Source organism: Carassius carassius, chromosome 5 (assembly GCF_963082965.1).
Source record: "Carassius carassius chromosome 5, fCarCar2.1, whole genome shotgun sequence".
NCBI classification, from domain to species: domain Eukaryota; kingdom Metazoa; phylum Chordata; class Actinopteri; order Cypriniformes; family Cyprinidae; genus Carassius; species Carassius carassius.
The window spans coordinates 40683747-40827925 of NC_081759.1; the positions used below are offsets into that span (position 1 = coordinate 40683747).

Here is a 144179-nt window from a genome sequence, read left to right on the forward strand (position 1 = left end):
TCCAAAAATTATTTCTTTTTTTTTCTTTTTTGTCATTTTCACCATTCACCAAGTTTAAAAGCAGAATTGCTAGAGTGATTTGAGAGCTACACTTAAAAAAAAAATAAAGCTATGTAATGCTGCTTGTTTGCATGAAAGAGACTAAAAAGTTTAGAGATTTCAAATTCTCAGAATGTAAATGTTTGGGTGAACTGTCCCATTATACAGAACTTGAACCTTCAGAAGTGGCACTCGTGAGAGTGAAGAAGAAACTTCAAAACCTACTTCTTCCTTCTACAACTTCACACAGGTCAGCCTTTCACAGATAAAGCAGAAGGAAATACAAATGCGCAGAGTGACCTGAAGCACATATCAAACCCTTATGATATTCCCCTTAACAAACCAGAGGAACCCAGGGCCAAACTTCAATCAGCCAGACGTCCCATGAGCAGCAAGATTCAGAGTGGAACAGGTAATGGCTGGGCACCTGCTTCACAGCACTGTGTGAAACATGATTGAAACGGAGAAGCTGAAGCTGAGCTGGTGTCCAGAGATCCAGCGCACTGAGAGCTGCAGTATTACCATTTACAAACACACTAATAAGGCACATTAACTGTTCAGCGCTGAAAAGCTTTAATGAAATCCTTTCCCCAAGACCAAATAATAACAGGTTAAAGACTGAGAATACATCACTTGGTCATTACTATGTATTTGTATCTAATGCACCCTTGCTGACCCGTACTAGTATCGATTCCAGTAATTAGGGATCATTGATTTGACTGGTGATTTATTTAATTCTGATCGACCCTGGAGGAACTGTGTATTTAAATGCAATGACTAAATTGAGTTTTTGTGGATTGCGTTTTTACAGAGGTCATGCAATAATTAGTGACCGGCCTTTAAAAAAGGAGTTTAGATATTGTTTTTGAAAATTTGATAATGCAGATGGCTTTACCAAAACCTATAATGTTCATTAATAATATCTCACAGGAGATCTGTTCAAAAGCTTTTGAGTAAATGGGAATTTAGTACATATGGCATGAATTAGAAGGAGAACTACATCACTGCTGATTTGCATGTTACAAAGAAAAGAAAGTCTTTCCGAATTCATAATAATAATTAAAAAAAAGGTTTGTGTTTTGGGGAGGAATTGAGTTTTGAACTGGAGAATAAAAGAATGGCCTGTCATTTGAAATGGCGAGAAAACAAACAACAACAACAAAAACATCCAAAATAAGGTAACAGAGAAGACTCAAAATCACAAGGACAACAGTCTAGTTTTCATTTATCTTTTTTTTTTAATGCATTTCCTCAAAACATTCAAATCTAAGTGTAGCTGTGTGTTTGTAAGAAACAAATCCATCATTAAGATGCTCTTAGACCATAATCCATAACAACGCTTCCTCCAGTGAAGTCTATCTCCTGTTGTCTTCTCATAAAAATCCCCCAACTTATTTGCTTGGAACGGTTTTGGACAGTTTCCACTGGATGTGTGCATATTCCTCTCCTGATTGAGACAGGATGATGTTTTCTGAGGTAATTATATAACGCAAAATTTATCCAAATCTGTTCTGATGAAGAAATAACCTCATCTACATCTTGGGTGAGTAAATTTCCAGAACTCTTTGGTGAATAGGGAGAATAGCTTTGTCATCATTTAACTCACATAAGTGAATGGAAATATCATTCCTATATGATGTCATTCATTTTCATGGAAAAATTTGAAGCAATTTGAAGCAACAGCTGAGCATTGAGACAATTTAAACTATGCAAATGAGAAATGACCTCCAATGAATTAAAGGCATAGTTAAAATGTTACTCATGCTCAGGCCATCCGTGTTTTAAAGGAGTTTGTTTCTTCACCAATAGATCTCCTGCAGTAAATTTGTTTGTAAGAAACAAACCTATCATAAAGGTGTTTTAACTTTAAACGATCACTTCCAGCTAAAATAGGAGTCCATAATCCATAACAACAATTCCTGCAGTGAAAAAGTACATTAAAATAAACCAACATATCTGTTCAGAAAGTTTTCTGTCCATATTTTTGTGCTGATTCAGACCAGAATACTTTTTCAATGCAGACAGACTCATGTGAAGTTAAAAGTGTCTTAATTTGGGAATTTTCATTTTTTGGTAAACTAGTGCTTTAATCGGTGTCAGAATATAAACAGAACATGCATACCAAAAATAATACAAATCGTGGGATCTAAGGTTAGTTTACCTAGGCTCTACAAAAAATCTAAGTAAATAAAAAAATAATAATTTAAAAAAAAGCATCTGCCAAGAAAAAAAATAAAATGTAAATGAATGCTTCGGATTATACATGCAAGTAGAAGGGCATTAAAAACAAGGTCAATTTACAGCACAAAAACTATTCGGAAGAAACAAATGTTGTTTTGTACTGTTTGAACCAAATTTATTTAATACTCAACTGAATACAAAATTAAAACTAGCAAAGTAATTTCAAATCCTGTAAACTTACAAATGCATGGAGAGAACAGATTATGGCATTACATATCAAAGAAAAAAAAATACAACTAAATAAGATTTGTAAATGCCTCACTGTAATAGAATACAATCTCAAGGTGTTTTAAGCTCTTTGAGATCAAACAGTAAAGATTTGAGCCTTACCTCAGACACTGAGACTGCATTACACATACAATGCAAAGTTCATAGATAACAAAAAGGCAAAAATAAACATAAACGTGAAACATTTCATGATATTCGTTGGGAAATCTATTCCATATGTGTGAGAGTGATAGAAAAATAATTTGAGAGACAGGAGGTAATTTCATGCATGTAGTAACTGACTTGGTAAAAGAGGAAGAGCTTAAAAATGTTTGTTTAAAAAAAAAACACACACACACACGCACGCACGCACGCACCCACACACACACACACAGGACGTCTACGCTGCTGATCGGCGTCGGATGATGAAGGCCCCTCGTTGCAGCTGTCCTAAATAGATCCTCATCTTCGTACTGTCGCTTGTCTTTCTCACCCAGATCTGCAAGAGAGTTGAAATCCAAGTCAAAGCACTTCAGTATTCATCCTGCACTACCTTCTTCCAGCATCCAAACGAATCCCAAACAGTGATTTGTGCTCCAAAGCCACTGGCTCAGCGAGTAAACGTCCAGATCTATGCAGTGTGCTACTGATGCTGGCATTAAAAGGATGCAAATGAGACAAAAGCTATCGGAAAGACATCCTCGTACAGTTTTATATGGATGCAGAAGATAATAAATAAGAGCGACTAAAAGAGAGTTTCCTCTTCTGGCCCTCTAGAGCTGATGCACTTGTGCTGATCTCAATAACCTGCTGTTTATTCCCCCTCTGAGCAGGTCATTAGTTTTGAAGAGCACAGTCATTTGTTTAGCACCAATCAGAGGAGAGAATCAGACACAAACCTCATTGGTCCCCACAGAGCTGATGACACAGCTGATCTTGGTGTTCTCCTTGGACTCCAGATAGATTGGTTGACTTTTATGGTACCTGAAACAATAAGAGCATTGGTCATTTGAGATCCTGAAAAAAATGTAAGACCTTAAGAGAAAAATCCCTTTAGGGGTACTGTATGTGAGCTTTTCTTATATGCAATTATGCATGCCTAAAATGCAATTATTCCCTTTTATTATTGCATTATATTTAAGCACACATATTGCATTACAGTTAGTACAGAATACAGGTAAAACATGAACAGCATAGATTGAGCAGCAATAAATTTGTGAATCACAAATACCGTTCACACTGTATGTTTGTTTCTGGCATGCAACCCGCTAAAGAGGATAACTTAAATCTTTTTTTTTTTTACATCACACTGAATACAGACTGCAAACTCACTTTTACAAGTCAAGTAAACTATGATTTATTTCGCTGAGGGCCCAAAAGCAATGCAATGCAAATGCCACTAATTAGAGAGAGAGAGTTTGTCATCTATTAAAACACAGAGCAAAAGTCGCCTGTGGCTTTAAACTTCTCACAAAAACGTCGTCTGGAAGAGTTCAGATAGCAGCATAACTATAAATACTATAATAGCAGAATAAAACTGCATTTAATGTACATGGAACATTATACATTTAGTGCCCGTGGTATCACCCTAAACCACACGTCCTCCTCCGCTCACTTTCTCCTCATCTGCACACAAATATTGCATTTCTGAAAGCTACGGCAGCCCACTGTCTAAAGGGCAAGACTGGATGAACGCATGCTGACACACTCATAAAAATCCAGAGGCATTCCTGACGTTTAATGTCACAAATGCACAAGACAGAGACAGCTTCAGACTTCATCCTAAACAACAAGCTTCCTGTGCACTACCATCACACAAACAATGAAATATAGATCATTTATTTAGTCTGTACCGAGTACTGTGTGTCAAAATATGTGGATGATATCATGACACAGACGGCGGTAAACACCATGTCTGCAATGCATGACCTGAATCCTGTCACAGGAAACTTCACCACATACACAACCTCATGTACACGCAGCGACAGGAATAACAGCTTACAGTGATAACTGAGATATTACAGAGAACAGCTTACAGCACAAACACAATATAAATCTGAACACTTCAAGCTTAAGACATTTAAACTTAAATTATCTCTTCTGCATTCCATGCTACTTCAATGCCAGAATTGAAGAAAAAAATAAAAATAAATTATATATAATAAAAATAAGCCTTTATAATGATGTATGGATGGATGGATAGATGATAGAACGATGGATAGATGGATAGATAGATAGACAGACAGACAGACAGACAGACAGACAGACAGACAGATAGATAGATAGATAGATAGATGGGAAATATTAAATCAGAAATTTTAAATGTCGATTAATAGATTGTATGTGGTTTCTGTGGTGCTACGCGGTTGCTAGGGTACCCGGGGTGGATGCTAGGGTGTTTTTTTATTTATATCCCTCTCTTTTTTTATTGAAATGAGAAATATCAGAAGACATAATACCAAAGAAATACACTAAAACCAAAGACAAACGTATGGACAAATGGGGAATGCAACTCCCCAAGATAGATGGATGGATGGATGGATGGATGGATGGATGGATGGATGGAATGCTAGAAGATGGATGGATGGATGGATGGATAGAACGGTAGATGGATAGATGATAGAACGGTAGATAGATAGATGGATAGAACGGTAGATGGATAGATAGATAGATAGATAGATAGATAGATAGATAGATAGATAGATAGATAGATAGATAGATAGATAGATAGATAGATAGATAGATAGATGGATGGATGGATGGATAGACGGATAGATAGATGGATGGATGGATGGATAGAACAGTAGATGGATAGATGGATGGATAGATGGAATGCTAGAAGATGGATGGATGGATAGATGGATGGATGGATGGATAGATGGAATGCTAGAAGATGGATGGATGGATAGAACAGTAGATGGATAGATGGCTAGAACGGTAGATAGATAGATGATAGATGGATGGAATGCTAGAAGATGAATGAATGGATGGATGGATGGATAGACGGATAGATAGATGGATGGATGGATGGATAGAACAGTAGATGGATAGATAGATAGATAGATAGATAGATAGATAGATAGATAGATAGATAGATAGATAGATAGATAGATGGATAGATGATAGATGGATAGATGGATAGATGGATGGATGGATGGATGGATGGAATGCTAGAAGATGGATGGATAGATGGATGGATGGATGGATGGATGGATGGATGGATAGATAGATAGATGGAATGCTAGAAGATGGATGGATGGATGGATAGAACGGTAGATGGATAGATGGATAGAACGGTAGATAGATAGATGATAGATGGATGGAATGCTAGAAGATGAATGAATGGATGGATGGATGGATGGATGGATGGATAGACGGATAGATAGATGGATGGATGGATGGATAGAACAGTAGATGGATAGATAGATAGATAGATAGATAGATAGATAGATAGATAGATAGATAGATAGATAGATAGATAGATAGATAGATAGATAGATAGATAGATAGATAGATAGATGATGGATGGATGGATGGATGGATGGATGGATGGATGGAATGCTAGAAGATGGATGGATAGATGGATGGATGGATGGATGGATGGATGGATAGATAGATAGATGGAATGCTAGAAGATGGATGGATGGATGGATAGAACGGTAGATGGATAGATGATAGAACGGTAGATAGATAGATGGATAGAACGGTAGATGGATAGATAGATGGATGGATGGATAGACAGATAGATAGATGGATGGATGGATGGATAGAACAGTAGATGGATAGATGGATGGATAGATGGAATGCTAGAAGATGGATGGATGGATAGATGGATGGATGGATGGATAGATGGAATGCTAGAAGATGGATGGATGGATGGATGGATAGAACAGTAGATGGATAGATGGATAGAAAGGTAGATAGATAGATGGATAAATGGATGGAATGCTAGAAGATGAATGAATGGATGGATGGATGGATGGATAGACGGATAGATAGATGGATGGATGGATGGATAGAACAGTAGATGGATAGATGGATGGATAGATGGAATGCTAGAAGATGGATGGATGGATGGATAGATGGAATGCTAGAAGATGGATGGATGGATGGATGGATAGATGGAATGCTAGAAGATGGATGGATGGATGGATGGATGGATAGATGGAATGCTAGAAGATGGATGGATGGATGGATAGAACAGTAGATGGATAGATGGATAGAACAGTAGATAGATAGATGGAAAGATTGATGGAATGCTAGAAGATGAATGGATGGATGGATGGATGAATGGATGGATGGACGGACGGACAGACAGACAGATAGATAGAACGATAGATAGAATGATAGATAGATAGATAGTCTCATCTCAGCTCTGTGATGTGTCTGTCCTTTATGTAACTATAATGTAACAGAATTGACCATCAGAAGGACGGTTGCTCCATCTTGTGGTCAGTATAAAACTCTAGAGAGTGTCTCCAAGAGTTGTTTAGGTTTCAGTTTTTCAGGAATCAGAGGGTCAAGGTCACTGTGCTTTACCCTGGGACATCATCTCTTTAAACCAACATTAATAATCACTGAGCTCATGAATACACAAACCATCATGTCCTGTCAGAGATGAGAAATATCAGTGTGACGTCTAGAGATCTGAACAGTGTAATGAAGTCACAATAACGAGAGAACCTTACCATCTCTTATCATAGTAAAGTTTGCCCTCCTCGATCCGTGCCTCGTAGCGCTGGGATGGAGTGTCCACCGGAGTCGACGGGAAGGGCTCCGGAGAGGACGGGGACACTGGAAACATCACACACACATCGTTTTCAACTCATTTCACAACCTTTGTGGCTAAACTGATGGGAATTTCTGGGGAATCACCTCTAAACGACAAAACGTCCGTACCTGGTCTTTTGGGAGATTTAAGCTATAAAAGAAATAAAGCACATAAGGAAGATTGTTTTGGTTTTCTTCAGCAATCTCGGTTTCAAAACAAACAAAAAAACAACAGATATAGACAATCAAGATGATAGATCTCGGTCAAATCAGCAGTAAATCCAATAGTACATCAGTCGAAAAATAATGACTGTTTTTGCAGCTTTAAAAACTTATGAAAATAAAAATGTTATGAATTTTCTCTTATATCACTTTGAGTAATAAAACACAATTAATAGGTAGAATCTCCTGAAAATCTCATTACCTAATAGAGACCTTATGAAAATAAATAAATCGATAAGTTAATTAATATCCTAAGAAGCCAAGATGTGAGTCATGAAGACTTTCATCACATTTTCATGAAATAGAAATTGATTAAAACCTTTCCCATCACACTTTTTCCTAATCTCATAGCCTGCAAACGGATATGCAAGTGTATTTCAATTTGACTGACGATAGTATTGCTGTAGAATGAGACATATTGAAAATCAGGCCAAGAAGCACTGTATGTGTGATGCAGTGAAATTTGTACTTAGCCAGGCTTCATAAAAATGCAGCCAATTACAGTCATGCTGTGGCGTAACCCTACCTTGTTCAAGGTTCTCAGATCCTCCGTGATCTGTTCATCAGTGAGTAAATAGTTTAACTGAGGTGAGGAGAGTTAAGAAAATCTGCTTATTAAAAAAAAAAAGAGAGCTCATTTACATCATAAACTCTTAAAGGTACAGCATCAATATCAGCCTGTTTAATACTAAAGGTCATTGTTTTGGAGTTTGACTACACTAGAAATGGAATTAAATCTACAGATGCATAAAAGATGAGCTCTTGTTTCCGTTGAGGATATCAGGTGCAGGCTTTCTCCGCTTGTCTGGAATCGGCACAGGGTCATTGGGTCGTCTCCGCAGCTTCCGGGTCATTATAGGTTTCATCTCCATAGAATCTAAAATGAATAAATAGACAGCCAACAAGATTTAAAGGAATATGTGTAAAAAAGTCAAAAACGAGGAATTGTCAAGGCTGTAACAGGCAATTGTTTTTCATACGACTTCAATGAATGGCTTCCGGCCTTCAAAAGAATGATGAAAGAACAGCATAGAAATATAATTAAAGCATCTTCTGAAGTCATATGATAATCGCCCTCTCTCCAGTGAGTTAACCACTGTGACTGGATCATTGTGTCTGTGTATTAAATTGTGGACCAGTGAACGAATCATTCAGTTTGCTTTTATAAATCAGAACAACGATTCTTTGACTCAAAAGAATGATACATTTATGAATAGGACATTGCTACTTCTCTTGTGAATTCACCAGAGAGGGATACTTTTATGGTGCTTTTTTTGTTTGATCTTTTTGAAGCTTGAAAGTCCCTTTTTGTCTTCCGTTTTTTTTTCTTTTAATACAAAAGAGAATAGCTGAACATTCTGCAATAGGAATGGGATTTGCAATATTAAGAAAGGCTTGCAAAAAACCTCCTGTCAGCTCCATGGTCAATTTCTCATTCTCGATCATCTTCTTCTTCTCCTCCAGCTCTGCAATAAGATTTTCCTTCAGTTCCACTTTCTTATCGTCAAACTCCTTCACCGCTGCTTTCTTCTCTTTGATGTAGTTCCTCTCCACCTGCTCTGTCTTCAAGACATTTATCATTAATTAACCCTTCACAGCTGTTTACAAATCCACAGGTATAATTTGGAGCTTACCTCAAGTTGTAGAAAGAGGTCTGAAGAGATAAAGAGATTGGAGGGGAAGAACAGAAAAGGAGATACGCATTAATAATGCAAGGTTGGCTCCAGAAATATTGAAAAGATGTAAAAGCTTTATTATATCTGATCTTCACCGGCGCCGCGAAGTCTCTCTTTATACTGCTGATCAAGCTTCTTCATTCTCTTCTGGTACTCCTGCAGTGTGCCTGTGGAAATACATATTCATTTAGTTATTAGAAACTGCAAACGAGAAATCAGTTTGTTTAGAAGACGGCCGTATGGAAATCATATATAATTTCTATGAACGTGTGTGTGTTCTATAGTGCTCGAATAAACGCAAAGGATTCAAATAATATTAGTCCATTTATTCTAAGCAAGCGCAAGCAGTTATTTAAAATATTAACGCAAAAAAAATAGGTTTAATATTTATTGTATTATTGTTTACAGGGTGTTTAATATTTCAATAAGAAAAATAATAATGTTTTATAGAGAGATACACGTGCAATACTCCAATAGTTATATTAAAGTTAACAGTAATTAAAAATGTTTTCTTTTTCTTTTTTTTAGAGAAAAAGCATCGTTATTTTTTACTTATTAGGAAACTGTTGATGTAGAGTAACATTTGTACATTAAAGAAAATATAAATTCTGTGTACTTTTGTATTCAAAGTGCTGGACTCCAAAATGAATTGTGTATTTCTAAAAATACTAATACTAATAATAATTTTTGAAATAGTGAATTTATGTATTTCCAGTCACCTTCTTGCAGTTGTTGTAGCTGTCTTTTCAGGGATGCCAATTTGTCCTGATACATCCTGAAATCAACATAAACAGGACATCTCAAAGAAATGATGCGTGCATTTGTCATTAAGAAATGATAATAAATTAGTAAGAATACTTACTGTTCTTTGATTTCAACATAATCATTCTCATCATGTTTGGCCAGATCTGTTTCACTGGCATCTTCTGTGTCTACAATAACAAAAATACATCAATAAATTAATTGTACAGTATAGAATAAGACATGACTCTCTTGCACAAAACCCAAACTTGACTCCACTGAACTCCTTTTGGGATGCCATCCAGTTTATTAAAGTGATAATAACTGCACATATACAGCATCATCTAGTGGACACACATGGCAGTTTCATCTCATTCTTAAAGGAGTCATATGATGTTTTAAAAAGAACATTATTTTGTGTATTTGGTGTAATGCAATTTGCTTATGCGGTTTAAGGTAAAAAAAAAAACACATTATTTATAGCCCAGATATATAGCCCAGAATATGAACGCAACACGCTGAGTTGCATATTAAGCTTTTTATGGGGTAGAACGTGAAATAAATCAATAAAGATATATGTTTATGTATAATATATATACAAACTGCACAAAACACACATTCCCGCAGTAGTAAAAAGACAAATGCCCACACTAATAGACAAATACTACATCATCAGCTGCTTCTAAAGACACTTGCATTCAAGCAGTTGCATACTTTAATTCAGCAAGGAGGCAAAATTGATTAAACTTATTACCCGTTAGGGATGGGACGATAACCGGTTTTATTGATAACCGTGATAAAATGTGCTGAAGGTTAGTAATATCGTTTAAAAATGAATTATCATTAAAACCGTGTTTGATTATCGCGGTTTTAATAACTCACTATTAAATCATGTCCAGCCAGCAACAGTCTGACGCAAGCGCAGCACACAATGTTTTTTTTGTTTTTTTTCGAGAAGGAATGGCGAAAGTCAGTGACTTTTCTATGCTTTTCTATGCTTCTACACTTTTCATTGTAAGGAAGGAAATGCCACAGAATTTAATCTTTCTTTAAATTAAGTGCATAGAGTTGCTTGTTTTATTAGTTGTTTGTTGTAGAGCTGAAACAACGAATCGATTTAATCGATAAAAATCGATTATTAAAATAGTTGCCAACTAATTTAGTCATCGATTCGATGCTAAATAACTTTTATTTGCCGTAAGCGGCAAATAAAAATTGCATATTTCAAATCTGCGGTGACCAAAGTGTGGCAGTAATGAGCCACCGGAGGTTTTACTCAGCCAGTACAGCAGGAGAAGTAGCGAATAGCCAATAGCTGGCCTTGTTTTATGTCACGTGCTTCCCGAACAGCGTCTCTGCAGCATTTAGCGGGATATGGGAGACTGGGAGTACTTTACTTTGAGCCTTCAAAAAAGAAGAGTAACCTGTAAACTCTGCACTACTGAACTGTTTAAGGGGACGTTCACATATCGCGTCTTTTGCGCGCTCAAGTTCGTTATTTCCAACACCGCACCGCATCGAGTTAAAAACATCTCAACTTTTCAGAATGCTGCAAGCGCACCGCGGGTCATGTGACAAGAACTAACCAATCAGCTTCATCCTTTCCCGTAACAACGTTAAAAGCTCAGTCAAGATGAAAGGAACAGCTGATCATAGTTGTATATGGATTTCCATTTTGAAATAAATTTAGTAGCAGAGCTACTGCAAGCGATTTTTTGAGCTGCAAATCCATTTATCCTTTGCTGAAATTTCCGCGTCTTCAAGGAGAGAGCACGTCATGGTTGCTTAGCAAAGGCAGACGCCTCAGGGGATCTTCTGTCCGAGCGCTTTGGAAAGGAGGAGAAAGCGGTGCGCCTAGCGTTTTCCACGCGTTTTTAGGCGCGATTTGTGAACGGCCCCTAAGACTTTCATTTGTGCAGATTCTCCAGTACAATGTTGTTTGCAAATGTTTAGTCGTAAAAGCTGATAACATTGCTTTTTAACAGTTAACATTTAAAGCTTTACAAACATGTTCTGTGATCAGTTTGTCGTTTAACAGTTCAAAATTCAGTCGTGCAGCCTAATTATGACTGAATGAGAGAGGTAAATGTTTAAAGATATTTGAAATGCACTTTTTTTCTAAGTATTCACTGCTCTTTTTCACACAGCAGGTTTTTTGTGTGTGACTGTCCAATTTTTTTTTCTGGACAACCTTCTGATGGATTTTACTTTAAATTGTGAGTTCCATTCAGGTTTCATGCCACTGGCACTTTATTCGAAGGATTGTTTACAATTTCACAGCAAAAGCTATAAAGCTGTTTCCCAGTAAATAATAAAATACAATGCACTGCAATTTTATTCTGTTTTATCCTTATTCTTCGTGAAAATATGTTCTGAAAGATTCCTTAATAAGCTTCGTTCGGGATGTTAAACTACTTTAGGAGCTCTAAGGACTGCCACGGTGAAAACATTATTTTAAATCTCCTTGTGAAATTTGAGTATGGGTCAGTGTTCTGATTGCAGAAGAGTTCGACAAAGGATTACTAACACAATAAAACAACTCCAGGTATATTTTTGATTAGGATATGACAGTGCAAAATGGTTAAAATCTCTTAAAAATCTATGCTGAAGGATAAAGACCATTTATTAATAATTTACTTGGGGAAAAAATGGGAAAAACTAAAATATAAGTACATAAACCGATTAATCGATTAATCGTAAAAATAATCGACAGATTAATCGATTATCAAAATAATCGTTAGTTGCAGCCCTAGTTTGTTGATTATTAAATATAAAACTTGCTGAAATGTTTTCAGTGTGAGCATCAACTATTTTTGAACACTTTCATCTCGTTTCAACAAAACCGTGATAATATTGATAATCGTGATAATTTTAGTCACTATAATCATGATATTAAATTTTCATACCGTCCCATCCCTATTACCCGTAATAAATGCTGTACTTGTGAACTCTTTATCAATTAATTTTTGATTGCACTTCTTCATTTGATTGTTCATTTGACCAATGAAGTTTGAAAAACACAAATATTCAATTTAAAGAAGGATTTGTAGTTTTTAAATTAAATTTACAAAATGATAACGCATGCACGAGCAGAATACATATAATAGAATTTAACATTTTAAAGTCACAAAAAAAGAAAAAGAAATGTCTTTGGGGACAATTTTCAATGAACTTCTATATTGTTTCTATGAAGACAATCGCTGGCCTATTGTAGAATACCATATGCTCTGTAGTTTAATTTCAACAAAATAATTTTATTTTATGAGATCATAATTCAGTATTGGTGAGGTGACATATTTCAGAATGCTATACATCTATTTCTCTCAGAACTGCATGATGAGCTTGATACATATTGGAAAAAGTTAATAAAGGTAAAAAAATAAGTTTTTTTTTCTTTTTTTAAGAGTTGATGGAGTAAATAAATGATGTCATGCACACTTGATCTGCTCTCTGAAGTCTCATCTCCTGTGTTTATGACACCAGCAGAGGCTAACATGTTTATGTTTGCCAACATAAATCATCTGTTTCCTAAAACATGTTACATTTAAACAATAAATCCTCTGGTGCACATGACTTCGAGGCTTCATGTGTGAAAACGACAACCACAACAACAACAAAACATCTACTTAAAGTATTTGTTTCCTGTCGCGTGCTAATTGCTAACTGTTTATCAATAGGCTGAATATCACATAAAACATGAAGCTATAAGAAAATACATAACCGTCATTCGGTTTAATGCTTACATAACCATCATTCAGCTCTAAAAATATCAATATACGCATTTAATGACACATAAACAATCTAGTTAGCTCTAAAATATCGTTAAACAGAAAACACCTCAAAACACGTACAACAGAGCCCGAATTTCAATACCAATCTACAGCCAGTTCACTCATTAACAAATTAAACATGTCTCTCAGTCCATAAATCATATGTGAAAGAGATTCAAAGGTAAATAAACGTAAATTATCGTGCGTACTCACCTTCTTCCGAGTCTCTGCCTCTGAAACTGCGATCTTCATCTTCATCCACACTGTCTAGCTCTTCCTCGTCGTTATAATAATCCACCATGGGTGACAGCAGAGTCGAGGCCATTTATTATATAAAAAAATATATATGTGTAAACAATAACACTGCACCTACAACGTTTTCAGTCTCGACTCGAGCCTCTTTTTTTCAATGGGTAGGCCAAGGAATCTGATTGGTGGAGGTTTTCGAGCAGTGCATGATGGGAAATGTAGTTTGAACAGCTAGCGCGCAAGTATGACGTGAGAGCGAGAGAGAGAGAGAGAGAGAGCGAGTGAGAAGGGTAATCGTATATATGTAATTATGAAAACACATTCATGAAAATCAGAAATTATTTATAATTTAGTTCCATTATGTGTCTGTAATAGGAACTGCTTTGAATGAACCCTGAGTTTATTTTCCATCCCACAAACTGGTTTGAATAGGGCTGTTTCATTCATTCTGCAAAGCTCATATTATAGGCTATTCGTGTAATTGTTTATCATAATTTTTGACATTTTTGTTTTCCTGATGAGCAAGCATGATTTATTAGCCTAAGTGAAATAGTTTATTTCTAATACACGCTTTCTAGGTTTTATAGATAAGTCAGTAACACTTATAGCAATAGGCCTATATCATGTTTTTAAAAAGCATCTCTCCATTGTATTGCAAAAAAAGGCATACTATTACTACTTCTCCTGCTACTATAAATAATAATACATGAATAATAATAAAAATAGACTATTAGAGGACAAATAATAGTAAAGAACTGGATTAGAAACTTGATATAAATTACACATGTAGGCTACAACAACATAAAAAACAATAATTATTATTATAACATCATCATTAAATGTATTTTTAGGTGATCAGTTAGCAGTTAGATTCACAGATTAACAGGTGTTTAAAACACACGGTAAGTTTGAGCAAGAACTCATGCTTGGTCAGACATATGCTATGCATAAATATTGTAAAATATGATATTATGGCCAGGATGAGTAACCTACATTAACTCCTCGAACTAATCATCATTACACTAGATTATAATCCTATCATAGTATTTTTCTTTTAAGTGATCTGCGAATTCTGTCATCATCTCTATTGTGTGTTAATGGGTTGTTCCTCTCACAAGCGGCAGGTGGCGCTGTTGGGTTCCAGAGCTCTTTGATATAATAGTATCCAGCTCGTTTATCAGCGCTGTTACTTTGTAGCAGGTGCGAAGGGCTCGTGAAAGACGCTCGTGCTCGGGGTTTATTATAGGTACAGTGTCTGAGCTGGAGATCATAACGTGATCTGGATGGACGCTTTATCATCCCACCGACGGAGAGAGAGAGAGAGAGAGAGAGAGAGAGAGAGAGAGAGAGAGAGAGAGAGAGAGAGAGAGGGAGAGAGAGAGATAGTCATGACGTCTGTCGAAAATAAAACAGGTTGATGCATTTTCATGTAGGAGCTCCAAGACGCCACTTGCAATGAGTTTGGAAGTTTATTTCCCTCGACATTCCTTATTAAAGGGGCTACAGGAGATATAAAGTGGAGTTGTACTCTATTCGTCTGAAAACATTCGCTTATAACCGGTCTTCTATGGAGTTGAACCTGGATTGACTCGGTAAGTCCGTGTTTCTTGGCATTCATATTTATTATGCATATTCATCGTCTTGCAGAGGTATTTTTGTTTGATATTAGTGAAACGCTGCGTCATAATTAAAAGCGTCTTTATCGTATCTATAGTGTCATATTCGTCTCTGCATAGATTCCCTCTGCGCTCGATTGATGTCCCCTAAACCTTCATAAAGTATTTATTACTACAACTGGTCAAGTGATACACAGTGTTTGTTTACACTCGTAGACTAAAAATCATCAGTATGTCTAGGATTCTTGTGACGAGTTTTGACACAATCCTTTTATGATTGAATGCATTTTTAATTTCAAGTTCAAGGGGTCTTGAACTGAGAAACCAAAATTCCATTGATTTTACTATTAAGGGATCATTATTTTATAATCTAAAGACACAGATAGCATGCTTTAATAATTTGGCTTTAAAAATTCATGCAATGTTTCATATGAACTCCCCAAGTGGATTTTTTTTTTTTTAAATATGTGATGTAATGACACCTTACACTTTAATAAAGTTAGACAAGATTCTGTTTTTCTAACACACACACACACACACACACACACACACACACACACACACACACACACACACACAAAGGTTTGTTAGTGATATCTAAAGCTACTGATTTCATGATGTAAAACTCTTAAAATCACTGACATTTCTGATCCTCTGCTACAATGTCAGACATTGCTTTTTTTGCATTTTGTCTGAATTGACAGTATTTTTAAAAAGTTAAAGTATTATTTCCTGTATTTGTAAGAGACTCATGCATTTATTATAGAATAATTTTTTTAAAGGAACAAGCCCAGAATTGTGAAATTCTTGCAAATGTATCATTACAACACACTTATGAGGTTTTTTTTTTTTTAAAGAAGCTATTCTGTACTGAAATAACTATGCGTTTTTATTTTCTTTATCATACTTAATAAAGATCCATCCATATATAGTTATGTATCGGTTTATTTTGGACTGAGGGTAAAAGTGCTGCTTTGCATACCCTACTTTGTGGAAATGTGCATTTATTTCCGTGCGCGCACGCATGTGTGTTCGTGAACTTCAGTATACGCGCACGCGGCTGTTCATCCAGGAAGTCCGATTGACAGACAGACAGGAGAACATGGGCCAACAAAACGTTTAAAATACTAAATTGTCGGCTGGAATAAATGTTTTTAGGACGGTGAATTTTTCCCTTGAGGTCTCTCAGTCACCCCACAGAAAACAGGTCAGTATCATTCATTACATTACCATGAGTTTCGTGGTTAAAACTGTCAAAGGGACATATATCCGTGCACATTCATTTCAAAGTCAGGCAAATATAATTAAATACAACCCAAAGTTGTTTGACGCAGAGAACCGGGTGTTAGGACTCAGTTTATTTTTTTTGATTTAGCTAACTAACTAACACCTGCTGGATCTTAGTCGGTTTGCTAATCTAACTGTTCAGCCCTATACACCCTAACTTTCACTTCCTCTGCAGCGCAAATCCTCAATATGTTCATATTCGTATTTCTTGAACGCATACTGACTCGTCTAAAAAAAGGAGCGCGCCAGAAGCATTATTCGCTTATAGTGCGCGTCGCCGCGTAAAGACGCATTCAATCGTTAAAATGAAAGCATGCGTCCAGTTTGATATACATTTAGAGAAGTGAGGTCTGATGTCATGTTGGGCTGTTTAGTGCGCGTCCTCGGCTCTGTTTAAGCCTCGCTCATTGTGTAGCTATTTTAAGCAGCGCATCTCTTTCACACACATGCAGCGTGGATGGATTCTGTCATCATGAAGTTTATGGTCATTAGGAGCGCAGGATAGAAACATTTCACCACTATTTTTTTTCTACCGTTATTTGGCGCTGTCAGCGTTGTGCATGAACTAGTACAGTCGTTTTGGGCTTTATTTGTTTGTATCCTAAAAATGATGATGGTAGTATACTGTGCTTCCAGTTTGTATTTTCCTATTGACTAATTATTTACGATTTATATGCATTTCCTTCACGATTTGCCTTGTGGTCATGATGAATTATTAATGTCCGAATGAATCATTCTTGTGAGTCGAATCAGTTGGATAGAATCGCTCCGAGCGGTTCTCGAGTGAGTGAACTCATTGAACCGAGAACCATCTTTGTCCAACAAGCGCGGTTTCTAATGATCTTTTTAACCAACAAGAATCATCTTCGACTCGTAAACCTGTATTCACGACTGCAATAAACTGACCCATGAAATTACAATACTTACCATAAAGCCATTACTAATACAACTAAATAGAAAAAACATAGATAAACGCTGAATCATTTAAATGAACTGTTTGAAAGAATCGATTCATGTTTGGTGACTGGGACATTCCTAAATTAATTGCATTGAGAATCTTGTTTTCATTCCAGCAAATGCACTTTGATATACACTGACATTCTTTACAGTGTTATCGGTATCAACATGAGTCTGTTTTTAATGTTGCTGTCGCAGTATTTGCCTCTAGTTTTTGTTCATTTCAGGTCCTGGTTTGAGGTTGGCTGATATTTTTGCTCTATCTACAAATATATATATATTTTTTCTAAATATGGGTTGATGTTTAATTGACTTTAATACTTATTTAATCGAATATAACTTAATTGAATACAATTTAATATTTCATTTATAGGATTTTTTATATAATTTGTATTATAAACGGTATCATGAATTATTTTAATACAGAACTTCCAAGTTGGCAGTACGTTAATTTAAAAAATCATTTGATTCACAAAAATCTGAATCGAATGTTGTTCTTGTGTACAATTTTTGTTGTAGCTAGAGATAGAAATGCACTCGTTTTAGTCCTAATCACCATGCACTATTTATGTACACTCTAAAGGTGTTAAAGGATGTTACTGATGTTAAAGGTTCTTTATGGAACCATTTATACCAAAAGGTTCTTCTATGGCATCGTGAAGCACCTTTATTTTCAAGAGTGTATTTAAAATATTTTCTCTTGTCTAGAGCTTGTAAATGTGTCTTTTGTAGATCTAAAGGTGTTTGATCACACTCCCAAGTCTTTCCATGCATGCGTGCATGAATTTATAAAGGTTAAAATCATCTTCCACTTCATTATAAATCAGATGTTTCAGAGGAGTGACCAAACCTAAATATAGATTCCAGCCTGCCAAATCACCATCTCGACTAATCTTAGTTCCTCTAAAGTTAATGATGTAGGTTCAAATGAGTTGACCATAGTCCACGGATGCTGTTTTTGAACTGACTTGCCTTCCATCGCTCCTTTGATGGCAGTGCAGGGATTCAAAGAGTGGCCTGAAAACACCCAGCTCGTTATAATTAGCGCTACTGATTTAGCCTCATGGACCGCTCTGCCTGTGTTTATAATTAGTGGACGACTGATATTGGTTTTTTTTGACAGCCGATGCTGAAATCTTGGAGTTTAGGGGGTTGATAGCTGGTATAAAGCTGATATAATTTTAATTTTTTATCAATATTTAAGAAATGTTAAATAATTTGACACCTGGATTAAAAAATAAACGTCTAAAATAATCATACTTCTACTTTAGATGACAAAGTACTTTTCACAAATAAATATTTAACAAAAAATGTAATTAAAAAGGAAGTAAACGCTGTAACCAACGGGGCCCCTCAGTATTCTGGGAAGTTTGTGTTCATTGGAAATCATATTTTTCAAATAAAGCCAGGCTAATCCTGGCACATTTAACATACAGCACACAGAGAAAATTACATGAATATGACAGTGGGCAAATACATAAAGTGCAGCATAATTTGAAATCACGATTTTAATGTTTAAAGCATTTAATTCACATGGACAAATCGTCACACAGAGAACACACCATCATGCTGGAAAAAAATGCACACTTCACAAGATCTCACAGCTGGATTCAAGCAGAAAAACTTATCGGCTGATGCCAATGTTTGAAAAATGGCAAATATCGGCCGATATATCGGCCTTGGTGTGCACAGACAGTTCTTTCACTGCGCTTCATTTCAGACTTTAGGTTTAAACTCCCTTTTTTTGTTCTGTGCTCAGTGAGGTTGTGTTTCTGTTCACCACATATAATGATCTTTGCCCTCAGGTAACCTTTGACCTTAATTATTTTACTTCAGTCTAGCTGCCCCATAGCTTTTATGCCGGAAACATACACACCCTAGTGACAAAATGCTTAGAATGCAACGTTAAACCTCTAATGCAAAAATTAAACCTCTGGCATCAGTCGTAATGTTCAGATGTGATCAGCTTCAGCGAGCCTCGCAGAATAACACCGTTTAAGATAACACTCACATGTGCAGATGTTAATGATGGTCTCAAAAGCTGTGTGAATTCCTAAAAGGCACTTGCCGCAGATGCTTTAGGTAATTGCATTGCTCTCGTGGATTCAGTTACCGATTCTTAGTGCTTTACATGTTCACAATAGCATGCCTGTCACAGTAAGGTGGCTCTCTAGGTCACGGTATGGGGAAATAAATGCTCTGCTGTCACGCAGAAATGTCAAGTAGATAAAAAAAAAAATGGAGAAATAGATGGCTGTTATTAGGCTAAACTAGAGAAACATTGAATCAATTGTCTGCCGCTTTAAAAACAAAAGACAAGGAAATTAATTTAGTCATTTACTAAACTGGAAAGTAATGTAGCTTTTTTAATATAAAATGTGCCAACAGCCTGAATACACCGAACTAAGTCATCAAACAAACCTGTAGAATAGAATAGAAAGTTCAAAAGAACGGCGTTTGTTTGAAGTAGACACTTTAAAACGTTTTAACGAATACATGTTAAATAAAAGAATTCATTTATTTGAAAAGCTTTTGAACAGTACTACTATATGCTTCATGACCAGTTGAGATGCAGTTAAAAAATAAAATAAATGATATATTGTATCTTCTGTGCAAAGCTGAAAAATAAATTGCTTAGTTAATTTGGTTTTTATTAATGTCTAATTTCTGTGTGGACTTTGGACTTTGATTTTATTTATTTTTGTCAGGTTGCATTGTCATAATGCACCGTTTAATATTTAACAGCAAGTGGCACAATTTTTTTTTCTTTTGTGGTGTGATATATTTCTCATATGCATGTGTGCGCACATACGGTGGAGAAACATGTCTGTGTTCACATGCATCTGTAGTTCATGGATAGCTTTTGTGTCACACCTCATGTGGCCCTCCGTCTCGGATCACTAGAGGACAGTGCTGGAGTTAATGGGGTGCAACATATTTGCCAATCCAATCATTGAAAGCACATTCAGAGGCAGACAAAATGCGTTAAGACAAGATGCTTCCTCTGTTGACATGTGGAATCTAAAAATAAATATGTAAATATTTTGCATGCATGTAAGTGATTTGGAACAGGCCCCGTGTTTCTCTCAGTCTGACGTACAGCTCTGTCGATGTAAAGAGAGCGTGAGGTAATGAGTTGTGTTCTATAAATAGACACCACGCCCCCGTCCTAAAGCCCTCTGTTTCACCCATCTGATGTGCCGCCACACAGAAAACAGCACTCACATGCAGTTTATAGCTTAACTGAGGATTTTAAGGGGATCAGGATGAATTTTGCCAGTGTGGCCTAATGCTTCTATGAAACCACATCAAAATGACAATGGATATGAATGACTGAAAAATATATATTAGAGGGTTCTCAAAGTCTACATTCAAAGGTTCAAATGTGAATTTGCAATGTTAAAGGTTGATACAAAACTTGTTTTTAATAAACATGCATGCATGCATTTTTTTGGGCCTTCTGCATTCAAAATACATTAATAACAAGTGCGAAAATTTCAAAAGTGTCAGCAAGAGGTAGGCCAAAAGTAACAATACAGGGGTGTTTAAAATGTCTGTGTTTTGTTTCATTGTTGCATTTGACATTTCCACTCTTCTTGTTACAAATCAAACAGATCAGCTTCATGCTGGATTGGAGCTCAATGAACACATACCTCTGGCAAAGCATCTTTGAAAAATCTTTGTCAACTTTTCTTTTCCTTAATTGAAACTGACACCCTCACCCATCAAAAAACGCTCACTGCTGGGAAGTGTCACCCGAAATTTATATATCTCACCTTCGCTTTCAGATTTTGAGAAGTGCTGATATATATTTTGTAATAATTATAATATCAGTGAACATTAGTGTACCTAACATCTGGCTGCCAATTCAAATAATGTGACAGCTGTGCATACTGGTTATATTACAATGACTAAACTGGATCAACTAAGACGGTTTTAGAAGAATATCTGTTCATTTCAGTCAATCAAGAATTTGTATTTGTAATATTATACAATGATTGTAAACAACAATCATGCAACAATCTTTGCCAACTGATGATGATGATGATTAGTTATTATTGTGGTTGGTTTGCATATTGCCATTTGTTGCGTATCATAAAAAAAACCTGTATTGATTGATTGAAATTAAGTTTGATGAGAAGCAGATAGAGTCTGTAACTTTCTTACACTTTAGTATTTAGTATGAAATAATTTCCCTTGTCAGGCATGCGAGATATTGAGTTTATTAATCTAACTGAAGTCTGGTCATCTGTAGTTACTCTTTGTGAGTTGCTCTATTGCACAACTGTAGGTCTGCTGAAGTTCAGCTCTGTTAAAAACAGACACATGTTCTCATGATACGTGATGTAGTCCAGGACAGATCTTCTACTGGAGCTTTCTCTCTGACAGACTGATCGTATCCCATAATGCCTCATCTTTGTGTGTGTTCGAGTGCCATGCTCTGCTCTGTTCACATCAGTGCGATCCAATGCTTTTGCATGACTGAGACTCATAAATAGGAGGTCTTTCTTGGTTTGTCACATTTACATTTTCCAGTTTGTGCACTGTGCGGGGAATTTTCTCTCAACATCTGACATTCCTCCCCTGATGTCATTCATCTCTCTCTTGCATAAAAGACATCACTACATCAAACCCCACACATAAAAGGAGCTTTAACCCTAGCTCAGATTTCCTTCCTCTTTTTGCCAGCCCAGACATTTGATAATCTCTTCTCTTCTTTACATTTGACACATAACCTCACCCTTGTTTTAGTAACATTTGACACCGAACCAATGTAATCCAGTAACCAATCCAGCATTTAAAAACGATGATGGCTCTGCAATACATTTTCAGTAGATTCTTCAGATCATGTGGTGTGTGTTTCTTTTTTATTCCTTTTTGTTTTGTTTTCTGGCTGTTGGATTATAATCTACATTTTAACATGTAATACTAAAGGACCCAGGGACATTATACAACGGCATATAGAGTAAATATTTGCATGTGTTTGACATAATCTAGCTATAATCTCTTTGAAAATCACTAAGGATCATGTGAATGTAGTCTCGCTTAAGGCTATTTACAGCTTATATGCATTGAAAATATTTATTACAAAGCCTGTGGTTTTACTATAATATAGCCTGCATATTTCAGCATCAAGTGTGGCACTGTGTTCTTACACTTTTTTTTAAATCACATTTCAAATTAGATTTGATTAAAAACAAAAAAACAAAACAAAACAACAATTCCCCAGAATCATGCAGCCCTACATTGATCTTCCATCTATTTTTGATGCTGTTTCAAAACAGAGCTCAGTTGCAAATCCAGTGATAGCTTCTTTAAAAGCACTCTTACTGATCTATAACCTTATAAACACAATCTTGTTTCCAGGCAGAAACCATTCACTCCCTGACTCTGTCCAGTTGCATCAGATTCGCCAACCAGATTACAGTACGTTCTGTCAGATCAAGAAAGTGTTAGCCATTTAAATGTGCAGTTTGCATCAGACAGAAGTGAATGGACTGTGGGCGGAGGCGAGGCGAGCCTGCCGATCAGGAAGTGGATATTTTCAAGATGAAACGATAATGTTACCTGTGCTGGCAAAATGAGTCACGGTGAGTAGATTGTCAAAAATAAGTTCAGTCAGAACTGCTTAAAGTCCAATTTGGCACAATCTATCGGAAAAAAAACATGCTAGAGTTTTTTTGTGGTGTTTTGACCAATCACAGAAGACTTTATTTTTTACTAGAGATGTGAATCTTCACTTGACCCACGATTTGATTATGATTCAGAGGGAACAATTTGATTCTAAAGTGATGCATCTTTTCCTCCAATTCTTTTCTTAACAATGAGTATGAATCATAATATATTGAGTTGTTTTATCTTTGTTTTTAAAAATAAGAACAAAAATGCAAATAATCAGTAGAACAAATATAGAAGGAAACAAATGCAATGTATAGTACTTTCTTAAATTTTAATCTAAACAAACAGTCAAGTAAGAAAGACAAACGAGTGATTCCCTCTTTTATTTAAATCTTTGATTCAGATTGAGACTATATATATTAATACCTACTGTAATGCCCAGATGTAATATAATATTACACATCAGATGTTAAACAATCGTTAACTTATTGCATGACCTTTTCAGAAATGTCAGACGCAAGTGCTTTGCTTCCAGCTGACAAATTCAACTTTTTAAAACAAAGAAGGTAGACTTCTTAGAAAACGTATAAATAAAGATAGTTTTAGAGGTTTTGGAGCATTGGGATTGCTAGATGAGGGGATTTTTCACTTGTTTTTCCTGTAGCTTGTAATTAGGCTTTGTGCATTATGACTCATTATGCCAGCATGCGTCACAGATGATGGTTTGAAAATGTGTTTTTATCCATACAGTGAAAGTCAATGGGTGCCAATGTTGTTTGGACTTCATCAAATATCATCTTTTGTGTTCCTCTGAAAAAAGTAAAGCATATAGGCTTTGGCATGAGAATGAGCAAATTATGTGTTTTTGGGGTGGACTTGGGTTTTCAGGGTTTTTAGGTTTGCCTGGCGCTCTCCGTCTGGAAGGGAAACACTAATAGTAACTCACAGTTAGTGTCTTACATGGAGTAATTATTTCCTGTGGTGACAGATGCTCATATCCTGTGTCACAGGAAGTGATCTCATGGCACCTAACCGTCAAGTTTTGTTTATGATAGACGTGCGGTGCATTTTGGGGTGGCTCGTGGCTGCGCTGTCATTTCAACTATAGTGCAACATGACAAAGTGACAAAAGATAAAAGAGCCTAAACTGACCCCAACATGCTTTCAGTGTGTACAGACAGATTGCTCGGGCATCGTCTGATTAGAGAACAGCATGAGGCATGAACTGACTGATTTGTATATACAGTTATCAGTCACCAGATATCATATTTGATGTCTGTTTTTACTGGTGGGTGCATACTGTCAGTTTGTGTTTTGTGACGTCAAACCCGAAGCACGAGTGATGATTCAGTGGCCTAGTTGTGCGTCGCCTTTACTTGCTGAGGTTTTCCTTCACAACATTTTATCTCTCAATTTCAGTTTCCTCTTTCCTGCTTGTCTTTGCACATTATTCATCTTAAGGTTGTATAATTGTTCACCTTCTGTTTGCTAGAACACCGCTGGATTGACTTCGTCATCGACAGGTGCTCTCTGCAGTGATATTAAGAGAAGCATATCATGCAACATTTGCCACATGCTTTGGCCTCTTTATATCGTAATTATGAGACCGTGCAACAAGTTATTAAAAAGTCCTGTATGCGTAGTAAGGGTCTTGGGTGTGTGTGAGTGAAAATAGTTGCGCTATTTTAGGTGAGCTACTTTTAAAGCCACAAATTTATGCAAATGAGTCCTGAATGCCCAGAGACTTTCAGGGCCTGATGACATCATCATCATCATCATCATCATCATCATCATCATCATTATCTCCAGCTGATGAGATGCCAGATAGCCAGCTCTGCTCCTCCTTAAACACACACACACACACACAAGATACAACAGATAACTCAATTGTAAGTTTTATAGTGTGTGTGTGTGTGTGTGTGAAAATAAAATGATCGCTAATGTTTTTCGAGATTATGACTGCGCTCGCGCTGTGCAGCTTTAATTCAGACTCTTTAGGGTCTAAATATTTAACGGTGTAAAAAACTGGTGGTTTGTGTTTTGTGCCAGGGAAGTGGTAGCACGTGTGTGTGTGTGTGTGTGTGTGTGTGTGACTTCCGCATTAATCTCTCTGATTGGAAAATCCTGTTGGGTTTAGAACAGCTCTTCTTTGAAACTAGAGCATGGCTGTGTGTGTGTGTGTGTGTGTGTGTGTGCACATATCTGCATACGTTTCCAGACAAAATGAGTGTGTATTTTTTACTTTATTTTTGTATTTTATGTCATTTAAAGTGTAGAGTTGTAATGTCAGTATTTTGAGGTGTGTGGTTAAAGGGGGAGGAGGGAAGTGAGCATTATTCTTGCTGATTTCCTGTGTGAGCTTGAAAGACAGAAACCGTTGTGCTTGTATGTAGGTGCAGGAGCGTGTGGGGTAAATTCCTGTGTGTGTGTGTGTGTGTGTGTGTGTGTGTGTGTGTGTGTGTGTGTGTGTGTGTGAGAACAGATGCATTGAGTTGATTCACCTCATGTGGTGATCAAATCAGCCAAATCCACACACAGACATGCAGAAATGCAGTATGTGTCCTGTGCTTGTCTCAAATCATATTTTAGTTTTGGCTAAAACAGATGCATGAATAAAGCCTTAGTATCAGGTCAGTTTGAGACCCAACGTAAGGTCAAGCTCATTTTCTTCTTTTGACATGACTTCATGTCTTCTGTAGAGCTAGTTACTTAGTTAGGCCTAGTTAGTTAGTTCCCTATTTGAGAAATTGTAGAGCCCATGTCTAAAATGTTATGTTGTTTTTTTTGTTTGATTGGCTAGTTTGGACCCTTTATGATGCTACGAATAGTCCCTATAGTCTTAGTTGTTTAATTGTGTCCTTGTGGGAAATTGTTTTATAATTAGTACTAGTTGTAATCTAGTTCTTGTCAGTTATATTAACTTGTATGTTAGGCGTTATAGCAAAAAATCTTTTTTTTTTCACGTTGACTAATTCCCTATTTCTTTTCTCTCTCTTTTTCACATTTAACTAGTGATCTAGTTCTATTCCAAGTGCAGAGCACATTAAGTTGAGTAGTCATCATGTTAAACAGATGACTTGTTAAATATCTTTGCAGAAATATGCTGAAATATGACGGCACCTATTGTACAAAATTATCTTAAACCTATCTTATTATCAATAATAATAAAAGAAAAATGCTTAAAGGTCAAGGCAATTCAAATTGATGAATGACTAAAAGTATAACACCAGTAGACTAACTATACCAGTAGATTAACTATAAATAGGCTAAACAAAGAAAGTAACAGCAGCTCTCAGCCTGTCACCATTATGCACACATCATACTTATGGTAATAGTTCAATCACAGGTTTTGCATTCCACTGCACTGCTTTTCTATTGTTTTTTTTCTTCTACACATTCACATTTTTAGATGCATTTGGCCGTTGCGTTCATGTCTCTTGCAGCATCCCATTAATGAAATGGCATTCTAAAAACATGTCGCTCAAGCTAAAAGTAAAAATCTCTGTCTCCTTGAGTTTTTTTCTAAATCTGCTGCCCATCTTACATCTTTGTCAATGGAAAAGTGCATTCTGTGTGAACAGCACATAGTTGTATGGTATAGAGTGTCTTTTTTCTTAAATGTTATAATAAGCATATTGTCTATTTCTGACAGTTGGCAATAGTTTTATTCAAAATCACTAACAAACTTTGTTAGTTGTCCTATTGTAAGTCAAGTCCTGTTCTTAGTTGTTTTTCCCCATGCTAAAATGTTAATTTGTTGGGAAGTTCTGCTGCTACCTTAGTGCAAAAAATGCGAGATAGCTGGTAAGTTAATTGGCCCATTGTGGGGACATTTCTATATAATCATCTACGTCTGAAATGTGAATTGGTTAGTTGTCTGCTCGTTGGGAATTGTGGTGCTACTTGCATGCTTTGTGTAGGTAGTTAGGAGATTAATCGTGATGCCACTGTAGTCTCCATGTTAGGGGATGTGTCTGAAGCCTGAATGCATTTGCAGAAAGGCACGGAAAACAACACGTTCTATGAAGCCACTAAAGGGACATGGTTAGCCGCTTGCTAGCGGTAGACTGTTACATTATAGTACATGAAAGTTAACTTATCCACATACGCAGAGTAAGGAGAAATAGGATAATGGCGAAAAATTTGCAGATACTGAGCACCACGACAAATATCTAATCTTGTAAAATGTGTGGTAGCGGATAGTCTTGTCATGGTACCAAAATTTCAGTATTCGGTACCGATTCCAGTGAAAATCCATGGTTCTCGGTACCAAATTCGGTACCAAAGCAAAACACAAAAATATGCTAATTAAAAAAAACACTTTTTATCACTAAAAATAAAACCAATGACATTGTTTATACTTATTTAAAATTGTGTTTAAAGTTTTTCTACAAGTAATATAATTATGAAAAACAGTAAACAAGTTTCACCCACATTTATTTAGTCTTTTAATTAATGAAATTTAAACACATTTTATTTTTTGGTAAATAAAGGGGATTTGCTATTAAAACAAAAAAATTGAAGAAATATTGTGTGGTTTATTTCTTTAAAAAATACAGTTTAATTAGTTTTTTCAACAGTAGTAGCAGTATCACATACATTCTACTAAATAATAGTAATATTTCTAGCACAATGCTTTTATGTAAAAATGAACTTATTTTGACGGGTTGCCATGAATACCTTTAAATTGACACTATTTTTACTCAAACGAAACGGTAAAATGCTTGTGAAGTGACTCAGAACAGTTCTGGTGATGTTGTTGATAGAGGTCAACGATATATCGGGCCGATATTTGTCATTTTTTAATATATCGGCATCGGCCAATATCCGTGTTTAGTAGCGCCGATTTAAAGTCAGGCACGTCAGCGGGCAGCCCCGTGTTATTGGTGCGGTGGAAAGTGCTGCTGCAGCAGCATGTGAAGCACCCCAAGCCAAAAGTTTTAGAAGATTCAACAACAGTCCTGGGAGATAAAGGTAGTCAGAGAATTTCACTCTGTAAATGGGGTGGAGAAGTTGACAGCTCTAACAAACACTGCAGCGTGACGTTACCAAAGTAAACTGTCTCTGACGTTACTCTGCCCGCAAAGTACTGGGTCTTTTGACAACACTAGTAGCTGCAGTAGCCTACCTACCAGCAATGGTGGGCCATCAGGGTCAGCAGGGTCTTCTCTGCTTGCCCTATAAAAAATTTAATTGTGTAAGAAATGTTTTTATTATTTTTGCACCATTTCAAAGATTGCAACTATGCGTGGCTAACAGAACATAAAAATAAACATTGCCAAATAACTAGCTCGGTGCTAGCACAAGAAGTTTTTGGCCATGTTTATTTTTTTAATACGAGTAGAGGGACATGGAATGACAGACGCACTGATTTTATTTATTTACAAGTGAGTGCTTTATTATTTGACGAATATTGTATCATGCACATTGTTTTGTAGGTGTACATGATGCGTTGATAATACTGGCGTGGTGTGTGGATGTCCAGAATTTGAAAAGTTTTACTGCTGTGGGCGTTTCGTCATTTTAGAGTGAAATTAATATTCATAGTGAATCATGTATTGGTGGATTACTTTTACTGATCCATGTAAGGAAATTTACTCTTAATTTAACCTACCCTCATCTAGCCTACTGTTGAAATTGTTGATCAGCTGTCATTGTCGTTGAGAGCCTGTGTGTGGCATAATATGGGAACTACACTATATGCATGTGGCTGTGTTAGCTGTTACAGAGATGTGTAAGATAGATGTGTAAGGGTATGTAGTTTACAGTTGCTTACTGAAGGCCTTGACTGAAACCCAACAGTACGCTACTACCAACCAGTACTAACGCTCCATAGTATAGAGTCCATGTTATCGTGAATCTCGAAAGTGAAAGTAAAATGAGTGTGAATTCAAAAGCGGTTTCAATGCCCTTCATATTAGTAGCGGCTCCCTGATGCTCGCAATTTATATACAGTATAATTACCTAGTGACATAATTGCTAAAGAAAGTATTGCATTTTTTTTAGCATCCCATCTCGTAGGCTATTTAGTTCCTTTAGGGGTTCTGTAGTACACTTATTTTCTTTTCCGAACACTGAATTGCGGGATGTGGCGGATTGCGGGGGGTATGGGGGGGGTCATGATGCTGGCTCAACATTGTGATGTCTGTTGGCCGTTGGCGATGGACGATAACATCGTCTATCGGCCCAACCCTAAGTAGTGGTCGACCGATATGTGTTTTTTAGGGCCGATACCGATTATTACAGATCAAGTAGATCGATAACTGATATTTTGAACTGATATATGTCAAATAGCGCATTTTAAAAATTAAGTTATTTTATCAACAAATCTGTTTTTGAAAAAGATGATACCGATAATCATAAAAATGCTTAATATCGGCACCGATAATCGGTCGACCCCTACATAAGTGCCTACAGTATGTCTGAGATGCTAGTTAATTAATTCGTGTTTTTGTCCCTTGTCGGAGTTTGTTGTGCCCCTTGCAGTGTCTGTGTGCAGTTGTACATGTTTTTACATGTACCAGAACAACAAAGTGAAATGAAAAAGTGAAAGTGAAGTGACATTCAGCCAAGTATGGTGACCCATACTCAGAATTCGTGCTCTGCATTTAACCCATCCGAAGTGCACACACACAGAGCAGTGAACACACACACACACACTGTGAACACACACCCGGAGCAGTGGGCAGCCATTTATGCTGCGGCGCCTGGGGAGCAGTTGGGGGTTCGATGCCTTGCTCAAGGGCACCTAAGTCGTGGTATTGAAGGTGGAGAGAGTACTGTACATGCACTCCCCCCACCCACAATTCCTGCCGGCCAGGGACTCGAACTCACAACCTTTTGATTGGGAGTCTGACTCTCTAACCATTAGGCCACGACTTCCCCCTAATAGAGCCTGTTTGTGATTTATGTGATGTCAAGAGACTCGTCTCATGCTCTGTCCTGCAGTTCTCGCAGGCTGCTGTGAGTGTCACATTGTAGTTTGTACTCAACACCAGTGCATGATTAGTGTGTGTTTGGGTAGGCATGAGCTGTGTGTGAGTCAGTGTGTATGACTGGGATCAGTGTGCTGTGAAATGAATAACTCTGTTGCTGTAGGGAGATCGAACCGTCATAGAAAATAAAGATCAGTCCTGCAATGAACTGTGATTACACCAAACATCAATGTTGTTATGAAAAGATTCTGTTCTGTCCCCAAACCATGACTTCATGTTTATTGGAGCAGCATGTCAACATATTAAATGCTTTTCCTGAAAACACCATTAGATGAACGATCAATAATGACAGTGTATTAACACATTAACTATTTTTTTGTCTTTTTCTATCATGCCAAAACAAACAACTCTTCCACCTTTACAGGCCATGTGAGATTAGTTCCCTTTCAGTCGGTCACTCTCGACGCCACGTCGGTGACCGACGAATATGGGATATCGCTTCGATAGACCAATCTACTTCGAGTGTAAACTAAACGAGCCAATGCACATTGGCATGCAATTATTGCATCCAGCTGCCGCTGATCACTGCGTGAGTATAAGAGGGCAGCAGGTGCAATGCATACCAGCTTTTCGCTTCGGAGCCGAGCATTAGTATCGCTCTGCTCAACTGTGTCTGCTGTGAACTACGAGTTCAGCACGCTCTCGGAGGCTTCGTGTGTTGGCGAGACGGCGCTTCAGCGGCGGTCGTTCCTGTGTCGAGTGGATTGCACACTTCAGGCTGCATTACCCCTGTCGTGTTGCAAACGATCGCCCGGCTCCCCCCCAAGCTCTGCGGTGTCCGCTCCACTACAGTGAAAGCGTCCGATGCCCCTGCCCCTGTCCTGCGGGAAGGGATCGCAGTCCTACTGACGAAGGACGCGATAGAGCCGGACCCTCCAGCCGATATGAGGATGGGGTTTTACAGCCCGTTCTTCATTGTACCCAAGAAAGGCGGTGGGTTACGACCGATCTTGGATCTGCGAGTTTTGAATCGGGCCCTCGATCGGCTACCATTCAAAATGTTGACACAGAAACGCATTTTCGGGTGCGTCCGTCCCCAAGATTGGTTTGCAGCGATCGACCTGAAGGACGTGTACTTTCATTTGTCCGTCCTTCCGCGCCACAGACCTTTTCTGCGGTTTGCGTTCGAAGGACTGGCATATCAGTACAAGGTCCTGCCCTGCAGGCTGTCCCGGTTTCCCCGTGTCTTTACGAAAGTCACGGAGGCAGTTCTCGTTCCTCTCAGAGAGCAGGGTGTTTGCATTCTCGACTACTTAGACGATTGGCTGATACTAGCACAGTATCGAGATCAGTTGTGCGAGCACAGGGATGTGGTGCTCCGGCACCTGAGCCTGTTGGGCCTTCAGGTCAGCTCGGAAAAGAGCAAACTCCCGTGGAGGATCTCTTTTCTCGATATGGAGTTGGATTCGGTCGAACAGACAGCACGCCTCACAGAGGAACGTGCGCGGTCGGTGCTAGCCTGCTTGAATACGTTCAAGAGCAGGACAGCGGTCCCACTGAAACTCTTTCAGAGGCTCCTGGGGCATATGGCGGCCGTGGCGGCACTTACACCGCTCAGCCTATTACATATGAGACCGCTCCAGCACTGGCTTTATGGCCGAGTCCTGAGGTGGGCGTGGAAGCGCGGCACTCACTGGGTCCAAGTTACACCGGCCTGTCGCCAAACCCTCACTCCGTGGTCAAATCTTGCATTTCTCCGGGCAGGGGTGCCCCTAGAGCAGATCTCCAGGCATGTTGTGGTTTACACGGATGCCTCCACCACCGACTGGGGGGCCACGTACAACGGGCATGCAGTCTCAGGGGTTTGGACGGGCCCGCAGCTGCAGTGGCACATCAATTGCCTAGAGTTGCTAGCAGTACACCTTGCCTTGAACCGTCTCAAAGGTCTCTTGTGAGGCAAGCATGTGCTGGTCCGAACGGACAACACTGCGACCGTTGCGTACATCAACCGACAAGGTGGTCTGCGCTTCCGTCGCATGTCGCAACACGCTCGCCACTTCCTCCTTTGGAGTCAGAAGGTTCTGAGGTCACTTCGTGCCGTTCACATTCCAGGCCTGCTCAGTCGTACAGCCGACGAGCTGTCTCGAGCAATGCTCCCGGGAGAATGGCGACTCCATCCCCTGACTGTCCAGCTGATTTGGAGATGGTTCGGAGCCGCTCAGGTAGACCTGTTTGCTTCTCCAGAGACCTCTCACTGCCAGTTGTTCTACTCCCTGACCGAGGGAACTCCCGGCACGGACGCTCTGGCACACAGCTGGCCTCGGGACCTACGCAAGTAGGCGTTTCCCCCAGTGAGCCTTCTCGCACAGACACTGTGCAGAGTCCGGGAGGACAAGAAGCAAGTCTTGCTAGTAGCGCCATATTGGCCCATGTGGACCTGGTTCCCCGAACTAGTGCTCCTTGCGACAGCCCCTCCTTGGCCAATTCCTCTGACGAAGGATCTACTGACTCAGAGACGGGGCACCATCTGGCACCCGCGTCCAGACCTCTGGAAACTCCATGTCTGGTCCCTGGACGGGACGCGGAGGTTCTAGGTGACCTACCCCAAGAGGTAGTGAACACCATCACTTCGGCGAGAGCACCGTCTACGAGACACGCTTACGCCTTGAAGTGGAACCTGTTCGTTGAGTGGTGTTCTTCTCGTCGAGAAGACCCCCGAAGATGCCCGATTGCGGTCGTGCTATCCTTTCTGCAGCAAGGGTTGGAGCGAAGGCTGTCTCCCTCCACCCTCAAAGTCCAGGTTGCCGCTATTGCTGCGTACCATGACCCCGTGAATGGGAAGTCTCTGGGTAAGCATGACCTCATCGTCAGGTTCCTTAGAGGGGCCAGGAGGTTAAATCCTTCCCGCCCCCCCGTATACCCTCTTGGGACCTGTCTCTAGTGCTTAAATCACTACAGCAGGGCCCTTTTGAGCCTTTGCATTCAGTTGAGCTAAAGTTTCTTTCATTGAAAACTCTGCTCCTGCTTGCACTGGCCTCCATCAAGAGGGTAGGGGACCTGCATGCATTTTCGGTCGACGATTCGTGCCTACAGTTTGGGCCGGCTGACTCCCAGGTAATCCTGAGGCCCCGGCCTGGCTACGTGCCCAAGGTTCCCACTACACCCTTCAAAGACCAAGTGGTGAACCTGCAAGCGCTGCCCCTGGAGGAGGCAGACCCAGCCCTGGCTTTGCTTTGTCCCGTCCGAGCATTAAGGTGCTACGTAGACCGGACACAAAGCTTCAGGACCTCAGACCAGCTCTTTGTCTGTTACGGAGGCCAGCAGAAGGGGAGTGCCGTCTCTAAGCAGAGGATGGCCCACTGGATTGTGGATGCCATAACCCTGGCTTATCAGGCTCAGGATGTGCCCTGCCCGTTCAGGTTGCGAGCTCACTCAACTAGAAGTGTTGCATCCTCCTGGGCGCTGGCTCGTGGCGCCTCGCTGACAGATATTTGTAGAGCTGCGGGCTGGGCGACCCCTAACACGTTCGCTAGGTTCTATAGCCTTCGTGTAGAGCCGGTATCCTCCTGTGTTCTCACCTCAAACGGGTAGTGGCACTGAGAGGCCCCGGTTAGTGTCGGCTTGCTTAAACCGCTCCAGAGTGTCCGTATTGTAGACCCTGTTGAGATCCTCCATCACCCTAAGCAGCTGGACGCAGCGGAACGTCCGGCGCCAGACCTTCATGATGAATCTGTGAGAACCATGGAAGGGTGGGTTCCATATTGAGACCTAAGCGGTACTCATATGTGTATAGTCCACGGTATAGCCTTAGAGCCCGAGTTTCCCCGGCAGACCTCTGCCTTCCCAAGAGGGTTCTAATCACCTCAAATTTCTCCGTATACTCCTAAACGGATGCTAAATGTGTATTTGCCTCCGAGACCTCCTTCAGGAAGGATGGGGCTTCCGCAGCGTCCCGGCTCCAAGCGGACCGGGTACGTTTTCCCAGTGTTATCCAATCTCACCCAGTGAGGTAGTGCTTTGACAATGGTGAGTGGAGCTTCTTGTTCTGAGCCCCGGCCTACACCTAATAGGGGCGCAGGCGGCTCGCACAGGGCACTGGAAGGGGCAGCACCCATGGCGCTTTGATAGGGATCCCATATTCGTCGGTCACCGACGTGGCGTCGAGAGTGACCGACTGAAAGGGAACGTCTCGGTTACGTATGGTAACCCTCGTTCCCTGAAGGAGGGAACGGAGACGCCACGTCCCGTCGCCATGGTTGCTGTACCGCCGCTGAGCTGCCGGGTCCCCGGCTCGGCTCCTCAGCGAAAAACTGGTATGCATTGCACCTGCTGCCCTCTTATACTCACGCAGTGATCAGCGGCAGCTGGATGCAATAATTGCATGCCAATGTGCATTGGCTCGTTTAGTTTACACTCTAAGTAGATTGGTCTATCGAAGCGATATCCCATATTCGTCGGTCACCGACGTGGCGTCTCCGTTCCCTCCTTCAGGGAACGAGGGTTACCATACGTAACCGAGACGATTTTGTGAGATAGTCTGATTCCCAAAGTCTTGGCTGTAACTTGAAGTTTACTGGGTTCAATCCCACATATGTGTGACCTTGAGAGTTACAGAGATCTTCTTTCGTGTCACTTGATCCCATGATGCTGCACTGTTGCTATCTCTCCCATTGAAAGTATTGCATACTCTCGGTGAAAGGCTAAATGACATGTAGCCAAGTAACAAACTGTGACCTAATGCACGTTAACAGGTTTAATGTGTCAGACAAGTGGACTTTGGTGATTCACAATTTTATTGCCTTGTATTGCATTTTATCATGTGCTATTTTAACAATCAGTTAACAACGCAGGAACTCTTTGTGCTTTACAAATCACTTATAAAGTTTGCTGTTGTGGCTTTAACATCCTCGCACCTTGTCGTTTTTCTCAAATCATAAGTCAAATTTGTCATTTTTATCCATTTTAAGAAATAATGCACTATCCAGTAAATATTAATGTTATCAAATATTTTTTGTTTGATTTATAATTTGTGTGTGTTTGTGTGTGTGTGTGTCTTCCATTTTTAAAAAGGTATTCAAAAGGAGAAATTTTGGTTAAGTACCTATTCTTACTATTATTGACTAGTTGCTTATTAGCATTTATATTACATATTGGCATTTTTTTAAAGCACATATTCTGCATGACCATATTTTTGTCCTCTTAATCCTACCCCGTACCTAAACTAAAAACTATCTTACTAACAATTAATAAGAAGCAAATTTGGAATTTATTGAGGGAAAACTCTTAGTTAACAGTGAAAATGGGTTCCTTTATCTAAAGTGTTACCGAATACCGACATTTCTGAAACTTTGTTGATTTGAAAACCGGTTCCAGTTTTGCATCTGGAGTGCAGTTTTAACGTCCAATCATTGCTGTTGATGCTGAAAATGAACTGCAGACTTTCAAACAGACACTTTGGCTAGTCTTCCTCTGTGTACTCAGTCAATCGGGCAAATGAACCACCAGAATATCAGATTGGATATCAGTTGACACCTGAAGGGAGGCCAGAGGCAGAGTCAGTGTCTGTGTTTTGGGACCAGAGATGCTCTGATTTACATTGCAGCATCGTCAATATCACGACAATGTCATGAAAAAAAAAAAGTGAAAGTTAAAATGAAAGTTGATCAAAACAAGGACTGAAAATGTCTGGTTCTTTGTCATCTTTGATCATTCGTTTGATCCCTCATTTGTCTCGATGTGCTTAGAAGCACATCTACCACTACTATTCTTTTTCTTTGCCAAATCAACAAACGCAATTTACGTCATTAAGCATAATCGGCCCTGTAGTCTTTTTGTATCTGGAAGTGCTATAAACTAAACATATGTGATGGACCACAAAACCATTCATAAGGGTCAGTGTTTTAAAATTGAGATTGCTTCATCTGAAAGCTAAATAAATAAGATTCCCATTGATGTATGGTTTGTTAGGAGGACAATATTTGGCCGAGAGACAACTATTTGAAAATCTGGAATCTGAGGGTGCAAAAAAATCTAAATATTGAGAAAATCACCTTTCAAAAATCGAAGTTGTCCAAGTTCTTAAAATCCAGTTTTGATATGGTAGGAAATTTACAAAATATCTTCATGGAACATGATCTGTAATTAATATCCTAATGATTTTTGGCGTAAAAGAAAAATGAAAACAGAAACATGGAATAAAAAAAAAAAAAAAAAAAATTTGGGGAAAAAATAAAACTGGTGAATCCCTTAGATCACGTCTTTTGATAATTCAACTGCGTGATTATAAATTGCGCGAACGATCACCGATTTGCATTCAGTTTCGGGCATTTGTCGCGATTTCGCAAAACCGTACTGAATACCAACAGTCTTCTGCGGCCCTGTGCCTGTGACCTATATTACATGAAGAGGATTAATTCACCTTCACTCCTCTCATCTGTTTGGGTTTGTGCAGTTGAGTTATGCAGATGCTGCTCAGCCTTTTTTCAGAATGACTCTAAATGAAAACGGGATTTTGACTGCGTTAAGTGCTGTTTAATGATGGCTTTCTCGTGAAGCGAGATGAAAGTGGGACAGGAAGGAAGGGCATATGCACTTGTGTGTTTGTACTGTTATGCAGCGTAGTAGACTGGCATGAAAATTGTACAATTTGTTGTCGAATTCCCTTCGCTGGGAATTCCGAACTGGTTCATTCTGAAGCCGGCGGAGGGTAATGGAAACTGAAGCGCTATCAGTGATCTGCTCTGTCAAATACAGGCCTGGCTCAGTGCTCCATCACACATTCCCACTGCATACTTAATTTAGCTTTTAGTTCCCATGGTTGGGGAAAACCTGGACATTTTAAATTGAATACTAATATATATATTAGTATTCAATATGTATATATATTATATTGTGCTACATTGTAAATGTCTTTACCATCACATTTGCTCAATTAAAAGGTCCCGACCCCAAACTTTGACAAGATAAATGTCAATTAATTGTTTTTGCTTGTTTGTTTTTAAAGAGAAACTGTAATTCTTGTCTATTATAATGTACTATTAATGAAAAGAAATGCATGTGTTCTTCTCTGGTTACTCAAGCATTAAACCCTTTATTTTCTCTTGCATGTTGTTCAAATTGTTATCTTATCTCTCGGGACATGAAGCAGCGCCCCGGGGGCCCATACTACAGCTTTACTTTACTGACTCACACATCTGTTTAAACTAGAGTGTACTTCTGCGGAGATAACCGTAGCACACAGGCCAATCTCTATGCAGATACACTGGCTGTTTGCATGCACATAATCACTCGTTAAAATGGCTTTTGGGTCAAAATAAAATGTAAATTGAACTGCAGATCATTAACAGTACAAGTTAATAATAATAATAAAAAAATTAAACTAGTGTTAAGCGATGTAAATAATATTTTTATTGTAACAATGTAAATAAAACAATACAAGCCTATAATGTATATGTGTGTGTGTTCGCATGTATAGTTTTGGGTTAAGAAGATTATTATTATTATTATTATTGTTAAGAAATTGATGATGCTTATTCAGCAAAGTTGCTTTAATTTGATCAAGTGACTATAAAGACATTTATAATGCTACAAAATATTTTTCTTATATAATTCTTTTTTCAGTAGATGCTGTTGTTTTTAAATTGCTATTCATCAAAGAAAAAAAACTAACAAACATTGTTTTTTAACATTTAATAAATAATTTTTCTTGAGCACCAAAATCGTATTTTCTAAAGTGACACTAAACTGAAATTATATATATATATATATAATCGTAACATATTTTTTCTTAAATGTATACATGCATTTGTTTTTTTGTTTTTTTTAGTTCTTATTCTAGTTTTTATGTGTACTTCAATGTACTATACATCTTTTTGCACATTTGTGTCATTCGCAACAACTGTTGATCCTCAAGCCTCTTTGGACCAAAATCTTGCTCTAAATGTCAAGTAAACCTCCGCCTGATGTTTAGACCCACTTTAACATTTTAGTTGTACTCTGTTACTGTCTCTGACCTTCAGTACTTCCCCAGGTACAATCTGTGCAGCCGCCTACCTACAGACTTCCTTTTATGATTATTTTTAAAGCTTTTAATAGTTAAGCATGAATCATTCAGCAAACTTTCAAACAAAACTCAATTTTTCTTTATTCATGTATTTATGCCGCCCAGTATTATTATTTTTTGTCGTGATCCAGAAGTCTTAAGCAAGCAGTAGAGGACCAGACCATCTACATCAGTCACTTAGTTTAAAGGTGTTTCTCTCTCTCTCGCTCTATCGCTCTATCGCTCTCTGTCTCTCTCTCTTTCTCTCTCTCTCTCACTTCCTCTTGCTGCATGAAGGAGAAATGTTACAGCGTTTGAGGGATGTTACTCTAAATAGAGTCGTCTATGTGGAGAAGCAGCAGATCTTACTGAATTAAAGCAGTCAGACAGGAGAAGCCAGCTCTTTTTTAGTCTTGGCCTGCTCCAGATCTCTCTCTCTGTCTCTCTCTCTCTCTCTCTCTCTCTCTCTCTGTCTCTCTCTGTCTCTCTCTCTCTCTCTCTCTCTCTCTCTGTCTCTCTCTCTCTCTCTCTCTCTCTCTCTCTCTCTCTGTCTCTCTCTGTCTCTCTCTCTCTCTCTCTCTCTCTCTCTCTCTCTCTCTGTCTCTCTCTCTCTCTCTCTCTCTCTCTCTCTCTCTCTCTCTCTCTCTCGCTCTTCCTCTCGTTCTATACCCCCAACAGGGTCAGTTGTGAGCAACACTGCTGATTCACACAAACAGCAGAGAGAGAGAGTGGGCGAGCGAGTGATGATGTGAACATGAAGGGAAATGTAAAGGAGGTTGTTTTTTTGACCTCTTTTATTATGCATTCTTCTGTTTCGAAATTATGAGCTGCCTGAGGTGCCACCCTGAGCTGTTGGGAATCAATTGAACTTTTCATTTGTTTAAAGAAACATAATTATTTTCTAGCGTTTTATTTTACCCCCCAGAAATCTTCTTGCAATGCAAAAAAAATCTGTAATATAGTTTATTTTACACCCTTTGACCGATTCTTACAATTAAAGGGATAGTTTATGAAAATATGAAAATTGAGTAAACATTATTGTTGTTGTTATTATTAATCCGGTTTCTGTTGAGTCCAGCAACTGCATAGTTCAAAAGTAATGTCTTTTTTTATTTTTTAGCAATGCTTCAAATTGGCTTCATCTACAGATGCTTTTAGATTACAGACAGTATGACCGTACTCGATCTAGAATAAGACCAATTATAGTTGATTTAGTCATTCAGACAAACTAAGTCGATTTCGAAACTATGCAGTTTTGCGCATCCAATTTTTACATTTAATGTATTCCGTTTTTAAGATTTAATTAATGATTAGCTTCTTATCAACTTGACCAGCTCCAGTTTGGGAAACCGTGTAGATCAACTCATTCATTGATTTCAAAAGAGCAATGAAAACGCTGTTTGTTTTCAGTAATATTCACCATTTAAATATTTAAATAGATGGAGGATTCACTGATGTAGTAGACCGCTGTTGTGTTTTGAATTTTGCACATGCGTAGGTTATTCTTTTATTTGTGTCTGTAGCGTTAGGAAATGCTCATTTCTGGCACTAATGATGTGACTGTTATTTATTCGTCTGTGGTGATGAATGGATGACTGCACAGCTCATGTTAGTGCAGATTAAAGAGTTTGACTTAATGACTTAAGAACTGATCTGTGTGCTGCTTACAAGTCATATAAAAAAGATCTTCGTCTCCTCACACAGTCATCAGAGAAATGAATAAAACATTGGCCTCTCTCATATGCCATACACATGCATACACACACAGCATCACAACTTTTGACTTTTCATTTGACTCTAAAATCGTTATATTGCTTAAATTCTTAATTACCATTTGACCTTTTCATTTGATTATACATATATATAATATATGTATGTAAAAATAGGCATTACCACATATAAACCATTTCCCCTCAATTTTCCAATTTCCTGCACAAATTAATAGTGTCATATGTAGGGTTGCAAAGGGGTGGAAAATTTCTAATAAATCCATGGAATATTCAAGAGAAAAAAAACCCCTGGATAATTTCCAAAATTTACTGGAAAATTTCCACCTTTTTGCAACCCTAGTCATACATAGTTTCATGCTGTGATGTAAAACTGGACTCTTGTGCCTGGGTGTTCTGGTGTGATTTCACATGTTTTCCAAGGTTTCTCCGTATGTGGGAGGCCTGTGGTTCAGAAGCACGGGACGAATGTGGACAACAACATGCCAAACGTATGTTTTATTCAGAGGTTTGATGCACTGCATACGCACACATGCATTCACAGATACACTAGTGATGCCGATAGCTTTCCACTGGGACCTGATGGCACAAGGAGCATTAAAGAGAGGAAAAGTCAGAGTCTAATGAAGTCTCTCTCCTCGTTTCTACCCTCCATTAATCTGAATCAACCTGCTGGCTAACCTCTCAACCTTAACACAAAGCAGCCATAGATTCACAGTTATTCCTCCCGACTTCCCAAATAGATGTGGTTGTTGTTATTAGACTCACTCTCACGTCTTGCAACCTGTTGGTTCTGCGTTGCATCATCAAGCAGGACTCTGGCTCTGGTTGCTGGAATCTTATTGGATGCAGATTTCTGGATCTCAGCCTATGAGGGACAAGGAAAATGGCGTCGTATTCGGAGTCGCCGTTTGAAGCGAAGGTAGAAGGCAGCAACTCTGTGCGTGAGTTGAAAAGTGACAGAAACAGAAAAAGGGAGAGAGTCAGACGAATAGATAAACACATGATGCAACCAGAAGACATTGTTCTGCCTGTTGCTGGTGGAACAGGTCAACCAATCGCTTTTGGCCTTTGCTAAATGATAGAAGATATTTTGGAAAATTTGGGTTTGTGCAGCTTGTGATGCTTTATCATACTTTATTTGCTCGCGATCAACAGCAGATGTCTGATCTGATGCATTGTGGGAAATTGCATTGAATGCATTTCTTTTGCCTAATTAAAATTTATCCAAGCACATTTTGAAAATTTAAATGACATGTTTGAAATGCATGTCACTAATGCTTATATATTAAACCCAGCACAGGGATAATTAACCTTAAATTAAAAACTGACATAATTTACTCACCTTCACATTATTTCAAACCTGTATGGCTTTGTGTATTCAAACAATATTTTGAAGAACGTTGGGAATCAAGCAACACTGGATAAAAAACAGTGAGACGTTTCTCAAAATATCTTATGTTCTGTAATGACACAAGGGTGAATAAATACAGAAATGACAGAATTTTCATTTTCAAACTATCTCTTTAAATGTTGCCTTATATGTCCTGTTATGCAAGGGTTGAATGAAGCCACATTGTTGCTTTAAAATCCCAAACTGTACAGTAACATCTTCACTAACTCTAAATGAAATGATCTTAAATGATCTGGAGCGAATGGGTTTTATGACTGCATTGTGCAGAAATTGGTATATATTTGTTATATGACTGTGAACTCTTATTAACCTTTATTCCGATCACAATCAGAAGAGGCTTTACCTGTGCGTCCGGTTGAGACTTCTGTTACCCGCAGTCTAATTATTTTCATTCAGTAGTTGAATAGTGAAGATTTCATTTATTTGGTCAGTGGACTAAAAGGACTTACGCTTACGCTTATGAAACTGAATTGTGTTTTTCATGGTTTAGGATCCAGTGTCCAGTGCTTTTGCTCGTGGCACTGGTGGTGTGGTGGTTTTAGATCAGAGCTAACTGCAAGGTTGTAGGTTTGAAGTTTAGTTTACTGCATGCTGGAGCAAGATGTTGTTTACAGCTGTTTTCACACTAGGTTTGATCTGCATGGTGTGAACATGAGTTTCATTTACAGTATGCTACCCTCCATTGAATAAGGCTTGCAATTAAAAAATAAAATAAAAAGCACTGCAATTTGAAGTTGGCATGAAATCAAAATGACCTTATTTATATAAATGCTTCTTGGCTTATTGTGCACAATTTATCTTTGCAACTTATTAAAGAAAAAACAGTTTCATAATATTTCATCAGTCATTGTTTTATTTTGCTTTGCCTCTTAAACCATACTACTCCAACCATTTGGCTGCATTTTACTGTACAACTAACATTTTTTTAAATTCTGTTTTTATTTTCTTTTTTTATTTAAATTTTTAGATCATACTTTTAGTGTGTGTGTGTGTGTGTGTGTGTGTGTATATATACAGATGGATGTATGTTCAGTCTCTCTCTGTATTGGATACACTCTCAGCAGCTGTTGTTCCTGGGTCAGTGGCTGCTTGTGTGTCAGATGTCTGCTGACTCAGTAAGCAGTGTTACATGCAGGTGGCTGCTGTATGTGTGTGCACATGCTAGCATGATGAGCAATGCTGCCAGACGCTGAGCTGTCGTCCAATGATGCCTAACCAAACTACCCCCAGTGCTAACACATTTGTGTCACACCAGTTTACCATTGCAAACACGTGTGCATGCTCAAGCATGCCAAGAACAACGCCGTATAGACTTTGTGGATGGGAGAGGCCTGTACTCAAGATAAAAGTATATAATCATTTTACACTCACTAGTATCTGTGGGTATGTGAGTGTCATGTATGTGCATGAGAAAATATATTATTCCTGGTGCAACAGCATTGTGGAGATATTTATTTATTTATTTTAGTTTTTTATATATATATTTGTTATTATTTATTTCTTTTACTTGTTTTTGTATTTGCTTATTTACATATATATATATTTTTTATTTACTACTATTATTTCCAACTATTTATGCATTAATTTATTTTATTTATTATAATTATAAATTTTTTATTATATATATATATATATATATATATATATATATATATGTGTGTGTGTGTGTGTGTATATATGTATATGTATATATGTATAAATATATTTATTAATTAATGAATTAATTTATTTTGCATTTGAGCAGGATGCTTGCTTTATTAAAACATTTTATTTAAAGCACAATATATAGTTTTAATGGAAGATTTCTCACGAATATGCTGGTCCCTCAATATTGTGCCAATAGATGAGGGCAAAGACAGTAAAGCTCCAAAATGAATAAAACAAACAAAAAACATACTGTACCATAAATCTAGTCCACTTGACTTGTATGCTTATATTTTATATTAAAATGTGATTTATCACTCAATTTTTTTTTATAGAATTTCAGAAGACTTGGGAAGTGTTCCATTAAGTCATTACTTAAATTCTAGAACAACGGTTTAAAATTTTTGATTTTTTTTCTTCCAAATAAGAACAAGTCAAACTGGTTTGAATGAGGTGAGGGGGAGTGAAGGATGTCAGAACTTTCACTTTTGGGTTTACTAATCTTTGAAGTCTCTCTTGTCTGCTGAAGACCCTCACTTGGTCCGTCTTTAATGCGCTCCGTTCTGTCCGCAGGCTGAGCAGGTCAATGCCGGGCCTGCTGAATGAAGTCGAGCAGAAGCACGTGGACATCAGAGGTTCTGTCTAACTCATGATGCCATCGTCCACGCAGAAGGGAGGACTGAAAGACCCAGAGTCGGCCAGTCTCTTCTTCAAAGATGACCCGGAAGAAGTCTTCTGCGACTTGCACGAGATCGGCCACGGGAGCTTCGGAGCAGTGTACTTTGTGAGTACTGAAAAGTTGCAATACGTCATGCACTGGGGCATGAATAATTAACAAAGTTACATTTTCACAGTTTTTGAGTTGCATTTACAGTGTTTTATGGTTGCTTTTGTTGTTATGTTTAGTGTTCAGGAGTTCATTTTTTACTCAATGACCCATTCATCCTCAAACAATATCCACTGATTGTTATCATCATTGTGTATTGCTTACTTATAATCGAGTTTTTTTGTTCATTTGGGTAGTGTAACTACATTGAGTAGACCTATTATCTTAAAACGAGGATTAGAAGCTGTTTGCATGCGTGCTTACAAGTTTGTAAGCGAAACGAATGCTTTAAAAACATATAGAATATAATTAAAAAAATATTAAAATCAAGTAGAATATACTCCAAAAAACAAACAAACAAAATACTAACTGACCATGTTAAATTAATTTATTTCCTTTGCTAATTTGAAGTATGAACAGGAGTATCATCAGCATCAGTGAAAACAACTTTAACACTCATGTTAATGGAGTCTCTTCTGCTCATCAAGACTGTTTTTATTTGATCAAGAATACAGAAAAAACACTAATATTGTGAAATATTATTACAATTTCTAATATTGGTTTACTATTTTAATATACATTAAAATATAATTTATATCTGTGACACGGCACTGAATTTTCAGCATCATAACTCCAGTCTTCAGTGTCACATGATCATTGACGATTTATTATCAGTGTTGAAACTGTTGTGCTGCTTAATATTTTTTTTGGAACCTGTGACTCTTTTTTCTTTGATTCTTTGATGAATAAAAATGAAAAAAAAAAGCATTTATTCAGAATAAAAGAGCATACGTCTTTACTATCCCTTTTTAACCATTTAACACATTCTTGCTAAATAAAAGTATCAATTTCTTTAAAAATGTATAAATAAATATACTGACCCCAAACTGTTGAGTCGTAGGGGATAATGTAGCACAACATTTCAATTGTGAATAAAAACTGTCCTTTTACCATTTTTTTTAACAAAGAATCATGTAAAAAAGTACCACAGATCACCAAAAATATGAAGCAGCTCGACGTTTGAACATTGATAACAAATAAATGTTTCTTGAGCAGCGAATCTTTATATCAGAATGATTTCTGAAGGATCATGTGACACTGAAGACTGCAGTAATGATGCTGAAAATACAGCTTCGATCGCAGAAATATATTATATTTTAAAGTATATTAAAATAGAAACTTTTATTTTAAATTGCAATAATATTTCACAAATTATTTTTGTTTTCATGTATTTTCGATCAAATATATACACCCTTGATGAGCGGAAGAAACTTTCTAAAAACATTAACAATCTTCCTAAAGCTGGAGTAATATTTTTCTCTTTCAAAGTTCTGTAGAAGACGAAAGGCACATCGAGACGTCAGAGACCAGAAAAGCTTTTAATACCTAAACTTTTTCTCTTATTCTCCCCGTCAGTCAGTTCTTATCTGTAGTTAAACTTGGAGAACATCGTTTAGTTTTGGAAGCAGCTCCACAGTGCAGCGGTTCTGTCAAATACAAGAACTGCATCCTCATGACAAGTTCTTGTGCATTTCCTAATCTGGGCGCTAATAGCATAAAGCCTTTGATTCCAAATCTGTTGCAAGACTGGAATCCACCGTGCAAATCCCACCCCTCTCTCTCTCTATCGGTCTTTTTTTCTCAAACGTTTACTCGCTCGTATGCAGACTCTCCATCCAGGTGTAGTGCTGGTCTTAAAGGGAAAGAATAGCTAGGAGACGCTGCTTTAAATACAGATGTTCATTCGGTGTAAATGTGAGGGCCAGCTGGCCTAATGACATTACTGATGTCTGCCACAAACACTTCTGCCAACAAATATACAATCATGTCTCATCCTACACTGCTGTTCACATGTTTAGATTGAAATTGATATGTTAAACTGATGCTGTTATTCAGCAATGGCACATTAGGAAACAAACAAAAAAAAGTTATTTTAAACTCTTATCAAAGAGTCTTGAAAAATGTATCATTGTTTGCAAAATAATATTAAGCGTCATAGTTGTTTGTAACTGATAAAAGTCATATATATATATATATTTTTTTTTTTTTTTTTTACCAGCAAATCATCATATTTTCATGATTCCTGAAGATCATGTGATACTGACGACTGGAGTAATGATGCTGAAAATACAGCTGCGCATCACAGAAATTACTTTTTTTGTATTTATTATAGTTAACAATTTTTAATTTTAACTGTATTTTTTTTTTTTTTAAGACAGAAGATGCTAACCCTGGAAACAACATCGAATCACAAAGTTTAATGTGTAATTTGTATCTAACTGCATGATTCTGTACATTTCTGCCATAGTCACCACTAATAACCTACTCCTAAATATAAATAGAAACTTTGCACACTTTGCTGCTTTGCAATGGTTTGTATCGTGAAAAGCGCTATAGAAATGAACTTGAATTTAAAAAAAGACTATGTACGTGAGCATATCAGTATTACCAATATTGTCTTTTTTACATTTTCAATATTGGTTAAATTAGGATGATAATGGAGACTGATAATATTGAGACTTATTTGTTTATGCAAGTTGCATGAAGTACTAAAAAGCTTTTTGTTGTACCTTTTGGATGAAAGTGGCAAAAGCCAAAAATAGTATTAATGAATTGTTTTGCTTCGCTGCAGGCCCGGAACTCCTTTTCCAACGAGGTGGTGGCCATTAAGAAGATGTCCTACAACGGCAAGCAGACCACCGAGGTGAGAGACAAACTCGAGTCTGGACTTGGATGTGTTGCTGTTTTAGCCTCAATATAAAGCAGTTCTGTATTCCTTGAACTCATGTAAATGATCGAATCAAAGGATTTTTTAGCTGCAGTAACCATTTGTTTAACAATATCGTTTAAATAAATAACTAAAAAGGCATTTCAGTTCTGTAGAATATGATGGAAGCCAAAGGTACAGATGTTTAAAAGTGTGTGTTTGTGTGTTTGTTTGTGTGTGTGTGTGTGTGTGTGTGTGTGTGTGTGTGTTTCTTTTGGGTTCAGAAATGGCAGGACATCATTAAAGAGGTGAAGTTTTTGGAACAGCTACGACACCCAAACACCATTGAATATAAAGGCTGCTACTTGAAGGACAACACAGCATGGGTTAGTACTGCCATTGAGAGGAACGCTAACAAAATTTATAAATGACAAAATGTTTCTTTCCCTCTCCTTTTTCTTTACATATATTTAGCTTTTTATTCTTGTCATTAAAAACAGTGTGTACATACTGGTAGGGCTGGGCGAAATGGAGCAAAAAATATATCTCGATATATTTTGATATATCTCGATATACGATATATATCTCGATATCATTACAGGAAAAATAACCCCCCAAAAACTACTGCAAAAACAAATATGCCAAATATTACGTTTAGGGCCCTATGAAACGTTTTATTTTTTTCTTCACCATATGTTTTATTGTTACCTAATTATGTGTTTTAAATGCATAAAAACAACTTAATTAGTAAAAATAAAAAAATAAAAAAATACCCTTATGTGAAATGTTTTTTTTCCCTTCAGAAATTCTTTGTATTTAAATTTTTCTGGTTATCAATGAAGGCATAAAACATTCATTTAATTTATCTTTTAATTATTTAAAATTAAGCAAACTTTATTTTTTGGTAAACAAAGGCGATTTACTATTAAAACAGTGTGTACATACTGGTAGGGCTGGGCGAAATGGAGCAAAAAATATATCTCGATATATTTTGATATATCTCGATATACGATATATATCTCGATATCTCGATCATTAAAAACAGTGTGTACATACTGGTAGGGCTGGGCGAAATGGAGCAAAAAATATATCTCGATATATTTTGATATATCTCGATATACGATATATATCTCGATATCTCGATCATTAAAAACAGTGTGTACATACTGGTAGGGCTGGGCGAAATGGAGCAAAAAATATATCTCGATATATTTTGATATATCTCGATATACGATATATATCTCGATATCATTACAGGAAAAATAACCCCCCAAAAACTACTGCAAAAACAAATATGCCAAATATTACGTTTAGGGCCCTATGAAACGCTTTATTTTTTTCTTCACCATATGTTTTATTGTTACCTAATTATGTGTTTTAAATGCATAAAAACAACTTAATTAGTAAAAATAAAAAAATAAAAAAATACCCTTATGTGAAATTTTTTTTTTCCCTTCAGAAATTCTTTGTATTTAAATTTTTCTGGTTATCAATGAAGGCATAAAACATTCATTTAATTTATCTTTTAATTATTTAAAATTAAGCAAACTTTATTTTTTGGTAAACAAAGGGGATTTACTATTAAAACATAGTAACATGGAAGAAATGTGTGTGATTATTCCTTAAAAAATTATGTTCGTTTCATTTTAATAGTAGTAGTAGTGGGCTATGTACTGTACATTCTGCTGAACAATAGTAATAGATTTCTGGCAAATACTTTTATTTTGATGGGTTTACCTTTACAGTTCTCTGTATGTGATACTACAGTCTATGATGTGATATGATGCTAGTTTTACACAAATCAAATGGTCAGATGCTCATGAAGTGACCCTCAGAGCAGTTCTGGAGATTTTCTTCGTGTTTACGTCCTAATTTAGTGAGACGACATAAGATGAAATCTTTTTTTTTAAACTTTTTTTAGTAATATAAATATAAACAATATATCGATATATATTGATCCATATACGATCTATATCGTGTTTAATAAAAATATCTCGATATATTTTAAATATCGAGATATCGCCCACCCCTACATACTGGATCTGTATATATTATACATTACGACTGTAAATTATTATTACGATTATTATTATTACTTGTTTATATAAACGTTTTCTGCTAACATGCATTGGAAGACTGGGGAGTATCTGGGGAGGACTGGGGAGTTGCATTCCCCATTTGTCCATACGTTTGTCTTTGGTTTTAGTGTATTTCTTTGGTATTATGTCTTCTGATATTTCTCATTTCAATAAAAAAAGAGAGGGATATAAATAAAAAAACACCCTAGCATCCACCCCGGGTACCCTAGCAACCGCGTAGCACCACAGAAACCACATACAATCTATTAATCGACATTTAAAATTTCTGATTTAATATTTCCCATCTATCTATCTGTCTATCTATCTATCTATCTATCTATCTATCTATCTATCTATCTATCTATCTATCTATCTATCTATCTGTTTGAACTTCAAACTAGTTGAAACTGGAAACCTTCAAACTTAAAGCTTTTAAAACTGCTTCACATTTTTAGCGAGGCTTTTTCAAGCCAACTTAAAAGTTTGTCTCCACATTTTATTTTCATCTAGTTATTATTATTACTTTTTTCATATGGAAGCATATGCGTAGCAATATTCAATTTGCAATGTAATATGCAAAATGACAATACAATATGTCAAAATGGCAATGCATTTCTGTACTTACAATTACATTTTCCAATACATTTTGCGACATTTGGTGCAAAATGAAAATTAAATTACATAATTTTCATTTGCCATTGCATACACTACTTTTGAATGAATACTACTTTTAATGCTTTATAAGTTGCAAAATGTAAATTTAAATGCATTACAGAAATGATTAGACATGTGTAACATGTTCAATCAAAAACTGTGGCAAAATTAACATTCAAATGTTCTTTTTCTTAATTGCATTTACACTCACAGTCAAGACACTTACGACTGCATTTTCATTCAATGTCCCGCAATGAATGTAGCAAAATTCAATGTGCACATTGAAAATGCATTCCGAGCCGATCACGTGTACGTCCCCTCCCGCCATTTAAAGCGTTAAAAGTAGAATTAATTTTACATATTAAAACTAGTGTATGAAATGGCAAATGAAAATTGTCATTTAATTTTCATTTTCATTTTGCACCAAATGTCGCACATTTGTATTGGAAAATGTAAATGTAAATACAGAAATGCATTGCCATTTTACATATTGCATTGTCATTTTGCATATTACATTCCAAATTGAATATTGCTACCCATATGCTTCCATAGTTTCAAAGTTTCTCTTGTCGCATGTATTGGAAGGCTGGGAAGTTGTCCGCATATTTGTCTTTGTTTTTTGGTGTATTTCTTTTGTCTTCTGTTATTTCTCATTTAAAAAAAAAAAATAAGAATAAATAAAGAGAGGGATATATATATATATATATATATATATTTTAGGGAAAGTCGTGGCCTAATGGTTAGAGAGTCGGACTCCCAATCAAAAGGTTGTGAGTTCGAGTCCCGGGCCGGCAGGAATTGTGGGTGGGGGGAGTGCATGTACAGTTCTCTCTCCACCTTCAATACCATGACTTAGGTGCCCTTGAGCAAGGCATCGAACCCCCAACTGCTCCCCGGGCGCCGCAGCATAAATGGCTGCCCACTGCTCCGGGTGTGTGCTCACAGTGTGTGTGTGTGTTCACTGCTCTGTGTGTGTGCATTTCGGATGGGTTAAATGCAGAGCACAAATTCTGAGTATGGGTCACCATACTTGGCTGAATGTCACTTCACTTTCACTTTCTCACTTTCACTATATATATATATATATATATACTATATATATATATATATATGTATATATAGTATATATATATATATATATATAGTTATGCATTTGTGAACCGAGGGAACGACTGTAACAACTCCTTAGTGTACGTTTAATTAATTACCAGAATTCTCTGGGGCAGCCATGCCTCCTTTTCACATTGTTCTCATCTGCTTTTTTATTTAATTATTTTTTTCAGCTTGTGATGGAGTATTGTCTCGGCTCTGCTTCAGACTTGTTAGAGGGTGAGTTCACACTTGAAATGCACACTACACACTCTCAAGTATGCAATTAGAGTGCAGACACACACACACACACACACACACACCGTAAGCACTGCATGCATCACACAGAAGATCATTTTTTGTTAGAGCTGTCATGTGTTTGAAGGCCTTTATTAGCCACATCTCAGATGCATGATAAAGTCCATTGTGTTTTATTCCATTTATGCCATCGCGTTCATGTTTTTGTTTCCTTCGGATGTTGGCAACATGAACAGCTTTAATGATAGACTGTTGGTTTCAATTATCGCTCTATATGTATGTGTGTGTGTGTGTGTGAAAGAAGAAATTAGAATGTCTAGTTTAACTGCCATAATGTCATGTATGAGTAATTCAGTCCGCATCTGTTTAATTCAAGGCCATGTTCTAATCGTTCTCAGTCCTGGTCTACATGAGGATCAGGTGTAGTGTCAGTTCACTAAGCATCGCATGACTCTTTTTGAAACTTTAGTTTTTGTTTTGTTCTTTTTTTAGCACCGTCATAACAAAAGCACCAAATGTTCCTGTGCTGTTTTGCACATGTTAAGATGTCATTAAGCATGCTGCTTTTATTTTCCAGTTCACAAGAAACCCCTCCAAGAGGTTGAAATTGCTGCCATTACCCATGGTGCCTTGCTAGGACTGGCTTACCTACATTCCCATAACATGATCCACAGGTGAGCCACCGTCTGAATAATATCTGTTTACACAGTGTTAGGTTCCTCTCTCTCTCTGTGTGTGTGTGTGTGTGTGTGTGTAAATGACAGATAAGTCTTTATCTGACAGTCTGTTTATAAAGCAAACTTGGGTCATATGTGCTTTTATGCTTACCATAAAGCAGTGCTATTTTTGTTTCCCTTAACTTTGTTTACAGTGACTGTATATACTTTGCAATTTAGTTTTATTTTGTTTTTCCCTGCAAGCATCGACTGACTAGAATGATTAGAAATGGATTGCATTAATGTTATTTTAATTTATAGTGTGTACTCTTCAGATTTTAAAGCAACAAATCTTGATGATTAAAGTAAAGTACTAATCTATGACTAATCTGCATACCCTTTATTCAGCATGCTTTAACCCTCTCAGGCTCAAATTAAGTTTTAGTAACTTTAGTAACCTTTAGTAAAGTTTTTAGTACTCCAGATAAATAAAATATGTATCTGGAGTAATAAGGTTTTTAGTTTTTAACTGTTGCAAATCAGCAACGCCTGCCTTGAGAGGGTTTACTGCTTTACAACATGATTGTTGAGTAATTTTGTGTTTTATTAGCTTCCATTATTTAAATAGAATTTACCATTTATAATTTTGTTTTAAATTCCTCCATCAGATCTCAAACCTGTACTAAACTTGTATAAAATGGCAAATTAAATGGGACAACTTTTTTTTTATGTTTATTAATCAGAAGTTTTATCAGATATTGAAATGTAAAATCTTATAAAGTTCTTGTAATATTGAAGTGACTTTGTTGTTTGTTTTGTCTACTGTGTTACTACTATCTGTTTTGTTTTAAATACATTGATATTGACATAAAAATAGCCATAGATGCTGGTATGGCAATAATATAAACAAACAAATAAATAAATGCTTCTTTTTCCTTTCAACAATGGTCTGACCAGAACATTTATATTAAATATCAAAGCCTACTTTGAATATCAAAAGAGCGGTTTATATTAATTTTTGTCAGATTTATAGTGTGTACTCTTTTGTATCAGGGTTTTAAGTACTAAACCATTATAGTTGAAGTACCAATCCATGACTCATGTATTTCAGCATGATTGCATACGGTTTGAGTATGCTTTATTCAACTGCTTTAGTTTTTATGTGTTTTATTAGCTTCCAGAAACAAAGTACTATTTTAACTTTCATTTTCTCTCTTTTTATTTTATTTTATTTATGTATATTTTTTTTTAACCCAAGACACCCTTTCATTGAATAACATGGTGATATGATACTACAGTGTGTCTATATACTGTCTTTGTGAATTTCTTTTTTTTTTTTTTTTTTAGAGACGTGAAGGCTGGTAATATCCTGCTGACAGAACCCGGTCAGGTCAAACTGGCTGATTTTGGCTCTGCTTCCATTGCCTCTCCTGCCAACTCCTTTGTGGGAACCCCATACTGGTCAGTATCACCGACACTGATGTTCAAGAAGATGATGCATCCTGATGCTACAGGGTTAATTAGACAGTTGTCTGTGTTTCTACCACAGGATGGCTCCAGAAGTGATTTTAGCTATGGATGAGGGTCAATATGAGGGGAAAGTGGACATCTGGTCTCTGGGGATCACTTGCATAGAGCTGGGTGAGTGTCTTTAATTTTTTGAATTCGATATTTCATCCGTGTTTCTTTTTAATAATGTTCTGAGCCAATGCGTCCACTACGATAAGCAGAAGTTTAGAAGCCATTGTTACACTAAAACCACTAAAGCCGATGACCTTTGAGGTGTGGTCACATGTACTGTTGCACTTTCATGGGCGATTTCCATTAATTTCAATAAGAATGTGTTCAATTGGGAGTTTTATGCAAGGGGAAAAAAGTTCCAAATGTACTAATGTTAAAGTTGGTCCTGTGTGTTTGCCAAGCTGAACAACAGAAAGCTGCTTGGTTTGAAAGCAAGCAGTTTTATTTAGCGCAACACTCTTGTCTGTGAAACCTATTTTTCCGTAATAAACACCCTTTGTTGCAGTGCAAATGATCCATGGATGTTAAAGTTTCTTTATGGAACCATCAGTTCCAATAAAGAACCTTTATTTTTAAAGTGTGCTTCTCCTAATATTGCATGCTATACAAGGCGAACTGGGATTTAGTCTAAATAGACAAGTTTGAAATAACTCTGCTGCTGATTAGCATATGCATGTATATTTATTCTCAATCTATGCAATATGTCACAAATTTCCTGTTTGAGAATTTCAGCACATTGGATGATTTCTTACACCTTGGCTGTTTTCCAGCTGAACGCAAGCCTCCTCTCTTCAACATGAATGCAATGAGTGCCTTATACCACATCGCCCAAAACGACTCTCCCACCTTACAGTCCAATGAGTGGTGAGTGTCCTTCCACAGTCACAAAACACAAGTTGACTCACTCATATAGAGATATGTATATAATACTCCTACACATCAATCATGTACAGTCGTGGCCAAAAGTTTTGAGAATTACATAAATATTGGAAATTGGAAAAGTGGCTGCTTAAGTTTTTATAATAGCAATTTGCATATACTCCACAATGTTATGAAGAGTGATCAGATGAATTGCATAGTCCTTCTTTGCCATGACTATCATAGATACCATAGATCTGTTCAGATTATTTTCCAACTCGCCCCAAACTTGGGGATCAATGGGGTTGAGGTCTGGACTTTGAGGGCCAGTCCTTCATTTTAATGTTCCAGCAGATTCCTTTTGTCGCAGGTAGTTCCAGCAATAGCTTGTTTCATGGGTATTTAATGGGCAATTCAACAAAAACACATGAAACCTCTTAAATGTACCAAGTGTTCTAACAATTTTGGCCACCATTGTATTTGTACATGACGTATCCTATGAAAGTGCATAATACTGTAACTGTTGTTTGTATTTTGTGAAGGTCGGATGCATTCCGGAGTTTCGTTGACTACTGCCTACTAAAACTTCCTCAGGACAGACCCTCCTCAGCAGAACTCATGCGGGTGAGTAATCGCATGGACACAAATGTTCACAAATGCAGGGGAGACTATCATGCCACATAAAAAGTCACTCAGAAGCATTGCTCATTGGAGTTCAAGCACGACTTCTGAGTGCCCACACACTACTGTTAATTCAATCGGACTCTGAGTCACGTTCTCAAACACACTTTGTAAGCACACTGAAATACTCATGTGATACTCACACATGGATTGTTCCATTTAGGCTTAGTAATGTACATTTATGCAGCTTAATCTAACGTTGTGAGACTTTAATAGCATATGATCCGGTTTACATTACAGCTAATAATGGCAAAGGACTGCAGAATTACGCAGAAGTCTGTCTGAGATATGAAGTGGCCAACCAGAGTTTGTTTTTATGTCTCTTATTAGCAGGTTTATCAGAAATGGAGACAGTCACAATAATAGACTTACTTAGTAGTTTTCAAAAGCTTAATTTCTTGAGTTGCATTTTAGAAATGTCATATTCATAAATTGTGCAATTCATAACAAGCAAGAACAGTACAGATGGTTTTTGGTTTTTAACAATGATGCATTAAAAAGAAACATTGTGTAAATTACAAATAATTAAATAAATAAAAATAACTCTTCTTTCAAACTTTCTGTTCAGCAAAATATTCTGCAAAAAAATGGTTTCCACAAAAATATTAATCAGTGCAACTGTTTTTAATATTGAAACTAATAATAAATGTTTCTTGAGTGTTAAATCCGCAGATTATAATTATTTCAGAAGGATCACAGAGGACTCGAGTAAAGATGCTTCAGCTCGGCAATCACAGTAATTTCATTTTAAAATTATTAAAAAACAAAGCAGTTATTTTAAATTTACTTTTTACTGTATTTTATGTGGTGCTGTCAAACGATTAATCGTGATTAATCGTATCCAAAATAAAAGTTTTTGTTTGCATAGCCTTATAAATATATATATATATTAGGGGTGTAACGGTTCACAAAATTCACGGTTCGGTTCGATACGATACACTGGTGTCACGGTTCGGTTCGGTACGGTTCGGTACGTTTTAAATACAGCAAAAAGAAAAAATTGGCAGATAAATTTCCTTGATTTTTAAAAAATGTTTTATTTATTAAAACTAACAAAGTATGTTTTTTTGTTTACATTGAACAATGATGGAGCTATTCTTTACCCATCTTCAATGGTGTTTTCTTAGCAGCATACTGTATAAAACAAAAACAGCTCCTTATAAAAAAAAAATGAAAATGTTATATTAGTTATGAACAAATACAAAGATGTAACTTTTTATATGGAACTCTATAACTCTTTATATTGAGTGTGTTTTTACTCAATTGGTTCTCTAAAGGGCTTATGTTTTTTGGAACAAAGCAGGAATTACGGTCTGTCTGAAATGGGCTCGTGAAGGAATATTGTAACGGGGCTCAATTACATTAAGCATGTTCTTAAAACCTACGTTTTCCACTACAGAGTAAGGCGCTCGCTCACTCAGTACGCGCTGAAGGCTCGTTGCAAAATGGCCAAAGCGTTTAACAGACCAGAAATAGAAGATCCTCCAATAACCAACAGGTCTGGTGTTTGGGTGCACTTTGGATCCCCTGTAAGCTATAATGGTGATGATAGAATCAATGGTAAATAGTAAGGTCTCATATCCGCGGCTATAACGTAAATGTAGCCTAATCGCCGTGGTGATGTCTTTTGCCCTGTTTGAATCCGTTGGAAATGTCTGTCTAAATGCTGCGGGGATAGTTTGTTGTGTGTATGTTTCTCCTTTTTTCCGTCTTTTCCCAGATACTGACACACTAAGGTGATGTCGGCGTAAATGAGTTGACGTTTCAAGTATTCCCGCTGGTGTTTTTTTTTTGTATTCCCGCTGGTGTACCCTAGACGCGACATATCGTTGTTGTTTTTTATCCACCACTCTCTTGCCATCACCAATATAGCTTACAGGGAATCCAACGTGCACCCAAACACCAGACCTGTTGGTTATTGGAGGATCTTCTATTTCTGGTCTGTTAAACGCTTTGGCCATTTTGCAACGAGCCTTCAGCGCGTACTGAGTGAGCTAGCGCCTGACTGAGTAGCCTAAAATAAACATATAAGTTGGTGTTTTTTTCATCTTCGGGGGTGTCAGGGGCGTTGCCTGTTACGTCGTTTGGGTTATTGGGCTACCTTGTTGAACGCATTTTTTTTATTTTTCAAATATAATTAATTAGTCCAATGAACCGTTCGGTCCATAATGCGTACCGCGTACCGAACCGAAAGCCTCGTACCGAACGGTTCAATACGAATACGCGTATCGTTACACCCCTAATATATATATATATATATATATATATATATATATATATATATATATATATATATATATATGTGTGTGTGTGTGTGTTCTGTATATATTCATTATGTGTACGTATAAATACACACACATGCACATGTCATAATAAACATACACAGTACACATACGTATATTTTTGTAAACAAAAACTTTTATTTTGGATGTTCTTTTAGCTTTTTTATGTTATTTTTTCCCCCATTCCACTCCAACTCATGTTTTTAAATAAAAAATGTATTCTGTGTGTGGTTTTTTTATATTTAAACTATGCATGCATACATACATGATGCTGTTTTATTAATAGTTATTTAAGCAACTTAATTAATTATAATTGGTTTATAAATATTATTTTAAACATTATGCACTTGTTTCACAGATAGTCACGTTACCTTATACTTTAAATAAATGTGCATTAGTAATTTTGCTCGATCTGCCCTCTTGTGTCATCAGGAGAAAAGCCAAATGCTTTTCTTTACCCTAACTCAAATTATGCACATTAAATTTGAATATAATTTAAGCACAAAATACGCCCCTGTGCAGTTGGTGAGTGCACTTCCTCTTTGCCATATCTGTCAGTACTTCCTGCTCTCATGACAGCGGGTTTCTTACTCATCCATCCCTGCTGACTCACACACAGACACGGTTTCATATGCACAGCCAAGTGTTCAACCCACGGAGCATGCCATTTTGCTGTTTTTTTTGTTTTGTTTGTTTTTTCATTTGCTGAGCCAACTACATCCTTGGAGGGTTAATAAAAGGAGGGTGAATTTTCGATTGTGCATGTCTAACGTAACTAAAATAACCATGACTTTCTCTCAACTGAATCACTGGGGCTGTAGGTGGACATATTGCTGCGCGGTGACTAATGGTTGTGATGTCGTGCTGCGGTGGGAGGCTTATGGGTTTAAATCGTTGCCAAAATAAATGAGTGATAGAGTATAGCAGTACAGTTGGGATATGGGTAATTGTTGGCTGCAGGGAAGCTCTGGATACGTGATCATTAAGGGACAGTGTGTCCAGTGTGATTGGTTTGTTTGCACATTGTGTGGGTCTGTTTGTGTGGGTGCATGTTACAGGTTATGGTTGATCTCTTTGGTAGACGCAGGTAATCTTATTTAGCTCTGAGAGCTTCGAGTTGGTGCTAGGCACTCACTTCAGATGGGACATGGGGGTCTTTTCCATGGGTGCCTAGAGGATTTCATCAGATTTTTTGCAAAAACATTACATTAAACTTTATATAAATTCATAAAATATTGGTCAAAAGTTTGGGATCAGTAAGACTTGTGATGTTTTTTAAAGAGGTCATAAAGGCTGCATTTATTTGATAAAAAATACAGAAAAAAAAGGTAATCTTGCAAGATTATTATGATATTAAAATAGAAACCATTATTTTATATCCTTTAAAATTTAATTTATTTCTGTGATGCAAATCTGTATTTTCAGCATCATTAGTGCAGTATAAAGTGTCTTCAGAAATCATTCTAATATGATGATTTATTATTAGATTTATCAATGTTGGAAACGGTTGTGCTGCCAAATATTTTTTTGGAAACTGTGATACTTTTTTTCAGGAATCTTTGATGGATAAAAAGTTAAAAAGAACAGCATTTATTAAAAATAGCATTATTTTCTATAAAAAATATTCTGATAATAAATCATCATATTATTATGATTTCTGAAGATCATGTGACACTAAAGACTAATAATAATATTTCACAATATAATTTCTTTTTTTCCCTCTATTTTCAAACAAATAAATGCAGCCTTGATGAGCAGAAGACACTCCTGTAAAAACAAAAAATAGTTCTGATCCCAATCTTTTGATGGTAGTTTGTGTGTATGCGTGTGTGTATGTGTATATAGTATACACACATACATGTAGAAATATAGCATTGCTTCATTTGCTCAGCAAATCAAAATAATCCAAAAGTAATCCGACCCAATCCAGTCCATTAAATAACATCATGTGACGTGAAAATTCAAGTACAAATACAAGTCCAGAATCCATAATATCATTGTTTAAGAAACAAACTCATGTATATTTTGGATGGCCTGCGATTGGGTAAATTTTCAGCAAATTTGAAGGTCCCATCTAAACCTTTGTTTTACTGACTGAAAAACCACTTCAGATGATTCAATGTGAATTGATTCAAACTGTTTTGATAACTGGTTTCTCTAAAAAGAAAGAATGGATTCAAAATAATGATTCATTTACTAATAATTAAAAATTTGGGTCATGCATGATCAGTCCATAAAACCTCAAGACCGCCCTTCCAATCTTCTTAAGGCTGAAAAGAGGTCATTAATCTGAGTCTAGCATTCATTTATTCTATTCCCACTATTTGCTGCTTCCCAACTGCGGTCTTAATCTCACATGAGGTCTCTGCTCTTGACCCACAGAGGTCTGTTTCGTTTGAGAACGAGCAGTGAATATCACTCACGAGCTGATCATATTATGTAATTTCTTCCATTTAAATGGGATAATCCTGTAGATTAGTTTCCTCCCGGGCTGGTCAGTCACAGATGTGCGTTTAGAGTTATCTGTGTTATCACCGAGCTGTTAGCTGTAACTGACTTTGCCGGGTTTAACGGTTGAGCTGTTTGCTTTAACCCGCTCGCAACACAGACGTGACCCTATTAAACAAAATGTGTTCTCAACTCTATTTGTGATTCCTTTCCAAATCACTCTGAGAGTGGGAACAGTATCAGCTGTTATTGAAAACCAAGAAAAGGTGAACCAGTCCGCTTTGATTAGTCCTCCAAGATCAGTTTAGGCTTTAGAGCAGTTTACTTTTTGTCAAATAACTGAAAACAGGGTTTTGCTGAACATTTAGAATTAACTAGTCCACCTTAAACAAGTTTGGAGTTTGTTAAATATCTCATATGCTCACTCAGGCTGCATTTGCTTGGTCAAAAATACAGTCCAAAAACAGTTATAATGTGAAATGTTATTATAGTTTGAACTAAAGATCTACGAATGGCAGTGTGCAAGAAAGTCTCAGAAGGAGGGTTTACGGTAAAGGAAAAACTGCATAGCATACGACCAATTAGTTTTCAAAGACTCATGGTTTGTGGTTTTGCAAGCCCAGTTAAGATGCACGCATGCAGCAGCTTGAACTCTCCAGTTGATTCGCTTTTTATTTCCATTGAGGAGGTGAAATCAAGTCCACATTTAGCCAGTCATGTCAGAAACCGTCCTCCACGTGGCATGTGTCCACTCGAGGCCACATTACACACAAGCACAGACGAAATACGTAATTCGGAGCACAAGCAGAGTAATCCGGCATGCTGAGAGGATTGAGACATGGGTTTATTTAATGGCAGTAAAACTGCATCATGCTTAACCCCTAAATGCTTCTCCTGTAATATTTGCTTTTATAAAATGCACGCAATTTTTGTGATTTCCAGGTGAACACAGAACCAAATAAAAACACACTGTTCTCTCATAAATTGAATAAAACCTAGAATTCAAGGGGTTATGGACAGAAGCTGTGTTTATGCATTTGATCACCACGCGTGGGTAAAATTGCACAAACACTATTAATTTCACAAATGCCCTCTTTGTCCGTCCCAGCATGAGTTTGTGAGGAGAGAGCGTCCTCTGCGGGTCCTCATCGATCTGATCCAGAGGACGAAGGATGCGGTCAGAGAGCTGGACAACCTGCAGTACCGTAAAATGAAGAAAATCCTGTACCAAGAGAAACACAACGGCCCAATGGGGGAGTCTCAGGAAGACGAGGAGGTGGGTTCAGAAGAGAGTGACACACACAGACACACACACATTGACTTCATACGTGTCTGTGTGAGTTTTAAAAAAAAGTGTATATATATTAATTCTATTCATTTAAGAATCATGGAACGAAATGAATGCTGGAACTGCTTAAATTGTAACAGTATTTGAGAAAATCACTGTTTTTAATATATATATTAACAAATAAATGGAACTTTAGGGAGCATAACAGAGGCTTCTTTCAAGAACAATGCATCATAAAAAAAATAAAAAATCTTACCAACCCTGAACTTTTGATATTATATAATTATATTGAAATAAACATAAGCTATAAATATATACTATACTAAACTCTCTCTTAGTTGCGCAGGATAAAAGCTTCTGCTAAACACAAAAATCCAATAACGTAGTGGAGAAATACATGTAAGTATAAAAAATATAGGCAAATAAGTGTAAATATATACAATTTGATACTGTTATATTCAGAAATGCATATTACTGTCTTTAACTGAACTACTGAAGTATATACTGCAGACTGTAATGAATCACAACGAAAGTACATGGAATAATATATATTTTCTCGGTGGGACTATAAACTATTTTGAACAACACTGAACTATTAAGTGACTCTCAGTGATGGTGTGAATGTGTCTCTGTTCATCTGCTATTACAGGCCTAGCAGTGAGATAAACAGGGGTTTTCAGTACGGATGGTGATCAGTTTCTCTGTTTTGTACAGGATGGAGATCAGGCAGGCTGTAAGATGAACAGTTTGGGCAGTAATCACTCCATCCCCAGCACCTCGGTGAGCACAGGGAGTCAGAGCAGCAGCGTCAACAGTCTGCAGGAGGTGCAAGACGACTCCTGCTCCGAGCTGCACCACGACTACGACAGCACCCTCGAGTCTCCCACTTCCAAAAAGGTCTCAAACACATGCACAGTGCTTAAAATGCATTGCACTCCTTTTCATTTAAATGCTTACCATACTTGCATTGATGCAATGTATGTGTCCCTGGAGCACAAAACCAGTCATACAGGTCACTTTTGTGGAATTGAGATTTAAATAAATAAGCTTTCCATTGATGCATGGATTTGTGAGGATAGGAGGACAACATTTGGCCGAGATGCAACTATTTGACAACCTGGAATCTGAGGGTGCAAAAAAATCTAAATATTGAGAAAATCACCAAATTATGTTCTTGGCAATGCATGTCACAGAATAATATTACATATTATCAAAAATTAAATATATGATAGGTAATATCCTATTGATTTTTGGCATTAAAGAAAAATGTATAATTTTGACCCATGCAATGTATCGTTTGCTATTGCTACTAATATACCCCAGAGACTTTAGACTTGTTTTGTGCTGCAGGGTCACATATGCTTTCCAGTCCATTCCTGGAAGTCAGTTCCTATGATTTTCTCTCTCAGAAGACTGGCTTGTTACAGTTTTAATGGTACACTCAGTCTTTCAGGCCACAAAGAAGGTATACTCAAAGTTATTATTAGATTGAAGATGAAAACGTTCAATGGCGCTCCTCTCCACCAAAAATGCAAACTTGTGCTTGAGACTACAGCTAGTACATACTACAGGGACTAAACATGTTGTTCTTTGTGCTTGTTTGACAACACTCAGGTAAATAAATTTCGCAGTTGTTAGTAATAGTAATAGACATTTGACAACAAATCACAAAGGCTGTGATTTTAATATAATAAATATATGAACATTCATAAACGGTAAGTGTACTGTAAAATATTTTTATTGTATTTTTTCTTAAATATCTCATTAGTAATATCTATTTTGCAATATTTTTCTTTGATAATGATATTAATAATAATTTTATTGTTGTTATAATTGTCAGGCTGACATAAAATCACAAGTTGTGAGTCCCTACAAACAAACAGCCAACCAGCTTTTTAACAAAATTTTTTTTGTATTTCTTCCTCTAGTGCTTTTTACAATCTCTAAAAAGTGTGTAATTTTGGTGCATTTTTTTCCCTCTCTTTTCTCATGAAAACACTATCGTGGAGTTTTTCTTTTGCTGTTTGAGCCAAAGGGAATGCAAAAAATATATATCTGTGGTCCTCTCCAATTCACTGCCCTTCAAGTTAACCCTTCCACTGCTGAGAAACACAGAAATGTGAAAAAGATCCATTAGTGTTTAAAGAAAAACACTTCAGATAATGCTCAGGTCAAAGTGTCTAAATCATTTTTGGTCCCAATTGTTTCTTATGTTCACTGTATGAAGAATTTTTGGGTATAAAATGTCACCGTTCACTTTATTTTCCTATCCTCACTTACATTAATGAACTATAGTGTCTTGCACCCGCTATTTAAACTCTGGCAGGGCAAATGCATATCTTGAAGAGGCTGATTTGATGTGCTTTTTGTTCTCAGGATCCTCAGTTTATCCGTGATGACCTTCTTCATCGGGACCAGCGCTCGGACCCGAGACCGTCCTCGTCAGAAAGAGCTCCGGCTCAAAACTTTAAAAACCATGAGCGCTTCACCACCATCAAGTCGGCTTCACTGGTGAGGAGAAAGAATGACATCATCTTTACTGTCATCCTCTCATTCCCCTCCTCTCCTGCTCTACTCGTTCTTTTTCTAGTCATCCCTTTGCTTTTATACACTGCGGTCATTTCTCTCTGTGTTCTTTGCCTCCTTCAGAAAACATAGGGTCAATATCTGACTCACAAAAATAATTTATTATGCAGTTAAGCATGCAAAATAATCCGTTGTGACACAACCACATCCAACCTGATTGATGAATGAATGGAGATCAAGGGCAGGCGTTGTAGTCGATCAGTGTGTTTGGGTTAGATGATGACGTCACCTGTTTTGGCCCTGTTTCTATGGAGCGCGAGCGCCCTCTAGGGGCAGACAAGTGCAGTGGACTTTGTCTGATACTACAGACACATCTATCATCACAGATGAGCACAAAGGAGTTTGGCTACAGTAGGGTTTATGGGTATGGCGTACCATTTTTTTATTTTTTTTATTTCATCGACTTGTTGGTGGAATCAAGTGCACACTGTTTAGTTATTGATATGGGTTTTATGCTTGCATGGAAGGATCTGGGGTTATGCAGGGAAAGAGAAGAGCCGTAGAGGAGGGGTGAGGTGTAGAAACAAAGTGAGACATGAAAAAGGAAGGAAAGCATATGTGAAAACTGAAAGCTGAATAAATAAGCTTTCCGTTGATGTATGGTTTGTTGTGATAGGAGGACAATATTTGTCTGAGATACAACTATTTGAAAATCTGCAATCTGAGGGCGAAAAAAAAATTCTAAATATTGAGGAAAATCTCCTTTAAAGTGGTTCATAAGAAGTTCTTAGCAATGCATATTACTAATTAAAAATTAAGTTTTGATATATTTACGGTAGGAGATTTACAAAATATCTTCATGGAACATGATCTTTACTTAATATCCTAATGATCTTTGTCATAAAAGAGAAATTTATAATTTTGACCCATACAGTGTATTGTTGTCTATTGCTACAAATATACCTGTGATACTGATGACTGCTTCTGTGCTGCAGGGACACAGATTGAATTAATGAAATTGATATGTAGATGTGTTGGCAAAACTATGGTTATGGAAAAGGGAATGTGAGAATATCTTAGGTCTGTTACAGATTGTAAAATTAAATGTAGAATCTGATAAATCTCACGTTTCTTTTTCGTTTTCCAGCCTTTTTTCACAGTGTGGGTTTATATTGGCTCCTGCATGCATGCATGCTAAAAACAAAAGCGCAATGCCTGTTGAACACTTTGGTGTCAGCTTCACACATGTTTACATTTGATCTCAAAAGGTCAGAAATTTAATTTGAATGGTTATCTGTTACACCTTTATCCTGGAGGTGTTTCTTACACTCCTTCTCATTCTTGCTTTGCCGTAGGGATGGGACGGTATGAAAATTTAATATCACGATAATAGTGACTAAAATTATCACGGTTATCAATATTATCACGGTTTTGTTGAAACGAGATGAAAGTGTTCAAAAATAGTTGATGCTCACACTGAAAACATTGCAGCAAGTTTTATATTTAATAATCAACAAACAACTAATAAAACAAGCAACTCTATGCACTTAATTTAAAGAAAGATTAAATTCTGTGGCATTTCCTTCCTTACAATGAAAAGTGTAGAAGCATAGAAAAGCATAGAAAAGTCACTGACTTTCGCCATTCCTTCTCGAAAAAAAACAAAAAAAACATTGTGCGCTGCGCTTGCGTCAGACTGTTGCTGGCTGGACATGATTTAATAGTGAGTTATTAAAACCGCGATAATCAAACACGGTTTTAATGATAATTCATTTTTAAACGATATTACTAACCTTCAGCACATTTTATCACGGTTATCAATAAAACCGGTTATCGTCCCATCCCTACTTTGCCGCCAGGGTACAGTGCTATCAGTGTGGCTGATTGGGGCATTTGGGCAGAAAGCGGTTGGATTGGTGACTGTTGTTACAGTGGGGCTTCTGATTCAGGGTGATAAGGAAAGTTCCCCCTTCGACAGGCATCTCATGTGACTGGCTTACTAAACGCTTCTTAGGCCTCTCTGAGAACCTCTTTCATTCACGGCGCACCTGCGAGGAGAGAGAAGCAGTGTTCACCCTCTCTCTCTCTCTTTATCCCCTCTCTCTTTCTCTCCCGGTGGGATTTGAGCGAGTGCTTTCGGGGGATGTAGTGCAGGCGCCTCTCGATGTTCTCACGGGTGGTTTATTTCGCCAATATGTTTGGCTTGAGGAGTTCAGGTGGGAGTTACGAGAAACTCAACGAACAGTTTAATCTGGACACGCCCTTCTTCCAGGTTTGTCAAGTCAAGGGAACGTTTTTTCAGTGTTATATTTAGAGGCATCTGTGACCTTCTAGATCTAGAAAATGCACAAAGGCAATGTTGAGATGTGTAATATTCACCCTCGCAACTTTTCCATTTTTTTTTCACAATTAGATATTGTAGTATGATTAATAATTATGGGCTGGAATGTTTTTTTTTGTCAGTATAGTAATATAATGTTTTTTTTTTCATGCACTTTTGAGATCACAATAACTTTTAGTCTTATCAGTTGCTGTGCGGTAGATTTCATGGCTTTTTCTGGTTATTATGCAACTTGACACTGACCGTCATAATGCGATCCGGTTAATCATTGGACAATATCTGATGAATTATTCCATTTGCTATTGCTCGTTTCTCTTTCTAGATCCTCACATTTCCCGAGATTATTTTTTGGTGATGCTTTAGAAACATTCCAAAGTGACAGTCCAAAATGTGCCAGTACGATTTAAAAATGGACAAAATGGGGAGAAATTGGAAGTTTTCAACTAGGGAGATGCATGTAACCTGATATGTAATTTTGAATAATCTGACAATGTCTTAAAAGTTCCATCAAATTTTAGGAATAATGCAACCTTTGATCACCTTTTGCACTTTAGAACACTGAAAAAATCTCATCATTATCATCTCAAAAGTTGACCAAGTTCTTTTCCATCTAGGTCACGCGTCAGATCCATGAACACGAGCAGGAAAATGAGCTCCGAGAGCAGATGTCGGGGTACAAACGCATGCGACGGCAGCACCAGAAGCAGCTGATTGCTCTGGAGAACAAGCTGAAGGCAGAGATCGACGAGCACCGACTGAAGCTCCAAAAAGAACTGGAAACACACGCCAACAATGCCTTCATTGAGCTGGAGAAACTTGCCAAGAAGCACACCATCCAGACGGACAAAGAAGTGGGGGATCTTTCTTTATTCTTCCGTTGAGACCCGAAGAGTTTATAGTTACTAGCTTATCAAATATTGGTCGACTGCTGGTGACGTAATGTTGACTAAAATCGTGATTTGACCAATAATACCATCCGGAATGGTTATTCTGGGACATTCACATCTTAATAATAAATTCTACAGTAAAAAATATCAATGCACAAAGGTTCAAAAGTTCATGTAGATCATGTGAACGCTGCCACAATTTAAATTATTATTTTACATATTGCATGTAAAGCATGTAAATAGCCAAGGGATGAATGCTAATAATTAATGTAGCATATGTTGATTAATATGTTAATGAAGCCCGAGAAGAAAATGGGACTGGGTTTTTTTTTTTTATTAGTTTGCAAAAATAAATCTGCATTGCTATTGATGATAAATCTGCTTTGTGTTGCTCAGATGAAAACACTGGCAGCTGATGAGAAGAAGTTCCAGCAGCAAATCATGGTCCAGCAGAAGAAAGAGCTCACCAACTTCCTGGATAACCAGAAGAAACAGTATAAGCTGTGCAAGGAGAAGATCAAAGAGGTTCTTGTCTGGTTCCTACAAGCTGAAATTATAATTGACCATATTTAATGAAAAAATTATTTAAAAAAATGTATTCCTTTTCCCACTAACTACATAATTTTGAAGATACTTACTACTTGTCACTGAAAAATCTGGCATAGAAAATCACTAGATTACAAGAGTAAAATGGGTTGCAAATGCCATTTCATGTTGTCTTAAAAACGGGGTATTCACTGTAATCACCCTTCTTTTAATTCTTTTGTCTCTTCTCATGATTCTTCATTCAGGAAATGAGTGAAGACCACAGCACGCCTAAGAAAGAGAAGCAGGAGAGGATTTCCAAGCATAAGGAGAACATACAGCATTCCCAGGCAGAAGAGGAGGCTCAGCTTCTGGGTCAACAGAGGACTTTCTATGACAAGAACTGCAGGGCCTTCAAACGCAAGATCATGGTCAAGAAGCACGAGTTTGAGCAGGAACAGCTACGAGAGGTGAGGATGACATGCTTAAGACTGCTTAGCACTCTGAAATACACCACCGCTCAAAAGTTTGGGATGTGTTTTAAAGAAGTCGTCAAGGCTGCATTTATTTCACAATATGAGTACTTTTATTGTTTTTAATAAAAAAAAATGCAGCCTTGGTGAGCATAAGTCACTTTCAAAAAGGAATAAAAAAAGCCTATACTTTTGAACATTATTTATATGTATATATACAGGATAATCATATGACGGCTTTGCCCGGGGATAATGCTAAATTTGAGCCATTTCTCAGGGTTGATGACTGTCTTCAATTAATCTGATTTGAGAGTAAGTAATGCAGCAATGTGCAAATCTCTTAATCTAGTGCTTTAATCTGCAGCAAACATTCAGAAGTCTAAACCCGTGTATGGTCTATAAAGCAACAAACATAATGATGCATAATCCAGTGGTTTGCAATCCTAGTCCAAATTTTGCATGTCTCCCCTATTCGGATCTAGACTACACTTTCATATCAACACGTTTATTTGGTGAGATATTAGGATTAGTATTATTGTTGTGCATACTAATGATAAGGGGTTTGTTTTAAACCACTAACTTTTTGTAACACTGCTGGTTTTCTTAAGGATATGTACAAATATTAGTAGAATTAAAAGAGACCTTATTATTTGAATAATTTAATATCGTAATGTTAATTTCGCTCTGTCAGGAGTTGAATAAGAAGAAGACCCAGAAGGAAATGGAGCACGCTATGTTGATCAGACAAGACGAGTCGACTCAAGAACTTGAGCAGAGGCAGCTGAAAACCCTACAGAAACTTCGCATGGATGTGATCCGACTGCAGCACCAAACAGAGTTGGAGAACCAGATCGAATACAACAGCCGGAGAGAGAGAGAACTGCACAGGAAACATGTGCTCGAACTACGGCAGCAGCCCAAGAACCTCAAGGTACCACCAATTGTGAAGAGTCCTTTTTATTACTTGGCTATGTTTAGTGCGAGTTTAACCTACAAAATCTATGTAGGTCTCATTGTTTCTATGGCTGTGATTGGAGCATTCTTTGTATTTTCGAAACTGGGTTGATCTTATGAACGTTAGCAGGTCAGTCGATGACCTAAAGATGCTTTATCTGAGAAACGTTTAACATTTAAACAACAAACGGAAACAAAAAAATGGAAAATACTCGTAAAGCATTTAGCAGTTTTAGTTCATGTTAGTTTCAACATTTACAAATTCATTATTAAAATCGAAAGTAGTATCTGCTAATATTATTTAATGGACCTGAGCTAAAAAATGAACAGTTCTTAGTTGTTGTTTTTTTTCTGTTTTGCATTAATAAATAATATAACAAATCTATTGCTAATGTTAGTTAATACATAATGGATTCTTATAAGTGTTACCAAAAGAGCCACAGTTTGCTCTGTTTCACAATCCTTTGAGGCAAAACTCATATAAGATGGACATTTTTGTCCTGGAAAGGCTGTCAATTTGTGTGTATTCAACTTTGAGCTTTGTCTTCGGCAGGCGATGGAGCTCCAGATAAAGAAACAGTTCCAGGACACATGTAAAGTCCAGACGAAACAGTACAAGGCCCTGCGGCACCATCAGCTTGAGGTGACCCCCAAAAGCGAGCACAGGACTGTGCTAAAAGCCCTGAAGGACGAGCAAACACGCAAACTGGCCATCCTTGCTGAGCGGTACGAGCAGAGCATCAACGAGATGATGGCATCGCAGGCAGTGAGTGAAGAAACAACACCGTTAACCATTATAGAGGCCAGTTCGTTCACGTTCTCGTTGCTCTGTGAGATCATTGTAAGGAATAGACACTTGGAATGTCTTTGACAAAGCGTTTAACTCTTTCCCTGCCAAATACGGAATTTTGTGGGTCCTGGTATTTACACTGGTATATGCTCAGGGACACTATTACGCATCTCCTGAATGAATCTATAAAGCGCTGTAGTATAAGTCTAGAAATGTGCTGTAAAATGAGACTAGAAATGCGCTAGAATGAATCTAGAGGGTGCTTTTAGAATTTCTAGAATGAGTCTAGGGTGCTTTTAGAATTTCTAGAATGAGTCTAGGGTGCTTTTAGAATTTCTAGAATGAGTCTAGGGTGCTTTTAGAATTTCTAGAATGAGAGGGTGCTGTAGAATAGTCTAGAAAGTGCAGTTGAATGAGGCTAGAATTGTGCTGGAGAATAAAGCTAGAATGAGTCCAGAAAATGGTAAAGGCCTGTGCAAGCTTTGGGAGTGCTGAAGGAAGCCATCTACTGCATCTTTGCTTTAATAATATTACTGAATATGATCCAGATGTAGTATTTTAGTTTTTTTTTTATGAAACGTACCTAAATTCAAGTATTGATTTAAAAAAAAAAAAGCAATGCTTGAAGCTAGAATAAAACTGATCTTTTGTTTGAAAGTAGAGGGTCTGCTCTTTGTTTTGATGTATTGCATGTTCATATATTCATACAACAAAATAATCTGGGGGCCATGACATTTTTGTGATAATCAGCAAAACCGCTGGCGGGGAAAGAGTTAATGTCCATAATGTGGCATTTTTGAGAGAAAAAGAATAAATAGTTGATAATAGTGTACTGTAGTGATATTTGTAATGATGTTTGCTGAAGTCCAGAAGGTTCTGCAAGTAAAAACTCTAAACATAAAACATACATTTTTCCATAAGGAAATTTTATAATTCTTTTGCAGTTGAATTTGTGGTTGAAAACTACATTACCCATAATGCTATCCACCAATCAGTGTCATAGCAAGTTGCACCAAAAGAGCTCTTTAAGGAAATCATAGTCAACATAAAGAAAAAACTGAGGCCTCCTGTTTGAAATTCCAGTCTCGGCTCGTTGCCTGTACAAGAAGGCCATTGATGGTAAACCGCAACTGTGCTGTAGTGTGAGGCTCACGTGCGCTGGTGTGTGTTTTTGTGCAGCTCCGTCTGGATGAAGCTCAGGAGGCCGAGTGCCAGGCTCTGAGGCAGCAGCTGCAGCAGGAGATGGAGTTACTCAATGCGTACCAGAGCAAGATCAAGATTCAGACCGAGGCTCAGCACGAGCGCGAGCAGCAGAAACTGGAGCAGAAAGTCTCACTGCGCCGAGCACACCTTGAACAGAAGGTCTTGTCCTGTTATTATGCACTGTAATGTATGTATGTGTATATGCATATGTATATGTTTATATGTGTGTGCGTGTGTGTGTGTGTGTGTGTGTGTGTGTGTGTGTGTGTGTGTGTATATATATATATATATATATATGTGTGTGTGTGTGTGTGTGTGTGTGTATATGTATTTATATGTATATTAATAAAACATTTATTAAAACTAAAATCTTAAAGTAACTTAAAATAAAATGTTGAACCCATTCTTTAGTTAACTTGATGTGCTAAAATAACTCAATCTAAAACTGAAATAAAATAAATCAAACCTACGTACACATTTAAAAAACGAAAAATGACAAAAACTCAAAACTGAATTACTAAAGCGTTAACTAAAGTTAGCATGGATGCAGAAAATCTCTATTAAAAATATGAACTATAATACTAAACACATTTTCTTTATTTGTGCATATACAAAAAGTATATATTATTGTATATTTCAAAAGTAAATGCACAGATTCAATACTTTTTTTTAGATAAATTAATATTTGTGTTCGGTAAGGATACATTAAATATGTTCATAGACATTTATAATGTGATAAAGCAACAAGTTAATAAAGTAACTTATATTTTAGACCGTGTCGCTGGTTTTCTGTGTAGTCTGTTTGTCCAGTCGAATTAGATTATTGAAATCAGCCAATCCTTAAATATTAACATTTCCAGACCAAGGGACAACACAAGACCAACATACGCTCGAGCCAAAAATCCCACTAGATACTTAGCTCCATTACTTGAATTATTTTAAGTGGACAAGCTAACATTGAATTTGAGGCTACCAACTCTATTTTTTTTTTTTAAGTATAGGACAATATTTGTCTGAGATGCAATGATTTGAAAATCTGGAATCTGAGGGTGCACATAAATCTAAATATTGAGAAAATCACCAAATGAAGTTCTTGGCAATGCATATTACTAATAAAAAATTATGTTTATAGTAGGAAATTTACTAAATCTCTTCACAGAACATAATCTTTACTTAATATCCTAAGGATTTTTGGCATAAAAAATATTTGATCATTTTGACCAATACAGTGTATCGTTGTCTATTGCTACAAATATACCTGTGCTACTGATGACTGCTTCTGTGCTGCAGGACACAGGTGTGTTTAACAAAATCGAAGGAAGAAAAAGCAAGGCATTTTTCAGGGATACTGGTTTGAGCTTCAGTCTTGTGTTTTCAGATCGAGGAGGAGCAGGCTTCTCTTCAGAAAGAGCGCATCGACCGAATCAAGCACCTGATGGACCGTCACGAGAGAGAAATCGACGCCTTCGATATGGAGAGCCTTCGTTTGGGTTTCAGTAATTTGGGTGCTTTGGACTACCCTAAAGATGACTACAGATGAGAGCAGAACACTCCAGCGTCCCGCCTCTGTCCTGCTCGCCCACTTCTCTCTGTTTCGTTGATTTTTTTGGGGAACAAATCTGCTGTTTTTGCTACAGACGGTCCTGTCGATCCTCTGGGCTGGCGTCTGCACATGTCTCTAGACACGTCAAGGGAGAACATGTTTTATATATGAATATTATATATGAGAGGATTAAATCGGTCAGTGTTGATGTCGACTTTTTCTCGTGCAATGATAACACTTTCAGTGTGATTAAAATGAGAGATTTCAAGACCAAAGCAATATGAACGGGGGGTTTGTATTGCTCAGATGAATCCAGATGTACTTGTGCACAAGGTTTTTTTTGTTAAATTTTTTGACAGGCTGTGAGATTTTTTTTTATTGCAGCCGTCTTGCTGCTTGAATCTCTATTTGGTAATGCCTTTTATTAAGTATTGAAGACATTTGATAACGTTTGCATATTAAAACAAATTTGATAGTTGCATCTGTGACTGAGATTCTTATGGTCATTGAATATGATTTTTTTGTCATATGCACGGTACAGTAATTCACCTCATCTGAGGTGCACAATGTGAATAATACATGCATCAATCCTAACATGTGGTGCCTGCACAAAGGGCTGAAGGGAAAGGGACATGTATTTTGTGTATAGAAGGCTTTATGAGAACTTTTACTTATTTTCCTATTAGATTTTAACTAAATTTTAATTTCTTTATACATATATACATCTATATATACTAAATGTTTCAGCACCCTTTCCCTCCTGCAGTCTCTGGTGAATTGCCTCTGATTTGATGATTGGGGTTTCCGTTTGATTCTGGTCATCTGTGTATTTTCTACAAAGTCTCGGTGAACATAAAAACGCTTTACTGTCGCATGCACTTTACATTTATTTTCAGGTTAAGAGGCATGATTCTGTCAGAGCTTTTCATTATATTTGTAAATAAAGTGCTCGTCACACAAGCGGCGTCTTACTGTAGTCTGGAACATTTTATTCCATTGGGTTTATTTCCAGTTTACTGCACTGAGAATCTTGATGCAGCTACAAATACAACAGAAATTTCCTTTGCATTTCATTTACTCGAGGCAGAATGAAGTGTGACCCTGAAGCACAAAAACAGTCATAAAAGTTAATTTTTTTAAAATTGCGATTTATTATACATGGCTTTCCATTGATGTATGGTTTGTTAGGAGGACAATATTTGGCTGAGATGCAACTATTGTTAAATCTGGAATCTGAGGGTGTAAAAACAAATTCTAAATATTGAGAAAACCATCTTTAAAGTTGTCCAAATGAATTCTTAGCAATGCATTCAACTAACCAAAAAATAAGTTTTAATATATTTACAGTATGTAATGTACTAAATTTCTTAATGGAACACGATCTTTACTTAATATCCTAATGATTTTTGGCATAAAAGAGAAATCTATAATTTTGACCCATACTCTGTTTTTTTGGCTATTGCTACAAATACACCCCAGAGACTTAAAACAGCTTTTGTGCTCCGGGTCACAAATGCTTCCAAATGAAGTGATGTAAATGAAGGCATAGGTTAAAGTATCTTTGATAAAGTATCTTTGATTAAAGTATCAGTTGTCTTTACTAAATATGGCCTGAAGCTCAACAGTTCTACACAGCTTTCAAAACAAAGAACAGTTTAGTTTATCAGTGAAAATGTGTACTTCTGCAAGGAGAGAAATTGTAATTATTTCCCAGCAAGCTTATGTGTGTGTGCGTGTGTGTGTGTGTGCGCGCGCGCGCGCGTGTGTGTGTGTGTGTACACATATAGAGAGAGAGAGAGAGCTTAATAATAATAACCTTTCAGATTTAATGCACTTAAAATAGTCTGTCATTATGACGTTTTTAATTTGGTCTTTCAATTAAAATGGGGTAAAACTGCATGCATAATTATACAAGAATTACTATGATTGTGTTTAAAACATTTATAATGCAATTGATATATATATATTATGTACTATATCCCTGCTTAGGTTATGAGCAAAACTCTTCTTGCAAACAATTTCTGTGATTAAGATGTCATTTGGTGTTTTTAGATGCTTGACGGGTTTTTTTTTGCTTACAGCTGCTGTGGACTTTGTCGAACCTTCGCTCAAAGGTACATTTATCTTCATCATCGACCCAAGTATCTTCAGATGTCTTTTTGCTGGTGATTTGTTTATTTGAAATGCAACTAATCTGAGCATGTTGCCCTCTGGCACAATGTGTGTGAACGTGGGATGTATTCCGAAGCTCTTATGCATCAGGCTGCACTGCTCTCAAAGATGCTGGGAAGTACGGCTGACAAATCCCAGAAACCCTGTCACATGACTGGTGTGTTTCATGAAGCTATATCAGAGATGACTATGACTTTGCTTATAGCCAGAGCTGCTGCATTGTACCAGTCATAAGTGTAGCTTTATCCTGATCAGAGCGTGTTATAATATTCATATAATATTGAGTGGACGGATAGGATTTGTTTCATATACTAGTCTTTGCACTAGAGGGCACTCCAGGTCTGATAAAGATGCTAGGTTTTGTTTTTAGTTTTTTTTTAGTTTTTTTTTTACAGGTTTTTAATTTTCTTCTAACGGACTTAAATGCAATTTTCCATACACTTAAAATAAAAACTGTATATACTCTCCTTTATTTTTATTATAACAGTATATTATACTATTCATCTTTATATATGTGCATTTACTGTCTATATATATATATATATATATATATATATATATAATTTTTTTTTTTTTTGGTTAGAATTTCAAATCTCAATGTTTGATTAGTAATATGCATTGCTGAGAACTTCATTTGGACAATTTTAAAGGTGATTTTCTTGATATTTAGATTTTTTTGCTCCCTCAGATTCCAGATTTTCAAATAGCTTTTATTTATGTATTTTTTTAGAGCTAAACCTCTGCTTAAACCCGTGCAATATTTTCAGTTCCTTTCCCTTGACCCAACTCACGCTATAGCTTCTGTGGCCGCCGCATCCTCTCGGACAGGTGATGTTGCTAACTATTTTGCCTGTGGTTGAAGTGTCTGCTCGGCCTCATGCCGTTAATAATCCTCTGTCCGGTTATCTCTCTCTGCTCTGCTGAAATGAAAGCAGGCTCAGTCTGGGCAGATTTTAGGGAAGGCACAGCATGAACTTGCCGCTCTTATCAAGGTTGGGTTTATTATAGAAGTGCTGGCCAAGGTAAGAGAGTGTTATATTAGTACATGTCTACAGTTATTTAAGGACATGATCAAATATGAGCTGAGTTTTGTGAGTATGGGAGAGAGAGGAAATGTGATTGGGTTACGATTATACATTTATCTTTTTTTTATGTGTAGTTATTTAAAATTGGCATACAGCATAGTTTTATGCATGTTTTCATTCATTGGCATTGGACTATGCATAATTAAATAAATTATTATGCTGAGTCTAGGTTTGGATTATGATTATATAAAATGAATACAGTATGTTTTTACAAAGAACAATCTAGAACTTTTCAACTGTGTGTAACATACTTCTATATGACATATATTCATTAATTTAATTATACACTACGGGTCGAGTTTTGAATGATTAAATGTTTTATGTTTTAAAAAAAAGTCTCTTAAAGGTGAATTTATTTGATGAAAAATGCAGAAAAACAGTCATGTTGTAAAACACTGACGTTTTAAAATAACTTGAAATATGCTTAAAATGTGATCCATTACTTCAGTAGTAAAGTGCTGTGCAATTTGCAAGATCTTTAGGTTGTTTAGCATCATTTTACATGTGATGTGACTGATTTACTGATTCAGCTGGAGTTGTTGCTCATCTGTGATCTCATCAGCTGCTGTTTTCGGTGTTTCAGGCTGGTTGTTGGTGCCAGTTGTATCATTCAAAGCTGTCACTTAAGATTTTGTTTTAGTGATTTCTGTACCGATACACATGTGAAGGTTTATACGCAGAGCAAATGTTATAGTGGGTGAAAATCTTTAGGTTTGGGTTCAATATAAAACACTAAGATGTACGCATAATTGCTTTATGATTGTGCAAGTAGACACACTCAATGACAGGTTGTTTCACAGTTTTAATCTCAAATAACGTAGATTTTTTTTAAGCCACTTAGTGATTTCCTGAACAGCCATTTGATTACTTTTTATCATTTTTAAAACTCTTAATTTATTTTTATTTATTTTTATTTTCCGGAAGTTTTCCCACATGAGATTAATAACGTAACCGTGTTTTTTTATTATTTATTTATTGATTTTAATAGGCTGGGTCTTTTCTTTTTTTTTTTCTTTTCTTTTTTTTTACAGGAAAGGGTGCATACTAGTAAAGAAATACAAACATTATGATGATGATTAATATTTTAAATAAATAGTAACTCTTTTCCTTCACTGTGTGTAAAGATGTAGCATTTGAATTTTTCCGGCTTTTTTTTTACAGGCATTGGCCTGGACACCACTATCGCCCTCCGGGGCTTTGATCAGGTACTACATCTCTGTTTGGTGCCTGACATCACATCCTATCTGATGCATATGTGACCCTGGAGCACAAAATCAGACTTAAGTCTCTGGGGTATATTTATAGCAATAGCCAAAACTACATTGTATGGGTCACTTTTATATATATATATATATATATATATATATATATATATATATATATATATCATTAAGATATTATGTAAATATCATGTTGCATGAAAATATAAATTTCTTACAGTAAATATATTAAAACTTCATTTTGTTTTTAGTAATATGCATTGCTAAGAACTAAATTAGGACAACTTTAAAGGAGATTTTCTCACTATACGATTTTTTTGCACCCTCAGATTCCAGATTTTCAGATGATTCATAAATCTAAAATAATAATAAAAAATACCCTTATGACTGGTTTTGTGGTCCAGTGTCACATTTAGAAAGAATCTGATTTAATTTGTTTTTGAGTTGTGAAATACATATACTGTAAGTACTGTATAGCTATTATCAGTCCCAAACATTGTTTCTTTAATGTGACTCACCCTGGTAGAACCACCAGGCTTTGTGGCAAAAACAGGATGAGAGACCTGGCCAGACTTGTTTTATAACCCTGTTTTTTCAAGTGTTCATCTTTAATTAATGGTTCTAGTGTTCTGACAGGAGATTTGTCATGTTGTTATTAAGCATTACTCCCGCAATGTGTCTGACAGAAGTAATAAAATGCCAACAAAGAGCAAATTGCTCAGTTGAACTAAAATCTGTGTTTAAGAAAACAAATGATGAGGAAAAACTCTTAAAAGTATTTGAAAGCATCACTTTAGTTGTATTTACTCTTTGTTAGATTGATTACAGATGAAATATATTCTCCTTATTTAAATTGAAATGTCATGCATTGTTACATATTTAAAATTGTGTGTGTGTATATATATATATATATGTGTGTGTGTGTATATATATATATATATATATATATATATAATGTCTAATATAATTCTTTTTATTAGGGGTTGTGTCTTTTATTTGATGTGTCCATGTGATGCTTTAAAGTCTTTTCCTTTGTGTTTTCAGTTGTTAGTTGCTAAAAATGCATTTTTATGATTTTATTGTTAAAACTGCATTATTATTTCTGCTTATTTATTGATTTGAGGGCAAATGACAGTCCTTTGTTTATGTGTACAGCACTCACAGAGATTGATATGGCTCTTAAAAATAGAGATTTTTTTCCACTCTTCTCTCAGCAAATGTCACTTCATAGTCTCTTTTTTTCCCGTGTAATAAAATACATCCCTCAGTTACAAATTAACATGGTCAATTTATCTGTTTATTTTCTAAGGAGCCGTGTAATACGCAGAATACGGTTAACCAAATTCACTAAATTCTTAAAAATAAAAAACCTTCTGTTTCATTGATCAGACTGTCTGGGTTTGTTTAGCGATTAATAACTGTTTCACTGTACATCATTTCTTAACAGCGATTTAATGCTGCAGGAAAACATGTTCTACAATTGAGTCATCCGCTGTGAACGGTTATGCTTTCATCGCTTTCCAAAAGCATAAATCTTCATAATACATGTATCTGTTTGTGCTTACACCACAGTGCTGCTTTATCAGCATAACTGGCCTGCAATATAAATAAAAGAGAGAGGGATAAAATCATCTAGGGAAGTGTTAACTCTTTAAGACCAGGATGCACCAGGGGCCCCGGGGTCGCCCAATTCCCTGCTTTGTTCTCTCGCTCTGGGTTTTCCTGCCAGAGTTGTCTGTCTGTACGGAAAACCCACCCAGAGCTTCCATGGTTTTCCCCTTTTGTCATCTCTCAGCATCTCTGTCCACAGACGCCATCCTCTGCTCTGTGTTTCTGTCTTCCACTCATCTGATTTCTCTCATTCCGGTTACAGGGACAATGAGAGGAATATAGGAATATCCGGCTGGTTTATTTATCGATGGTGTGAGAAGAAGTGCGTACAGTGAGGATGAGACTTCAGCTTCCTGTCTGGATGTGTGTGACATGAGACTGAGACCTAGTGATCTGTAGTGACTCCTGCTGCATTATATGGCAGTCTTGGCTTTGGCTGTCTCTCTGGCCTTTTTGTTCCTGAGATTCTGAGCCAGACTTGTTTGCCGTTGAGGGATTACAGTGCTCTCAGGTTTGCAGTCCTGCCTGTGCGTAACTTGAATTTTACCACAGATATGTGTATTTAGTTAAGGTATGATTTTAAATGTATAAGAACCCAGTGTGTAAAATGTCGTGTTTAACCGAAATCTGAAATACACTGGTGACACATGGCTGATATTATGCCGATATTATGCCGATATATTTACATAATTTGAAAAATATGGCAAATGAGACATGCACAAATGGTTGAAAACAACACATATCTAACATTATTCTCTGTTAAATATGTTTATTTAGTCAAGGTATGAACTTGAGTGCATAAAACTCATTGTGTAAAATGTAGTGGTCAACTAAAATCAGAAACAACTGGTGACACATGGCCGATATTATGCCGATATATTGACATAATTTGAAAAATGACAAATGAGACATGCACAAATTGTTGAAAACAACACATATCTAGCATTATTCTCTGTTAAATATGTGTATTTAGTTAAGGAATGATCTTAAATGCATAAAAACCCAGTGTATAAAATATAGTGTTCAACCAAAATCTGAAAAACTGGTGACACATGGCCGATATTATGCTGATATATTTACATAATTTGAAAAAATATGGCAAATGAGAAATTCACAAATTGCTGAAAACAACACACATTTTATTTAAATGTTATAATTATTATTATACTTTTTAATGTATTTTACAACTCTATGTATAATTACAATTTATTAAATTTTACAGAAAATGTGCATTATTTATTAAAATCAAATGAATACTTATTTAACTCAAATCTGTCATTAAAATATTATTTTAAATTTTTGTAATTTATTTTTGTTATTCCCTAAAATGTACTAAAATTTTGTATGTAAAATTTTATATATATATATATATATATAAAATAATAATAGAAATTGTGAAATTAATGAACACTTATTTATTGACTGCATTTATAACTATTATTTCACTATTTTGTTATACTTAGATTTCCAAAGATTGTAATTTCTTATCTCATCAAACTGTGAGGCTGATTCAAAGCCCAATAACCATGTATGTGTTGCTGTGCAATGTTCAATAAATATTACATTTATTAATTGCAATAATATACAAATATGAACAGTTCTACCATCAAGTACTATCATATTTATTACTGTGCCTTCATTAGCCAAAATGTAGCCGCCAAGCCAATTTGATCATTAATAATCTATATTTTATAGTCGAGTAGTGTTATTATAGTGAAAGAGCTTTGAGAGGCTGATATCCTCTATCACACCCCTGAGAGGATGCTGTGGCCTCTCGGTTTCTCCATCCTGCTCTCTTTCCCGCAGTGAAAGCATAAAAATTAGCATTTTCACTCTTCCTCATGGCACCTCATAGAGCAGCCCTATCCCTCCTCTTGTCTTTTGCCCCCAGCAGAGCTCCTCCATCCTTCCTCTGAGCTGCACTCTTCTGCAGGTGGCTGCAAAATGCCAGGAAAGAGATCGTTTCCTCCACACTGTAGGTTTACCACTTTTATGAGGATTGAAGAGGGGAGGTCATATACTTTGGAAAAGTAGACTCCGATTGGTTCACAATTGTGCGTTTGATGTATTTTGATAATGATTTTTAGACTCCTACCATTATAACCTAATTTAAGGATAAGCCAAATTACTGCAGTTATTGTTACTGTCACGTTTATGAACTTTTGGTTTCCTTATTTGGTCATCTTCCTTTTCTTGTTTTAGTTAATTGATTGATCCTCACCTGTCCCCAGTTCCCTCATCACCTGTGTGTTTAAATACCTGGTCTGTTTAGTTCTCCCTTGTCCATGTTTGTCGATGTTTATCATTGTTGATATCGTTGTTGATGTGTTGAATGTATGCTAAATGTTATCTTGTTAATATTGTCTGTATTCTTCGTTATCGTCAGTAAACTCCTCATTTATTCCTTATCCTCCTCTTGCACTTTGTTTTACGTTTAGCACTACACCTCATCTGTAACAGAATCACGGACCTAAACAGTATAGTTTATTTTAGCGGCGTTTTCTTTCATTTATTTTTTGCTTTTTTCCCTCCTCTCCCGGAATGGCCATCCCAGCAGTCCGTCTCCTATACCAGCGAACGGTCCCCGAGAGGATTTCGCCGGTTTCGTGGAGTGGGTGCTGGAGAAGAATGGATTTTCTGTCTCTCCGCTGGTTCCGCCCAGTCCTGAATTTTCTGTCTCTCCGCTGGTTCCGCCCAGCCCTGAATTTTCTGTGTCTCCTGTGTTCCCTCCCATCCTCCCTCACCCACCTCCTCCTAAACCTGCCAGTCCCTCTGCTCCACTTCCGCTGGTTCCGTCCAGCCCTGATCCTCCTGTGTTTCCTCCAATCCTTCCTCTCTCTCCTCCTCCTAGACCAGCCAGTTCCTCGTCATCCCTGCTGGTGCCAGTCAGTCCCGCAGCTCACCCTCAGTCCGCGCCATCTGGGCGCGATGGTTCGCCGCTGGACTGCCAGTCTCCAGCTCCGCCTTGGCATGTTAAGGCCCTGTCTCCGCCTCCAGCCTCCGAGCCCTGTACTCCTCCTCGGTCCTTCGACCCAGCCGCTCCGCCTTGGCTCCTAGCTCCCTCGTCTCCACCGTGGCATGTCATCCCACCTGCTCCACCGGGCTCCCTTGTCCCTCCGGCTCCACCTTGGTCAGTCGTCGACCATCCGCCGCCTCGGGACTCCACTCCTCTGGTTCCACCTCGTCACTCAATCCCTCCGGCTCTGTCAGGCTCCTCCTTCCCTCTGGTTCCACCGTCATCCTCCGTCACTCTGGCTCCACAGCGGTCTTCCAGGACCCCGCCTCCGCCTTGGTCGCCAGAGCCTTCTGCTCCACCTAGGCCCTCCGGATCCTCAACGTCACCCTGGCTCTGCTGCTCCATCTTGGGCTCCTCGCCCACCGGTGCAGTCTCCTCCTGTCGGCCCCCTGGTGTCGTAGGCCGCTTCTCCACCATGGCTCCTCCCATCGACTCCACCGTGGATCTCTGCCCTGGCTGGTCTCTGGTGGACCATCTGGCTCCTCCTGCTCCGGGCTCCTCCCTGGCTCCTCCCTCCATCCACTCCGCCCTGGTCCCTACCTCTATGCTCCCTCGTCACCTGCTCCTGGCCTGCTCCTCGCCCGCCTCCAGAACCCCCACCCTCCCTCCGCTGGTATTCCTCTTGCGGTGCGAGGACGCACCTTTCCGGGAGGGGGCGAACTGTCACGTTTATGAACTTTTGGTTTCCTTATTTGGTCATCTTCCTTTTCTTGTTTTAGTTAATTGATTGATCCTCACCTGTCCCCAGTTCCCTCATCACCTGTGTGTTTAAATACCTGGTCTGTTTAGTTCTCCCTTGTCCATGTTTGTCGATGTTTATCATTGTTGATATCGTTGTTGATGTGTTGAATGTATGCTAAATGTTATCTTGTTAATATTGTCTGTATTCTTCGTTATCGTCAGTAAACTCCTCATTTATTCCTTATCCTCCTCTTGCACTTTGTTTTACGTTTAGCACTACACCTCATCTGTAACAGTTACCTTTAAATTTGCTGTTAACATCTATTATCCCGAGAAGGAAAAATAATATTAATTTATTGTTATTTTAAACTCTATAATTAGACTCTTGTACATTGAGCAAAATATTGCCATTATTAAGTTATCTGTGTTGGCCAATAACCGTACACATTTTACTTATTAATATTTAATATGCATTGCTAAGATCTTCATTTGGTCAACTTTAAAGGCAAGTTTCTCAGTATTTCAATATTTTTTTGCATAATAAGATTCCAGATTTTCAAATAGCTGTATCTCGGCCAAATATTGTCCTATTCTAACAAAACCATAAATCAATAGAAAGCTCATTTATTCAGCTTTCAGATGATGTATAAATCTCAATTAAAATGAACCCGTATAAATAGTTTTGTTGTCCAGGGTCACATTTTGTCATTATAATTCTGTTATATCCTTTAATTAGTTTTTGCATTATATTTGCTAGGGGCTATTTTTCTGCTTCTGTGCAGTTAAATTTAATTAAAATCATGGTGGATGATTACAGATCACACATTGATTTCATGTGTGACTGGAATGGAAGGCAGCTTAATCATCTCTTACCGTTTCATCCATTTTTCTCTTGATAAGGCTCATTTAAAGTCTTGCCAGGCAGATTGTTGTGGCTAATTAACATGTTGGCCTTGAGGTTTCTTTCTTGTTTGACTCCAGGCTTTGTTCTTGTGCATCATCAGAGCCGGCTGTGTATGTTTGTGTGAAAGGGAGAGAGCGAGGAGGTGTGGGTTTGAATTCTCAGGCGTAGTCCTTATCAGTGATTCTGAGTTGTTGTGTCCAGCCTTCACAATGGCCAGCGAGTTCCAGGAGCCCAAATCAGACAGAAAAGAGACAGGAAGTGCAGTGCAGGAATTGCTCGCTCCAGTTTGACGCAGAAACTGGTACTTTTCCCGCTTTACTGTAATCATCATTTCACATCCTTTTTTTCTTCTTCTTCTTTTTCAAACGAACCAATAAAAAATGCATTCTCACTTTTATCAGGCTGGTTTTGCCCACACAAAGTCAAGGATGTTCTTTTTCCACGGTGTAAAACAAAGGATGTCTTTCATGTAAATTGCCCCAGCAGAGAGCCATCTTTTAACACAGGCACAGAAATAAAATAAAATAGCTGAAAAATGTGTATGTTTACACCCCCACACACACATACATAACCCTGGAGCACAAAACCAGTCATAAGGGTCAATTATTTTGTTTCTTTTTTTTTTTTTACATTGATATTTATGCATCATGTATGGTTTTTTAGGAGGACAATATTTGTCTGAGATACAACTATTAGAAAATCTGGAATCTGAGGGTGAAAAAAAAAAAAATATATATATATATATATATATACATATTGAGAAAATGAATGAATTCTTAGCAATGCATAACGTTTTTAGGAAATGTACTAAATCTCTTCATGAAACATGATCTTTACTTAATATCCTAATGATTTTTGGCATAAAAAAGGATAATTTTGATCCATACAATGTATTGTTGGCTATTGCTACAAATATACCCCAGAGACTTAAGGAACACATATTTAAAAATCTTAATTTAGATTTTTGTAATTTTTTCAAATAAATATAAAAAGTATTAATGATACAAATTTTTCACAGCAATCTTTGATCCTATTTACCAAGGCTCTTAATAATAATGAGAGCAACTATGTATAAATGTGTGTAATCGAGGCATACATACTAGTGTTGTATCTATGGATCAGGTCTTACTGTAGTGGAGCCGAAGGAAGTTGTTACTGATCTTGAAGCAGGAAAAGGGGTTTAAGGTTTGTTTTTCTTGCGGGCTGATAGCATCTACATGTGTACCTCTGGCTTCTGCTGCAAACATTGTTTATTGTGATACCTATGAAGGCATTTGGACTCAAGTCTGAAGTGTGTGTGTGTGTGTGTGTGTGTGTGTGTGTGTGTGTGTCCTAGTCGCCATGAATTGGGGAAGTGGGAAGTAGATGGACAAGTGTCGACAGCCTCTCTCAGCCGTCGGATAGGAAGTGACAGAAATGGCTCTGCAGGCTCCAGGTGGCTGATGGGATATGCATCCAGGTCTCTGTCAGACCACCACACAGAAACTCTACCCCAGCTGTGCTTGTGTTTTTCTTTTCTAATCACTGGATACGATTTTGCCTGCTAATCTCAGAGTGTAAAACCACCCCTAAATTCTCCCAGCAGGCCAACGGTTAACTTTCAACCTCAGTCCTCCAAAAGCTGTCTGATATGTCGCTCTGTCTGTCATTAGGGCTGCAACGATTGTTGTTGACCGATTCTAAAATCTTCAGAATCAATCAAAATTCTCTCTGGAACCAGATTAATGCAAACACAGGCCACTGTGAACATCATCCTTGTAATTCACTTTATCCTTTTCGAAATGTATGAATGATTTTTTTAGGTTCAAGTGTGTTTTGAAACGAGCAGAGTATGGGTGTTTCTGAAGCATGCAGTGCCATCTACTGTTCAAGACTAAGCTCAGAATCGACACAAGCAAGAATCGCGATGCATTCGCAAAATCTCCGAATCGAATAATTTCTCAATTTGCAATGCATCGATTTATTTTTCCCAGCCTTACCTGTCATTACTTGCTCCTCTTTGACCTCAGACAGAGCCCCTGAAACCAAGAACCTCAATTTGAAGAAGGTTGGTGTGGAGATAAACAAAAAAAAATGGGGAAGTTAATCGTAGCCAACAGTGAAGCCACGTCTGTGCCAAATATCTTCAATATCGGACACATCAGTGAGGTAGGCGTTAGGGATGAATGTTAGGGTAATCGAACTTGAATGAGAAGGCACAACTTGAAAGCAACCAACCCAGGCTCATTCGAAATACATGCCTCTAATAGATTGTGTAAACAAATGTAAACGTGATATAAAATGATGCAGCCGTGCTATTTAAACGACACGTTCAAAAGTATCAGTTTTCCAAACCTTGCAGTATGTTCAAATTGTTTTGAATTCATAACAGAAATACATAAAAATGTTACTGTGGAACTGAAAATCATGTTGTAAAAAGGAATAAAAGTTGTCAGAATTTTACTGCTTTTAGTGAAAAGGCAGTAAAAAAAATCTGTCACAATCAAGTTAACTCTACTAGTAACCATCAACTTAAAAACTTTAGTTTATCTGATGAATAAAAGTCATTCTGTTCAGTTTTAAAACTTCTGTCAGATCAACCAAGGATTGTTTTAGCATTTAGCTATGCAAATCTTTTTAACAGTCATCTTTCTTTTAGATTAATGTTTGTTTTTAAAAGCCCACTCCATAACATGGGTAGTATTTGCCTCTTAAAACTAAATGCAAACATTTGTGCTGATAAGGAAATGTATTAAATCCAGAAGTTGCAATGAGATGCACATGCACATTAAAATGTTAAAACAGTAAAAATATGAACTCTGATCCACATGAGGGCTAACGGAAAGTGACAGCAGCAGAAGCATAAATTAAGCTAGTAAAATGTAAAACGATAACATTTTAATAATAATGTTTTCAAGGTGCAATGCATGCTGGGAACTTGTGCAATATCGCTCACTGTAAAATTCACTCTATTTGAATAGTTGGGAGAACATTTGAATATGTGGTGCACGAATACTTGTGTATCAAGTACAAAACTAATTTTGCAAATAACATGTTTAGAGGGTTTTTTTTCGGTTTGCACAAAAAATTTGACTTCTGTTAGATAATCATTGTTCTGGCTACTTTTTATTTGTTCGTACAACTCTTCGAATGTCCAATTTTTTTACATTGTAGAAAACGCAGCAATTCATGTAGTTTTTGAGTTTTGTGGAAATGTAGGTAGAGGCACTTATTTCCATTGAGCTCATGTTAAAAGCAACACAGCTACAGCATATTCTTGTCTGTCAGTTCAGTCGCTCTCCTGGAAGGTCGTCATCCCGAAGCAACTGGCTGTCGGGATCAAATATCAGCAGCTGTGTGATTATTGGAGCACACACAGAGCCACAAAACTAGTCCGAAGAAGCGCTTTTTACCCTTTCAAAGTGCATCCCTTCTCATTTTTTAATGAAAGAAAACAAGATGTTGAGCTGCACCTGGTTACTGCCAAGAAATGCATTTGCTATTCAGCTGCCTGGGTGGCGTCCACACACACACACACACAAACCTGAGGCGGTTCCTTGGACAGGAGGATGTACAGAAGTTATCAGACTGGTTGCTGATGCCATTAGTCAGTGAGGGAGAATTCGCCCCACGGTGCTGCATGTTCGTGTGTTGTTACTGTTGGCATGTTTTTCACAGCGCTGATTGGCAGTCTTCCACCTCTGCGCTGTAATCATCATCGTGACTGACAGCTGTGTAATGTTGAGATGATACTAATCTCTGAAATGTCTGTTCAGGCTAATCGCACACAGATTTACACTTAACGACACGGCATTTGAACATAATGCCAAGGAAATTATGGTTTACAACTTTTCTGTTGTATTGTTGTGCCCAGAACTCAGAATTTATGCAGTTTACTATTATAGTATTCCTTTAAATTTTGCTTTTATTTTGAATGTTTCATTTTAATTTAAGCTTAGGTTTTAATAATTTTGTTTAGTCATTTTTGGTTTATTTTGCATTTATAATTAAATGTTTATTTTAATTTTAGATTAGTAATTGTAGACTTCATATTTAAAGAAAATTTCCCCAAGGTGACTTACAAATGAAGGCAATTGAAGCAATCAAAACCAACAAAAAAACAATCATTTGTAATCTGTAACAAAATCTGTAAAAACAAGTACAGAATAGAAAAAGAATAGAGAATGCTAGTGATAGTTTTTTTTTAATAAATATAAAGAAAGCAAGTTAAAGAATAGAGAACGCTAGTGTTTAAGGGTCAAGTTATTTTTGTTTTAAATAAAGAAAAAAGAAAACAAGTACATAAAATAGCAATAGAATAGAAAGTGCTATGGCAACTTAAGTTTAATGTTCACTTAAGGGTTTTTATCTAATGTTTATATTTTATTTTATTATTTCAGCTAACAAGAATTTGAAGTTAATTTCAATTGCAGAAAACAACTGTAATAGTTCTAGTTAACATCAATGTGTATACATGTGGCACCTACAGTGTTTACTCCACTAGAGTATGGTTGTGTAGGTTTGTCTGAAGAAGAAGCTGAAAGCAGACATGGCAAAGACCAGATTGAGGTAAAATACAGCAATTTTACCATGGGAGCTGTTAGACACAGCATTAAGTGTAGTTATGAAATGGCAACATCAGCAATATAAATAACTGCATGAATGCATGTAATTAAATTTTAATTTTAAAAAAATGTCCACCAAGTTATATAGTTTATTATCCTAATTGTGGATTCTTTATATATACCAAGCAAGCACAGAGGTTTTTTTAGTAACTGAAGTGCGGCAACGTGTTTGTTTATCATCTTATAATTCCTTTGAACATGCATGCAAAATTAAAAATATAAAAAAATGCACATGATATGCATGCATTTATGTATATGTGAGTGGTGTCTACTGTATGCGTGCATGCATGTGTACAGTGGGCCCTCGCACACCTGCGTGGCTCTAAAGCATAGAGCATTCAGAAAGGGGTGTGTCTCTGGTTTGATTGACAGGTGTGCAGGAGGGCTGACTGATGCTTGTAGAGGTCGATGAGAGAAGCATCCCATTGGCCCTCACAGCTGTGAGCAGCGTATGTCAGCATGTGTTCAAAATGTAAGATTTCAGCAGCCCAAAAAAGTTTAGACCAGCAACACAGACACAAACCATAACAGTAGTAGCTCTTGTTGCTTGTCTAAGATGACGAGCTTGAGTGGTTGATGATGCAGGATATAATGATCTTGTTGTTAGTGCATCATGGTTTTTGGGTTAATAGGTGTACCATGCCTTCTACAAACCCCTGGAGTTTACCATGGCTGAGAGAGACGCCACTCAGTGCTACATTAAGGTATTTCAAAAGAAAAGTATACAGTGGTTTTTTTTTTTTCGTTTTTTTTTTATAACTCTAATGCTCACAGGGGGGGCAAAAAAATTAAAATATTGAGAAAATTGCCTTTAAAGTTGTCCAAATGAAGTCCTTAGCAATGCATATTACTAATTAAAAATTAAGTTTTATATATTTACAGTAAGAAATTTACAAAATATCTTCATGGAACATGATCTTTACTTAATATCCTAATGATTTTTGGCATAAAAGAAAAATGTATAATTGACCCATACATAGGGTTGGGTATCGAGAATCGAGTATCGAGTGGAACCGGGACTAGCTTTGCGATTTTTATTGTTCAAAAGTTTTAATTTCGATTCCTAGTTTCGATTCCTAAAGCTTAAAAGAAAGAGAGAAAAAAGTTTCGATTCACAGTCCGCCCGGAGCCGACCGGAAGAAGAAACCGCTGAACACCAACGAAGAAGCGTCCACCGGAGGTTTGGTATAACGAGCGATCGAACATGGACAGCGTGAGTCGGCGGTCCAAAGTGTGGCTTCACTTTTCGAAACAAAACGAAATCTCGGCAAAATGCAACATTTGCAGCAAGATTGTTTCGTGCATAGGAGGGTGCACTTCAAACATGATAAAGCACCTCCGATGTCATGGAGTGCAAGTAAATGTGTGCCCTGTATTTGACGCGCTGCGCCGACCGTCCTCCGCTGCCTCTTCCTCTGGCTCCGACCCCCAGCCTGGCACCGAGCGAACGTGTTTTCTCCACAGCAGGAGATACAATTTGTCCAGAATGCTCACGCATCCTGCCTGAGAAAGAAGATATGATAATTTTCTTGAACAAGAACTGTTTCTGATTTTATACTGTACCTGCTGCTAATCTGGACTGAGTTTTAAAAGTTGTCTCTAATAGTTTATTTTCTATTCTGCACCAGGTTAGCCCATCAGTGGGAGCAAGGTAATGTTTAAGTACCTGCAGTATCATACATTGTCATGTGTAAATGTTTGTGAGGTTTCAAAAATAAAGCTCTCTTGAGGAAAGTGTAAATCATATTTATATTATTAAGTATTAATCATATTTATATAATATTCAAGTTCATAGATTTGATATTTATATTGTAGTTGAAAACAGCCCTGTGAGAAATTCATAGTAAAGTTAATAAAAAGTAAAAAGTTCATAGAATTCAAATTGATGGAGAAGGTCAGACTATTTTCTTCAGAAAGACTCTTAAATATCTTAAACTTTTTTTGACCCTGCCTCTTAAAAGAATCGGAATCGAGAATCGTTGGGAACCGGAATCGAAACAAGGAATCGGAATCGGACTCGGAATCGTTCAAATTTAAACGATACCCAACCCTGCCCATACAATGTATCTTTGGCTATTGATACAAATATACCTGTGATACTTATGACTGCTTTTACAGAATAAATAATTTAATTCGCATCAAAAAAGACGTGAATTTGCGATGGGACAGCGTAAAACTGTACCGATCTCATTACACAGCATCTGAGATGCTAGTTTTGTCATGCTAAAATACTCGAGCAAAGTCTTGTCAAAGTGTTTCATTATAATTAACTCCCAGAAATGTGTTCCTAAACAGCAGGCTCCGAAAATAAGATTAATATGACCACTTTTCGTCTGCGAGCTCTGAAACTCGTAATTTATTGTATGCAATGATTATTATGTATAGTGCCTTGTCCTACTGCAGTAAATGAAATTGTTTTTCGTGATATTTAGTGCAAGTTAATCAGGAAATGACGATTTTGTGGATGGAAGCGGTGCTTTATTCGCCAAAGTTTTTTGCGATATTCCAATTTTGCGCAAAAGTTTAATGTGTAACTTTGGATGGAAACATAGCTAATGAATATAGCTTCTGTGTTTTTATCCGCATGTGTGGGCTTACCTACGAACATCTCAGAAACATGGTCGGGATACATCCCACCTGCGTAGAGGAGCTCGGCAAACTCAGGTAAACCACAGAACCAAATCTATTTCGGTTTAATCAACGCTATCTCACGACCAATTCGTACGTATTTTACGAGGTGGCTTATTCGTATGAATTTGTACGACCTCGTATGATTTTATACGATTTGTCTAAACCACAATGACGGTTAGGTTTAGGGGCGGGGTTAGGTGTAGGTAATTCGTACAAATTCAGACGAATTGTGCAACTCGTAAAATACGTACGATTTGGCAAAAATCTTATGAATTTGTACGAGTGTGGTCGTACGAATTCGTACGAGTAAGCCACCTTGTAAAATATGTACGAATTGCCGTGAGATCGTGTTGGTTTAATATATGATGTTTCTAGTGCAGTCAAATGATTAATCGCGATTAATCGCATCCAAAATAAAAGTTTTTGTTTACATAATGTGTGTGTGCTATTTTTAATGTGTGTGTGTGTGTGTGTGTGTATAAATACACACACATGCATTTGTATATTTAAGAAAAATTATATGTTAATATTAAATATATATATGTACACATTTCAGAAAAATTTTATGTTTATGTATTAAATATATTTATATATAATATAAATTATATGAATATAAATATGTGTGTGTAATTATATATACATAGAACACAAGCATATATTATGTGAACAATTTTTTTAAATTTCCATGCAAATTAATCGCAATGAATAATTTTGACAGCAGTCCAGGAGAGCTCGGCCTGCTTTTTACCACAGCTCTTGGTAATCCAGTAAGGTCCTCGTGTTTGCTCTCCAGGATAAGAAAGCAGATCCAGGTTAGAGCAACACGAACTGCAAGCGCCGCTGCGAACAGATAAACACACTCATAAATCAGGATTACAGTTTGCTGAAATGAGAAACGCTGGAGAGAGTGGCCTAATGTTTCTGAAATATATTCTGCAAATATTGTTGTTTCTCTGGCTGTACTTCCTGTGCATTAGTCGTTCTCTGACACCACCCAGATTCCCTGAGACATAGACAAACACTGGTTGAGCTGCGTGTCACTCAAACGCAGAAGAGAGCACTTGTTTAGTCTTGGTCTTCAGGAGGGTGGTACATACTCTCCTGCTCCTGATCTCTCCAGGTAAAGCCTCAAAGTCCACAGTGCTGCCAGAGACCTAAAGGTGGCAGTGTTAGCTTCCTTTTCCCCCAAAACTCTGAGCTGTGTAGTCATTATGAATTCTGGTCATGTTTAATCACTGGTAGAATGTTAAGATTAATTGAACACTTGCTGGGCATTTATCGCTCCATAGGTTTAGCTTATCGGTTGTTTGTGTGCTTGGCTAATAGCTTTGGCTTTGAGGGAAGTTAAATTGCAACTATTCCCAAAGGTTCAATTCATTTTGTGACAGGAAATCTGTGACATCTGTGTACTTTCAAACCAGATAAAAGTGCATTTTGAAATATGTTGATATATAAGTGCAAGTGCAATTATAATGCAACATTTTTCTTGGTGGGGTAGTTTATTTCAGCTCCGTTCACTGTAGCATTTTTTTTTTTTCATGCAAGCCTTTACACAGAAGTAGAAATACAGGTTGGAAGAACATGAAGTTGAGGAAATGAATTGTAACTTTTGGGCAAAATATGCATTTAATGGTTCAATAAAATGTGTAATGAAGTTAAAATGGGACAATTTCAGTGTCAGTGAAACGACAGATATACCAAACTTATATTTTTTTTTTCCTACCATAAATGTATAAAAACTAAATTTTTGATTAGTAATATGCATTGCTAAGGACTTCGTTTTGGACAACTTTAAAGGTGATTTTCTCAATATTTAGATTTTTTTGCTCCCTCAGATTCCAGATTTTCAAATAGTTGCATCTCAGACAAATATTGTCGTCCTAACAAACATACATCAATGGAAAGATTATTTATTCAGCTTTTCAAATCTCAATATTGAAAAATGTACACTTATGACTGGTTTTGTGGTCCAGGGTCAGATATGTATGGTTTCCCTGTTGTGTCAAATTTGAATGAGAGAATGCCTTGGACTCAGAAGTGAGTGTCTGCGGTGGAAGAACGGTGCTGCTGGAGTTTGTTGTGGTTTGAAGTCTAATCGGCCCTGGCTCTGACTAATGAGGCTGAGAGTGGAGAGGAGCACTGTGCTACCACGTTTATTTGTACCAAGGGCTGATGGGAACGGGTCGGGGGTGTGTGTGCTCGACTCAGGGATGGGGTGCTGACTGAAGAACCCTGACCCCAACACACTACCACCAACAGCTTGGCTCTGTCAAATCACACACACACACACACACACGCACGCACGCACGCACACACACACACACACACACACACACACACACACACACACACGGCCGGTGGGCGGAGTTACATAACTCTAAAATGTACAGATATTCATGCTATGAACAGTATAATTGTCATGTTACCAGTTTGATCCCCAAGTTCTGACATTTTTTATGTTAAATTTAATGAAAGCGCAAATGCTGATCAAATGTGCTTTAGACAACAGCGCTGATCTCCACATTCACACACTGTGAGGGGGCAAGGTTCAACTTTCAAGGGCCCAGCTAATGATGACTTGCACTAAAAGCCAAAACTGGAGAGGAGGCGAGTCTGATCTCACCTGGCGTCATTTATTTCTGTAAATAGAGAAGCCTGATTTGGCATTAAGCCATGCGCTGGATAATTTATAAACGTGTGTAAGATAATACATATGGATTATTAATAATGATGGATTATATTCGGTCTTGTGTTTCTAACAGATGAAATTGTGTGAGTTGTGTGAAAACTTAGTGTACTTCCTCCCATATTACTATATAGGCAGCTACTTCAAGTGCACATTGAATTGTGATTATGTGAAGGGTGTTAAAGACTGATCTTAAAATTAATTTCAATATAATAACACCATAAAAAAACATCAAAATGCATAAACTTCAAAACTTTTTGTTTTTCAAATAAACTAATACTTTTATTCAATAAAATTATTCATTTATATGATTCAAGATTTCTATTTCGAATAAATTCTGTTCTTCTGAACTATCTATTATTCAAAGAATACTGTAAAAAATCCCCAAAATATTACGTAGTGCACACAACTTGTTTCAAGTGAGTGTGAGTGAGTGATAGTGTGTGTGTGTGTGTGTGTATAATGACATGGGTATGACACAGGTATTACAAGGAGAGGGTGACTTATGAGGACATAACCCATGTCCCCATTTTTCAAAACGCTTATAAATCATACAGAATGAGTTTTTTTGAGAAAGTAAAAATGCACAAAGTTTCCTGTGAGGGTTAGGGTTAGGTGTAGGGTTGGTGTAGGGCCATAGAATATACAGTTTGTACAGAATAAAAACCATTACGCCTATGGGATGAACACACTTTTCACAAAAACAAATGTCTGTCTGTGTGTGTGTGTGTGTGTAAGGTCAGCTCTCTCAGCAGGTGTGGTCACCGTCTGACCTCTCGCTGTCTTCACTCACAGGCTCCTCGGAGATGCCCAGCTGTCAGTCAAAGCTGCACAAGTAGAAATTATTCTCTGTTTGTTTGCTTAAGGACGGGGCTCTCACAAACCCTGAAACTCTTAACGGAGTCACCCCTAAAACTCCCAGCTCTCTTCTCAGCCATTAAGGTGAATGTTGTCTTCATCGCCCACCAAGAGAAAAGACTAGAGCGCCCTTTTTAACCAGTGACATGCTTTCAGCATTTCTTTATCTTTCCAAATGGAACAAATGTACCTAAATCCACCCTGAAACACACTTAGCAGAACATGTCAACATGTCAGGGTGGGTTAGGTGGATATTTAGCGTCTTAATCCACCGCTATTGTGGGTTGACAGTGGGAATCAGTGGGAGTCTATAGTGGATGCGAGTCAGACGGCCCTCAGCACCCTTCTGCAGCGGGTTTACGCTCATGTGTCCAAAGCCCTGGGAGGAGAAACAAATATCTGCCTCGTGTAAACACATGCCAGAAGATTGCAATAGAAAAGGGGGCTTATTGGTAAAATGAATAGGGGCCTATTATAGTGCACTTTTATCTTAAATTTTTCAGATTGAGACGTCTTTAGTGGTGAGAAACATGATACTAACAACCCCCCCCCCCCCCCATACCCCCTGCATTTTTTGTGAATGCAGATTTTACATTTTTATAAGAGCCAGACATACCAATAAAATGTGAGGCTCTTTAATTTTAGTTTCTGATTTGGTGAGATGAAACCAAACAAGATGAGTAGTGCTGTCCTGTACTGTCAGAAATAGCTAATCTGCTATTAAACTATTTTTCACAAAAGTATAAAACAATGAATATGCCTCTGAGATAATGAGGCATTTAATTTGCTAGAGGGTTGTTTGTGTTGTTGTCTGCTTTGGTTCCTGTCGCTCCATCACCTGCATGATCTCCAAAACCTCCATCGTGCTGTTTACGGTAAACCCTCGCAGTCATACAGCACGCACTGCTTTCACTTCAGGAAAATCATTTTAGGAGTGTTTTGTGTGTGAACGTGCAGCACTAATTTAACAGTGAAAACAGGCTTATTTGTGTTTTTAAGCATTCCCTAAACTTTCATCTGCGGTAGCTGGTGTGTAAACATCTCCAAATGATATACGACTGGAAGAATTAAAAAGAAATATATATATTATTTCAATATTGGAATCCTTGCATGCAACTAATATGAACCTTTTTGTGCCTTTGCCCTTTTTTCATCTAGACATTCTCTATTTTAACTTGTTTAAAAATAACTAGAATATTGCTAAACATCTTCATTTGTGTTTCCATATAAAATCATAGAAGTCCAAATGAAATGAGGGTGAGGAAATGATGATGAATTTTCATGTTTTGTGAGATTTGTCTCTTTCAGTGTGAATGCAGATACAGATCGTCCAGCGCATGTCTCTTACTCACTGTTCAATCCTCATTAAAGACTGATTAAATGCTCATTAATTCTGGCTCTGTGTTTTTTCACTCAAGTCTTCAGGTCTGCAGTGGAGAGAAATCCCGTCCAGAACATCTCTCCTTCACTACTCCTCTCCATCCTGTCTCTCTGCCCTGTGGCGCTGTGATTATTATCCTCACACTCTCTCTCATAAATCACCTTATCTTTACAGGCTGTGACAATACTTCCCACTTCACAGCCACAACACTAACCCTCCCCTGTAGGGCTGAGGTAGACACACTTGCGATTGTGCCACATTTTCAGGGAAACACACACTCATTCTTTGGTAGGATTATTTTCCAGGGAATTTGTTGGCAGCATTTTCGTTCACTAGACATTTTCATTCAACTCATTCATCATCAAATATAATAATAACAAATATATACACTACAATTCAAAAGTAAGTTTCAGTAAAAAAAAGAAAAAACCTAATAACAATAGTTTTATTCAGCATGGATGCATTACATTTATGAAAAGTCAAGTCAGCTTTATTTGTATAGCGCTTTTAAAAAAAAAGATTGTGTCAAAGCAACTGAACAACATTAAATAGGAAAACAGTGTGTCAATAAAACAAAAAGGCAGTTCATCATTGAATTCAGTAATGTCATCATTCAGCTCAGTTCAGTTTAAATAGTATCTGTGCAATCATTTTCAATCAAGTAAACAATATCACTGACTTGCTTAGTTGGGGACACTTCATTCACAGAGGCGACAGCGGCAAGGAACCAAAACTCCATCGGCGACAGGAGCGGACGTGGAGGACTAATGAAGGTGCTAAACCATTCAGGGCTTTATAAGTAATAAGCAATATTTTAAAATCTATACGATGTTTGATAGGGAGCCAGTGCAGTGTTGACAGGACCGGGCTAATATGGTCATACTTCCTGGTTCTAGTAAGAACTCTTGCTGCTGCATTTTGGACTAGCTGTAGTTTGTTTACTAAGCGTGCAGAACAACCACCCAATAAAGCATTACAATAATCTAACCTTGAGGTCATAAATGCAATTCTGTATTATTAATACAGTACGTGCTCATGTTTGTTCAACAAAGCCTTTTGGAAAATCGTTTAGTTTTAAAATCGTGGCAAGTCTCCAAAAATAAATAAATGTATGGGAAACACATCCCACATCACAACCACCTGAGTCCAACTTCAGTCTACTCATCACCTTGACTTTAACTGCGTTTGTAGAAGGCACCGCAGCCAGACCGATATACACAACATGGACCAGAAGTTAACTTAGGGCCTGGCGCGTGCGCCCGGTGAAACCGTCTGTAAGATGACATTTCAGCACTTGAAAAAGGGAGAGCAACTCCTACGTAGCACTTGAACCAAAGCTGTGCGATTGCTTTATGTGCAATGTTGAGAAACGCACGTCAAACAATAACGAACGATCATAAAATTACTCGTAGAAAACACTCTTAAGCGCTAAGATCAATCATTATCGGGAAACCCGGCCCAGAACTTTACACACAGGCAAACACGGCTTGTGTAACGCAGGAAAGCGCGTTCCTATAGTCTGGTAAAGTAGCGTAGTTACCAATATTATTAGTGTAATGCGTTACTTTACTTCGTTACCCAAAAAGTAACATAGTTAATGTAATCCGTTACTTTGTAACTCCTTACCCCCAACACTAGTCGTAAAAAGAAAGATAAATAAAGCAACGCAAGGCACATGGTAGATAGAGTGCAAACCAGTGAATTAAACAGTGCAGATGTAATGATTGTAATGGAAACCAGACAGCAAGCAGTTTCGGCCCAGATCCGGCCCACATGCGGACCGGATGTGGGCCGGATCTGGGCCGAAACTGCTTGCTGTCTGGGAAAGAGCTTATTCAGTCTTATTGAAGTGTCCAAAATCTCAGAGAGCAGTTTTTTTATTTAAACTGACAGAAGAGGTAGTTGAATGAGGTCAGTTAACTGCTGAATGAGGTAGTGAGCAGACCAATGTTGCACAAAGTGTCAAACATAATATACAGATGATATTCATGATCTTATGATTTGCAATCTTCGATTTGTTTTTTATGCAATTATTATGAAAGGAAGTATCAATTTAATATTTAACTATATGAAAACAATATAAAGTATTTGGACACTTATAAAAAAAAAATTATCAAACCAAGTGCTGCTAGACATTTGTGCAGATGTTTCGCATCTGTGCAGCATTATGGGAAGGCATTGAGAGCGAAGGCATCAGTGAGAGCTGCTGAGAGAAGGCTGTGTAGGATCCTCTCTCGTCCCTTCAGCCATACGAGTGTTATTAACTTCTGCTTTTCATCAGATGCCTTCCAGACCCCAGCAGTCCATCCGCACCCTCCCTGAGACCCTCCACACACACGTCCAAGACAAACACAAGAGACAGAGACATCTTAACTGAAAAAAAATCAAACATGACATACCTAAAATATCTAAAGTAAACATACCTCTTTCCATTCATTTTTTCTTAGTTCTAAGCCAATTATAACCATTTAGAGCAGTAGTTTTGGTATTGCAGGTGGGCCGCCAATTACTATTAAAATAAATAATATTGTTAATATATGTAAAAATGTCTAAGTCATAACAAAACATAATTTCATTTATATAATTAAATAACAAAAAATAAATATCAAACTGTTACTATGCTTCCACTATTCGAGCTCGCTGATTGGTTTAAGAATAAACCACCAATTTATCTTAGATATTTTTGCTGCCTATGCTACAGAACAACAAATTCAAACATGGATTAATGGCTGTTGTGTTTCCTCCTGACTGCTTGCTCTGGTGACTATCTACCCGCTGCCGAGTTCTGCCTGGATCTGGTTTTCCCGTTTTGCTGAGCGGTGCCAGTCTATGGAAGCACATGGGTAGCGATATTCAATTTGGAATGTAATATGCAAAATGACAATGCAATATGTAAAATGACAATGCATTTCTGTATTTACATTTACATTTTCCAATACATTTGTGCAACTAAATTACATAATTTTAATTTGCCATTTCATACACCAGTTTTAATATGTAAAATGAAAACTAATTTTAATGCTTTATAAGTTGCTAAATTAAAATGAAAGTGTATCACAGAAATGATTAGATATGTATAACATGTTCAAGCAAAAACTGTGGCAAAATTATCATTTAAATGCTATTTTTCTTAAATGCATTAACACTCACAGTCAAGACACTTACGATTGCATTTTCATTCAGTGTCCCGCAATGAATGTAGCAAAATTCAATGTGCACATTGAAAATGCATTCCGAGCCGATCACGTGTCCGCCCCCCCGCGCCATGTCAATCACTGCGTGAACAAGGCGGGGCTTGTAGAAGGTCTGAGACTCAAATCTCAAGAAGAGGATTCAAGTGAGAGAACATGGACAAGACCGTTGGTCCGTGTACGTTTTGATCATTTCAGTTTATGGCATTAATATTTCATTCGCACTGGTAGGCGGGGCTGAAACGCTGCTTTCATCTGATTGGTCGAATCGCTCCACCTTCAGCTCGGTCTTTTCATTCTTTCAGACAGAATAAGAGTCAGTGCGAGTGAAGCCCTTTAATGTCTGAAACCACCGCTCACTGTTAATTAGCATAATATTAGAATCAGATGTAGCTGGGCACATAATTCGTGCTGCTGAGACCTGCAAATTATTTCTAGGTTGTAGTATTGTATGAATATTGTCCCACTGATAAATACAGTGCAAATAGTTCTGTCTCTTTGGAAAAAAGTGAAGTGGAAATAAAAATCAATAATAGACTGAACAGTTCCATGTCTGTAACATTTACCACTCTTATCTTTTAAGTCATAAGGCACTAGGTATGTGTGTGTGACATAAATAAATAATTGTAAAAATTAATATTGTTACTTTTCTGAAATAAAAATAGTAAAATTAGCTCTATGCTGCTCAGTGCTCCTGTAGCCTACCCCAGAGCGCCCTCTCGCGGCTGTAGACGGTAATGTTTTCTCTTGGTTCTGAATAAATGCGACTTATATATGTTTTTTTCCTCGTCATGACGTATTTTTGGACTGATGCAACTTATACCGAAAAATACGGGTAACATTATTATTATTATTATTTATTATGAGAGTAATTGACACAGACTAGAACTTTAATGTTTCACCAAATTCAGCTCAGATCTTCAGACTCGTCTGACTCGTGTTGCTGTATAACTGGCCAGACTTACCTTCCCAAGAAATCCTATTTTATTTTATTTCATAAATTTAACTATATTTATTTCCACTTCACCGTTATCCAAGGAGACAGAACTATTTGCACTGTTTTTATCAGTGGGACAATATTTATACAATACTATAACCTAGAAATAATTTAACGGGGTCTCTTGCAAGTCGCAGCAGCACGAATTATGTGGCCAGCATCATCTGATTCAAATATTATGCTAATTAACAGTGAGCGGTGGTTTCAGACATTACAGTGCTTCACTCGCACTGACTCTTATTCTGCCTGAAAGAATGGAAAGACCGAGCTGAAGGTGGAGCGATTCGACCAATCAGATGAAAGGAGCGTTTCAGCGCCGCCCACAAGTGCGAATGAAATATTGAAGCCATAAACCGAAATTATCAAAACGTACACGGACCAACTGTCTTGTCCATGTTCTCTCGCTTGAATCCTCTTCTTGAGATTTGAGTCTCTGACCTTCTACAAGCCCCGCCTTGTTCACGCAGTGATTGACATGGCGCGAGGGGGCGGAGACGTGATCGGCTCGGAATGCATTTTCAATGTGCACATTGAATTTTGCTACATTCATTGCGGGACACTGAATGAAAATGCAATCGTAAGTGTCTTGACTGTGAGTGTTAATGCATTTAAGAAAAATAGCATTTAAATGATAATTTTGCCACAGTTTTTGCTTGAACATGTTATACATATCTAATCATTTCTGTAATACAATTTAATTTTAATTTTGCAACTTATAAAGCGTTAACATTAGTATTCATTTTACATATTAAAACTGGTGTATGAAATGGCAAATGAAAATTATGTAATTTAATTTTCATTTTCATTTTGCACCAAACGTTGCACAAATGTATTGGAAAATGTAAATCTAAATACAGAAATGCATTGCCATTTTACATATTGCATTGTCATTTTGCATATTACATTGCAAATTGAATATCGCTACCCATGTGCTTCCATACCAGTCAGAGTTATTTTCTGTTAATTTCCAGTCCATTCTAGTGCTGTGCGATTAATAGAAATCTTCATAAAATCACGATTTGAGCGTGCGCGATTTCTAAATCGCTTTAAAACACGATTTTCCGCGGCCCTGACCTCCCGCAGTATGCTATCTGATCCAATCGGAATGCATTGCTCCTAGAGCGAGAACAGAACAGACTGGGCATATGCCTTTAACTCCAGGTTCACACACTGTCAGTGATACGCCTTTTTTCCGAGCCCATGTTAACGGATCAGAGCGTTCACACGGTAAAATACTAGAAATAAAAACGTGCGAAAATAATTAATATCTAACACATGAGCATAGAGAGAGTTGTGAGCACACAGGACGCAGTTTAAGTAAGAGGAGACACGTTTTAAGTGCGCACACTCTCTCCGCGCAGAGCAGCAAGTACGTCTGGTTTTGTGACAAAGCAAAGAAATCTGCGTGCGAACAGAGAGATTCGCGCTCATGCATTATTTTAATGTGCTTTCGCGTTATATTTATGCGCTCTCGCTGCTGACCTGAGGTCTATGAAGCTCTATGAACAATGCATGGCAAAAAAGTCCCTGGACACGTCTATACATTTTGTTACATCTTTACTATAGTGATAATTTTGACTTATGTCTGTTCTAGAGACGTTACAATTTTTTGATAGCTCTAATTGGTTTTCTTTTGGACACACCTTCTCATTCAAAAAGTTTTCTTTATTTTCATGACTATGAAAATTGAAGAGTCACACTGAAGGCATCAAGGGCTATTTGAGCAAGAAGGAGAGTGATGGGGTGCTGCGCCAGATGACCTGGCCTCCACAGTCACCGGACCTGAACCCAATCGAGATGGTTTAGAGGTGAGCTGGACCGCAGACAGAAGGCAAAAGGGCCAACAAGTGCTAAGCATCTCTCGGGGAACTCCTTCAAGACTGTTGGAAGACTATTTCAGGTGACTACCTCTTGAAGCTCATCAAGAGAATGCCAAGAGTGTGCAAAGCAGAAATCAAAGCAAAAGGTGGCTACTTTGAAGAACCTACAATATGACATATTTTCAGTTGTTTCACACTTTTTTGTTATGTATATAATTCCATATATAATTCCACATGTGTTAATTCATAGTTTTGATGCCCTCAGTGTGAATCTACAATTTTCATAGACATGAAACTTTATATATATATATATTAGTGCTGTCAAACGATTAATAGAATACATAATAAAAGTTTTAATTTACATAGTATATGTGTTTGTACTGTGTTATTCATCATGTATATATAAATACACACACATGCATGTATATATATATATTTAAGATTATTTTATATACTAAATATATTTATATACAATGTAATTTATATTAATATAAATATATACATCCAAAAAAATTAAAAAATAAACTCATAATAACTTTAAAATAAAATTTTGTAATAATGTATATGAAGATGTTTAAAAGTAAACTTAAAATCTTTTTTTTTTCTTTTAATTTGATTTTTTTTTTAATTTTTTTTATTTGCATGGTTCATTTTACTGACTAACTAACTAGTGTCCATCTATGCTGATCTCTTCAGCAGGGTCATCACTAAATAATGGAGCATAGATGTGTGCAGTATTTACTGTAGTATTTTTTTAATGATCAAGTTCATGCCTGACGAGTCTAAAAGAGAGGCTTGTTTGACTAAAAGCTTATCTAATCTAGTGAGCTGTGAACTGACCTACATGGCCTTGTAAGAGAGAGAGCCAAGGGATTTCCTTTCCTTCTCCACCATCAAGATGGACAATGTTGGCCCCCCTCCTCAGGCCAAGGGAGACAGCAGCGCTCACTCGGTGGCATTGTAGTGTATTGTGGGTAATCTGAGATGGCACCAATAATTCATGGTTACGTGGGGCATGGCATCTGACTGGCACGATTAGAAGAAGTGCATCTAATGGTCCCCTCTGCAGGGTCAGTGGCCTGCCATTAACATTTATTGCATCTTATCACTGCCTGACAGAATAGAACACTAGCTCACTAGCTTACTCGTCTATCTGTCTGTCTGTCTGTCTTTATTTCTGTCTGTCTTTCTGTCTTTCTGTCTGTCTGTCTGTCTGTCTATCTATCTATCTATCTATCTATCTGTCTGTCTGTCTGTCTGTCTGTTTGTCTTGTCTTGTCTGTATGTCTGTCTCTCTGTCTTTCTGTCTGTCTGTCTGTCTGTCCGTCTGTCTGTCTGTCTGTCTGTCTGTCTGTCTGTCTTTCTGTCTGTCTGTCTGTCTGTCTGTCTGTCTGTCTTTCTGTCTGTCTGTCTGTCTGTCTGTCTTTCTGTCTGTCTGTCTGTCTGTCTGTCTATCTGTCTGTCTGTCTGTCTGTCTGTCTGTCTGTCTGTCTGTCTGTCTGTCTTTCTGTCTGTCTGTCTGTCTGTTTGTCTTGTCTGTATGTCTGTCTGTCTGTCTGTCTGTCTTTCTGTCTGTCTGTCTGTCCGTCTGTCTGTCCGTCTGTCTGTCTGTCTGTCTTTCTGTCTGTCTGTCTGTCTGTCTGTCTGTCTGTCCGTCCGTCTGCTTGTCTCTCTGTCTGTCTGTCTGTCTTTCTGTCTGTCTGTCCGTCTGCTTGTCTCTCTGTCTCTCTGTCTCTCTGTCTTGCTTTCTGTCTGTCTGTCTGTCTGTCTGTCTGTCTGTCTTTCTGTCTGTCTTTCTGTCTGTCTGTCTGTCTGTCAGTCTCTCTGTTATGTGATCTTTAGTATCAATTTGACTATTTTTGAATTAGAATAGAAGGAGTAATAGGTTATTAGAAAGTGTGAGCAAGTAGGTTGTTCCCACACTGTTTGAGAATCTCACTGGGATGGGTTTTCCGAACCACCTCGAAAAATTGTATTAATGCTTTAAATTTCCTCATCTGTAGATGGTCTCACATTCCTTCAACATTCTGTGCAGCACCTGTGTTCTTGTGAATCTTATAGTCTTGTTTATTAAGAAGTAACCCTCGGTTGAGCTAATCCAGGGCCTCTGAAGAGGTTTAAATTGCTCTTGTTACATCGAATCTATTCGCTCAGACTCAGCTGAGCCTGAAACCTCTTCTCCATGATCCAAACTTACAAATAAAGGTCTCTCTATCTTACCTATTGCAGGTATGAAAGGCCACTATGTGCTTTAGTCTGAACTTTCCCCCTCCCGTTTTTTCAATTAGAGAAAGGCTGAAATAGAGGAGGGAAACAAAAAAAAGAGTCGCTGCTCTACCCAGCAGGGGACTTTTCATGTTGCACTTGATTCCTTCTTCCTGGGTTTCAGACATGGTATCATTTTTAGACAGTAGGCTACTGTGGATAGTATCAGATGTAGTGCATTTACACGGAAGCCTAATAATAAAAAAATATTCAATGAAATAAATCATCAGTAATACCCATCACTCTCTTGAAAGCCACTATACAAATACATTAATACAAATGTCGGAAAGATTACAACATTTCTGATGAGATTCCATATGAATATATGAAAATAAAAAATGTAAAAAAAAAAATTGAAGTAGTAGAATAAATAACAGAAAAAAATTGTTAACTTGGTATCAGGCACCACAAAATACATTCATAAAATATGAAAAGCAATTGCAACGGAAAAAAAGAAAAAAAACTTTTCTTAAAAAATAACCCCTTATCAGCTGCCACTGTAATGTAAATATCTGTTTTATTATATAGTATAATATATTTAAATTAGTATATTTATAGTCACCAGAAAAAAAGAAGAAGAAAAAACACAGCTGATTTTTTTTTTCCTTTGGAAACTGTGGTTACCATGATCAATTAGAGTAATTAGTAATTATTTACTCAATGTTACTTTTTCCAATTTTTTTAATTTTTTTTTTAAGAAAGAAAGAAACAGGAAAATTCAGGCAGTGCTGCAGACAGCTCTCCTCCACTGCGGGGTTTATCAGTTTCATAGTCGCATGTTTTGAGTTCATCCATCGCAGTTCAAACAGATACCGTGTTTACATTCTTGCAGCAAGCTGATTTTTCATACGGAATCTACACTACAGTTTTTCTCAGTCGCTTTGGTACATTTCTCGAATCATCCTTGAGATTTGCAAAACAGTAAGTGCATTTCTCAAAACAACTCGTACAAATAGCAAAACACCATGGATTACCTGCAAAAGCCAGTCTCCTGCTCAAAATCCTTAGTTCATCTCTCAAAAATAAATATCTGTGTCAATGAACTGATGTCAGTGTAATCAGAATGACAAGTCCTTGTGTCATAGTTTACGGATAAGACAGTCAAAATGCTTAGTCATGTTGTCAATATAACAGTGTACTCTGCAGGGATGTTCTGATGTAAACTATGGCAACATTTTAGATGACAGTTACTGTATTCCATATATCCATTTCAAAAGTACATATTTACACATTACTGTATGTGGGATATTGATTGAAAGAGACTGGATAGAATTCCCAGTTACAATTTTACTAGTGGTCTGACCCCCCCCCCACCCCCAAAAAAAAAATATAATAAAAAAAAAATGTACAATGCCATTGTGATATAGAAAGGGAAAAATGAATATGGGCACAAAGATGAAAATTTGTCAATTTTCTGAATTTGTAACTCTTGTGTTGTCCTCTGTCTTTACAGTATAAGCTTTCCAACTTAAGATTCATGAGATGAACCTTTGAGCTATTTCAGAGAAATGGTTTATTATTGTTTGATCTACATTCTCTTCATTAGTAAAGATTCACTTGCACAATCTATGCCAAACTGATAAAAAGACTAATAATAATTTGTAAAAATAAAAATAAAAAGTGTGCTTGGCAGTTTATGACAACTAGATTAACCATTTTGCATTTAATGACTTATACGATGAACTAAAGACTAGATGTTTTGAGGGGTAAGACTATTGCACAGAAAACTGTATAATTCATTTTGAGCGACATGACATTAGCAACTGATAATGTAGGAAACCGCAGATAAATGTGCGTAATCAATTGCATGAATGTACAAAAGTAATCGCAACTTGTTCAAAAGAATGAGAAACTGGTTTTATGATGTGTATAAATAACTAGATGATGTGGAGGTTGTACAAGTAGTTTTGAGAATTTCATTTCTGATTTGAGAAATGCACAAAAGTGAGTGAAAAAAACTGTAAAGTAGACCCTTGACAGATTATTGTTAAAGTTGAAAAAGTTGTAAAAAATGCAAACCAAAAAAAAAGATATAGAGGTTTAAGAAAATGATTTAGGAGCAATTTTTTATATAAAATATATATTTTATAAAACCTGTTGAACCCAAAATTTGCTAGAAAAGTTCCAGATTTGAGGTTGATATCTAAAAAATTCGTTTTTATTAATATTTTGTTTGTACAGCAAAAGCAGAAAACAGTAAAAATGTGAGTATTTGCTTTATAGGCCGAACCTGAGAAAATGGCACCATGTGGTAAAAAAAAATGTGTATATATATTTTTTGAAGAATCCCCAACAGAATGAAAGCCTATTAACAAAGACAGCTTCATTTTATAGTTAAATGGCCATGGGATTAAAAATTGCATTTATCTACTTAAAGGAGACATATTAGACCCCTTTTTACAATATGTAATATAAGTCTCAGGTGTCCCCAGAATGTGTCCGTGAAGTTTCAGCTCAAAATACCCCACATATCATTTATTATATCATTTAAAAAATGACCATTTTGAGTTGAAGCAGAAACATTGTGTTTCTCGTGCCTGTCTCTTTAAATGCTAATGAGCTGCTGCTCCCCGCCCCCTTTTCCAGAATAGAGCTGCCTCATTACAGCTCAGAACGTCTCAGGTTACGAATGTAACCATGGTTCCCTGAGTAGGGAGACACTGCGCACTATAGGGGTCGCTATAGGGAACACCTCGTCGTGACCCATGTCTGAAGCATACATTGAAAAAACACCAACAAGTTGGCCGGCGACAGCCTCTGACGTCACTACCGGCACGACTATAAACAGTCACTGGGAGAACACATCATTCACTTCTTCGTCTGAAGCTTGCGTCCGAAGCATGGCAGGGAGCTAGCGGACGCGTTGTCTCATTCCCCATTTGTAACCCGAAACGTTCCCTTTCAAGGGAACTTCGAACTGCATCCTCTAGGGGTCACTATGGGAAATAGTATACCCACGCGGCCTAGCTGAGGGAAGTACAGGCCAGAATCATGACGAACACTACGGACCAACCATTTCCATGGGAGTTGCCCCTGGGACGTTTAGACAGCTGTCTGTGACTGTACCCCTTACGGCAAAGACCTAAGCTTCCTATCCAACTTAATTGTTAGGGTCTCGGCCCATGGTAGAGCTGAAGGCTTGTAATCAAGAAAAATTTATTTGAAGGGATACGGCTAAGAACCTAGCATTTTATACTTAGTCTTGCCTGTCACACAGGGGCTACCGCTTGCTTTCACATAAGCTTGCTGAAAGAGCTGTCTCAACAGTTCTCTAGTAGCAACACCCTTTTTAGATATCCGAGTATACATACAGTAGGTGGAGTGGTGCACAAGATGAACGGGGATTTTACAACTCAAGAAAGGGCATGAAGAAACCGCAAAAAGCCCTCACCATTTAGGATTTTAGAAAGAATGCAGAATACTAGCGTGCGAACTTACCACAGTGTGGATTTCAGAAAGTGTGCAAGGACTTCACGTACAGCTCAGCTCATAGATGGAATGGTTCATCTCAAAACAGTACATTTGAGAGTCATCAACTCGATCTGTGGAAATAATGCTGGAGCGTTCTGGGGAAAAAACAGAGAACTCAGTCTCATATGAGAGGAGAACTCTAAATTCATAGTAGCGCACTCATAGGCGACCCTTCGTGGAAAAGGGAAGTGATGCTTGAAGTGTATAAACAAATACACACTGGCTGAATGGAGCCCAAGGAACCAAGGTCTAATCATCTCGAGAAAGGGAAAGAGGCTGAGCATGTAATCCTTACCGTACAGGATTTCAGAAAGTGCGCATAGTCTTGCGTGCACACTCACCACTTACGTGGATTTTAGAAGTGAGCAAAGTGTTCAAGTGCTCACTGATCACCATGTGGTTTTCAGAAAGTACACAGAGCTTAGCGTGTGTACTTAAAGATTCCTAAGCGTCGCAGAGGTGCTGAACCGCATGGGAGAGGCGAGCTCAACTTATACAAACCTCTGGTGAGGGGAGCATCACCTGAGGCAGCGTATACAAGAAGACTTCTGTAACTGCCACCTCCACTTCCCACTGGATGCAACAGCACAACTAAGCAGCCAGGAGGTCCCTCAGGGTGACTTGGCCGGGCTGTGATGATCAAGGAGGCTCCCGCAGAAACCTGTGATCTCAGCAGCCTAATACCGGAACATGAAGCCGGATGGCTGATGCTGTTGAGCATTTAATAAACACTGTAACTGCCTTCTTTTAGTCAGAACCATCAGTAAGGTGGTTGCTATGAACATATAACCAGCCAAAAATATTATAGGTCCAGCATAGGAGACTGTTATGCGATAGGTTTCCACCTAACCTCGATCAGGTGGAGAGCTGGGGGTTACAAGGGAATTAGTAAGGGGAGGATAAAAGCAGAAGTTAAAAAAAGAACAAGTAGATACTTAGGTATCGCTCTGATTCGGACGAGAATGCTGCCTCATCCGGATCACATCCCTTAGGTTCTGCTTAACTCCTTGTGACCCACGATTCCTCTTACCCCTGCCTGCAGTTGGGGGAGGAGCGCAAGTCCTGACACTAGCCTTCTGTGCCCGTCTTTGATCCTTAGATCGAGGCAGGCCAGGACCCCTATGTTGTTCAGACTCAGACCTGGACCTTCATGGATCGAAGGATCTGAAAGCAGCGGAGAGCGCCTTAGTCTCCCTGAACTTCTCGATCACCGTCTCAAAGGAAACACCGAAAAGGTCAGAAGGCGAAACCTGAGCATCGAGAAGAAAGCCTTTTCTTTCTTCAAGATGATTGCCAGGTTCATCCACAGATGTCGCTCCACTACCACCATGGTTGCCATAGTCCTGCCCATGGTGAAGGCGGCCTGCTTCGTAGCCTGGAGAGAGATCTATGGTGCGGCGCAGCTTTGCTACCTGATCAGGAAAAAGGCCCTCGCCTCTATCCAGATCTCTTAGCAGATCAGTCTGATATGCTTGAAGCACCAACATCATGTGTAATAAAGCCACAGTCTGACCTGCTACTGCGTATGCCTTGCCATCAGATGTATTTCTTGAAGGGGCTTAGATGGCAAGTAGGGAGATTAAGAGAATATTTCTCACCCTCAGAAAGAAAACTCTTTCTACAGGGGGCATCCTCTCATAGCCGTTTTCGCACATCGACTCGATATCACCACAACTCTTATGCCAAATGTGAGAAGAAAACGGCCTCTTTCATTTTTTTTGATCTCTGTATGGAGATCAGGCAGAAATGGAAGACTCACCTGAGCTGGAGGGCTATGGTCAGAAAGATAAAGCTCATCGAAGCGGCCTCACGGCGTCACCTTGTTAGCACACTTTCACAGCAAGTCCGACTTTACCATGGCATGATCCATAACCTCCAATAGCTCTACATACGCAGGGCAAGAGAATTGAGAAGGCTCAGCCTCAGTTTCTTAGCCATCCTAAAATATCTCCTGCTTTTCCTGGGTAAAAACCCAGCAGAGCACCAACCTCAATATCAGAAAGTGTTAAAGATATAACATCCTCCTCCTAAGGCTCTCTCTCATCCACTGCCGACGATTGCAAAAGGGAAAGTCCCTCTCTAAACCACTCAGACAGATTCATCTGTAATTCTCACAAGCTCATTCTCCACTGTGCCTCAGCAGCAGCCGGTCCTGATCCATGGGAAGCAGATGGCAGCCTTTTTTCCTTTTTTTACTCAGAAAAGAGATGAACAAGAGCAGGGCTTTTTCATGGAAAAAATGCTCACAATGCACGGAGATTGCCTCCTCAAAGACATTGCGTGCTTGCTCTAAACCCAGACAAACGACGCAAAGATCTTGTGTGTCATTGGGTGTCAAATAACTCCGACACGGATGCACACATTGTCTAAACGCTTGCTAGAAGTCGCCATGATAGACAGAGAAAGATCGCTCTTACCAATTCTTTCAGATGCACGCTTCAAACAGAACAGTCAGTGAAGACGAAGAAGAGGATGATGTGTTCTCCCGGTGCCTGTTTATAGTCGTGCAGGTAGTGACGTCAAAGTCTGTCGCCGGCCAACTCATTAGTGTTTTTTTTGATGTATGCTTCAGACACGAGTGATGACGAGGTGTTCCCTATAGCGACCCCTAGAGGACGCATTTCGAAGTCCCCTTGAAAGGGAACTATTTTTAAATACATTGAATAATTGAAAATGAATGAACAATTCTCAAAACTATTCTTTTTTTCTTTTCTTTTTTAGCTAGTAAACAAGCAAAACTAAACATTCTGAACAATACTTTTAAGCAGTGCATTCGTAGTTCGTATGCTGAACTCTAAGAAAAGCCTGTAAAAGTAGGGCACAATCTACTATTTTAATATGAATGATTTTTCTGTATTGATTTTTCTATATATATTTTTTTTTACATTATGTATTTCGTATTTTCGGGATAAAGGGTTACAATTGAGAATGGATATAGTCAGGGGCGGAGTGACAATCGGGACGATCGGGACTTTTCCCGGTCGGCCGGTCGAAGGGCCGGCCGGTTGATGAATTTTCATGATGGCCCATTATAAATTATTCATAACGGCCGTGAGAGTGGCCGGAGCGGGAGCGCGGCGGCCGGCACTGTATTTCTCAGTCATAGTTACCCCCCTGCACACTCATCTCATCTACCCCGTCATATTCTTCATACAGAACTTTCATGGTCACAAAAAAACAAACCAAAATCGAGCATTTAATTCATTTGTTTGTTCTTAAATTAACATAGAATGGAGTAAAACCTCCTGGGAATTCAACAGGTGAATTGACAGAAAAAACAGTTGCGCCACTCAAGCATTAACGTAAATATTGCTAGCCGCCCGTGAACTAGCACAAGCTAGTAAATGTTGGTAGCCTAATAATAATGACTAATTTAATTAGTGGTAGGTAGACAGTGGTGTGTGTAGCAATTTCACTGGATCTAAACAAATCAGTCTAACCATAGACCACGTGACCAGTAGCGGTGGCTTTCTAAATATATTTAAAATAATTTTGCAAGGGTTATGACGTTAGTAGTATATATTTTTTAGCATTTTTTTTTTTGGACAACCGAGGGCTGGTGGTTTACGAAATTTCCCGGTAGATTTTTTGGTCCCACTCTGCCCCTGGATATAGTATAATGCCCTGGAAAATACAAAAAAAAATTCTAGATATTTTTCTTACAGTGTACTAACTGATCAACAATAGCAGGTACAAGCTTCTAACAAAGTACGGCATATTAGTAGACAAGATGTTATGCATATGTTGGATTCAAGTTGTTGTAAGATGCAGATGCCATGTTTTCAACCTGGTCTCACAGAATTCCGTGAAATGTCCACGGGCCCTTAACTCAAAATCCGTGAAATCATCACGGAATTGCCCCAAATTCCGTGACGTGGCCACGGATATATCTCCAACGCAAGTCAATGACACTGACCTTCCGTGGTCCACACACGGATACCCGTTTCAATGACGGAGTACAGAACTCGCTCAACGGACGTGCTTTCTCATTTGGAAACGCAACATTTGAAGTATTTGTTTCTTTTCCAATGCCATAATGACGTTAACCAGACAGTTATTGTAGTTATTGCATTGTCCTGCCATCATAAAAATTTACTTTGATTCTGTTAGCCTAACTAAAATCTGTGATACGAGCACGGAGTCTGTGCTGAGATCACGGATAACTCTAACGCAAGTCAATGACACTCATCTTCCGTGGCCCACACACGGATGCAGTCTCACGGCAGTTCGTGATTTGGGCACGTAATTTAATCTATTTATTCGTGGCATGGACACGTTTATTTCGTTATTTTCGTGATTGCAGCACGTTTTTTTTAAACTAATGCATTTCAATTGGAGGCATCTTTCGTGCATCAGCACGATACTTTCTGATTAATTAATTTTTTTCCCCCACAGGACAACAGAAGAAACTTACTGAAACTTTTTTTTTTTTAAATCGGAGCTTAACTTACTGTAACAAAACTGAGCAACATACTGTATTGCTGGTGACAAAAACACACATTAAAACTTTTTTTGCTGTAAAATGCACAATGGTTCTTTTTTTACTTTTTTTATTGATTTTTATTTTTTTCATAGGCCTAGATTTTTTTTTAATTACAGATATCAATATCAAGTCCTTGACACATAACTGTAACACATTTTCACATTTAGAAACAATATAGTTTAAATAAAAAGAAAAAATAAATAAATAAATAAATAATCTAGCAGAGATCTTTTTTTTTATTTTTTTTTTTACTTTAGACTCTAAAGTTAAAAGTTTTTATTAAGGTTATTGTAAAGGCTGCTTAAAAATGCTGTTGCTGATGAGCCGCTGATCGCTGTCAGATTCTGCGATATGAATGTCCGCGTTGGATTGTGGCTAATGGGCTTAGAATGAGCCCCGCTCGGCCTGTGTTCTGGCTTACTGTAATATTTCACCGGTAATAAGACCGAAATAATATAATTAAAATAAAGAAATGAATCAATACAATGATAACATCTAAATAAATGTTGATAGATGTAGCCTTATAGTTTTAAAAATATCAATAAACAGCAAATCAACACAGCTTCGAAATAATAACCGAAAAAGACCTAAATAATAATAATACATAATTAATTTACAGCACCGCCACTTCCACCACGCGCATCACGCGCTTTGCGTCAACCCATTCACTCCCAAAGCGTCAAAAACTGAAGGCTGGTCAAGCGCCTCTAGCGTCACTGACATGAGATGTTTATCGCTATGAAATCACGTTCAAGAAGTCTCATTCAGCACACATCGCGATACTTGCCATCAGTTTACAAGAGCCGCAGGTGGGGTGAGTAGTAGTAAATATGCTCTTTTAATGCCTGTTATAAAATGTATTCTGTCTTCTTTATTAATCAGATGAGCGCCTTATGTTTACTCTCTGTATTATATCGGTCATCCGAGGCTGTCTTTGAGTTTCATTGTGTTTAACTAAATGAACACAGCTGCTAACTGGGGTGATTAAACTCTGTCACGTGACGTGCCATAGACCTGGGATCCGTTTTATATTCATTTCAGGTTCAAAGATGGAAGTTGTATTTGTAGTAAAATCATGGTAACCATGACACCTACAATAGTAGGTCAAACCCAGTAAACAAGACATTTACCATGTTTTTTACCACAGTAACTGTAGTTTTACTATGGTTTCGTGATAGCACAATAATCACCAAAATAATTATAGTTGTACCACTGTAATGATAGTGTTTAAATGTGCTTTTATATGACATATTTCACAGTAATCACATTTACTGTACCATGCTTGTAATACCTTTCTAATGTAAATAAAAAAAAAACAAATTTTTCCCATCTTGCAGTTCATTCATATTAGTTTATATCTTAAATATTTTGCTCACAGATCACTATTAACATTCTGTATATAATTCTGTTTTATTTTCTCTCCCCTTGTATTTATTTTTTAGCTGAAAAGATGTAAAGGAAGCAGTCAGCCCAGTCGTGTTTGTGGAGAGGTATTCCTTCAGAAATGGAGAAGACAGAAAGCTGCAGAGGCAGGTTGGTCTGTGACTGTGATAGTTTGTTCCTTTTATCAAACATTCCTGCTGTTATCATTTGCACAGCATTTGTTGTTTCTTAAACTGTTGTACGGTCCAAATACCCACACTTGCCATCTTTGCACATTTCCTTTATTTGGCCCAAGTGAGCATGAAGATCCCAAGTGTGTGTCGATCTTAACATGACAAAGTTCGTTTCAACTTTGCATTTTAAAATAAACTTCTAAATGTTTTTCCAATAGTCCCTATTAAAGATGACAATTTAATTTGTGGTGCTTCTAATTAAGTGATAAAAAGAAGTTACAAATGATGTACAAAATAAATATACTTTTCTGTGCACCAAGAAATTATTCTCAATATCTAATTATTATTATTAATATTTCACATACATTGGAAAGGTTTGCGTGACCTCCTGTGAGATCTCTGCAAAAAGTCTCACGATTAATTCCAAAACATGATGCATGATGGGATACACTAAGCGTTGTAAAGCGCTCCGGAGCAGTATTGGAGAGGTTTAGTTTGTGTTAAGGATGCTGCGCTTTGGCATTATTAAGACCGGGGACAGTCTTGTGCATGCACTGTCACGTACACACACTCTCAAGGGACCTCAAGTGTGGGTATTTGGAAAGGGGAAAAGTCTTTAAAATGATCCCTAAATACAGTCGCACATCAAAGTCTTAATAATTCACTAATTCAATTTAACACTTGTATGATATTGTACAAGCCCCTGGACAATCTCATCTGACACTGTCACAATATTGGAAAATCACACAGTCAGAAAGTTTATATTGTTCATTGGCTTCTCATTAAATTACTTCAAATAAGCCCCATCAGTTCATGTTCCCACTATACGTGATCTCCACGAGTAGAAATGCTAGTTTAATGTGTCAAGTGATATATATTAAATCTTTGATTAATTTGTCAGAACCAGATCAATTACACTACTGATAACAGCCCTATTAGCATGTATTAATTTTTAAACCAACTCATATGAATATAGCTTGCTATTAATGACTTATACAGCAATTAATTATACAGCATCTTTGCAGAGGATGCTTTCATGGTCTAAAAAATAATGTATAAGTAATGAATAAGTTGCATGTAATGAAATAATATTTCTGTCTTACAGGATTGTTTGCAGATAATGCTGCTCTTCTTTTTCAGAAGTTTTTGGTGAGCCAACCCTCACACACCTTCCTAAAAACTAAAAGAGCTATTACTGAGTCTCAGTGAATCTTGCCATGATCAGCTCTTCCCAGGTACCTTTTTTTTTTAAATATTTTTGAATTAACATTTACTCATCAAATGCTCTGGTCTGAATCTTACTTTAAATTAACTTAATTATATGTTTAATGAGCAATATTAATTACACACAGAGTAAGTAGAGATTATCTTGTTTCACAGAAGAGAAGGAAGACCAAGGAAATGATTTGATCAGGATGAGGAATGAAGAGCTCATCTTGTGCTCAAACAAACAGAAGTCCTCTGGTATGTGTGTGTGTTGAAGCAATGCTGTGTTATGTGTTACAGCACTTTATGATGATCTCTCACAGGACTGGTCATGTCAGCCGTGATTATTCTTTCCAATGTTTTTATTGTTATGTTATTTTATTTGATACAGCTATTATAATTATAGCATGTTAGCAAAGTGTGACTGAAACATTTTTAATCTTAAGTTTTTAAAAAACACTACCTGTTTTTCTTAAAAGCATACAAGTGCCATAAAAGTGGTTTAATTGATATAAACACCAATTGACATTATCTCATTGTATCGTAAACGTTGTGTTATAAATTGTGGATTGATATTTGATTGGTTTGAAGCAAGGCCTTACACTCCACAGACTAAAACACATTTGTGAGAGAAGTCAGGAACTTTGGAGAGAGATTCTAGAGGAAGAAAACACATTTACTGCAACATTAGATCGATTCTAGAGTCTCTGAGAACTACACATGCTAATGGAGTCTCATGAGCAAGACCTTTGCCTCTGTAATTTTTTCTTAATTCTTGCAGAATTAAATTGTTTATTGCAATACTTTAACAATTTCACTTTGCACAGATGATCTCATCAGCCAAATGAGGGGTTTTGATCAAGTGATGCTCTTGAAAGGAGTGAAAGAAGAGGATGTGGTAAATTGTCTTCAGAGAAAAGGCTTCTCAAAAGGTCTTAAAACAGCTTGAAGAATGGTAAGTGTACAGTACTACAAGGGTCATAGTTGCTCACCCTGCTAAAATCACACAGAACATAAGCTGAGCTCTCTGTCCATTAAACAACTTCATCTGGATTGTTTGTTACACTTTGACCAGGTCTGGGATCTTAGGACTGAGAGATCCTCTGGCTGAGAACATGCTACACCACATCGGTGCTGGATATCAACCACAAACTGTTTCCAGACACGAGAGAAGAAGATCACGATGGGGAGATGAAACCAGTTTAGATGTGATGATAAGGAATCATTATTTTCTGGAACAGTATCACATGTCTTATATGTACTGTATCGCATGATCTGAATCACAGTTGACTGGATGGGATTGTGTGACTTTTAAGGACATTTCATCACTCATCTGTGTGAACTGATTAATATATGAGGTTAATGTATTTTTGATGATAAATAATTATTTTCCTTGAATCTTATTTGTCTTGATGCTACTTTTATCATCTTTATATTCTATGCTTCAATAAAATGAAAATGGTGAATATTGTGTTCTGAAGATTCTTGGTAAATACATCATTTTACTAGGTAGGCTCATATGTGTTTATTTTAGACTTGGAAAAACTACATATTATTAATTATCGGGATTATTTTTTACTTAAGACATAAAAATATTTGATCAGATTAATGACATCTGGGACATCAATACACCAGAAAGTTATTATTGTTTATATTTAGTAACAAATGCCAATTGTTTTGTGAAAGAAAGGGAGTTACGAGATTAATTATTTTGCATTACAAGATGTTGCCATGGGCTTTATTGTTACAAACACTTGAGGGATAACTGAGAATGTAGCAGGAATGATCAATGTTTATCTTGAACTGCATTAAAACCAAGAGCATGCACATTACTGATGTCCAGTACCTGAGGAGCAAGATAAGGGGGTGAGGAGGACATTTTTTACACAGATTTTTTCTAATTAGTTTTTCCATGTTTCATCAGATGGCCTCAACATGTCCTGTCAAAAGCTTTACTAGCCATGATGTTAAGATTAGAAAAGTGTGGACTGTGAAAACTGTCAGATATAAATGTGACTCAGCTCAGTTTGTTGTCCATGATGAGGAGAATACATATATGTAGGATTTACTGCCCTTCTACCCCCAGGGGCCCAGTAGCACCTCCTGGAAGAGCCCAAAACTGTACATTTCAAATGGCTGTAAATCAGAGTCAAATTAACATATCAAAGAGAAAATCAGCAGGATTACTACTTATGCTATGCTGATAAAATAATTTTGGGCACAGTTTTCAGAAATAAATGGAAAGGTGGCATAAAGGCATTTTAAATATTGCTCACTCTAAAATACTAAATTTCATCATGCCTCTCAAATATATCATAGATGTTTACACAGTGAACATATTTATATGTCCAGTTTACCATTAAATATATTATTTATTTCATTTCGTTAATAAAACGTTTTAAACTACATTACCCATAAGCCTCCGTCGTTCTATCTATGGAAAGGCAAAACTAGGCGCTGTTTTTTGTAGTTCATTGAAGTTATTCTTAGGGATAGGGTTAGGATCTCACTAAAAAGGTGATTTTTCTCAACATAGAAACACTTCATTGTTGACTTAATATATTTACTAATGTGATAATAGCAGCAAAACATACTTTTGTAACATGATGCGCTGTTTAATATGGGTTAAAAGATAGTCCAACCACAGACAGTCCTGCGGTGACAAGGAACATTCACAGCCAATGGCATCATAGCTGAGCAGCGTCATCACACTTCCTTAACCATTTATGGTCATTCATGAGCGCTGTCTTCCGTTTTTCGGCTAAAGGGATAGATTGGTTAACAATAAATTAAATTTGCCACCTATTAGATAGTGTTTTATTAACGTCTACACCTTCTTCCAACAATAATGCAAATACAGAAATTATTGTTATTCAGCTTGACAAAAATTAGGCAATATTGATGTGCACATGTGTATTTACAACTACACATGTGATGAGAACTGCACAGTCACAGTTGTATCTTATCTAACCAATAGATTCATTTCATTCAATTTAAAAGATACATTTTTTTCCTGACCAAAGACAAGTGCATTTACTAATAAAAAGTAAAGAGTGAAATTATTAAGTTATTAAATTATTCACATTTGTTTCTGTGATTTGCCTTGCTTTACCAATTGATCTCTAGGAATAAAAACTGAAAAAGCATAATGAACATACATAATTTTGTAAGAATTTTCCAGTATTTATTACAGTATTATTATTATGTCAAACTCATTTAAAGACAAAGAGCGCATATTACTGCACTGTCACCAAGCTCGTTTTTGAAGAATAAAATTATGAAGAATAAAAAGGCAGTTATGTTGTAAACGTTAACAATTTTCAGTATGCAAATACTTTTATTAAAAAACAAAACAGTATAAATACGGTATATGTCTTTCAGAGAACACCAGAAAAAGATACATTCTCTTTAAAAATTCTATTGACCAAAAAGTGATACAACACAATGTAAATGTTTCAAAATCACAAAATAACATCATGAAGTCATGCATGTCAAGTGTGCAATATCATCTATAAAACTCTATCAGCACATCATCAAATAAACACTGATTGTCCGAACAATGGAAGAAAGATAAAGTGTTCAGGAAAACAAACACCTGCTACATAAAAATGCAGAAATATACCTTTAACAATAACATCATTCACTTCATGACTGGAACTAGGGGATGGCTGTGTATGAATATGTCCTTTACTAAAACTCCCGATGAGAACTGATGCTTTTTTTATGATAAAAGCACCAGAAGTACAGTTTACTGTATGACGCTTGAAAAAGAGAACACAATGCTTTATCAATATGATAAATACTATTTTTAACTATTGTTATCATCACTGGTTCTGTATACAGTACAGTATATGGGTTGCTGGAAGGTCACAATGTATTCATTATAAGCTTAATTAAAACAAAGTTACATCTTCTGCAAAAATCAAACCACTGCAAAGTCTTAAGTCACTGATCCAGGAACCATTTCTGTCTGTGGGGGGGGGGGGGGGGGATAAAGAGTTTTAGAGGTGAGTCCTTGTGCATGATGGAGAACTACAGTGTTATCTGCAAACAATCCTGGAAGACAGAAAGGAAGGAAATATTATTTCTTTACATGCAACATTACTGTGTTTTTTTTAGACCATGAAAGCATCCTCTGCAAAGATGCTGTATAATTAATTGTTAAATGCATCCATTTTATAAAAGCAAGTCATTAATAGCAATTTCTAATCATGGAGATCACGTATAGTGGGAACATGAACTGATGGGGCTTATTTGAAGTAATTTAATGAGAAGCCAATGAACAATATAAACTTTCTGACTGTGTGATTTTCCAATATTGTGACAGTGTCAGATAAGATTGTCCAGGGGCTTGTACAATATCATACAAGTGTTAAATTGAATTACTGAATTATTAAGACTTTGATGTGCGACTGTATTTAGGGATCATTTTAAAGACTTTTCCCCTTTCCAAATACCCACACTTGAGGTCCCTTGAGAGTGTGTGTACGTGACAGTGCATGCACAAGACTGTCCCCGGTCTTAATAATGCCAAAGCGCAGCATCCTTAACACAAACTAAACCTCTCCAATACTGCTCCGGAGCGCTTTACAACGCTTAGTGTATCCCATCATGCATCATGTTTTGGAATTAATCGTGAGACTTTTTGCAGAGATCTCACAGGAGGTCACGCAAACCTTTCCAATGTATGTGAAATATTAATAATAATAATTAGATATTGAGAATAATTTAGTAGTAAAACAAAGTGTTGCACGTTTTCTTGGTGCACAGAAAAGTATATTTATTTTGTACATCATTTGTAACTTCTTTTTATCACTTAATTAGAAGCACCACAAATTAAATTGTCATCTTTAATAGGGACTATTGGAAAAACATTTAGAAGTTTATTTTAAAATGCAAAGTTGAAACGAACTTTGTCATGTTAAGATCGACACACACTTGGGATCTTCATGCTCACTTGGGCCAAATAAAGGAAATGTGCAAAGATGGCAAGTGTGGGTGTTTGGACCGTACAACAGTTTAAGAAACAACAAATGCTGTGCAAATGATAACAGCAGGAATGTTTGATAAAAGGGACAAACTATCACAGTCACAGACCAACCTGCCTCTGCAGCTTTCTGTCTTCTCCATTTCTGAAGGAATACCTCTCCACAAACACGACTGGGCTGACTGCTTCCTTTACGTCTTTTCAGCTAAAAAATAAATACAAGGGGAGAGAAAATAAAACAGAATTATATACAGAATGTTAATAGTGATCTGTGAGCAAAATATTTAAGATATAAACTAATATGAATGAACTGCAAGATGGGAAAAATTTGTTTTTTTTTTTTGATTTACATTAAAAAGGTATTACAAGCATGGTACAGTAAATGTGATTACTGTGAAATATGTCATATAAAAGCACATTTAAACACTATCATTACAGTGGTACAACTATAATTATTTTGGTGATTATTGTGCTATCACGAAACCATAGTAAAACTACAGTTACTGTGGTAAAAAACATGGTAAATGTCTTGTTTACTGGGTTTGACCTACTATTGTAGGTGTCATGGTTACCATGATTTTACTACAAATACAACTTCCATCTTTGAACCTGAAATGAATATAAAACGGATCCCAGGTCTATGGCACGTCACGTGACAGAGTTTAATCACCCCAGTTAGCAGCTGTGTTCATTTAGTTAAACACAATGAAACTCAAAGACAGCCTCGGATGACCGATATAATACAGAGAGTAAACATAAGGCGCTCATCTGATTAATAAAGAAGACAGAATACATTTTATAACAGGCATTAAAAGAGCATATTTACTACTACTCACCCCACCTGCGGCTCTTGTAAACTGATGGCAAGTATCGCGATGTGTGCTGAATGAGACTTCTTGAACGTGATTTCATAGCGATAAACATCTCATGTCAGTGACGCTAGAGGCGCTTGACCAGCCTTCAGTTTTTGACGCTTTGGGAGTGAATGGGTTGACGCAAAGCGCGTGATGCGCGTGGTGGGAGTGGCGGCGCTGTAGTATATTATTTATGTATTATTATTATTTAGGTCTCTTTCGGTTATTATTTCGAAGCTGTGTTGATTTGCTGTTTATTGATATTTTTAAAACTATAAGGCTACATCTATCAACATTTATTTAGATGTTATCATTGTATTGATTCATTTCTTTATTTTAATTATATTATTTCGGTCTTATTACCGGTGAAATATTACAGTAAGCCAGAACACAGGCCGAGCGGGGCTCATTCTAAGCCCATTAGCCACAATCCAACGCGGACATTCATATCGCAGAATCTGACAGCGATCAGCGGCTCATCAGCAACAGCATTTTTAAGCAGCCTTTACAATAACCTTAATAAAAACTTTAAACTTTAGAGTCTAAAGTAAAAAAAAAAAAAAAAAAAAGATCTCTGCTAGTTTATTTATTTATTCTTTTTATTTAAACTATATTGTTTCTAAATGTGAAAATGTGTTACAGTTATGTGTCAAGGACTTGATATTGAATTCTGTAATTTAAAAAAAAACCTAGGCCTATGAAAAAAATAAAAATCAATAAAAAAAATTAAAAAAAGAACCATTGCGCATTTTACAGCCAAAAAAGTTTTAATGTGTGTTTTTGTCACCAGCAATACAGTATGTTGCTCAGTTTTGTTACAGTAAGTTAAGCTCCGATTTAAAAAAAAAAAAGTTTCAGTGAGTTTCTTCTGTTGTCCTGTGGGGGAAAAAAATTAATTAATCAGAAAGTATCGTGCTGATGCACGAAAGATGCCTCCAATTGAAATGCATTAGTTTAAAAAAACGTGCTGCAATCACGAAAATAACGAAATAAACGTGTCCATGCCACGAATAAATAGATTAAATTACGTGCCCAAATCACGAACTGCCGTGAGACTGCATCCGTGTGTGGACCACGGAAGATGAGTGTCATTGACTTGCGTTAGAGTTATCCGTGATCTCAGCACAGACTCCGTGCTCGTATCACAGATTTTAGTTAGGCTAACAGAATCAAAGTGAATTTTTATGATGGCAGGACAATGCAATAACCACAATAACTGTCTGGTTAACGTCATTATGGCATTGGAAAAGAAACAAATACTTCAAATGTTGCGTTTCCAAATGAGAAAGTACGTCCGTTGAGCGAGTTCTGTACTCCGTCATTGAAACGGGTATCCGTGTGTGGACCACGGAAGGTCAGTGTCATTGACTTGCGTTGGAGATATATCCGTGGCCGCGTCACGGAATTTGTGGCAATTCCGTGATGATTTCACAGATTTTGAGTTAAGGGCCCGTGGACATTTCACGGAATTCTGTGAGACCAGGTTGCATGTTTTATATATTGTATCTAATGCAATGCAATTCGCACAATTCAACACTTTTTGTTTGACAAAAAAAAAAACACTGGCTGCAGCTTGTCGACCTTTTTCAACTCTGAGCAACACTAAAGATTCATGTAAAAACAGAAAAGATCTAATGTAGCTTATTAGATACTGAAATATAACAGTTATTTCTTGTCAGTTCTTCAATCTAACAGTAAAAAACATAAAATAATTTGACCATGAAACTAAACTAGATAAAAAAAAAAATCAAAATGATCCACACTTCATTTTAAGGTCAGACTTTACTATTAAGACATCATTAACTACGACTTATGCTTTAATAAACTTCTCATTTGCTGCTTATTATGGTATTAGTAAGGTAGTTAGGTATTAGGTAGGATTAGGATGTAGAATATGGTCATGGCGAATATGTGTTTTATACAAACTAATGAACAATTAATACTTAATAGGTATGCTTATAAACAACAAGTAAAAGTGAGAATCGAACAAGTGTTACCCAAAAAAACAAACAAACCACAACAAAAAAAGTGATTCAGAAGATGAGTCTTCAATTTCAAGTAAACTTTGAGTTTTTCATGTATTTTATATTTTAGTGTTTGATGAGCTACAATAATATATATATTTTTGGGCTGTTTTTCAGTGTTGACTTTTTGCTACATTGCATGATGGAAACCAATTTGCGTATCTCAAAAAAGTTGCAAAGTTTGTACAAAACGCATCAGTGTGTCGAAACCTGTCATGCACGTTCATGACTCTAAATAAGAAATTTTCACAAACTTTCCAGAAGTAAATAGTTTAACCAGTGTGTCAAGCCAAAGCGAATGCCCATGAACCTGTCTGCATCAGGCTTAATACATCATTGCAAGGAAGCAGGTGATAACGTCCACAGATAAGCGTGTGTAACCTTTAGGTCTCTTTGCTAATCAGCTCTAAAGCCCCTTAAGACCGGGTGCAATGACAAAGTGGCCACCGTCACTTCCCTCATATACATACTGAGAGCAGCTATGCATCCAGCTCTTATCTCTGTCAACCTCAGCGTGGCATTCACGCCATGAACAGGAACAATGCGGCCTGTCGCTTACCTCCATCAGTCTGAGTGACAGTGGGTGTGGAAGCACTTGTGTCTCTCTATCTTCCACAGAGCTGTTTTTCCAGTCCAGATACTCCCCCCTTCCCTCCGATTTTCTTCACTGACTCATGGCAGGACAATAAAGGGCATGTGTGTACCCCGCACTTCCTCCCCTGTTTGTTTAACTGAGATTTAGAATGGACCTGCAGGTAGTTCGCCAATTTTATTTTGTTTCCTTCACAGGAGAATTTGCCTTTTTTGGCACAAGGGAGGTGGTGAGAGAAACGCTAAGTAATGATTATGCCAGCATTGGGCTCGGTGAGGAGGAAATGCCAATAAAGTAACAGAAAGAGAGAGAGAGAGGAGGGAAACCGAGATAAGAATAAAGAAAGGAGTGAGTAATATCTGAGATATTATATCAGTCAAACCGGGGAGAACCAGCCACTGCATCAGTGCACAGCCTTTAAAGTCTACTCCCTTTGTTCTTTTAATTCTGATTCACTGATGTTTTATTTTAATTGCATTTAGATTTGGGGTCGACTGGTTATCGGCGCTGATATGAAGCATTTTTATTATCAGTATTGGTCATCTTAAAAACCGATTTGCCGATAAAATAATTTAAAAACATTTAAAGAAAGTTTTTGTCAGAGCCCTTGCTATTTTTAATTTTGACAATAATTTAAATTTTTACACCAGGCATATATATTGGTTTAAAATATCAGTTACGTTGCTTTGTGGTTGCTGTTGTTTTTTGAGAGGATGCTTTGTGTGGATTCAAAAAAAAAAAAAGATACATTTGTGTTTTTCGAAACTCTCAGTGTTATGTGATTATAATGTTAAGGGATGTATGTCCTGAAATCAATATGAACACTATTAAAAAAGCCTCACAAAAACTGCCTAGAATGCCAACAACAGATGTCTGTGCATACAAAAATTATTAAAAATGAATTTGCCAAGTCTATGAAACCTTATATAAAACAATATAATATTCTAGAAAAAAAACACACAAATAAATTAATGCTCACCTTTTATCTGTATTTAGCCTTCATATAAACAAGAAATGTGAAATCACTGTCAAATAATCATCTCACACTCACCTAATTAATATTAATATCTTTAACTTCAAAAAAAAAAATTTTTTAAGTAATGCCAGTTATGTTTTTTTTTTTTTTTTTTACCATTTATTGACTGACAGGTCACCAGTCTTAATACTGGGAAAAATCGGAAGTACAGAGGCGTTGTGTGCACTGTGTGAACATGATGTAATTGAATTTACTTTTCTTTTCAACCTGAGGTTTATTCATTACACTTTTTGGTGTGAAAGGGCTTTTTATAATTGCTGTAAATAGAACTTCTTATATTAAAAACAATCAAGCCCTGCTCATATTTTAAAAAGTAACGCAAAAGTAATGTAACACATTACTTTATATAAAAATAATTAGTTACTTTTTAAGGAAGTAACCCAATATTGTAATGCATGTCTTTTAAAAGTAACTTTCCCCAGCACTGTATGTAAATATGTTTAATTACATATTTTTCTCAAACATGTACATGCATGTGTTCATATACAAATTCATGCATAATAAATGTACATAAACACACACATATATTATGTGAACAAAAACTTTTATTTTGGATGCAATTAATCGTTTGACATTACTAGGATATTAGACTCGTAAACTGGAAAAGGTGCAGTTGCATTTTTTACAGTGTGTATAACCTTATCCTGGATGGCAAAACATGGGATTTCCAAATTCATATCATTCTGATCCAGATTTGAGTTTTTGAACAACTGGCCCCATGATCTTTTTTGGTCTTATTTATGAATGACAGTGGTTTGGGCAAAAGGTGTGTTGCTGGCCATCCCTGGATCCACAGTGCAGGGGGGAGAGGAATGCAGACTGGCCCTCCTCGATCTTTGAAGCCAGCGCAGAGGCCACAGATAGAGCCTGTGTTTGATCTGAAGGTCGCCAGCCCTTCGCCTGTGTTGAGAGATTCCTGGCTGACGTGGCTGCTGCTTATTTAATAACATGAAGGGGAAGCAAACTCTGTCTCATAATTAGACCTAATTACCAAGCAGGTGTTGACAGACGGCCCACAAAGAGACAAACTGCCTTTATCCACAGTCTTAGAGTCAGATTACTGGATTCAATTCAATTCAATTCAAGTTTATTTGTATAGCGCTTTTTACAATACAAATCGTTACAAAGCAACTTTACAGAAAATTATGTTTCTACAATATTTAGTAGTAGCTAGTAGTTTGTGCACGTTTGACAGGATTTTAGAAAAATAAAAATAATAATAATAATACAAGACGTAGTCAGCTAGATGATGAACTATCAAGACAGATTACTGGAGCTGTCTTATCTGTTACAGCAAAAGAGCTGAAAAACTTCTCTTCATCCTCCCATCAGAAACAGGCATTCTCATTTCAGACCTGCCTTTGACTGTATATTTAACTACAGAGCCACAATGGGTTGTTTTTTTGGGGTTTTTTTTTTTTTTTTGGAGCATTTCGACCCGTGATCATGGCATTTCCAAGGTTGGGTTTGTTTGATGTAAAATAGAGTAAAGTATTGTGAAATATTATTACAAATTAAAATAAATGTTTTCTATTAATTTTTATATATTACTGTGATACAAAGCTGAATTTTCAGCATCATTACATCAGTGTTCTTCAGAAATCATTCTGATATGCTAGGGGTGGCGATATGGCAAATATATCACAATTTTGTTTAGGAAAATCACGATTCTTTGTCATGTTGGTTGTACTATTTCGCAAGTTGTCTGAGCAGTACAGCCACATTAATTTGCCCTATTTTAAAAACAAAACATTATAAGGTGACAAAATACAAAGTAAAAAAATAATGGCAGGCATTTTGGCCAAAGTGGGCAAAGTTGAAAATCTTTGTCTTCATGTAATGAATCCTCAACTGAATCCAGTGGAAGTTTCTAACATGCAAGCAGCGTTCGCATATCAAAGTGAAGTCTTAAAGGGGTACCATGATCAGTTGAGTAAACATCAAGCAGTCAACGAGCATCTGACAAACTACATCCAGTCACTTCCATCAACCACGCCTAGAGCGGTGAGTTTTGCACTACCCGATAAATTTGATGGTTCAGCTGATAGATGTCGGGGCTTTGTTCGTCAAGTGAAGATTTATTTAGACAATCAGGAAGACAAGTTTAACTGATGAAAAGAAATGTGCCGTCATGATGTCTTTATTGTCTGGGAAGGCGATCGACTGGGCTGCAGCTGTTTGGGATACTGACATGAGATTCAGACGATCCTTTGTCTATTTCTTGCAACAACTTCGAGAAGTGTTTGAATATCCTGCATGGGGCAAGAGTGGGTGGAATGATGTTTCGCTAAATGCCGTATTCCAGAGAAGCCTCAACACGGATCTCCAAGCAGAGCTCGTATGCAAAGGAGAAAATTCATAATTTACTGACTTCGTCACGCTTGCAATCAAGATGGATAATTTGATGAGACAGACTCCGCGAGGAAGGTATGTGGAGGAAATATCGCCTGTTATCCCGACTGTAGTTAAAACTATAACGCCCAAAGAACCCATGCACGTCAACATTACCAAACTTTCAGAAAGTGAACAAGCACGGCGATGCCATCTCCATCTCTGTTTCTACTGTGGCCTCACCACTAGAGGGCACTATGAGAATCAGGTCATGCCGTATGGACTTGCCAACGCACCCGCTGTCTTCCAGTCCTTCATAAATGAAATTTTCCGGGACCTGCTTAACCAGTACGTAATTGCCTACATTGATGACATTCTCATTTACTCCAAGTCTGAAGCAGAATACGTTGACCATGTCAAGACCGTCCTCACTCGGCTCCTGAAGAATCACCTGTACGTCAAGGCAGGAGAAATGTGAGTTTCACGTCAAGCAGACATCATTCCTGGGTTATCACATTAGTCATCGAGGCGTTAAGATGGATGAGGCCAAGGTCCAGGCAGTGACAGAATGGCCCCAACCTTCCACGGTCAAGGAACTTCAGAGATTCCTAGGATTTGTGAACTTTCACAGAAGGTTCATTAGAAATTACAGCATGGCTGCAGCACCACTGACATCCCTCCTCAAGGGGAAATCTTCCAAGCTCAGGAATAGTGAGGAAGCTACTCAAGCATTCAATATCTTGAAAGTTAAATTTACCACGGCTCCTATCCTCAAGCACCCTGACCCAAACTTACCATTCATCGTGGAAGTAGATGCCTCGGACTCAGGAATTGGGGCCGTAATCTCTCAGCGCCATGATCAACCGGGTAAACTATACCCTTGTGCATTCTTTTCCAGGAAGTTAACGGCAGCCAAACAAAACTATGACGTAGGGAATAAGGAACTCCTATCCATGAAAGCAGCGATAGAGCAATGGAGGCACTGGCTCGAGGGAGCAGTTAACCCATTCCAGGTGATTACCGATCATAAAAACCTGGAGTACATTAAAAGTGCAAAACGACTCAGCCCTCGCCAAGCTCGATGGTCCCTCTTCTTCACGCGCTTTCAATTCTCAGTGACTTATCGCCCAGAAAGCAAAAACATTATGGCAGATGCTCTATCCAGGCAGTATGATCTCCTCATGGATAACAAAACTCCAGAATACATTCTTCCTCCATCAGTAATCATTGCCCCAATTACTTGGGATATCATGGAGGAGATCCAACGAGAACAGGTCCAAGATTCAGCTCCTACCAACTGCCCTCCTAACCTCCATTACGTTCCACAAAGTCTGCGCCCCAGAGTCATTCAGTGTGTCCACTCCTCAGTCAGCTCTGGCCACCCAGGTATCTCCCGCACTCTACACCTGGTACATAACTCATTCTGGTGGCCTTTAATGTCCAAGGACGTCACTAATCACATCAAAGCTTGTCAGGTTTGTGCTCAATCTAAGACCCCCAAGGAATTACCCTCTGGACTCCTGCAACCTCTGCCCATTCCACAACGTCCCTGGTCTCACCTCTCAATGGACTTTGTTACTGACTTACTGCTGTCTCATGGTTTCATGACAATCCTTGTTATCATTGACAGATTCTCCAAGTCCTGCCGGTTAGTCCCCTTGAAAGGACTCCCCACCGCCATGGAGACGGCACAGGCTATGTTCCACCACGTATTCAGGAATTATGGAATCCTGGAGGATATTGTCAGTGACAGAGGTACCCAGTTTACATCCCAAGTATGGAGAGCATTCTGCAAACAGCTAGATATCAAAGTCAGTCTCACCTCTGGTTATCATCCCCAAGCCAATGGTCAGGTGGACAGTGGCGGCTCTAGACAAAGGAAGGCCAGTGTTTAACCAGAGGGGCACATTAAAAATGGCAACACATTTTATTTAAGGATTATAAACTTTATTTTACTTTAAAATCATATTAACATTCATTTTGTATGAGTGAGTGCAGGTGAAAAAAGAGGTAGGCCATAAAAAAAATCAAAAATACAGTACAGGGTACAAATACAGGGAGTCAATTCAATGCAAAAATAAAACACTAGGGTATAACAAAAGGTACAACAATGTACCATTTCCTGTTTATAGAAGCCTCACTTCTGTGGACAGCTGAGTCCACACTTAAGTTTTTGAATTGGCACAGCAATGCTGGAACAATTGAATTTTAATAAAATATAGATACACTACAGCAACAGGATACGGCGGTTGTGCTGTCTGGAAAAACGGTCCACAAATACATCAAGATCCAGAGCCTTGGCCCTTCTGGACTCTATGCTCAGGACACCAAGATCGCTGAGTCTCTCATCAGTAGTGGTGGACCGCAGGAAGGTTTTAATCAGTTTCATTGTGGAGAAACTGCTTCCGCAAGAGGCTGAGCTTACAGGAAGGGTAACAGCAATCTTGCACAGTCTAAAGAGCTCAAAGAAAACTTCCCTGTATGGCTCAATAAAACAAACCAGCTCAACTGTACTGCATGGCTTTTTAACTTCACCACTCTGTTTTTTTCTGTCCAAAACTCTCTTATATTGATGGAGCTCATGCCCTAAATCATCAATGTCTGCATTAAACAAACGGCCAAATGAAAAAACATCGCTCTCCTTTAAAAAGGCATCACTCTGGGGGCTGAGAGACTGTATGCTTCTCATAAGCTCACAGTTGGTATTGGAGAAACGTCTGTTCAACTCATTGAGCATGCTGTCAATTACAGGCAAATTTAGCCTGTTCTTTGATCCTTGCCTGAATCCCTGAATGCTTATCACTCATAACGGCAGTGCGATCGTACGCTTGGCCTACAGGTTATTTTTGTAGTTCAGGCCATAACGTTCCAGTAAGTGCACTATTTTTCCAGTAAGCCCTGCAGCAACTAACTTCTCTGCAGATTCAAAATGGAGAAAACTCTCCTTAATGGCCCCATTGTAATAGTACTTGAGTGTGAAAGAAATCTGTTCCCTTTTTGAAATATCCTTTGTTTCATCTGCCATGATGCTAAAAACCTCACTGTTCTTCACTTCTTCTATGATTTCAGACCGAACCATTTCTGCCAAACAACCCAAAACCTCATTCTGGATCATCTTGCTTGTGTACTTTGCATTGTGAATGGAAGTTCATCTTTCTTAACAAGTGGGTCGTGGTTAGCAAGTGTTTTAAGAATTTCCCTAAAGTTTCCTTTGTTATTGGACTCTTCAGATTCATCGTGTCCTCTTTGTGCTATGTTTTGTGTAGCGGTAAATAACAGCACTTCCCCAATTGTTTTAATGTATGCCCGATTTTCTTGTACTTGTTTAGTGTGTTCTTTGTCAAGAACATTTGCTAGTGTTGCATCAGTTTTAACAGCTCTTTGATAATCCCTCCATGCTATCATTGCACACTTGTGTCATTCAGACTTTGCATGTAATGAAAACCCTGCATCTCTCATAGTAACTTTTTTCCAGTTTCTAAAACCAGGTGTTAAAACAAAAACAGTGTCTGGAGCATTTGGTGTGCTAAAATGTCTACATACATAGCAATATGTAGAGTCCATCATGACAGAATACTCAAGCCATGGATGAAGATTATACCAGTTTGGCCTGAAGCTCCGTCTTCTGTCCCCCATCAAAGTGGTTGGGAATAAATTCAAGTTGGGCTGTACTGGTACATCATTCTTGGACTTGCTGATATCTGTAGAAAGATGTACATTAAACATAAGGCACAAACTACAGCATGTATATCTGCATGTATTGTAGGCCATGAATCATGTATTCAAAATGTAGGCCATGTATTTACTTAAAGAAAGAAACATTAGAGCCATTTTTACACAAAAAAAGAATTTTCCCTCTCTGTGTCAGAGCCCTCACTTTCATCACATGCCCTCTCTCCAACCTCCACCGACTCCTCTGGCTCTCCCTCTTCCTGCTCCTCAACTCTCGCAATACCTTGATTTGTTTCTCTCTCTTTTTTGTTTACTGGGGCAAAAAAAGACGCAATGTCCCTTCCCCGTTTCATGATAACTATGTGAAGGAAAAAAAACGTAGGGGCATGCATTACATTTAGCTGCCTAACCATCCCTCCCTACTTAAACCGGGCAGATAGACTGTTGATTACTCAAATGTTTTTGTTATCGCAATGCAACAGCCAAGACGGATGAAGTTACGTGGTTAACATCACAACATTGTGTAGACCTAGCAACGATATTGACATTTAGATATTCTCTTCTGCTTCCATAAGTTTGCTTGGATATCAGGGATGCAAACATGTATGGTCAAAAAAGAGAGAGCTTATCGAAGCCCTCACCCCGCGGCAATATCCAGATACTTACATAATTGTGATGAATTTAATCCTTTGTAAGTTATCATTTTGCAGTGTAAGATTACAGTTAACACCTAAATAAATGTATTGTGTATTTTTATTAAACTTAGTGAGTGTATCAGCAGCAAAAAGTAATTCTTGAAAAAAAATCTGCACAGTAATTGTATACAATCTAAACATGTTAATAAAAACAAATTACTATTAGTACTCTTATAAAATTAAATCAGGCAATCATACATTTCACAATTTTATATTTATACAGTATATGAATGTCAAGAATTCAAAAGTGTATATATTTATTATGCTTACACTACACAGTAATAATATACAATTAAATTATGCTTATTTTAAATGTATTGTGCAGGCTAAAAATATATATACTTTTAAAAATCGTTAAGTGCGCAAAACCATGATAATATGAAACGCTTCAAAACAGCTCACAAAGCAAAAGTTCATGGCTTTTAAAACATTTAAAAGTTCAAAGCGAAGAAATGTCAAGCGCACAAATCCTAGTGTATATCTGTCCAACAATTTATTGATCATTTGTTTCTTCACAGTTTTAAATTCCAGTTATTGTGCGTTTGATGCTGATTCATAGTCCTTGTGATGTGTGTGATCTAACAGGCACAAGCGAGTCCTTTAAAAACAGCAACAAACATAAAATACAAATACACAAAATAAAGTCATTTTATGCAAATCCACAGCCTTTTTATCTACAGATCAAGCATTATAACGTGAATATAATATTGGAGAGAATTTTACCATGCAGCCTGCTGTAACCGGATGAGGCGACGCTGTTTGAATACTGAATGGAGAATGATTGACAGCCGCAGAGGAGGGAAGACGAGGTTTCCGTAAACTTTAATTTAATGATGTGAATAGTCTTCCGTCCCTCACATTAAGCTATGGAATGGCTTCAGATGACTTTGTGAAATTATAATCACCAAATCATAGTCACCCAAACTGGCGTGAAAAAAGTGGGAGGCGCCGAAAAGCGCGCTGTTTGCACCCCTGAATATGATTAAGTTTCTAAACATATAAGACCCATAGACTGTAAAAAATATGGACAAAGCGTCTGTGACGTCACCCATAGACTTTCTGAAGAACGGGTTTGAAGCCGTTTATGGGGGGTATGGGCTGCGCCATCTTGGAAAATCTTGGGAAATCCTAACCCCGCCCACCTTCTGACGCAGCGCGCTGCACTCAGCTGTGTATATTTTAGGCAACGAAATATGTTATAAAACACCATACTAACTATTTTCGTTTTCATTAAAATAAATCTTAAACATTATAGCCACACAAATGTGGTTCAGGCAACGCATATTGATTATATTCAACTACACATAACGTTTGCCTATTTATGAAAAAACAAAATATAAAACACAAACCTGCCTCTTTTCATTTTAAATATAATATAAAAATATTAAACATTTTATGGTCCAGGCAATATGTGCATTTGTACTAAACAACAGATTTTGCAGTAAACAACATTACAGATCACCTTCGTTGTATTAAAATTTAAAATGACAAAACTCAACCCAGTCTCTTTTTGTTAAATTTCAGTTTTATCAATATTAGCCATTATAAAAGTATAAGTAAAAGGTATAAGAAGCTATACAAATAAAGCAAACAATTCAGTTATACAAAGTCAGCGCTCTAGTCTAACCATACATCGGTAAAGTTAAATAGCTTATAAAGTTATGAAACTTCCCCTCAGCCAAAACGATTGCCCAGGGAAAAAAATATAGATTTACGAGACCAAAAATCGCCCATTAGATATACACAAGATGAATTATATCTCATGTTTAACCACTACACAGACGCCAGAGTCCGCGGCATTGGCGACAAACTTTAGAAGGTCTAGCCAAGGAAAGACTTCTTCAGGCGGGGTACATGAACGCCGAGCGCCCGGTCATCGCTGGATCAACTGGATAAAATTTTCATAAATCTTTAAATAAACCACAGATTTGAGCTTTAAACAACTACATTCTCGCCTGAAAACCTCTTAAAACTACATTTCATGATACAGAAACAGTAGTATTATATGTCAACTGTATTAAAAAATGGCGCTTCTTGTTGTCATTCTCCATGGCACTGCCTTGTCAGCTGTCAATCAAGCTGTCACTCAAAGTTAACCACACCCTTATTGTCATATATTTTATATCTAAATACGATCTAAACTAACGAGTTAGAAAAAAAATCACCCCCCTCACAGTTGTCAGGCACTCGGAAGCTATCGAAAAATACAATAAAAGTCCATGGGACCAACTTGTAAAAACATGAATTTATGCTGTGAAAACGGACATTTTAACATGGGGGCTATGGACATTTGCTCCCTTTTGGGACCTTCCCCTGGCGGATTTTCGATGTATTGCAGTTTTTCGCACTTCCGGGTAGGCTACATTTTTCAGATCAGAATGTTGCCGCTTGATCAGACCAGACATTTACAAACTTGATTTCATTATTAGTGTTAGGAAGAAAAGTAACACGGTTATGTCCAAGAACAACAAGTCACTTACGATATGAAATAGTTTTGCTTACCTTCGACTCTTGCAAAAGAAGAAATCGTAGCTCCTCTCTGCAGTAGTTGCTGAGCTGTCATTCACCGAGCAGCACTGCAGGCAACAGTGTTTGGGTGCGCTGGACTAATTTACTCGTGTAGAACGTCACGTCGCATTAGTTCCGCTTTTGGCGCTCGGGTGTAAAATCATATTACTTTTTTTTTTTTTTTGCAGCACGAGGGTGGCCACAGGGGTGGCCAGGGACATGTCTACAGAGGCACGGGCCTCCCTAGGCCTCCGTGTAGAACCGCCACTGCAGTTGGAAAGATTAAATCAGGAACTAGGCAGATACCTAAGGTTCTATTGCAGCAGAGAACAGCATCAATGGTCAGAATTCCTCTCATGGGCAGAGTATGCATAGAACTCACTGACTCATTCGTCAACAGGCCTAACCCCTTTCCAGTGTGTCCTCGGATACCAACCTCCTATGTTCCCGTGGTCTGGCGAACCCTCATCAGTCCCCGCTGTGGATGACTAGATTCGTCGGAGCGAGAGGTTGTGGGACAGTGCTCACGTCTGCCTAAAACGAGCTGTCAGAGTACAGAAACTCCAGGCTAACAAGCGACGTCGGCCACATCCATCCCACCAACCAGGACAACGGGTCTTGCTCTTAACATGGGATCTCAAGTTGCGGCTACCAAGCAGGAAGCTCAGCCCAAGGTACGTTGGCCCTTTCAAAATTCTACGAAGAATTAATGAGGTCACGTACCAATTAGAGCGTACTGCTAATTACCGTATCTCTCCCTCCTTCCATGTCTCACTGCTGAAACCGGTCCACACGGATGCTGACCCAAATCATGAGGCTCAAGAGCCACCGCCGCCACTGGACATTTATGGATCACCGGCCTACAAGGTCAAGGAATTACTGGACTCGAGAAGGAGAGGGGGTCAGCTCCAATATTTCGTGGACTGGGAGGGTTATGGTCATGGGTAGCCGCCAGCGACATTCTGGATCCGTCTCTCACGGAGGACTTCCATCGAGCCAGACCCGATCGACCAGCGCTACGACCACGGGGACGTCCGCGCCGAGTGCCAGGAGGCACTCCTAGGTAGGGGGATTCTGTAATGCCATGCCAGCAGATGGAGCCCTCGCCGGAGTATTGACTGTTCACCACTCCCTCTGCTTCTACAGTCATTTCCTGTTGTGTATTCTGACTGCCTGTTTGATCACGATTCTTTCTGTTATCTCGTTCACGTCTCTTGGATTGCCCCTTTGGATTTATTGCTTGATTGGACTGATGTTTGTGTTTGACCTGTTCGCCTGCCTACTCGTCTCTGCCTACTGGATAACCCCTGTGTATGTTGAAAGATCGGACTGCCCTTACGGTATTGACACATTGCCTGGTAACACGACTCTGATTGTATGATCTTCCTTTAATAAACTCCTGCAAATGGATTCACATTCTGCCTCAGCCTCTTTGTTACACATTATTTAAAAAAATAAGAACATCATATACAAATAAAACAAAGTGCTTTATTTTTTAGATATATAGTAGTAGCATTGAAGAAAATAAATTATCATATATAACACTTCACTGTATAAAATTGATTCTTATTAAAGCAACTGTATTAAAGTTCTTCACTCAAGAGCAGAGTGTTATGCTGTTTTATTAACATTAAAGGGATAGTTTACTCAACAATTAGAATTCTATTATCATTTATTCACTCTCAGAATGTTTTAAATCTGAATTAAATTATTTCCTTTTTATGTTGAACATAAAAGCTATGACTTCCACAGTGTTTTTTTCCCAATTCTATCAAAGTAAGTGGGGAACAGCAACCATGGCTGGACTGGCCATTGGGCATACCGTGCATTTGCCCGGTGGGCCGACGTGCTTTTTGGGCCGATATCTCATACTCATACTCATACTTTTTTTTTTTTTAAACGGCCCATAACATTTGTACATCGGCGGCCCATTCGTTTTGTTTTGTTTTGCTTAATTGGCGGCGCTTGGTTTGTGCCGGTGTAATGCATTGGTCAAAGTCAGTGTTAGTTTTTTTTTCTGACAGACCAGCCCATGAAACACGTAGATCAGCGGCCCATTGGCTCTTTTCTTGATTGACACTGGGCTGGCCCAATCACAACTTTAAACGAGTGAGCGAGCGCCAGCAGTGTCAGTGTGTATCTGTAAAAAAAGATGGAGAAGAAATGCAAGGAATGTGCAGATAAATAGCGTGAAAAATTGAACCAGGCCCTTAAAGCAGACACTGTAAACTGTGTCAAAATATATGTTTTCTGACCTTCATCAGCTCCTGTGGCAGATGATGATAGTGAGGACGGAGAGAGATGAGAAAGTTTAGAGCCTGCGGTAAGCATAACTACTTTCAAAACACTTAGGCCATGTCATGAGTGTAGATTATTTCCACATCTGCATAGTTGACGAGTTGAGAATTCACTAGAAATTTAATAAGAAGGCGTTTGTAAACCATGTTTTCCGCCAAAATAAAAGCTTGATGCAGTTTGCGTCAAAATAAAAGATAATGTGCTTATCTCTTTCAAGTATAGAAATTGGTACAACTAATTAAGAAAGTTTCCTTTATTTTTTTGTGCATTTGTTTTTACAAAATATGGCTATTACTGTCATTGGATTAATATTATAACTATTATGTATAGGTGTAATGTAAATAGACACTGTAACTAAAAGATGTTTGAATTTTTCTTTGTTTAATTTGCACACTGAATATGGGTTCGAGCTTTTAATTTTGAACCCTCAAAGTGCACCAGATGAATGAATTTAACATTAAAATTCACAAAATTTTCTCACGGGGGGGCATGCCCCCGAACACCCCTAGAAGGACCGAGGACACACCACCATAGTTTTAACAAAAATCCTGTAAGAAACACTGGTATTGCTATGCCAGATCCGCTTATAGCTTGTTTTAGGATTCACCGCTGTGGAGTATAGTTCAACTGTATAAATAAAAATAACATTATGACTTATTTCATCTGTTAACTCTCACTCGTTCCTATACTCACTCATTACATGGCATTAGTGGTTTTAATGAATAGGAGTTGGTATGCATATAAATAAGTGCGTTTAAAGATGGGTGGAGTTTATGATCATATAGTGGGCCGGGCTGGGCAAAAATGCCCGGGCCGATTTTTTTGTCCCAGTCCAGCCCTGACAGCAACTTATTGGTTTGGTTTCACAAATTCTTCAAAATATCACCATGGCAAAGTAGAGTCATCCAAACCACATTGCAATAACAGGACCAAAAGTGACATTTTACAGTGTTACAAAAGGTTTGTGTTTAAATAAATAAAGTTATTTTTATTCAAAGAATCTTTAAAAAAAATGCAAGTTTCTACAAACTGTAATGCAGTGCAAATTTTTTCAAAACTGATAATAAGAAAGTTTCGTGTGCACCAACTTTTTTTTAAAAGGTTGTGTGAGATCATGATTTTTGATCATGGACAATATTAAAAGTTCACCCAAAAATGTAAATTCTGTCATTGCTACATCAGCAGATTAAGACTCTGGATACGGGGATTAATATTTTTTATTTCTTTTTTTCTTCTTTTTTTTTACAAACAATAGGTTCTAAATCATTTTAAAAGAGATCAATGTTTAATACACTCTGTATTGTGTCAGATTGTTGTCATAATTCACTGATATGGTCATGTGCTTTCTTTTTTTGCTAGAAACAATTTGAAGATGTTGTCTCTGTATTCAAGTTGTATTTTAATGGCTAAAACTGATATCTGTAGCGTATTAGCTGATGTATGATGCAGGGACGGACTGGGACTAAAAAACGGCCCTGGACTTTGACTAGGCCCGGCCCAAAGCAATCGGCGCGCATAAACTCGACAACAACAACAATAATGCCTGGCATGAGTGTCACAAGACTTTAATTGTGGCTCATGATACCATACCATCCAAATGATAGCAATAGCACTGATGTTGACTAGATGTTGAGCTGGAGTGGTTGTCTTTCTCTCCTCTTGGTCTAAGCTCAACCTGAATAAACAACGATGGAATGGATTTTTTTTTTTAAACAGGTTTTTTTCCAAGATAGCATGGAATAGTTTATATAATATGTTGTTATAACAGCATATTATACAATATATTCCATGCTGTCTTAAAATGAATTTATTACTTAATAATCTTAATTTATGCAGTAATTAATTAATCTTACTGCACAGATAATAATACCACATCTAAATGAAAATACACCATTACAAATGTAACTTCTGTATTCAAAATCTTCAAAGTTTGTAAGCATTAACTGTAACGTTACCAACATTTTTCAAAGTAAAAGCACAACATATTTCTTAATATTAGCTACTGCATGTGGCATTTTATAGCTAAAATGTTGAAGTTTAGCTGTGTTAATTACTGTAATCATTAAAAATGTAGCAACCTGAATATCACTTCCTAACATCATCCTCTCATGTTCCATACTTGGATCTGGATCTGCCTGTTGAACCAGCTCATCTTTCTGTCCCTCATCATCATCACTGGTGGCATGTTGCTGCATAGCTGTCTGGCTCACTTCTTCACTGCTGCTAATATTTAACTGCGAGGTGCTGCTGCTCGAAAATATTGCTATATATTTCAGTTAGTTTGGGAAATTTAGCGGCTTCATCTAAATTCCGCTTTTTTTTCTATCGCCTTCTCAGCCCCACCCTTTTCTTTCCGTTTTTTACCCGCGGCCGCGTTATGCATATTGTTTGTTTGTTTCTATGCTTCTTCTGTCTAACGTTAACGTCTTTGCTGTTCATTTCTTCCTACTCTTCCACTTCTTATTCTTCTTACTTGGCGGCCACATCCAGTGCAGTTGGCATCCAACTTAAAGATGCATTGCTGCCACCTACAGTACTGGAGTGTAAAACAGGTTAGCGGGGGGGGGGGGGGGGGGGGGACTGCTGATGACTGCACGCGTGGCGGGTGGTGGCGCCTTGGAGTACCGGCTGTCCTGTGATTCTCCAGATCACACAGATGGCCAGTCCGCCCCTGGTATGATGTAATGTCTCTTAATATAACAGAAAGAGTCCGAAGTTTCACAACAGCACTACGACTTTCCACTGTTTGCACAGTGAATCCTCTGGTTATTTGCTATGTAGATTTCCAACTCTGTTTTTCATTCAGCTTGGCAGTCAGAGTGTTTTGTTAAATAAACAAAATATTTTTTTTTACATTTTAGTTAGTTGATGTTAAAATAAAATGTTGTAGAAAAGCCAAATCACACTTTTACTTTTATTATATATGTAATCTTATTTTCACTGTAAAGGATATTTCACTAAAGATGTAATTTCTGTCATGATTTATTCACCCTCCAAATCTGTGTCACTTTCTTTCTTCGGTAGAACACAAAGAAGGTTTACTACAATGAAAGTCGATAGGTCAAATGTTGTTAGCATCTGATGTAGGTTCAAAAGTCTATCATACAGTATACAGAACGACATAAGGATGAGTACATGATGACAATCTTCATTTTTGTCATATCACGTCGAATATCCATTATACATGGGTTAAAAACAAAAAATGGATCAAGCATAAAAACAATTATGCTTTAAATTATTGTTATTCCCCCAAAAAATAAGTAAAACGTTTTCTGTTTAATTTAACTGCAACTTAGTTTTTCTCAGAGCATAAAATAAAGTGTAACAATCTTGTCAGGCATATTTAAAACAAATATCAATATCTGACATATTCAAAGACTAATTACTTTCACCCCAAATACTAATTAGTTGTAATTTTTGCATTTTTTTAAAATTTGCCACTATCCTAGGTTTCACCCATTGGTCAGTAAGAATATTTTACTAATTTAAAAGACAACAAAATTTAATATGTTTCCTTATTATTTTATATATTTTAATATGTACAAGCTAGAATAAACATGTTTGAATTTTTTGACATAAATATTATGTCACACTGAATGACAATGTAACATTATATAAAGCAAATTTTGACATTTTATTCTCCAAAAACGTATTTGAAACCTTGACTTACATTGAATGTGTTTTCTATGGATATAAAATCACTTTTGTAAATTTATTTTGATGTGAACGTCTTAACGAATTTGACCCACACTCAAAAAAATGTACTTTCACTTTTGCCAATTTTACTTAATCCGTTCATGTTGTGATTACTTTAAAAAATTAATTTAACAATGTGAACTTAATTTAGTCTAGTTCATTAAACAAAAAAGTGTGTATTGTCAGCTTTACTTAAAAATTATTTGTTCAGCCAACATAACATTGTTGCATAAAAGTAACAGATTAATAAAACCAATACAGACTTGAATCTCATTGGCTAAGGATTTTGCAGTGTATTATGGGTATTTGTTGTTCTATCACCCTCTTGCAGAAGTGTAGCACCATTAGATAGGTACGTGAGTAATAAAAAAATTATCATGTTTGATTTACCAAACTTGTTCTGATATATTTTAGAACAAAACATACAAACAAATAAACATGTTTGTGATCTGTTTGATGAACTGTAATTAAGAGATGGTTTATATGTTGAGTTCTATTGAGCAGCTGCTCTCTTATTTATTGATTCAGTGTTATGGACTTATTAAATCCTAATTAAAGGGGGTGGTGTTTCTGAAGTGGCATTATTTAAAATTTTGTCATCATTAATTACAATTTTCATGTACAATTAACTCAATTGTTGTTTGTTGACTCTACTAAGGTTTGTTAAGTTAAGTTTACTTAAACTTCTTTTGTAAAATGAACTAAATTATTGTTTGTCGAGATTACTTAAACAAATTGTGTGGAACCTGTTGACATAATATTTTTAATTAAACCCAACATTTCATTGTTTTTGAGTGCACATTTAATAATGTCATCAAATTAACTGCATTGTGACCCTATTCAGCCTTTTATTTATTTTTCATAATAACGCATTACGTGTCTCTCCTGTTGTCACTGTTAAAAAAGTAAAACATCAAACCACAACAACACAGTCTTGACTCTATGGCCTAGTTCCTCAGCCTGTTTTTCAACTCCATCCCAATCTATATATCTCTCCATCTAATGACTGACAGCACTATATTAGCAGAGGTATGTTTTGATGCGTTAGTGTTTGCACAACGAGAACTTGTGTTTCCAGACCCGCCGTGATGCAGTGAACTTCACAATACAGGCTTGTTAATCCTCTTTAAAGCTATGAAAACCTCGCTGTCACAGACGACGATCGTCCGATAGTGCATTCCTCCACCTTTGCCGTTTTTTGTTTTCATTGCAAATGTAGTTTAAAGAAAAGCAAAACAACAACTAGGCCATTAATCTTAGTGCACTATAGCATCAGTTTAAGACGGAAAGTTTTTCAAACAAGCCCCTATATGTGCATTAGAAGGGTCTGGCTCCTATACAGGCCTGATGCCGACTGATAGTCACGGGTTCTAATCCCGCTGCCTCACCTCTAAGAAAATATTGGGGCGTTTAGAAACGGTCCCCTTTGTGAGGGGTTCGTATGGGGCGGCTTGGGGCTTGCTTCTTAATTAGGAAGGTAGGGCAGTGAAGAATATCCGCTTGACAGATTATCATGCACAATTTAATCACTAACCTACCAAAAATGAATTCAGTGCGAGGGCAGAGGTGACACTGAGCAGAAAGGTCTTCATAAAGTGGGCCGCTTCAATTCTAAAATAGCAATATCGGTCGCCACTCAAAGGAGAAACACCGCTCTGTTTGTGGTTATTTTTTTGTTTCAATTTAATTGCTATAATTTTTGCATGCCTTTTAAATGGGCCAACTGTTAGTTATGAAACATTTTAGGAATCTTTTTGTAACTCATGCTTTGATTCATATCAATTCTTGGTGGTGAAAATTTGATTACGAATCGATTCATGTTTTTAAATGGTGATTCACTATTCTTCATCAAATTTTTGTGCACACTGGACATCAAACACAACAACATTTTGATACAAAAACACACCTATAGCATGGGTTGTCCTGACTCAAGAAACCAGTGTTTCCTATTAACTTCCTAATAAATCTAAAATATCTCACACTTTCCATAAGATTAATAATTTACAGTAATGAACAAATTATTTTATGACAGACTTGCACTGTATTTTGCTTTTTGAAGTGATTCCAATAATATTTCAAGCAATTAAAAACCATCACAGCGAACAGTATGCATCTGAAGTGTCTCTGCAGGAAATAATGCATTATTTATCGGCTTTAATATATCGGCAACATTTTATTATCAGTTCAGTAACGATAATATTAAAAATGAACATTTATCGGCCGATACCGATATATTGTGCATCCTTAATTAATATAATAATTTTACAAACACTTGTCCACACTGAATATGGGGCAGGATGTATTTGTTTATTACTATTATAATATTAACTAGAACATAGTTTTTTCAGATTTGTGAATCGATGCAAATTGCTAAAATATTGAATCATGATTCATATGTGAATTGATTTTTCCCCAGCTCCTCAAAACTGTCAAAAACTGTCTTTTATGATGTCTTACAGGTTCAAAACCACATCAGTGTGTCAAGTAATAAAGTTTTCCTTTATTAAGACCTCAACCGATTTAGCTTTGCGCGGCAGTTTGAAAAGGATTCGTCTATTTTCCGTTTGCATTTTTGTGGTCTGTTGCATCTCCACTGAGGCCCTCAGAGCGTGTGCGTGTGCTTTGAAGCCTTTTTTTGTTGTTAGCTGTTGATGAAAATTTAAAAAAGACAGATTCCAGTGTGTTTACTGTAATTAAGTTGTCTAGCTCATGATTTATGACATATTGAGAAAGGTTTTACAAAGGATGAGGAAGACAAGGAAAATAACATGATCTTTCTTTTGCCCGAAGGCTTTTAGTGTTTACTGTGTTAACTAAGAGATATCAGTGTTTACATATGGGTTGATAGTAATAATTATGTGAAAGTTGTGGAAACAAATTCCTCCAGTGCTGGTGGTCGATTAAATTACTCCATTCCATTGTTTTTGAATGTCAGAATTTTCATTTTTAATTGCATTCGATCCTTCAGAAGTTATGCTGATTTGGAATGTTGAAAGCTTTATATGTTTGTAGAAACTGTGCAACAATATTCAGGATATTTTCAGGATATCTGCACAAATGTTAAATTTAAAAATATATACTTTTTTTGTTTTTTTTAAGTAGTACATAAGAAAAAACAAACTTGGATGATACTAGGCTATCAATACATCTACAGGATATACATGTAGGTCTACAATGTAAAGTGCATGTGAAACAATTGTTGTATGTGTATATCTATATTATGAAAAAAAAAAACGTCAGCACACGCGTGCACACACACACACACACAAATATATATATATATATATATATATATATATATATATATATATATATATATATATATATATATATATAAAATACAGAAAAAAACTGTAAATGTTATTACAATATAAAATAATGGTTTCTATTTTATTAAAATATAATTTATTTCTGTGATGCAAAGCTGAATTTCCATTATCATTACTCCAGTATAAAGTGTCACATGATCTACAGCAGGGGTTTTCAAACTGTGGGTCGCGACCCACTCGTGGGTCACGGAATGGAACAAGGTGGGTCGCACAAAGTCACTTGGCTGCAGCTAATTTTGCGTTTCAATGACACACAGACACTAACACAGTTCAGTCTAGGGCTGCACGAATGTGACGAGTGGGGCGGGGCCTAGTGCCATGGGAACAGAGCTAGGCCGGTGGAGTGATTGGGAAATGAGCAACACTCACCGGTCTCAAGAACCACGGAGGAGATCGGAAAGATACAAAAGAGGAGCGATGACAGTGAAGGACGAGAGAGGACCAGGCCTGGGTTTTATTTTGTGTTTGTTTTTTATTTGTGCACGGCAGTCATCCGAGAGGGGCTGTCGCGCTGTTTTGTGTTTATTTGGTTATTAAAACTTTGTTTGATTGTCCGCCGGTTCCCACCTCTTTCCACGAAGGAGTCATCGAGGCGGTGGGCTGGAGTGAGTTCGCCCCCCCCCCCCCCCCGGCAACTCACTCCAGCCCACCACATCGAGCACCCTCGGCGGCAGACTCCTTCGCCCTGCTCGATGGCACTGCGGATTCACCCCAGCGGCGAAGGATCTTCGGCAGCGCGCCCCTCCTTCCTCCCTGGCTTCGGCACCAGTGTAAAACATTAAAATCTTCACAATCACAGGAAGAAGGAGGCGGGAACTGGGAACCCACTCATCACAACGATATAGCCCACCAACATTAATAATGAACTGCAATATCCTTAGTGTGATTTTCAAATTGCAATTAAGTCCGTGTGCGTTGCGTGTTTTGAAGGTCTCAGAGCAATGTCATTAAAAGGTTCAATCGGTCTTTTTTTACCTATTTCACAATTATTTTAATCTCCAAACTGTTTTAGATAGTTCTGCTTTGCTTCTTATGCTTTTCTAAAAAAGTGTTGGATTGTGCTCCGTTCTCGCCGACACACACGGAAGGATCATGAATGCAACAAAACACAGCAGCGCAGATCACACTTCACTGGAGTGAGCCTGCTTCACGTTTTTATGGACACTACATATTTTAACGCCAGTAAACAAAAATTAAAACTTGTAAATTTGTAGTGAAATTTTCAGTTGTACTCTAAAATAAAATGGTTATTTTTCTTAAATACTTAATTTCTGTCATAAAAATTTTAAGTAAGATTAGGTTTAAAGTAATTTCACTCGTTGTTTTTTTTTTTTTTTTTATATTTTGGTGGGTCGTGAAATATATTACACTTGTCTAGGTGGGTCGTGGAATGGAAAAGTTTGGGAACCACTGATCTACAGAAATGAATCTAATTCGCTGATTTATTATTAGAACTATCAATGTTGGAAACAGTTACTGAAACCACACCTTCTTTCTTTGCATGAACATTTGGGCGGCATTACGCAAATATTTCCACACATTGACGTAGAAGTGGGGGCGTGTTTAAAACAAGGTGTTTTAGGGGGGCGTGGGAGAGTCTTAATTTTGATAAAGAATATCTCTTTGGATTTGAGACTTCAGTCTTTGCAACTTTACAGATCTTCATTATGCACCAAGAGCTTGTAACACTCCAAAGAGAAAGGAAAAATTGAAATCGTATCATATGACCCCTTTAAAAATATATATTGTGTTATGTGGACACCGGTGTCACACATCTTGGATGACATGAAGGTGTCAATTATCAGGAAATTTTCATTCTGGAAGTAAACTACTTTAACATGCATGGATCGAATGTTAACATGCTCATAGGGCCCTACACTGTGTTAAAAAAAAAATGTGATTGTAATTTTCTGCCAGGAAATAGAAATTTCTGTTAACCCTAAAACACAATGCAAAATTCACAATACAGGTAAAACAACTGTATACTGTAAAATAAAACTGTAAAATAAAAATAAAAAATATATAGGAAATTCCTTCATATTAATATAGTGCATTGCACCCTTTTTTGTAAGAAAAGAGATTTTTTATTTTTTCCCAATGTTTTTTGAAAAGAAAAAAGTGACGACAACATTTTGAGTGCCATATAAAATCCGTTGAATATTTTCCCAAGTTCTGTGTTTTCTGTTTTACTTTTTCTGGACTCCATTTCAATAATCAAAAAGCATGTCTAACCCATTGAATTTATAACATTTGAACAATTTAATAATAAATAGTTTTTTACAATAATTGGGCTATATGAAATTTAGATTTTTTTTCAGTATTTCTTTTTCTGGAGTTATGTTTCATAATCAAAACATATATATACACTATACTTCATATAGATAATTAAGTGTACGGCCCTTAAAAAACTGCCAAATTCTGTGATTTCCATTTTTAGGAGTGGATTCCATGATTCCATCTGTTTTCTGCATCGTGGAAAACATAGGGCCCTATCTTTACTTCTTCCACTGTTTCCACTGCCCTGTCTGTCTTGGTCTAAATGGGTTCAGGTGATTTGTGATGCTGCTGTGGTGGGC

At 37.4% G+C, this 144179-nt stretch overlaps 2 protein-coding genes and 1 long non-coding RNA gene across 6 annotated transcripts; 2 read left to right on the forward strand and 1 right to left on the reverse strand.

Annotated features, from left to right (window-relative positions):
• Positions 1-2370: 2370 nt before the first annotated feature.
• LOC132141615 (sin3 histone deacetylase corepressor complex component SDS3-like) lies at positions 2371-14094 on the reverse strand. 3 transcript variants are annotated; one of them, XR_009433906.1, is made up of 13 exons: positions 13880-14092; positions 10018-10087; positions 9875-9930; positions 9251-9322; positions 9114-9133; positions 8886-9042; positions 8270-8356; positions 8006-8076; positions 7363-7408; positions 7176-7281; positions 3387-3471; positions 2640-2986; positions 2371-2576 (listed from the first exon to the last, which is right to left on the reverse strand). XR_009433906.1 is itself a non-coding variant. In XM_059551299.1 (12 exons), the coding sequence occupies exons 1-12, from the start codon at positions 13989-13991 to the stop codon at positions 2888-2890; spliced, it is 957 nt and encodes a 318-aa protein (XP_059407282.1). In that variant the 5' UTR covers positions 13992-14094; the 3' UTR covers positions 2371-2887. The 3 variants fall into 3 exon arrangements, 2 of the variants coding, with proteins under 2 accessions (XP_059407282.1, XP_059407281.1); XM_059551299.1 differs by having other exon boundaries at positions 2371-2986; positions 7387-7408; positions 13880-14094; XM_059551298.1 differs by having other exon boundaries at positions 2371-2986.
• Positions 14095-15261: 1167 nt separating this feature from the next.
• LOC132141616 (serine/threonine-protein kinase TAO3-like) lies at positions 15262-72703 on the forward strand. 2 transcript variants are annotated; one of them, XM_059551301.1, is made up of 20 exons: positions 15262-15507; positions 43729-43939; positions 46614-46685; positions 46973-47074; positions 50704-50749; positions 51345-51441; positions 52771-52884; positions 52973-53064; positions 53715-53808; positions 54345-54426; positions 60322-60489; positions 61216-61398; positions 62878-63012; positions 65983-66219; positions 66652-66780; positions 67047-67250; positions 67945-68184; positions 68761-68973; positions 70177-70359; positions 71579-72703. In XM_059551301.1, the coding sequence occupies exons 2-20, from the start codon at positions 43805-43807 to the stop codon at positions 71738-71740; spliced, it is 2688 nt and encodes an 895-aa protein (XP_059407284.1). In that variant the 5' UTR covers positions 15262-15507; positions 43729-43804; the 3' UTR covers positions 71741-72703. The 2 variants fall into 2 exon arrangements, with proteins under 2 accessions (XP_059407284.1, XP_059407283.1); XM_059551300.1 differs by lacking the exon at positions 15262-15507 and adding an exon at positions 16573-16738.
• A 41045-nt stretch (positions 72704-113748) lies between these two features.
• LOC132140477 (uncharacterized) lies at positions 113749-114833 on the forward strand. The gene is made up of 3 exons (XR_009433816.1): positions 113749-113839; positions 114409-114536; positions 114657-114833. It is a non-coding gene; the product is annotated as an uncharacterized LOC132140477 (long non-coding RNA).
• The last annotated feature ends 29346 nt before the right edge of the window (positions 114834-144179 follow it).

Excerpts from the sequence above, each read along its gene's own strand:
- LOC132141615 (XM_059551298.1), bottom strand. The coding sequence starts at position 13,991 with ATGGCCTCGACTCTGCTGTCACCCATGGTGGATTATTATAACGACGAG. Across the intron at positions 7,282-7,362 it reads GGACGTTTTGTCGTTTAGAG|TGTCCCCGTCCTCTCCGGAG; the intron begins GTGATTCCCCAG and ends TGATGTTTCCAG. Across the intron at positions 2,987-3,386 it reads GCTCTGTGGGGACCAATGAG|ATCTGGGTGAGAAAGACAAG; the intron begins GTTTGTGTCTGA and ends ACTCTCTTGCAG.
- LOC132141616 (XM_059551301.1), top strand. The coding sequence starts at position 43,805 with ATGATGCCATCGTCCACGCAGAAGGGAGGACTGAAAGACCCAGAGTCG. Across the intron at positions 53,809-54,344 it reads ACCTTACAGTCCAATGAGTG|GTCGGATGCATTCCGGAGTT; the intron begins GTGAGTGTCCTT and ends TATTTTGTGAAG. Across the intron at positions 61,399-62,877 it reads AGTCTCCCACTTCCAAAAAG|GATCCTCAGTTTATCCGTGA; the intron begins GTCTCAAACACA and ends TTTTGTTCTCAG.